This window comes from Misgurnus anguillicaudatus, chromosome 2 (assembly GCF_027580225.2).
Source record: "Misgurnus anguillicaudatus chromosome 2, ASM2758022v2, whole genome shotgun sequence".
NCBI lineage: Eukaryota > Metazoa > Chordata > Actinopteri > Cypriniformes > Cobitidae > Misgurnus > Misgurnus anguillicaudatus.
This window is the reverse complement of record NC_073338.2, coordinates 29,999,589-30,126,779: the sequence shown is the minus strand read 5'-3', so window position 1 is coordinate 30,126,779 and position 127,191 is coordinate 29,999,589. Positions and strand designations below refer to the sequence as shown.

Here is a 127,191-nt window from a genome sequence, read left to right as displayed (position 1 = left end):
CTAAGATTTTTAAGAGTCTCAACATAATGTTTTAGTTCTGTTTCACATCTTAGCTTCACGATAATATGACGGAGAGCATCTTTGACTTGATGTCAAATGACGCGTCTTGTTGAGGTCGGATGACAATCCTATATCACGAAATTACGTACCTATATCACGTATGGACCAACGTGAAAATGTCACGTTTTGACGCATTTGAGTGTGAGCATGTTACGCTTTTCTGTTTGTGTCACTGTCACGTATTGGTTACTCAACTTTTTTGTCCTATTTTCAAACCATTGTTGCTTCGGTTTAGGGTTAGATTTGGTGCTTGCGTTATATCACTTTAAGTATTTGTCACTTTAAGTATTGGTTTAAAAAAAATATATACAAGACATCTTTTATATTTTCTAAACTTTAACCAATTGTCGCCTGACGTTGGAGTTAGAGTTGTTTGGGTAGGGATGTCATTTTATGTAAATCTAACCCTAAACCGAAGCCAAATTAGGACAAAAAAGTTGAGTAACCAATACGTGACAGTGACACAACGTGGCAAAACGTGACATTTTCACGTTGGTCCATACGTGATATAGGTACGTAATTTCGTGATATTTGGATGATCAGCTGCCGCGAATGTGGACATGGATACCAGAGCTTTCCAGACGTTTATTTCCCCCAAAAATGTGGTAAAAATCTGAATTGTGTAATGAACGCAGCATATATGTGCCATGTTTGCACAGTTATGTTAACTGCACGTTCGTTGACGTATGTCGTACTAACAACCGTGAAAACAATTGTTGTTAAACAAGCACCATTTAACCACGAATAATAAACGTCTTGAATATATAACTTACAAGTTGAAGGAGCTGCTGGCTTTACTTGTGGAACTTTTCGATCCAATCCAGAGCAAAAGCATATTCTAAAAAAAGGGTTTGGTTTCTGTGATTTATTTGCATTTTTTTTACATTTTTTTTACTCATCTGTATACGATTAATTGAATAATGTTTTTTTAACAAAATTTTATCCAAACAAACATTTTTTTTCTGGTATTTTTCATCATTTGTGATATTCTTTATTTTATTATTTATACATTCTTTTAAGGAAATGTGTGTCTGTCGCAAATTCCCCCAAAACTTTAAAATCATCTTAAGACAGTAGAAGCCGAGCAGGAGCAGATTTAACCTGAGGCATGTTCAGAAAGAGCCGTGAGGGCCTTAGCACACAGCGCAGTGATTGATGGCCAGTCTCGTTTGGCAGAGGATGGAAGCAGTTCTATTTCTCCACTTCTGAAAGGTGCGAACTGACAGCAGGAGACTTCAGAGAAAGAGAGGAAAAAAGAAAGAAAGAGAGAGAGAGAGAGAGCATCCCTCAATTCGATGACCTGAAAGTGTCACTTCTTGGTGTTGAATAAGAGACAGGAAGGGGTGAAGAGTTATGTGTTATATGGGTGTGACTTACCTCACCACACTGCCTTTACCAATTCAGCAACTGTAGATGAGGAGAGATGGAGAGAAACTCAATAAAGCCCCTCTGCTGTATTTCTGATAGGACTCAGATTGAGCGCCTCAAGGACCTCATCAGCACTATTGAGTAATTAAACACTAGAAGATCAGAGCTGTTAAAGGGAACACATCCTGAGTGAGCCATAGTGAGAAATCCATCAATCTAAGCTTGGAGAGAGTTATTTCGGATGCCCTCATAAACTCACTGACCCTCTGGGGTGTCCACTTTGTAATGCATCTGCTAATAAATGCCCCATGAAATCACTCAACAAGCACATTTTTCTTCTCTTGACTTATTGCAATCAATTATTTCTAGTGAATGCATTTATAAGTGAATCACTTTGGATGAAAGCCAAATGCAGATTTTTATTAACAAACAAACAAAAGATTATGGAAAAGTAAAAGCACAGATCTTCAACCCTTCCCGTGCTCCTCCCAAACTAGTGCACTTCCATCACAAACTGTTAGTCAATCTTGACAGGATGTCCCTCCATCAAGAAAGTGTCATTTCACGCCATCTGGTTTTATTGACTGCTTTTGCACTCTTTTTTACACCCTGATATTTTTTCAGGCTGTCATCTTCTCTCTCCAAATATAGTAAGTTTGATGCACTTTAAGTTATTCTGTATGTGTTTTTTATTTTCCCTGTATGATTCGGCCCTCATTGCGCTTGCTATAAGTCTACCTTGCGGTCTGATACCACTTACTTTTGAAAAGGGGATAAATGTTTTTATTCTAGACACTGGGATCTGGGCCACAATGTATTATTTATAGTCTACGTTGGTGTGATACATAAATAATTTGCCCTCAGAGGGCTGGTGGGGGTGGGATCAGTGGTTGCGATTTGCAATTTAACTCCAGAGATTATGCTTGTGCCATTGAGCTACTATTTAAAATATATAGCTTTGCTATAATATGACATAGCAGGGGATGGCTGCTTTTTTATTTAACAACATTTAAGACTTAAAAAACACTGAAGACTTGAGAATTTGCTGTTCTGGTGCTGCTTTGGATCTATTTAAATAATGTACTGTAAAAATTGTCATTGCCATCAGACTATATTTTATCACTTGAACATGTCATAACATCATTTCTAAAGTTTATTAAGCAGCATTGAACAATCTGATAAAACTCATCAGTTTAGTATAGGAATGGGGCTAGTTGTAACCAGTAAAGGCTCATAACTGCTCTACCGAGGGGCACAAATTTATGTGTTCGGAGTTTCGCGTGTTGCTTGTGTTTTCAAAATATGTGTTTGTTGCGTCATGTGCATCATGTGTTTTGTCAAAATAAGTGCCTACTGCACATGCGTCAAAACTATTTATGATAAAAGAGACGCTCATGTTCACAAAATACACGCAAGACACTCCCTTAACAGTAAACTCTGATTACGCACGAGATTATGGGAGTATCTGGCAAACGCGAGTGTCTCTTTTATCATAAACCCTTTAGACGCATCTAGCAGGCACTTATTTTGACAAGACACGTGATGCACATAGGATCACCCGATGCGCCAAACACATATTTTGAAATTACGAACCACACACATGACGGGCTACATACATGTTGTGATGAACTTCACATCGCACGGCCTCAAAAAAAGAAGTCACTAAGTATTTGAGAGAGAGGGAGAGCGATTTGTAATCAGTTATACATACTTGTACTTGCTAAAGTAAAGCATACAGCAGCAATGCAGCTGCTTCAGATGTGGCTTTTGTGTTACTGTTGTAGTGTAAAGACAAAATAACTTCAAATGCATTCAATCATTAAGCTTTATTTCATTTTTGCATGCATTTTGGGACCTGGTGAGTAACTCCTAAAGATTTAAATCAATGTTTTAAGCAGCATTTTTTTTAGTAAGTATAATTATTTACGAAACCTTGTGTTCATAGTCTTTTGGGAAAATCTTTAAATAACACAGATATTTAATTATAATATAATGTTTTTGTGACACTCATGTCTAAGTGCTGATGTTAACTAGTGAATATTTGATAAATGAGTGACCCAAGTACTGCATTATGCATTAATGGTGACATGTCAGTCAAACTGTCCTTGTGGTGCCTTCTTGATGAATCATCAGTTAATAGACCCAGATGTCTCACCCTAAGTACTCCTCTGAACTGATGGCAGTAGTTATAGATTGCAGGGCTCAGCTGTATGGATCACTGGCATCTTCTTATAAGTAAGGTTTATCAGCTTCCCTTTTTGGTACCATAGGAATGAATGGGTCTAGGCTAAATGCTAACACATTTACGACACGCTGTACAGTGCACGCATTGAAAAAAGATAGATATGTATTAATTCGTCTAAATTGAGGTAATAACATCGTTTAATATGGCAAAAGGGTAGACTATTCCGGATATGGTATTGAAATATGCTCTACAGGTGACCCGTCACAACTGACTGGGCCAGCTTGACCAATCAGAGCATTTCAAAATAGAGGCTATATCGGGAGTGTTTCTGAAACCACCTACTTCCATACTATATAGTAGGAGAAAAGCAGTAGGCGAAAAGTACCCGGATGACCTATTACTTCAAGCAAGATCCTAAGTTGTGTCCAAGATCCTGAATTCACAGTAGTACATCCATATTCATATTATAGTACCTACTGTTTAAACAGTTGATGAGTAGGTACTTCGTCTAAATCAGTACTGTCACAGTATGTGATTTCAGACACAGGGATAGACTTAGAGAAGAGGTGCCGCCATAATACAGTGTATTTAAAAAAATGATGTGCTTTTGAACTAGCCTAGGTTTCCCCATGCTGCCTTGCGTGCAAATTTATTCACGCTGCAAGTCTTGCATGGAAACTATGGACCATGAAATAGGGAACCAATCACAGAATGGGCGAGGCAGCAAGACGAGGACGACGTCAATGCGACACACCGTAGCAGTTTTGTTTATCCAACACGGCGGTAGACGCGAAATTACTTTTTAACTTATAAATGGTAAGTGGTATTTATTAATATCATATTGTCATTATGCCTGTACTATGGTTTGCACAGTGCCACTAAGTTGTGTTGCTTTTTAATATCAATATACAGCAACCGGTTTAGTTGCATAGCTTTCATCTGTGTGCACATGTACCGATAAAAGTTGTTGACGCTTGAATTGATGTTGCTCTAACATACGTCATCTGGTATAAAGGGATCACTTTAAGTGGAAGATGGTATAATGCTTTACTGAATCATGATTGCATGCTATTTAGTTATTATCCTAATTCAGTATTTTAGACTTCCCGAAAACATAATGTACATTTCTTGCTGAATCACTGTGTCCTTCAAGCATTAGGCTGAGCAAGAAAAACAGACACAGTAGCTTCTTTCACAACAACATCTGCATTATTCCAGCAATCTGATTACATTGCCCCATTACAGGGAAGAAGGTGCCAACAGCTGAAATGTACAGTGCAAAAGAGGTGAAAAAAGATCTGAGATACTCACTAATGGCTTCGACTCAGGGTAAAGTGGTTTTAAAACCCTTGAACTGTTTCCTAAATGGAAGATGTATAAGGGTGTCACATCTCCTTTACGTACAACTACAACATTTGGAGTTAATCCTTTTAGATTGATTTACAAAGATGGAAAGTAACCCGATTAAATGTAATCTAATCTAGAAGAAAATGTGTGCATTGTTAAACTGCTATTTAAAGAATCACAACCACAGTGTGACCATTTTCTGAATCAATTTTTGCTGTAATACAAGCAGTTATCATTGCTCACCAGAGCAATGCCTGGTTACTGTATGTTGTCCGCATTTTCGACAAGCACAGCCCCCAGCTTTCTGCTACATAAAGTGTTTTGCTTATGTAGAGGAAGCTGATGCAATTGTAATGCACCAGAATGTCTCTTTCTGAGTGTAAAGGCATGTAAACGGTTTGTGTTAAGAAACAATTATTTTTAACAAAAAATAATGTTTGTCCCAACAAAATATAGTTATCCAAAAACCTTTTGATGCATTTGAATATGTATTAAATTATGCATTAAAATTTATAATGAACACAATTTCTTTGATTTAAAAAAAAATGCTGGGTTAATCTTTCTCATTAGGTCTGGTAGATAGATTTGTAGCAGTTTGTAAATTCTTAAGTACAACATAATTTGAAGAGTTTCGTTGCAAAACGAGATAAATCCATTTTTTAACATTTTTGTCAAAACATGTTTATTATTATGTTATCATGTTATTCTTTTGTTTTATGGTGCTACTTAGCTGTATTTTTTAAGTTATGAAGGTTTAAATCAAAACAAACCAACTGCAGTTGCATTGAAATTAATTGCAATGCACAACCAAAAAAAAAGGTTTCTGAAGAATTAAAAAAACGGTGGTTATCTCGTTTTGCAACGAAACTCTTCATTTACAGTTGCCCGCCCATTCCTACCATTTATTGACAGGTTACCAATGACTAAATTATCTCCTAGGGAAATTAATAACATGTATTGTATGATGCTGACAGGCAGAAACTAAAGAATCCATTGACTGCAGTCTACCCGTTCCCGCAGCAGACCTTGAAAAGATATGAAAGACACACACTGGGTCAGATATCTGAAGCAAAGCTGCCTGTGCTTCTATAACTGAACAGTGATCTCTTAATAAACCAAACACAATCTTCGCCATAGGCTAGGTAATACTTTTCGACCATGTGAGGGTGGGATTTAGTTTTTTTGTTTTGTTTAAAGAGTGGAAAAATAATATAACAGTTGGCAAATAGTAAATATTTTCACTCATTTAAACCAGAACACAGATATAAAGCATGCAACAGGGTACAACCTGTTTGAAAATCTGGAAGTAAGAATAAGCAATCATTAGATGCACTATAAATCCTCACTAAACAAATGTCAGTAAATTGACATTGACCTTGTAAACTCCTATACGTCAGATTTCCTTGCTTTTGTTGAAAACAGCAGAACTTTCTAACATTCTCAAATCATGCAGGGATAACACAGATCATCAGGCTTAGTCGAGGGGCAATGTTACGATCTCTTTGATGAAGCCAATACATAAGTGACTTAAACTGCAATTCATTGACTGGCCGCTTGAGGCTGGCTCCAAAAGGGAGTCAATTCCCATAGACCTCCATGTTAAAATTGCCATCTTTAGAGCAGAAATAAATATGTTTACAGCCTGGTACAAAAAGAGTTTTTGGTATAGCTAATTTTGCCCTTCATGACAACTGTGGGGGGGGTGAATTTTTTGTAACGAATCCGTTTAAATTATATTAAGCCTTAAACTTCTGCATAATTAAGAGCAAGGCCACTTGAGTAAGGGGTGAACAGCCCTTGCTGTCACTAGAATTGAGCTAGGCAGGCGTGGTTTGAGCACGCGTGGTGTCCCGCCTCTTTACCCATTTTCGATTATCCGCGAATGATTCGCGGTGACACGCGGCCAAGATGGCGACGGCAGGCAATGCCTACTTTAGGCTTCAAAAATGATCTTCATAAACCAATGGATGACGTCACGGACACTACTTCCAGATTTTAGATCTAGATCCAGCTCCTCCCACTTTATATACTTTGTGCAATTAGTTGCATTCTGTGGTTGCCAACGTTTGCTCTTATCAGTTTAAGTGTACGTTTGATTAATAATATAGTCGAGAATGATTCATAATTTAGTAAGTAATGATCACAGTTAGTGTAAGGGGAGGTAAGGGAGACGTTTGCGATAGGGTGATATCACTGAAGGATATATTTTTGTGTCCGGCTTGGCTGTACATTATCCCACTTATTACACATATAAACACAAATTTATTTGATTTTATTAGCACTTTTTTTAAAAAACCATAAACCATGTTTAGGAAACCTATTTCCTAATGGCTGTAAGCCAAGACGCGTTAAAAAACAAGTTCAAGATAAACATTCAGTTTATAAATTTCTAAATAACTTGCCATATATATGTTAATAATTATGCATATTTATACTGTATACATTCATGGGTATTAAACTGCATGGGGTAAGATTACTTGTAGTGCCCGAAATGTTTTACTCCAAAACATTATAGCAAAAACACTTACATTTCACCTTAAAGTCACGTTCTGAGATGTGCAATTATTATCTGGGAAATGCATGGCGAACGTAGTTCCAGGCAGCTCTCTTGACCGCATTACAGTTCCATATCACTTTGCATAGTTAACTGTAATAACCATGGTAATAACCATGGTAATAACGGACTAACAAAAACAACATGACAGACGATTTTCCGAGGCAATACCAGCGCTGTTTAGAGACGCACAGAGGTAGCCTCGTCCACCCAATCTCTCTCTCTCTCTCTCTCTCTCTTTCTTTCTTTCTCTCTTTGTGTCTCTGTCGCTCTTTCTCTCTTTCTAATAACTGCATTAGAATGCTATCAACAGCTCAAGCCTCCATTGCCAGCTTTAAAATAATGTTTTGGAACAAGCAAAAGAGCCGCTGGATGAGACGCGAAAGAAATAGTCCTATTCATAACAGCAATTTAAGTACAAAAACCAGACAAATCCCTTTATATATGTTATGTGATCGATGTCTTGAGGTGTGGTAACCATAGTATAAGCGGAATAATTGACTTTGGGCCGTTGAATTATTGAATGCTTCATGTTGTGGCCGCATCACCTCAGGTGTGCACTATTTTTCTAATAATTCAACAGCCCGTTGTCAATTATTCCTTACTTAATCAGAATTAAATTGGAAGTTTATTGGTAATTAATACGTGTTGCCCATACTAAAGTGGTACCAGAAATGTAAATACAAAATGAAATCATGTTACTTGGATATTTGGACATGTTTTTGTGAACTGCATCTGTTGTACTTCAAAAGCAGATTTTTACTTTAGAAAGTGTTAATGAGCCATTGAATACAAAAACGGTCACACCTTGTTCCTCAGAGATAAATGTGACCATTACTTTGAGGTAAACATTATTCTTGAACAGGCCACATCCTGGATTGAAAAAGTGTAAGGCACAGCAGTGTAAATGTATCTCCTGTATTAAAAAAAAACTCCACTGTGCTTCAATATCCATCAATTGGTTGACCATGAGCTATGCACACACTCTTGCTACTATAACCTTTAAAAGTTGGAAAACAGCTCAGGAAGTTGGAGGGAGCGCAGGATGGCGCATAAAGATGTTTTACAGCCAAACTGTAATGCACCTCATGTACTTTTTCATCTCTGGTGTGGAACATCTTGGCCTAGTAACATTGTCACGGACAATCTCGAGTGAGCAGCTCCTTATGCTTCTCTTTGAAAAATGGGACCTTGAGAACGGGCCATTAGTTTTGTAAGCCATTGATAATCCCACAATGAGATCATAGAGGCCGCACTGAAAGAGTTTCACGCAGTGTCAATGGCACAGCAACAAAGATTTAAAATTAGTCTTGTGTTTGGCTGAACCTGTATGCACTCATGTTGATGCCAAAGAGTAGCCTTAGAATTCTTACACACCTTTGAGAGTTATTGTATATGTGTCACAATTTTAGCATGCAGAGCTTTTAAAATCAAGGAGCATTGTGTTAAAATACATGCTAAAATATATAACAGTATTCGTTTTTAAAAGGCAATCTGTACAGCCTCCAATTAGTATTGTAAAATATAAGAAATAAGAAACAGCATGTTCCTTCTTTGACCCTCGATGTCCGTCAGTAAAACGGAGGAGGTAGTTCGCTGGAGGGAGTTTGTATACAGACTCATTACACAATCATTAGCATTCTGACAGCATTTGCATTCAACCCTAATGAGATGCAGTAAAGCTTGTTTCTTGGTTGCACTGATCATACTTATTCATCTGCCCAATCTTAAGTTTCCATCTGTAAGTGCAAAGTGTTTCTAATTATTTCACCACATTTATAATACTGAACAAAATGAGGCGGACAATGAAAAGGCAACCTGAGCCTAATCGCCAATTTTACAGTGAAAGATAAGGCAAATATTCGTCAAAATAAAATGACATCTTCACTTGTCTTTTGGGAGGATAGTTATTAAGATGAAGGACGATGGAGGACTTCATTTGATTGAAATGAAGAGGCTTAATCTCGCTAATGTAATCTATCCAGTCATAGACTCGCTTTCACTCTGTGTCACAGGCTCAGAATGGCTTCATTTTCATTCAAGTGCCCAGCGTGGACTTGAAAATGATTGCTATGTCACGACTACATGTTATTTCTCACAGTGAGTGACATTCTCCAGTCAGTAGTTCGTCAACACACATCTCTTACTCATTCGTTTTATGATTTACATTTGATTTCTCTCTCTGCAGGAAAATTTTATTGGAGTGACGTCTGTTACTTTAGGTGAAACATGTTTTTTAAACCATTTCTGTATTCAGACCATTTTGCGAATAGATATTTGTTTAAATTCTGAGTTATGCTGAAAAATATGCCTTTTAAAATTGATTGTAAATGTTGATTAAAAGTATTAACAAGCGATTGCGTTAATACAGTAATGATAATTAAATTTTTTTACAACTAAGTAAAAATCTACATCAAATCATGTCTTCCAACCAGTCTGGACCCATTGCAGTTCGCATATAGAGCAAATCGATCAACGGAGGATGCTCTATCTACACTGCTTCACCTCAGTTTGACACATCTGGAAAACAGGAACACTTACGCAAGAATTTTATTCATTGATTTTAGCTCCGCTTTTAATACAATTTTGCCACAACAACTTATTGAAAAGTTGTTATCACTTGGAGTGGATCTTGGCATGTGCAGATGGATTTTGGACTTTTTGACGGAGAGACGGCAGACAGTCAGAATAGGTAATAAAATATCCAAGACAACCACAGTGAGCACAGGATCACCACAAGGGTGTGTACTTAGCCCTTTACTGTTTACGTTGTTGACACATGACTGTTCTGCTAGTTTTACCACCAATCACATTTTAAAATTCGCTGACGACACCACAGTTGTTGGCCTCATTACTGACAATGATGAGTCGGCTTATAGAGAGGAGGTGGAGCAGTTGACAGTATGGTGTAAAACACATAACCTCGTCCTGAATACTGAAAAAACGAAGGAGATGGTTGTTGACTTTAGGAAGACTAGTAATCGGCACCATCTCCCATTGAACATCAGTGGTTCTGAGGTGGACATAGTACACAGTGTCAAGTTCCTGGGCTTCCATCTGACTGATGAGTTAACCTCCAGTGAAAATACAACAGCTATAGTCAAGAGGGCACAACAACGTCTTCATTCTCTCCGTAGACTGAAGAAGGTGGAGCTTCCTATTCCAGCCTTGACCATGTTCTATAGAGGCACCATAGAGAGCATTCTCACATATTGCATCTCTTGCTGGTTCGGAAACAGTACGGGAGACAGTACTGGCTGCACCAGAATATTCGAATATTCGTTCCGTGGGTTGACATTCGATTTTCAGTTTTGAGATTCAAATATATATATATAAATATTTTACAGCGTTAATGCAGAGCTTTTGCCAAGCAGGAAGTGCGCTTCACGCTCCCGCTCTATAGGTGGCGCAGAGAGACCAACATCCATAGCCAACAGCAGCACTAGTGGAAGAGATCACCTCAAACGGAAAGCACGCTTCCTGCTTTGGCATTCACGCTAATAGTGTTGTAAATAACGTTCAGTTTCTTGCAAAAACTAATTGATTTGCTTCACAAGACGTCAATATGTCACACGGAGTTATGGGGGATTACTGTTGTATTGGATATATATGCTTTAGCTCTTAAAGTGTGCGGATCTGTTGACTTGCATGACGGAGCACTGGGGTTTCTGCAAAATATCTTCTTTATTGTTTTGCTGATGAAAAAACATATTGGATGGTGTAAGTGTTTTAAATAAACTTGATTTTGAAAGTATGCTACCGTTTTATTACAGTTTGTTGGACTACGTTCATTCATGCTTCAGACTCAAATATAGAGCGGAAGTATATACGCGGTTGTGAGGTATCTGAAAAAATAGTTCCACTATAGCAAATAACACGGATTGAAATCATACATTGCGCCAATATATTTGTTTTTAATCATCAACGAACGCCACGAACCACTCGGTGAGTGGTGGTTTTGAGGGTGAGCGTTGAGTGTTGTTTTGATGACGTGTTTGTGCATGGCCGTTGACTTCCGTTCTGAAGCAGTCAAGAGACGCCTCCAAACGAGCCGAAAAGTCAAGACTCGACCCACCGTCAAAACCCCTGTGTCCATCACTGCAGTTCATCCAAAACAAACCAGAAATGAGACTCAAAGTGTTAAATACCGGAATTATCCTTTAACCAGAGAATGTGATTTGAACTGAAAATAGATTATTTATTTATTTAGCCTTCTTTTAGTGTATTTTAGGATATTTATATTTAAAGTGTGCTCTTTTATTAGTTATTAATGCACTGAATTATTATTGAACGGTGGATGTGTGAAACACAATTTCGTTTTTATGTACAACATGAGAATGACAAATAAAGAATCAATCAATCAATCAATCAATCTATTTATAAATGAAGAGTTTCGTTGCAAAACGAGATAAATCCAGTTTTTAACATTTTTGTCAAAACATGTTTATTATTATGTTATCATTTGTTATTATTTTGTTTTATGGTGCCACTTAGCTGTATTTTTTAAGTTATGAAGGTTTAAATCAAAACAAACCAACTGCAGTTGCATTGAAATTAATTGGAATGCACAACCAAAAAACGAGATTTCTGAACAATTAAAAAAACGGTGGTTATCTCGTTTTGCAACGAAACTCTTCAAATATAGATGTAATTCTATATTAAATCTCTATTATACATACACAGACTTAATTTAAATATGGCATGAATTGGAAAATGATGTATTGCAAGAATTTTGATATTATTTGGTAAAGTTACAATTTGCTTTGGCAGGTAAACGTTGCAAAGGGTTCTGGGTGTATTTTACACATTTTCACAATGCTTATGTCAGTATTGGAAAGCACAAACTGATAATTCAACAAGCTTGTCCCTCAGTAGCCGCTCGTGACTGCTCATCCGAGGGGTGCAAATTCAAAATATGTGTTCGGAGTGTCGTGTGTTGCTCGTGTTTTCAAAATATGTGTTTGTTGCGTCATGTGAACCATGTGCATTACGTGTCTTGTCAAAATAAGTGCCAACTGCACACACGTCAAAACAGTTTGTGATAAAACAGACGCTCACGTTCACAAAATACACGCAAGACACTCTCTTAACAGTAAACTTTGATTACGCATGAGATTATGTGAGTATCTGGCAAATAAGGATCTCTCTTTTATCATAAACCCTTTAGACGCGTCTGCAGCAGGCTCTTATTTTGACAAGACACGTGATGCACACAGGTTCACTCGACACACAGAACACATATTTTTAAAATTACGAACCACGCACATGACGGGCTACATACATGTTGTCACCGGCCCCCACTGCTGTCCCTATAGGGCTTTTTACATTTGGTCACTTCATGCGTTTTCTCTAATCGGATAGCTATCTGATCATAAAAAGATAGGGCTGTAACGGTAAATCGCATGTCCCATTTAAAAGACCTGTCTAAAATCGATTCTGAATCGCAAAGCTGTGATTGTGTTTCATGCACAGCTTGTGCGTGTACTATGGTGTTTTGGTCAGTAAGAAGTCCTTATCAATCTAAAGCCATTATGAGTCTGAGTCGTTTATAACGTGCATTTAAAAGAGCAACATTTTTTTAAATAATTTTATATTTTTTTATCATGAAAATACCTGAAACAATTTGAAGAATGCCAATATAAATATTCTTTTAGAAATATCCTGGAATAGTGTTTGTAATGGTACTTCTTCTGTGGCACATTTGTAGTTTCTGCATGAGAGTGCCCTCTGGCTTTCGGGTGTACTGGGATTTCACCGTAATTCATTCAAATTCATTAATTGAGAAAACGCGCATTTGCACGATTAATCGTTACAGCCCTATAAAAAGAGCAAGTGTAAATGCCCCCCGAAACGTTTTCAAGACGTATTTAAATCCGATGGCTCAAACTTGAGGAGGTGGTCTGGGAAGCATTTCAGTTGAAACTGGACATGTGTAAATACATCTTGTTGATGGAGCCACATATGTCACGCTTTACTCTTCCCAAACGTAAGCATGCTACCCCCACATTAGCCGGGAGAAAGGCAAAACAAACAAAGACGACACGTTCGTTGCTTTATGGAGCGACAACAGTGGGTAAAAAACTTTCTAGAACCAATAAACGAAATAAAACTTTGAGAGAGCATTTTGTGAAGCACTTTTCCCCCCGTCAAGGACCTGTAAATCATCACGCTGTCTCACTCTCCTGCTGCTCTGTACTGCACGATCCAGCTTGTGCCCTTGCCAAACATACAGTAAGTGCTGCCGTTTTTGTGCTACTCTTAGAATGGATGTGTCAAAAACAACACAATCAGTGTTAGTTTAGTGACAACACACTAAACTCGTTGTCCCAGAATACACACATCTCTGTGCTATTATTGGAAGAATATGAAGAGTTTCCTTCCAAAACGCAATACATCCATTTTTACTAAGTGACAAGATGAAAACCACTATTTTCTGTTACAAACTTTCACATAGCATCTTTAGGTTATAATAACATAAAAAATTCAAATCCATAATTTGATTTTCAAATATCTATTATAAAAACTAATGATTTTTTCCGCAAAATGCAATAAATCCATGATTTTTTTCAAAATGCTATTAATATGATGCTATAAATCTATTGAATCAAAATATAAATGTGCATTCATCTTTGCAATGTTATATTAATTTAGTTGACTAGTGGTATATACTGATTAAAAAACATTAATGGCATTAATCAAAACATTAGCCGTTTCTCAATACAAAGTACCCCAAACTCGGACTTGTGTCCTTTGTAGTTCGAACTTGCAAGTTCAGACTCGTAAGAACGAACTCCTGACGCGAAATGCATTCTGGGAAACTTCGCTGTCATAAGTCCATAGAAATTTCCTCTGATGCATCCTCGAAAAAATGGGCGGATTAAGAACACATCCGGGGATTTTATGTAAACTTGGCCTTGATGCGAACTTTGAATTGGAACAGTACTTGGGCCGCGACTGATGAAGTTTCACAAGTCCACAAGAACGCAAGTACAGACAAGAACGCATATTGAGAAACGGCTACCTACTTTGTCATATTAATAACACTGTCATTGCTGCTGCCATTCTTGGGACGTCGTTGCTGAACTTTTTTGACAGCGATCAGCTGTAAAATGTTTTGGCCATGCTCAATTTTTCGTTGACTTTGCGTAAATAATGGAAAGTTGTTCATAAGATCCCCTGGGGTCAATGTGTTAGCATGACAGAAGCTTCACTGCAAAAAATGATGTGTTCATTTTTTACACATTGTGTGTGTCATGCCATTTAAGGCATTTTTTCATGTTAAAATAAATAAAAGGGACAACACAAGTTGTGTTAAAAACAGTGAAGGGAGTATCGGGTTACAAAGTAGTCCCGTTACTGTAATTCCACTACTTTTAGCGGTAATTAACCTGTAACTAAGTATTTTTTTGTTTAAATCAATTAACGCAGTTACAATTATTGAAATTTAAATGAGTTGGTTACTCACGTTACTCTATTTTGTGATAAATTAACACTTGCAGACAAGACATTCGTTACATGTTAATTACCGCTAAAAGTAGTGGAATTACAGTAACGGAATTACTTTGTAACGCGTTACTCCCGTCACTGTTTTTAACACAACATGTCTTATCCCTTTTATTTATTTTAACATGAAAAACGCCTTAAATGGCATGACACACACAATGTGCAAAAAACTAACACATCATTTCTTGCAATGTTGATGCTGTCGGAGAACAAGCAACAGCTGGCATTTTTCCTTTGCCCAAGTGCTTCTCGTGTAAATTATTCGAATTTGATGGCTTATGTTTCTTCCCCACCACAGAAAACTTCCACAGGTTTATTAATGCCATTAAAATTACTATTTTGTTTTTGTTTGTTTGCTTATCATGAAGTGCAAAGTAGATGAGGAAAACTAGGATTCAGTGTGTATTCAATGTGCCACCATTATTGTTTACAATGCGTGGAATGGTGCGCTGTGATTTGTTGAGTGGATTTATTGCATTCTGCAGAGAAGGAGGACTGGCGTTTGTCACGGTTTGAAAAAAGAAGAAAAGATGACATAATAACATGGCAGATATCGGATTTTGCGTAAAATTAAGAATTTAGTTTTTAATATTGACTAATACTGATACAATACTGATTTTGGCGGTAACTAGTAAAAAAAGGCGTTAATCGCATTTTGGAACCAAACTCTTCATATGAATGTATGTTATTTTAACACAAAATGACACATAATGTGTAAAAAAATTAACACATCCATTCTTAGAGTGTATGATTTGTCTTAAGTTTTTTAATCAATGTGAGTAAAGAATAATGCATTTGCATATCGCGCGGGAATAGAAGTTTGGATTGATATCCGTTCCGCCAATACGCAATTATGTGGCCGAATGTAAATGGAATGGTTTTAATAAATCAGATAGCTATCCGATCAGAAAAAACACATCAAAAGTCGAAAGTTGAATATGAAATAGTTGCAGGCCGTGAGAATTTTGACAGTATGTGATGTTTCAAGGTAATGAACTGGCAATAAACCAACCGTCATTTCTTATCTTTAATTCACAAACATAGTTTGCCTCAAGCAACAAAGATTCCTCACCAAAGCCCTTTGGTGAAACCTTCAGTACAGTTCAGTTGGTGAGAACGTAAACGTATGTTTTAAGCAAAAGGATTAGCAAATGAGCAGTGATACTCCATTAGGGCAATAATAAGACACACAAAGATCCATCCCTAATTGTACAGGTTACAGAAATGCATAAAGTCGCATGGCTTTCTTTGTGTGTTTTTTTACATGTCATTGTCCTGAAAATATCCAAATACAAAATTTCAGTACAGTTGTCTGTCTGTCTTTTTAATTTAATGAATTACCAGTGAATCATCAAACAATAAAGTCTGACCGATCAGCTGTTGATAAATGGACCCATACATGTGTGACATACTGTACATCAATCCCACCAATGGTGCATTGCTCAAAACAGACGATGAGGCTTTTGCATGACTTTACAGAATTACAGGAAAGTGCGATAGGGCTGGTTTGAGGCCAGTTTGGTAGGGTGTGTCAAGTCAAGGGAATATATCTTGATTCTTCTTCACATCAATAAATTGTCTCCAAATGTGCCTCAACCCACCATACTTAAAATAATGTTTTATCCAACAAATGGCGTCAGAGTAGCGTAACAGAGTATTGATTAGATTTTTTTTTTCGAACATTTGTAAGACAAAGATTGATAGTCTTTTTTTTTGTTCGTTTCCCTTTTCAATTTTTCTAGTTTTTAGTAGGTTTATCCATCATCCCTGGCAAACTTTAATTATTATTTAATATAGGATTCAGTAGAAAACTTTGTGGTTTTCCAGAAATAAGTACTTTCTTTTCAGCAATGAAGCTTGTGTCCTCTAACAGGAAGATGAGGATCCCTGTGGACAATGTCTCTGGCGCTTGAGTGTTTCTCTCAGAGAGATTGTAGTCCCCGGGTGACCAGCAGGGTAGAGATGAGGGAGACAATGACCAACGGGAGAGACGTTTGGTGGAGGGCCGGTTGACTGGACTGCAGCTCGTCGCAGGAGTCGCCCTGGCATTGGGATTTCTCACACAGTACGCCGGTGAAACCTGCTGGACACTGGCAGCGCTGGTGGTGATGGCACACACCTCCATTCTGGCAGCGCAGGAGGATGTTGTCGCATACTCGAGCTGTGGGAAGCAGAGAAAAATAGGTGAACGTGCATCGCTTTCCTCTTGCGGCAATCTCCGCCCATCAGGAAACACTGTCCAGGGGAAAAAGTGCCTCCATCACATTGATCATCTGGTCACTGTGTGTTTGATTGCTTATGATGGGGGCAAGAGAGACACTTGGGGGTGACTTTTAAAGACACGACAGGGACGATAGTCCCACTGTAATATTGCTGTAGTGAAATGATTTATCAGTGAGTATAAAGTGGAATTTGGGGCAGGAAATTGTCACATTTTCAGCATGAGAAACAAATTGAAAACACAGTGGCTAACTTTGGCCAATCTTTCTCATGCAGCTACACTACCAACAAATTTGCATTGCTTGTAACCTGCTACCTGAAAATCAAGAATATAAAAGGTGTTTTACCATGCAGAACAACAAAATCAACACCTGTTTATGAACGCGTTCAACTTTTCCTGTTGATTATCTTACCTGGTCTGAAGTCAGCTCTATCTTTTAATCATTCGGTAATGAAAAACAAACATGCCACATAATGCTTGAGTTTTTCCTTTTCTGGTTTCTAGTTAAAATTCCAGACGGACAGGGTGTGCAGTGAAAGATATGACATGATGCCAGTCCATCCCCAGTCACTTTAATCTTCATTTCGTTGACCTGTAAACACGCTCTTTAGTGGAAAGGAGATGATTGCTATGGCATTGTACTTCCTTCCATTATTGAGGAAAATATTTGCTTTGGGAGGGACAGGACTATTTGCTCAGAAACTGAGTGTAATTGCATGGTGCTTTCTTCATTGAGATGGATTATATAGAGGTCTTCTGAGAAGCAGGGACAGAATAAAACTGAATTAAACCAGCCAGAGACATTCATATTATTGATCCAAGTAAGTAAAATATCTGCAGTGATTTGGCCAAAAACAAATTTCTTTATTTTCACTGTAACATGCATTAGTGTTTGTTTTGGATGGTGAATTTTTATGTGAACCCTTAATAAATATGGTACCAATTAGCATCTAAAACGCTTACAGTTTTTCTCAGTCGCTTTGGTGCATTTCTCACATCACTATTTACATTTGCACAACAGTTAATGTAGTTCTCAAAACAATTAGTACAAACTGCAAAACCTAGTTGATAATCTGCAAAAGCGTGTCACTTGCTCAAAATGGATAGGTCATTCCTCAAAAGCAAGTATTCATGTCAATGAAAGTGTCAGTGTCATCAAAATGAAAGTCCTGACACCATTGTTTATGAACAAGATAGTCAAATGGCTTTGTCATGTTTTCATTATGACAGTGACAGTTTACTCTATAAATATTTTCCAATGCAAAAAAGTAAAATCTTGGTGAAACTACCTGAAAATACTCAAGACAGCACTATATACTATTTGCACAGCTATTTGAAAAATACAGTAATGTGTAACTTTACTGTATTTTTCAAATAGCTGTGCAAATAGTATTTAGTATTTAGTGAGGTAACTGAGTACAAGACACTGAATATGTATGTTTCACATTTTCACTGCATATGCTCTTTGCAATTCGTATTTGTTCACAGCATTGTGTAAAAGAAAAAATACAACAAACAAAAACTCGAGCTGTGGACAACTGTAAACAATATTGCAGTACATATGAACTGAACATACAACATACATAGTACTGTAATCATTCTTGCACATCCAGACATTCCTCTCTGGCCAATTTCAGAAATTTTTCAATTTAGGAGACATTTTCGAAAAAAAAAGATTTAAAAAAATGATTTTGACAACTAGTTCAACATTTTTGTATGTAATGACTCAAGCAATGAAAAGAGGACTATTAGTTTTATATGGAATGACTATTCAGAATTCACAAGTATAGTAGGCCTGGCAAACTCGACTCCTTTTAAGGATCCGGGTTATTGTGAGTCACTCACTAAAGTGATCCGGGTTGTGTGAGTCACTTGAGTAAGTATTGCTAAATCGCCAAGGAAACTCAGTACAGACCCACTTGTAACCGGCTGATCCGCGCGACTCGAGATTCTCAGAGCCGGAAACACTGCACACCCGCAGACCATGGAACTGAAACACTGCAGAAAACTGCTGTCAAAGAAAAGCCGGTAACATGGCAGACTAAAAAATACCACATCTGAAATATATTTCTTATTTTTATTTATCAGTTAAATTAATTACGTTAAATCAGTTACAGTTTTTCTCAGTCGCTTTGGTACATTTCTCGAATCATACTCACAATTTGCAAAACAGTAAATGCATTTCTCAAAACAATTCGTACAAATAGCAAAATATCATGGATAACCTGCAAAAACCAGTCTCTTGCTCAAAATCCTTAGTTCATCTCTCAAAAGTAAATATCTGTGTCAATGAACATGTCAGTACCATCAGAATTACAAGTCCTTGTGTCATTGTGTACGGATAAGACAGTCAAATTGTTTAGTCATGTTGTCAGTATAACAGTTTACTCTGGAGGGATGTTCTGATGTAAACTATGGCTAAAGTTTTGACGACAAGTGTTGTAAATTGTAAGTTACACCTTAGTGTAAGTTATGTGTAAGTTTGATTGCAAGAGACTGGACAAAATTTACATTTACGCTTTTACTGTTTGTACTGTAATTTGTTGAAAGACCATGTCATTGCCATAAAGAAAGATAAAGACAGCACTGTAAGCACTGCATAGCATAAAGAGAAAAAAAACAAAAGTAGAAATGTGAACATGATAGATGTCTAAAAGATGTCTAACCATAGCCTAAGAAATGATGAAGCACATACTTTTAGAACATGTAAAAGAAATGAAAGCAAACACCTTGAACACACTTTGCTTACATGTTGGAATATCATACATCTTCAAGTTATTTTGGCAAAAATGGCATGTAACCAAATTCAAGGTTATTTAGGGTAGAAGTGGGTTACTCATTGCCGGACTATATTGGGTAGTTAGCAGTCATTTCAACGTCTCGGTTTTTGCTTGCTGGGGACATTCCTGTCTGTTAGAGAAAGTCAAGATTCACCTGGGAGCAATTTACCAATTCAGGACAGATTTAGAAAAAATGTCTAATGGAAATGTATAGAAATATGTTTGACCATACCCTGTATTATGAGAACTTGTTCAATCATTTTGCAAGTAAAGACTTATACTATGAACCAATGCCTAAATATTGTGTGGAGTGAGACTATTCAACAGAGACCCATTATAATACATTTTGATCAACATGACATAAGCAACTGATAATGTAGGAAAAAGCTGATAATTGTACATAATCATTTGCATGGATGTACCAAAGCATTTGAAACTTGTTCAAAGAAATGAGAAACTGCTTTTTTGATGTGCACAAGTGACACAATGATGTGAGAATTGAACAAGCAGTTTTGAGAATTTCAATTCTGATCTGAGAATTGTACCAAAGCGACTAAGAAAAACTGTAAGTATTGCATACATTTTGATGCTGATTTACCCTTTGATCCAGAAATACAATCTATAAAAATGTTTATGTCAAGTTTAAAAACATTGAAAAGGTGAAAGGGTTATATTTCATAAACTTCGATACCACATCTAAAATGGTGACCGTGAGTCTTCCTACTATGTTATGGTTAAAGACAATGGGTCAGAGCCAGAGAGTCTCGAGTCTGCAATGTTTCCGCAGATCTGCGAATCTGCAGTGTTTCCGGCTCTGACTCGAGAGACGGTTCGTGCGGATCAGCCGGTTACGAGTTTAGACTTGAGAGATTCTCGAGTCAGAGCCGGAAACATTGCAGATTCGCATGTCTCTCGAGTCCACAATGTGAGTGAGAATCTCAGGTCAGTTCGCGGCTCACGCGGATCAGCAGGTCTCTCGAGTTTGCAATGTTTCCAGCTCTGACGCCGCATTCAGACAGCCAGCAATGTTATCGCTGTCCCCCCATTCAGACGTAGATGGTACTCATTTGTTTTATGACAAGCAGATTTAGAAACGCCTCATTGAAAGAGACGGGCGACACACAACGATGACATCGCCGGCTGTCTGAATGGGGCGTGTGTGTCACCCGTCTCTCTCAACGAGGCGCCTCCAAATCCGCCCCCCACACACAAATGAGCACCATCCACGCCAGCAACCGACGAGAGAAGGATGACGCGAACTCCACTGCTTCGTTCTCAGTGGTAGTCGCTCCCGAAATTCGCTCGACATTTGCATAAAGTTAAACTTTTCTTAACTTTCTCGCATCGCTTGACACGCCCATACGGTCGCCAACTGTCACTTTCCCTCGTACCGCCGGAAGTCGCCTGGTTTCCATTGAAATTAATGAGATCGCGTCGCTCTGCTACTGCTGGTCGCTGGCTGTCCGAATGGGGGAGAATCTCGGGTCAGTTCTCGCGCATATCGGCCGGTTACGAGTGGATCTGTAGAGCGAGCAAAGTCTCATCAATAATGTTGCAAGAGGTTTGTGTGTGTGAAACCTGGTGAAAGATCCGAGTGAGTCATGACTCAAACAGGTCTAAAGTATAGTTCATTTTGACTGACATAACATAAGCAAATTATAATGTTATAAAACAGCAGAGAATTGTATTAAAGCAATTGATTAATGTCCAAAAGCATTTGCAATTTGTTCGAAGGAATGAGAAACTGCTGCTATGATGTGCACAAATGACTAAACGTTGTGGAGGTTGAACTAACTGTTGTGCAAAAACTATAATACATTTTGATCAATGACATGATGACATGAAATGCAGAGAATTGTACATAATCATTTGCATGGATGTACCAAAGCATTTGCAACTTGTTCAAAGAAATGAGAAACTGCTTTTTTGATGTGCACAAGTGACACAATGATGTGAGAATTGAACAGGTAGTTTTGAGAATTTCAATTCTTATCTGAGAAATGTACCAAAGCGACTGAGAAAAACTGTAAATACTGATCTGATATAATACTGATTTTGGCAGGAACTCTTTTTTTTAATGGCGTTTATTGCATTTGGAACCAAACTCTTCAAATACTATGTTTGGATGCCACATAGACTCGGCCCTGAAACGATGGCAGTACCGCTGCTTCAGCTCTGCTTCTGTGATGCTCTCACATGCATAAGTGCTGTAACCTGTTAACATCAGCGCTTAAAGATTAGTGCTGCAAGTGTGCAGTTCACATATGCATTGTGTGAAACCGAACTTAGCAATTATGTGTCTGAAACTGCCAAATGTAGCATCTATTTACATATATATCTATGGTCCAAGGTGGTGCGATTAAGTAGAGGCGGGGACTAATTTGCATATTCATAGATCCACATATACTAAATGAGGCAAGGGTGTAGAGTTACATTCAAGTGTAGACCATTTAAATATGCATTTTAATCTGGGACAAGATTTAGGCCTTCTTTTTAATGCTAGGTAAAATCAGGAATTTTACGTAAACCTTTTTGTGGATTTGTGCCACTAAATCTTCTGGTACCGTATTTGGAAGATGTGCTTATTACTCACAGTTTTACTATTAAACGAACTAACATGTAGATGTTAAGGGAATAGCAAATGACCTAATGAAAATGAACTCTCCACCAAAATCTGGTATGGTTTGATTGGTGCTCAAAACTCAAATGTCCATTTGAAACGTCAACTCTGGAGATATTGTGGGGGTTTAAACTTTAATCTCCAGACTTTCAGTTTACTTCGTTCACTGGGATTATCCAAATGATGAAAGGCCTCTGCGGACCCCACGGAGCCATTGTCTTTCCACCAGCGTCTGTAACCAAGGTTAGCTTTTTTGCAAAGGGAATGATTCAGGTGCTACTACTGCTGCGTCTTTGAGTACTTTTGTACTTGTTGCACAGCAAAGGCCATTGAATGCACACGCTCACTCTCCCAAGTTTTCAGCATGGCAGGCGTGTGAGGTCATCAGTCACGTGCAGCAAACAGTGGCATGGATTGCATTTTCACTTACGTTTCGTATTACCTTCTGACCTAAGAAAAGACAGAGGTGTGAACCCCGGCCGAGGTCTGTGTCTCCCCGGGAGACATATGTGTTGTATCGCACCTTCGTCAAGCACACTCACTTTTTCACACTCGAACAGAACAGAACAGGCAGCTCTCGACCTGAGCAATAGTTGCAGAAGCATACAACAGATCTATCTGTTCACTGACAGGTCAGGGGAAGATGAGACGCGTCGGCAGCTAGAGACCCAGTGTGGTAAAGCCACACAGCATTCTTACTGTGGTAAATATGTGTGGAGGTATATTTATCCTTATCTTCGATTCAGAATATGAATGTGTTATAGCTACAGATGCTTAAGTAACTTGAGTTTACTCACTTGCTCTTCTTGTTTGTGCCTGAGAACAACGTGACTTTAGATAATGTTGAAATGTAGCAAAGGCATATTTTGCCTGTTCTTTAATCACACATTACTTTCCATAAATCTTTTTATTGATTATTAGCACTTCCTATCTATGGCCTTTTTTGAACTCATAAGCAAATCTCATATGCCCAATGCTCAGGGGTGTTCTTTTTGACTGATTTTCTCCTGTCATTTTGTTTTCCTCTGTGGATGTCTTTCAATTTTTCTTTTTGCTTGAGTGATGGTTTCTCCACTGTGTGGTTTATCTGCTCAAGGGATTATCTCAAGTCTTCGGACTCAGTGTACATAAATGTGCTGCTGTCCTGACTTTTCCTCGCTTGTCCTTTTTGTTCTTCGTAGATAGAAAGATAGAAAGCCAGATAGAAAGCAATAATGCTGGATGGATGGATTGAAAGATAGATAGATAGATTGAAAGATTGAAAGATTGAATGATGGATGGATGGATGGATGGATGGATGGATGGATGGATGGATGGATGGATGGATGGATGGATGGATGGATGGATGGATGGATGGATGGATGGATGGATGGATGGATAGATAGATAGATAGATCGAAGGAAAGAAAGATAGAAAGATAGATAGATAGATAGATAGATAGATAGATAGATAGATAGATAGATAGATAGATAGATAGATAGATAGATAGATAGATAGATAGACAGAAAGACAGAAAGATAGATAGACAGAAAGACAGAAAGATAGATCGATCGAAAGACAGAAAGATAGATCGATCGAAAGACAGAAAGATAGATCGATCGAAAGAAAGAAAGATAGATCGATCAAAAAAGAAAGATAGATAGATCGAAAGAAAGAAAGAAAGATAGATAGATCGAAATAAATAAATATAGAAAGATAGAAATAAATAAATATAGAAAGATAGAAATAAATAAATATAGAAAGATCGAAAGAAAGAAAGAAAGAAATATAGATCGAAAGAAAGAAAGAAAGAAATATAGACAGAAAGAAAGATCGAAAGATCGAAAGATCGAAAGATAGAAAGATAGAAAGAATGAAAGAAAGAAAGAAAGAAAGAAAGAAAGAAAGATAGATCGAAAGAAAGAAAGATAGATAGATAGATCGAAATAAATAAATATAGAAAGATAGAAATAAATAAATATAGAAAGATAGAAATAAATAAATATAGAAAGATCGAAAGAAAGAAAGAAAGAAATATAGATAGAAAGAAAGAAAGAAAGAAAGAAAGAAAGAAAGATAGATAGATAGATAGATAGATAGATAGATAGATAGATAGATAGATAGATAGATAGATAGATAGATAGATAGATAGATAGATAGATAGAAAGATTGAACGAAAGATTGAACAAAAGATTGAACAAAAGATTGAACTAAAGATTGAACAAAATAATAGATAGAAAGCTAAATAGATAGATAGATAGATAGATAGATAGATAGATAGATAGATAGATAGATAGATAGATAGATAGATAGATAGATAGATAGATAGATAGATAGATAGATAGATAGATAGATAGAAAGATTGAACGAAAGATTGAACGAAAGATTGAACAAAAGATTGAACTAAAGATTGAACAAAATAATAGATAGAAAGCTAAATAGATAGATAGATAGATAGATAGATAGATAGATAGATAGATAGATAGATAGATAGATAGATAGATAGATAGATAGATAGATAGATAGATAGATAGATAGATAGATAGATAGATAGATAGATAGATAGATAGATAGATAGATAGATAGATAGATAAATAGAAAGCCAAATAGATAGATAGAAAGAAAGATAGATAGATTAAAAGAATAGATAGATACATTGAAAGAAAGAAAGATAGATAGATAGATAGATAGATAGATAGATAGATAGATAGATAGATAGATAGATAGATAGATAGATAGATAGATAGATAGATAGATAGATAGATAGATAGATAGATAGATAGATAGATAGATAGATAGATAAATAGAAAGCCAAATAGATAAATAGAAAGAAAGATAGATAGATTAAAATAATAGATAGATAAATTGAAAGAAAGAAAGAAAGAAAGAAAGATAGATAGATAGATTGAAAGATTGAAAGATTGAATGATGGATGGATGGATGGATGGATGGATGGATGGATGGATGGATGGATGGATGGATGGATGGATGGATGGATGGATGGATAGATAGATAGATAGATCGAAGGAAAGAAAGATAGAAAGATAGATAGATAGATAGATAGATAGATAGATAGATAGATAGATAGATAGATAGATAGATAGATAGATAGATAGATAGATAGATAGATAGATAGATAGATAGATAGATAGATAGATAGAAAGCCAAATAGATGGATACAAAGAAAGATAGATAGATTGAAAGAATAGATGGATAAATTGAAAGAAAGATAGATCGAAAGAAAGATAGATCGAAAGAAAGATAGATATTTTGTCAGTTCTCTTTATTGCATATTAACTTAGTTTGATTTGTTTGCTGTCATTGATGTTTATTTTAAAGAGTGTTTGAAGTTAAGCACTTTTCCACTTTTTCTTGCGTGACGCTCTTTCTGCAGTCATGTTATCGGCTACGACGGTCAGAGCGGCATACTGTATTGCGTTGCATTAGACTGCACACGGAAGAGGCTATCAAAGTACATGAACCGCTTATCAAATGACCCTGATATCCATGAGGTTATCATTGAACACAGCTGTCCACTGGCTGCTTACAAACAGCAGGCTTGGATCTAAACGCTGTGGGTGTCTCACAATCCTCTGTTTTGTTCTGCTTTTGGCCTTGACAGAAAAACAAGCGCACTTTGTCAGTCAGAATCAGCAGGGGTTTGCCAAATCCTTCAGCATTTCGACCTGCTTTTTAAAAATATGACAACGATAATGTCCGTTAAAGCAGCCGTATCTAAGCTGTTCTGCTTTCAGGCTTTGTTTTTAAACTATACACATCATTGTCATCTTCAATCTAACGGTTGTCTGCAGACAGATTCACATAACATCTCTTGGACAGTTTGTTAGACTGTAATCATAAACAAGATCAAAGAAAAAAACAAAGATGCTTTGTTTGTATAAGGATATATGGATACTTAGTCTGAAAAATGCTGTGATTGGTTGTTTTTACTAGGCTCTTATTTCTGGAGATCTTACCTTGATTTCGGTTTGTTGCTCCAAGGGAAGAAGCATTTGGTCGAACTTCATTCAAGCAAAAGATATAGAGTTAAATTACTTTTTCCGTTTTCATTTTTTGTGGTAATATTAATAAAAATAGGTGTTCTGTATCAAGATTCACATGGTTTGGTTTGTGTGTACAGTAGTTATATGATAAGTTACATGCCCATGCTCATCAGCAAACCTTACATTACTATGTCTAAAAAATGTCTCATAATATTGTTTTGAAGTTCTATATCTCAAAATGAAATGAAAATGTTTTATACACAGGGTGAATAACTCACCTGAGGTGCCAAGATTGCTTGGGATACCTGGAGAAAAGAGTGAACTCAGGTTAGCATCAATGATATTGCAAATGCACAAGAAGCTTAAAGGCTTTCAACCTTTGCATGCTGTTTTTTTGTTAAATATTTGATAGTTTTGCCTTTAGCTATATATTTTCAGTGATAATATGAGTTATGCTGCAAATACAAAATCAAAAAAAAAAAAAAAATGTGTATGATTGTCTGATTATGACAATGGCATATAAACGTATGTCTAAAAGCACACTTGGGTAGGAAATTACTTGACTGAATTATGTTATTTTGTAATTCTTTAATCAGCAGTGCTGTTAGTTGGCGCACATAAATTATTTGACTTTTCTATCCAATAATGTACCTTCTGTTGTGGCAATGAAATATCCCAGCATGCAACAGCTGCAAAATCTATGAATTGCTGTTGTGGTTGATACACTATATGCTATATTGTGTTTGCTGTAACATTTGTCACCAGGCTGTGACCAAGGAGCAGCTATTTAATCACCAAATACTTTAATTTATTTATTTATTTGGCTCCAAAAGAGATTCAGACTCGGGTCTGAATCAGACTCATGGCCCTCATTACAGAGTGACTCTTGGCTAATTTTGCATTCTGCTCACCTGAGCTGTGAATGACAAGTCTGAAAAACAGGCAGACGTGGACAGCTGGTGGATGAGCTCAATGTGCATTGATTAAACCAACACACATCTTATTCGTCACAAAACGTACCAAACACACATAATTCTTTACTCCTCAAGCACCTGTTCTGCCCACGTGGGACACAACATGCAAACAATAGCAGACATTTGAAAATCCTCCTCTGCACACACCATCAAGATCGTGTTTGGTTCAAGGCGGCACACATCTATGAGTATAGTGTGCTCCTGCCTGCGTTAATGTACCATTTATTTTCAAGTTATCAAATATAATAAAATACAAAACTACAGGCCCAAGAAAGTTCAGAAATGTGTCCAAATTTATTTATGCTTTTGCAGATAAAAAAAGTGAAGTAAGAAAATTCCTTATGCACAATTATTTAGTAAAACTAGCTGGTTTCAATGCAATTTTTGGTAAATGTGTCAAGTCATATACCACTAATATTGACATTCAACATTTGAATGTTTTTTAACTTCTTTTACTTTGTTAGGAATATTTTGCTTGAACATTGTGCTGTTTTTCTTTTAAAAATGGATCTTGCTTGCTATTGTGTTATTAAATGCTATTCTTTTCAATCGTATTTAAATACATAGTACAGTAAGGGGTGGTTTCAAGGACAGGGATTAGCTTAAGCCAGGACTATAGGCCTTAGTTTAAAGGGATAGTTCACCCAAAAATGAAATAATGTCATTAATCACTCACCCTCATGTAGGGATGTGCATTTATGTCATTTTTCATTTCGATTAATCCATAGGTCTGAAGAACGAGTACTCGATTAACTGGGGGCGGGACAATCAAAGGGGCAAGAATGAAAGTACATGTCATGGTGAAAATTAAAATATTTTTATTAAAAACACTCAAATAAAACTTAATTTTGAAGACACTATGACAGAACAATGAACACATACTAGGCTATTAATGAATTAAATGTTTTTAACAGAAACACCTTACAGGAATAGCTGCGTGATGGAGTGAAAATAAAGGGTTAATAAACACAAACCGAAGCGCTTTCTATATGACACACTCTGCATAATATTAAGCCTTTAAACAACATAAATGTACAACATGCATCTATCTGCATAAAATGCAAGACTTCAACTAAGTTATTAACTAAGTTATGTACAGAAAGTTTACTCCCTTTGTGGATGTGCATCATAAACAGCGAGCTTTTAAACACGTCCAGTCAAAGCACAAGCTTCACAACATTAAGCAGCTTTAAGTCTTTTGCTATCATTTTAGCGATTAGCTGTGTCGTCCTCTTACCTCAGTCAAGATGTAATGTTAATGCTCGTATGGCTCTCTGGTATCTCTTGACATTTGATGTTTAAATATGAGATGATAACCCATTGAACTTTTGACGGCGCTGTACATTTTGCACCTGACTGACTGTATTTCCGAAAATCACAGCATCCTTTTAAACCATAGTGCGTCAGTGATGTATGGCCGACTTCATGGTATCGGTGCTTTGCTGTGGCGCGGTTGCGTGGAATTATCTGTTTGTTTTTGAATCACGCATGGTAATGTTACTGATGTTTCATACGCCGGTCTGCGTAGCTCGACACGACGTCAAACACGCATCTCCAGACCCAGTCTTTACTACCACATGTGCTTGTAACGCTAACCAGACATCCAAATGCCGCCATATCCACAATAAATAAATAAATAAACCCACATGATCATTGTTTTCGTGATCAATCATCGATGCCACGTTCGAGTGCTCGAGCAATCGAGTACTCGTGCCCATCCCTACACTCATGTCATTCTAAACTCGTAAGACCTCCTTTCATTTTGGGAACACAGTTTAAGATGTTTTATATTTAGTCCGAGAGCTTGTTGACTCTTCATTGAAAATCTATGTACGGTATACTGTCCATGTCCAGAAAGGTAATAAAAACATCATCAAAGTAGTCCATGTGACATCAGTGGGTCAGTTAGAATGTGTTGAAACATTGAGAATACATTTTGGTGCAAAAATAACAAAAATGACGACTTCTCTTCCGTATCTGTTTGTGAAGCATATGCGCGAGACTAAAGTCACGTGACTGCAGTGACGTGGATGACGTGTTATCCTCGGACATGTTTGCGAAGTTTTTTTTTTCAAACTTACAGCGCGCGTCTCCCTCAGACTGTAAACAAAGCCCGGGCGCACAAAAAACAAAACAAAACAAAAAACAGCTGGGGCGCACCAGATAACGTCATCCGTGTCACTGCAGTGAAGGTTCAACAAGCTCTCAAACTAAATATAAAACATCTTAAACTGTGTTTCGAAGATGAACGGAGGTCTTATGAGTTTGGAACGTCATGAGGGTGAGTCATTAAGGACATTAATTTCATTTTTGGGTAAACTATCCCTTTAATTAGGAAATAAAACTAGTTTTAACAAACATGCCTTCCTAAAAACATTACTTGTGTGCATTTTGAGGCAAAACAAAGGGCACTTAAGTATTTTAAGATATGTCAGTGCAAGTTGTTTTCAGTTTGGACAGCTCTTACATTTATTTTAGTCTTGGACTAGTCTAATCCCTGTCCGGGAAACCACCCCTAAGTGTTTAATTACTTTTTGGGGCCATCATATATACAGTAGTCCAAAGAGCAGTGACACAAATTGCATTTTTCCTTATTAACCATTAGTTTTCAACTGAAATGTTTAATGTCCTTCCCAGCAATGTTTTTATACAGAGAGATGGTTTCAAGATTTTAGCTGGCAGTGTAGACCTGGTGTAAAGGCACAGCAGGAAGTTTTCACTTTTGCACAAATATATTCCTCCCTTCCCATCCCACCAGGCAAAGACATGGATTTCATTTCCTGCTGAATTATTAGACGCAGGGTCACATCCAGCCATATATCTACATCCAGCTACACTACCTGCCCATCTCTAACATAGAGATACATTGCCCTTACGATTAAAGCGGAAGACTTGATGACAGATGAAGCTATTACAGCTTAATTAAATTCTGAACAGAAAATTTGTCTTTATGCGAGAGCCATATGTTTCATAACCTCTTGTGTAATACGAGCTGCGGAGACGCACATTTGTGGGGAAGGGGTACAATGCGACAGAGGAAAAGTTGTGATTTCACAAGCCTGCAGGGGCAATAACGCTATTTTGATTTCATATGCAAGCCTGTTACATTGTGAATTTCTTGCCAAAACAGGTGCTAATAATGTCTTTGATATAGCTGCTCCTTGGTTTCCTCTGTTTGGCACAGATGTGTCCCGGTATTAGGTTTTTAATAACTGGCTGTCAGTCTGAGGTTTGGCCCTGCATTATGAGGGCCTTCATAACGGGAAGGGGAAAGGCTACAGCTATATTAAAGCCTTTCGAGAACATGTATACACATACCTAAAATATTCTGTACCATCATACACACACACACAAACGTACAACGACACTTCTGGCGCACCAAATCTAATATTGTCACGAAAGATCACGCATGCATACCCTGTACGTTGTCAAGAATATAAAGGGGAATATTCATAAGCTGAAATATCAAAGATGACGCTCTTCACCAAGTACAGAGCCATAAAATGTCTTTTGGGTGTGTCTGCCTAAGTACGTGGCTTATGCTTAATAGTAGTGTCTTAGTTTCGAGTGACCCTGCGCTTGGGGGGGCCACAAGGTTCTACTTCCACCATCTGGACAGTACTGAGCCTCTCGCTGTCCCTGAGCTACAGTTACTGCCTTCATTAGATTTATTAGGGCAATGAGCCCCCTGCCTCGGGCCGAGAACTTGACAGATGTTTCACTTCTCAACGACAACATGAAGCTATGGAAAGGATAGCATTTACTTCTCAGAGATTGGGAGAAGCACCAAACAAACATGTCAAAATGTGATTTGTAGCCTGTACTTGGTTTGAGGGAAGAGAGGCAGTGATCAAAAATTTGGATGAGGGAGTAAATCAAATAAGAGTAATTAAATGAAGCAAATATTTGGAAATATGACATTAAACAGCGCATAAAACACATTAGCAACGTCTCTGTTGTTGTGACATCCAGGCAGAAAGTCGTGTGAGAGGACGCAGTGTTTCTGCTTCGCTGTCATCGGCTCATTACCCGCTCAATGTGACAATGTGTGTAAGCCCTTCAGTCATGTCCAAATCTAAATGAATATGAAATTAACTGAAATGATGCTTTGTTAGTGAATGGAATTTAATTGGCCGTACATTAAATGTTCCAAAGAATGATTTGAAATAATGTTAAATTGTTCTCTGATTACTACATAGAAGGTTTGTGGCTTTATTAAGTGATGATCAAATGATCTAGAGACACTTTTGCATGTCCCTTTACAACCCTAAGATTTGCCTTTAGAATTAAATTACCTTATTTGGAAGGGTCATGAATATTAATGTTGAGCTCTGTTCTGATTGGCTGTTTCACAGAGCAGCTCTTTCAGTAGCTCCGTGTGTGTGTAAACAGACCTTATGTTTGAGCCTGTATCAGATTTTGAGGAATAATCAATTGTTTGGGGATTGTTAATGGACATTTTTGAGTGGTTAGTTTGTGGGGGTTTTTTTTAGTACGGACCTGCAAAATTAACTGTAAAGTCAATAGTAGAACTTCAGCCTAAATGCTAGCATATAGCATCAACTAGCATATAGCGCTAACTCGCAACTTTGTTTTTAGCATTGTAACAACATTGTACATAATTTAAAGGATCAGTCCATTTTCTTAAAAAAAATCCAGATAATTTACTCACCACCATGTCACCATGTTTACTCACCAAAATGTTGATGTCTTTCTTTGTTCAGTCGAGAAGAAATTATGTTTTTTGAGGAAAACATTCCAGGATTTTTCTCATTTTAATGGACTTTAATGGACACCAACACGTAACAGTTTTAATGCAGTTTAAAATTGCAGTTTCAACTGAGTTTTAAAGGACTCTAAACTATCTTAAACGAGTCATTTTTGACAAGAAAAATAAAACATATGCACTTTTAAACCACAACTTCTTGTATATCTCCGGTCATGGCGCCAGCGGGGCCTCACGTAATACGTCATCAAGTCAAGAGGTCACGGAGGACATATGCGAAACTCCGCCCCAGTGTTTACAAGTGTGTAGAAAGAGGACCGTTCCAACGTTGGTGTATATGAAATAATACAAATTAATGTCTTTGTGTCAGTTTATTGTTTAAAATGGTCCGCAAATGTGCGTTTCATATATGTAACACGTGACTTTTCCGCAGCATTACGCAATTACGCGAGGTCGCGCTAGCGAGTCACAGGATCGGAGGAAGACGAGAAGTTGTGGTTTAAAAGTGCATATGTTTTATTTTTCTTGTCAAAAATGACAATCGTTTTTCTAGATAAGACCCTTATGCCTCGTTTGAGATCGTTTAGAGTCCTTTGAACCTCCATTGAAACTGCAATTTTAAACGACTAAAATTAAAACTGTTAAGTGTTGGGGTCCATTAAAGTCCATTAAAATTCAAAATTCTGGAATGTTTTCTTTAAAAAACATAATTTCTTCTCGACCGAACAAAGAAAGGCATCAACATTTTGGATGACATGGTGGTGAGTAAATTATCTGTTTTTTTTTTAAATGGACTAATCCTTTAATGTGTAATTTAATGTGGGGGCGTACATATTGAATGTAACGTCACAGTTGGTGTTATGTTAGATTGGCCTGTTTTCAGTGGTCTTTTGCATGCAAGAGGTTTACATAAGAAGGGGGAAACAATCATGTTTCAAGCTCACAATATGCCCTTATCATGAACAGAGCTTATATTATTCATCTATACCTAGGAAAATACAGTTTTACATTCTACGGCACTTTTAAAGGTACTATAGTGGTTGTATCTGTATATAAAATGTTTGGTAACACTTTACAATAACAGTACATGAATAATCATGTAGTAATACATAAATTAATAATTACTTTAATATGAAGTAATGATAAGTTAAGCCATGTACTAATCAATAACTAACCATAACTATGTCATGAGTCATATGAATTCATGCATGAATTACAGCCACCTTAACTACACATTAATACATGTTTGTTAGTTTATGCATTAATTAACACTTTGGGCAACCGAAATCAAACATGCTCTAAAACAGTGGTTCCCAACGGTTCGCAGGATCTGATGCTTTGTTTGAGGTCAAATAAAGATGCATAAAATGTTCCACTTATAATTTTAGAAACAAAAGATATTTTTCTAATTCATGTGCTCACAATACCAAGATAGCAGGTAGTTAAAATATTTTAATTGTTCTCTATTTTGTGTGCTTGTCAATGTAGATTGCAAAATCAAAAGGAAGGTGGATGTAAACGTTACGGCCTACAACAGGCTGTTAGCTCGTTGCACTTGTGGTCTGCTGCTTTTGGCGCTGTCAAAATATTTTAGTTAAAATCATTCTGACTATTCATCAGAAATGACAAACATGTTAACCAAAGTCACAATGCCAAATGTATAGTGTTCATATAAAGACCATCAAACCGTCAATCATACCAGTTTATTTGTGAAAGCTATTAAAATGTTATCTTGATGTTATTTTAATTATTGTTTAATTAATTTTTCGCATTGTATCAGGACCAGCGTTCAGCCAGGGGCGGATCTACGAGTGGATTGACAGCTTGCCCATCCAATCAGATTCATGGAAATACATTATGTTTTTTCATTCAAACCGTAATTCTTCAACCATTTGAACTATCAAAAAATTAGAATTGCTCCTAAAGAAAACAAATTGCGCTTTTTGGCAATATATGGTTTATTACGGTAATGTCTTGCTTTCATCTAGAGCGGAAGAGGCGGGTTTGAAGAGAGCGCGGTAGGTTAGATTGCATTGCACTGAGTAGCAGATTCGTGTGAACGTGTGGATCACTGCGGTAAAGAAAAGACATCTAAATAAAAACGGTGTACACCAGCAACACTAAAGTAAACTCGCTCTTGGTGGCTCGGGACTTGACGGCCCGACTGGACTGTTTAAGTTGATTTTAAATAAAGCAGTGTTGAATTTTTTGCTTCTGGGTCCTCTATGTTTCAGAACCAGTGCTTAGGTAAGCCACGGGCGTTTAGCTAAATAAATGCTCAACGCTTAAATAGTTAATCGTAAATCGTTGTAATATGCTTATGACTTGCGAATGTTATGCTTATTTAATTGAAATAAACCAAGCTTAATGACGTATGCAGCCTGCATATCCTACCTCTGGAGGATGCAACCTTCTGTTTGAGAGACGGCCGATTGTAATACAGTTAGATTGAATAACGTAATTCCATCTTAAAATGTACAAAACTGATGGAAAAAATTAACGCAAGTTAAAAAAAGTATGTGAATTCTTCTGGCCCGCAGATGTATAGATGCCCACCCATCAAAAACACTTTCTGCCTCCGCCACTGGGTAACTTATATTTTTATTTGTTAATGTATGATAAGGTCATGACTTTACTAAGGGGGCACCTCATTTCTAACTCATCGTTAACTACTCATAAACTAACATAAATTCATGATTTATTAATGTATGATTAGGTCATGACTTTACTTGAGGGAGCACATCATTACTAACTCATCGTTAATTACTCATAAACTAACAAAAATTCATGATTTGTTAATGTATGATTGGGTCATGACTTTACTTGAAGGGGCACATCATTATTAACTCATCGTTAACTACTCATAAACTAACATAAATTCATGATTTGTTATGGTATGATGTTACGTTCCGTGTGTGTGTTTTTGTTTCGCCCCTTGTCTTTCTGTTTCTGTCACTCTACTACATCATAGGTTCTGTTCATTGGAATGCCTTTCTGTCAATCATCATTACCTACGACCAATCTGATGGCGTCTGCCGCTTTAAAAGGAGGCGGGATTCTGTTGTCATCAGCACGAGAGCACCTGCAGCCAGCCAGTCCGTCCGCATGTGGATATTTGTCCACTCGCACGAAATCGTTTGAGATTTAGCGTGTTCCAGTTTTTTTTTGTGTTTGCTTTGTCCTTTCGATTTGATTATTTGTGTTACTGTCTACTTGTGTGAATCTCTCCCGAGTTCGATCGTAATCATTGTATACCTTACCCATGAGTGTACCTGTTAAAAGGACGAGTAAACATTTGTGTCAAACCATAATTGTTCCAACTACAAACAACTTTTGAATTTATACTGGAAGCTGAGCGATCTCGTACATGGACAGAAAGGATACTTATGTGAACCAAGCTATGTAGTTCGTTGACCATTGCAGATACTTTGGGAAAAGGCGTAGGTAAGCCTTTGTTGTTTTTTTTAGTATCCTCTGTTAGACTTTAGTTAGGGGTGACAGCCGTTTTTGTATTTTTGTTATTAATTAGGGAGGTTTAGTTTGGGCGTCGCATACGCCGAAGAATTCGGTTTCTTTTCTACATTTTCTTTTTGGTAGTGAGTTTAGTTTGGGGGTATTAGTTAGTTGGGGTCTGTTTTGATTATTTCTTTTATTTGGCGTCACTCATCTTTTTCCCTTTTCCCGTTTTCATTTATTCTGGAGCACACGTGTGAGTGCTATAATAAACCTGACTTTTCTTACAATTTACCCATTGTCTCTCTGGTTGTTTAATGTTACACTGTGTGAATATTATCTCCTATTAAATGTTGCGCTAACATCCCATACCAAATACATCTAGCACGTAACATTTATTGGTGGCAGCGGTGGGATATCCTTTTAATTAGGATATCTAATAATTCTGGGATGTATATGGAGATATTATTGCCGGTGTAACAATGAAGCAATTTTGAGCAATGGTTAAATTGGTTGTTCGTTGACTTTGAGCTTTACTTGTGTTGAGGAAAAATTGAGATGGCTGACTTTGATTTAAGTAGCTTTGTTAGTAGGCCGACGATCGAGCAATTGAACAAGTATAGAAAGGATGACCTGGTGCGTGTTGCGGAGCATTTTAAAATTAATGTGGCTAAGCAGCGTCTGAAGAAGGACATAAAGCGCGTTGTGGTGAAGGGTCTAGAGGAGCTTGGTGTACTGGCTTTGGCAGATGGAGCTGGACAACGTTCGCCTGGTGCTGATGCTCATTTAATTTCGTTAGGTGAGGAGGAAGCGAGTGAAACTGCTGAGGCGGAGGGGTCCGAAGCCAAAGCTGTTCTGCCGCCCTTCGAGCCTTTTTCTCCGACTTTTGGGTCTGGAGGTGATGCGCGTCTCAAAGTTCGTTTGGCTAAGTTCCAAATGGAGGAGCGCTTGAGGATATCGGAGCATCAGTCTGAGTTAGAGTTGCGACTTGAAATTCGCCGTATGGAGATTGAGGCGGAAAAGCAAATCAAGTTGCGTGAGCTTGAATTAAAAATGGCCAGAGATACGCCAGTTCCCTCTGTGACATCACTTTCTAATGTGCCTTTGAGTCCTTCTGCACCTTCAGATGCACATGTGCAGCCAGCAGACGTTGATGTTGCGACTGGGTTAGGAGTGTCAGGTCGTACTTTCGATGTAAGTAAGCATATTGCTCTTGTACCACAGTTTCGGGAGGCTGAAGATGATTCGTATTTTTCTGCATTTGAGCGGATTGCTTTAGCTTTAAACTGGTCTAAGGATGTGTGGCCTTTGCTCTTACAATGTAAGTTAACAGGAAAGGCTCAGGAAGTATGTGCTGCTCTGACTTTAGAGGACAGTTTAGATTATGATGTCGTTAAAACTACTATTTTGAGAGCTTATGAGCTTGTTCCCGAAGCTTACAGGCAGCGCTTTAGGAACCGTAAAAAAGGATCAAATCAGACATTCGTTGAATTCGCTCGAGAGAAGTCCATGTTGTTTGACAAATGGTGTACATCAAATAAAGTTGCAGATTTTCAGGAACTTCGTGAGCTAATTTTATTGGAAGAGTTTAAAAGCTGCATTCCTGAACGTATTGTGGTGTACTTGAATGAACAAAAGGTAAGCTCATTGTCAGCGGCGTCTGTGCTTGCTGATGAATTTGTGCTCACGCATAAAAGTGTTTTTACTGCCCGTACTGAAAAAGTTCCGACTGTGTCTTTCGTTTCAAAGGAACAGTCACGTTCTAACTTTACTGCCGCAAAACCTAAGGAAGAGAGAGATTGTTTTTATTGTCACAAAACGGGGCATGTGATTGCTGATTGTCTTGCTTTAAAACGCAAGCAGCAAAACAATCCTCCTAAAAGTGTTGCTTTTGTGAAAACTGTTGACATGATTGACAACGAGCATTCTGATAAAGTGGATGCAAGTTATCAACCTTTTCTGATGGAGGGATTGGTATCTGCTGATGTTCAGTCTACAAACCATGTAAATGTGACAATGTTACGTGATACTGGGGCGATGCAGTCATTTATGTCTGAAGACGCGTTCCCTTTTTCTGAGCAGACTTTTTGTGGTAGTTATGTGTTTGTACGAGGTATTGGAATGGATGTCGTTAAAGTACCTTTGCATCAAGTCTATTTGAAGTCCGACTTGTTCTCAGGAATGGTAAAGGTTGGGGTGCGTGAGAGTTTGCCTGTGTGCGGGGTAAAATTTATCCTTGGTAACGATGTAGCTGGCGGAAAAGTCACGCCACTGTTAGAAGTTTACGAGAAACCTGCTCTGTCTGATCGGTCTGATGAAGTTTTAGAAAAATTTCCAGAAGTTTTCCCTGTCTGTGCCGTCACCCGAGCGCAAGCTCGAAAATTTGCTGATGCAGATGATTTATCGTCAACCTTTATGGCGCCTACTTTTGAGCTGGATGTTTTGATGCCTGACGAATGTGAGCCAGATAAGACATTAATTCCGACTGTAGATGATGTGAAGTTACCAGTTACACGTAATAGTATTGCTGCAGCTCAGAAAGCAGATTTAATTTTGCATAAGTGTTTTTCTTCTGTTGTACCTTTGGAGATGGCGCGTGAGAGAAAAACCGCCTATTATGTAGACAACGGATTGTTAATGCGCAGGTGGTGCAGTAATGTTTCTGATCCTGAGTGGTGTACTGTAAATCAGATCGTTGTTCCTGTATGTTACAGACAAGCTGTGCTTTCGTTGGCTCATGACCATAGCCTGTCTGGACATTTGGGTATTAAAAAGACATACAACCGAATTCTGAAGCACTTTGTTTGGCCCAGGTTAAAATCTGATGTTGCGAAACATTGTCGAACCTGTCAGACTTGTCAATTCTCGGGTAAGCCAAATCAAATAATTCCGCGTGCGCCGCTTGTTCCTATCCCTGTAGTGGGTGAACCCTTTGAGCACATTATTATCGATTGTGTCGGACCCTTACCAAAAACGAGAGCTGGGAACCAGTACTTGTTAACGATAATGTGTGCAGCGACACGTTTTCCAGAAGCGATTCCATTACGGAAGATTACGGCTCCGGTAATTATTCGTGCGCTTGTGAAGTTTTTTTCAACCTTTGGGTTGCCTAGAATTGTACAAAGTGACCAGGGGACCAATTTTTTGTCAAAACTTTTTGCTCAAGTGTTACAGACTTTAAAGATTTCTCACAGAGTAGCGAGTGCTTACCATCCGGAAAGTCAAGGGGCACTCGAACGATTCCATCAGACATTGAAATCTGTGCTTCGTAAGTACTGTATGGATACTGGCAAAGATTGGGACGAGGGTATACCCTTAGTTTTATTTGCTGTGAGGGAAGCAGTACAGGATAGCTTGGGGTTCAGTCCTGCTGATCTAGTGTTTGGACATACCGTGAGGGGTCCGTTAAAAATGCTGAAGGAGGATATGTTATCTCCTGAGACGAGTTCTAAAACCAACGTGCTGGATTATGTATGCAAGTTTCGCGAACGATTACATCATGCTTGCTTAATAGCAAAAGAGTCATTAGCGAAAGCGCAGGTCACTATGAAGGATCATTTTGATCTTAAATCTGTTTCACGTCAATTTAATCCAGGAGATCAAGTGCTTGTTCTCTTACCAGTTATTGGTTCTGCGTTATCTGCACGCTTCTCGGGTCCATATGAGGTAATACAAAAATTGAGTGACACGGACTATGTAATTCGTACACCTGATCGCAGAAAAAAATCTCGTGTATGTCATATAAATATGCTGAAAGCATATTATGTAAGGGAGTCTTCACCAGTTGTCGAAAAAAATGTTGAGTGTAAGGTTGATCAGTCACCTAACGTTGCGCTCACTTGTGATGTTGTTTCTGATGTTCCTGATGATGAAGACGATGGTGTGATAATTCGACACACGTATCAGCAATGTGCTAGACTTAAGAACTCTGAAATGCTTATGGATTTGTCTTCTCTTTTGTCTCACCTATCTGATACTCAGAAATCTGACGTTGAAAATTTAATTAAGGATTTTCCTTCCTTATTCTATGATGTTCCAACTCGTACAACTATTGTGCAACATGACATTGATGTGGGCACTGCCGCTCCGATTAAGCAGCATGCGTATATAGCAAATGTTGAAAAACGATCTGTCATGAAAGCTGAGGTTGACTACTTACTAAAGAATGGCTTGGCGAGACCGAGTTATAGTTCGTGGAGCTCACCGTGCTTGCTGGTTACTAAAAGTGATGGATCTGCCAGATTTTGTACGGATTATCGCAGAGTAAATGCTGTAACAAAACCTGACTGTTTTCCATTGCCTCGCATGGAAGATTGCGTTGACACACTTGGTCCTGCGAAATTTGTCAGTAAACTAGATTTATTGAAGGGTTACTGGCAAGTGCCGTTAACAGCTCGTGCATCTGAAATTTCTGCATTCGTGACACCCGATTGTTTTATGGAATATTGCGTAATGGCTTTCGGGATGCGTAACGCTCCATCTACGTTTCAAAGGCTCATTAATATTGTGCTTTCTGGTGTTCCAAATTGTAATGCATATTTGGATGATCTTGTGATATATTCCACTGACTGGGAAGAGCATGTTTCACTTCTTCGAGTTGTGTTTGAACGTTTGAAAAAAGCCTCACTAACGTTAAACCTTGCTAAGTGCGAGTTCGGACAAGCTACAATCACCTATCTGGGACGAAAAGTTGGACAAGGACAAGTAAAACCTGTGGAGGCAAAAGTAACCGCTGTTGCAGATTTCCCCGTTCCCGTTACGCGCAAAGAGTTGCGCAGATTTCTAGGAATGGCCGGTTACTATCGGAATTTCTGTAAAAACTTTTCTACTGTCGTTAATCCATTGACCTCACTCCTTAGTCCTTCGTGCACATTTAAATGGACTGAAGCATGTCAAAATGCTTTTGAAAGTGTTAAGGCTTTATTGTGCAATGCACCTGTTTTGGCGGCACCTGACTGTGCAAAGCCTTTCAAATTGGAGATTGATGCGAGTTCCGTTGGGGCTGGTGCTGTACTATCTCAAGAAGATGCTCATGGTATAGATCACCCTGTGTGTTACTTCTCACGTAAGTTTAATAAACACCAATTAAACTATTCTACTATTGAGAAGGAAACTTTAGCCCTTCTCATGGCTCTACAATATTTTGATGTTTATGTGAGCTCAACCACTATGCCTGTAACTGTGTTCACCGATCATAATCCTTTAGTGTTTTTAGCCCGCATGTATAACCAAAACCAGCGCTTGATGCGTTGGTCCTTAATTGTACAGGGTTATTATTTGATCATCCAGCACAAGAAAGGAGCGGAGAACGTCATCGCTGATGCCTTATCCCGGATTTAGTGAGTGTGGAAACTTTGTTAAAAACCACTAAATAATTTAAAATTATTAGTAGTTTTTTTTTAAGGGGGGGAGTGTTACGTTCCGTGTGTGTGTTTTTGTTTCGCCCCTTGTCTTTCTGTTTCTGTCACTCTACTACATAGGTTCTGTTCATTGGAATGCTTTTCTGTCAATCATCATTACCTACGACCAATCTGATGGCGTCTGCCGCTTTAAAAGGAGGCGGGATTCTGTTGTCATCAGCACGAGAGCACCTGCAGCCAGCCAGTCCGTCCGCATGTGGATATTTGTCCACTCGCACGAAATCGTTTGAGTTTTAGCGTGTTCCAGTTTTTTTTTGTGTTTGCTTTGTCCTTTCGATTTGATTATTTGTGTTACTGTCTACTTGTGTGAATCTCTCCCGAGTTCGATCGTAATCATTGTATACCTTACCCATGAGTGTACCTGTTAAAAGGACGAGTAAACATTTGTGTCAAACCATAATTGTTCCAACTACAAACAACTTTTGAATTTATACTGGAAGCTGAGCGATCTCGTACATGGACAGAAAGGATACTTATGTGAACCAAGCTATGTAGTTCGTTGACCATTGCAGATACTTTGGGAAAAGGCGTAGGTAAGCCTTTGTTGTTTTTTTTAGTATCCTCTGTTAGACTTTAGTTAGGGGTGACAGCCGTTTTTGTATTTTTGTTATTAATTAGGGAGGTTTAGTTTGGGCGTCGCATACGCCGAAGAATTCGGTTTCTTTTCTACATTTTCTTTTTGGTAGTGAGTTTAGTTTGGGGGTATTAGTTAGTTGGGGTCTGTTTTGATTATTTCTTTTATTTGGCGTCACTCATCTTTTTCCCTTTTCCCGTTTTCATTTATTCTGGAGCACACGTGTGAGTGCTATAATAAACCTGACTTTTCTTACAATTTACCCATTGTCTCTCTGGTTGTTTAATGTTACACTGTGTGAATATTATCTCCTATTAAATGTTGCGCTAACATCCCATACCAAATACATCTAGCACGTAACATATGATTAGGTCATGACTTTACTTGAAAGGGCACATCATTATTAACTCATCGTTAACTACTCATAAACTAACATAAATTCATGATTTGTTAATGTATGATTAGGTCATGACTTTACTTGAGGGGGCACATCATTATTAACTACTAATAAACTAACATAAATTAATGATTTGTTACTGTATTATTGTGTAGGTAATGACATTTCTTGGAGGGGTACATTGTTAAAAAGTTATCAATTACACATTCTATACAATTTCAGCTCATCAAAATTTTTGGTGGTTTTAAAGGAGAGGAGCAAATGTGAAAATTGGTCAGACATTTGGAAGGGGTAATAATGGCTTAAAAGAAGAACAAGACAGATACTGTATGTGCATTTTGATAATAAGACAAGCCAGTTCACACAATAACCATCGTCTGTAGGCTAATACTGATTTAAATTTAGAAAGAATATCGTCTGTCACTCTTAATGACAGCAGTGGAACTAATTTTAATTATTAATCCATAATTGCACATTTAATGATTAAGGTTAACTGTAAATGTTGCAAGAAATCCAGTGCCATTCAATGTTTTTAGCTCAGCTGCAGAAGCAAATGTATAAACAGTTTTGCATTACAAACCTAAACATTTTGCATTAACAAAAGTTATTTTCGTTCTTCTAGAGAGCTTGTTTGATATGGGGTATGCAAAGTGTTAATTAATGCATTAACTAACAAACATGTATTAATGTGTAGTTAAGGTGGGTGTAATTCATGCATTAATTCATATGACTCATAACATAGTTACGGTTAGTTATTGATTAGTAAATAGCTTAACTCATCATTAGTTCGTATTGGACTGATTGTTAATTTATGTATTAGTACATGATTATTCATGTACTGTTATTGTAAAGTGTTACCAAATGTTTTCAATAACACAAAGAGGAATCACACAGGGTTCCTTCCATCTTTCGCAACTGGTTTATACATTTCAGCCCTAGATTGAAACCTACAGTAAAACTTTGCAATATGTGCTGCCTACAGGCTTATTTTTATTTTTCATTTTTATGTGGCTCTGGAAGTAAAATGTCATTCAGAACATGCAACGGAAAAGGTCACATTTCTGTGCTTGATGGAGGACTGTGCTTTCTCACAATCACGTAGAGATGAAATGATGTACTCACATATATTGGCAGTGCCCTTGGGTATGGGCAGGTAAGAGCCCATGCTCCAGGCTCGGCCCTGGTAGTGTCTCTTGCACCGGGCGCAATCCGGCCCCGTGGTGTTGTGTTCGCATTCGCAACCCAACTTCCCTTTGTCAAACACACAGCTGTTGGCATGGAGATTGCACTTGCACCTAGCAGGATGAAAAACAAAACATCAAAACAAATGCTAAATGTCAACGCCGTGTTTGCAGCGAACAAAGAAACAGCCACGTGTGACGTCTTATCCGGATCATAATATAAATTTTCTTGCGATGGGTTTTGTGGCATATCCATTACAAACTCCAACCTTTAGCGTAGACTTCCCATGATGCTACGGAAGAGAGCTTCATTATGCTGTTAAAAACAGAGCTCATTTAAGCGTGCCCCTGCGGAGATGCTGAATAGAAGCGTGGGTCACATCTGTGACACAAAAGCCGAATGAAAGGCTCTCGGTGGTTGGGCTTTAACACTGGAATAAAGTCAAGAATGAAAGACGTGGAAATTGTATCGACACCCCCAGCACCTCTTCAAAGTCTTCTGATGACTGCTGAGAAAGAGTCCCTGTTGTGGCTGTTTAGAAAGCATCAAATATACAAAAAGATTTATTTTGAAGAAACGAGACCTTTGAAGGATTTCTTTTTTTAATTTTTTATTTTGCACTTTAGGAAGATGCAAATGTGTAGTTTTTTCATCATAATTTGCTAGTTAAAAGGGCAACGAAGAGCCCTTCGGAGGCATAGCTGTGTTTGTGGATGATTATCTTCGCTGCCACTTGAGACGAGTGGTCTCACTTTCCATATCTACTCTAAATATAATTTGCAGTCATTGATTTTGCCAGGAGACAAAAGGTTACAACCGTGTTGTGTGCTTCTGACCTCCGTTTCCCAGCGTGATGGGCAGCGGTTAATGAGATCATTGAGCATTCTGGATATGCTACACCTCTCTGGAGAGTTTGTGTTCGGTATGATATCAAGTCAGTATTTGTTTTTCTGCAGTGCGTTCGTGGAAGGACTTTTGCTCGTTGGAGAACCACAGTGGTGAGGACATGTTGCTGTACCACCCACTGTGAACCTGAGACAGACGTATTACAGAAACAGTCAGAAATACATCCTTTCCAATTGACTTTCTACTTTTCGTGACATTGCACATAAATGATTAATAACTGCGGGAAAACGGCACAAAAATATTCTCGTTTCCGTTTTAATGACGGCTGGCCGTCGACAAGCCTTGGTACTTGTTCAGCAAATGAGACGATTTACGGTAACATGAAATAAAGCAAAGGGCTTCCATTTGTTCCTACTTGACTTTGATGAGCCCTTTCAATAAGCAGGGCTACATTTTTGTTCTTTACGACTACTTTTAAAGGGGACATTTTATGAAAATCTGACTTTTTCCATATTTAAGTGCTATAATTGGGTCTCGAGTGCTTCTATCAACCTAGAAAATGTGTAAAAAAACAACCCAGTAACTTAGTTTTGGTAAACCACTCTCTGCAAGCATGTAAAAATAGGGCATTGAAATCCCTTGTGATGTCAGAAGGGGATAATACCGCCCCTTAATCTGCACTGTCCAACCACGGCACACTGCAAATAATGACTTTTTACTTAGGTTTTTTTTTCAGTAGAAAAATATAAAAAAAAATTAAACCAAGATTTTTTTCTCACCCTATTGGCAGATATTTTTGCTTTAATATTTTAATATTTTCTGTTTTAAGCACAAATTAACTTAAATTGTATATTGGTTGTCTAAAAACTATACTTATTTTCTTAGGCCATTTTGCTCATCGAGAAAATACATCTTGATTTAAGAATTTTTAGATATTTCTACTGAAAACATGAAAAAAATACACTGTAAAAAATTCTGTAGAAATTACACACTGTAAAAAAATTCTGTAGAAATTACAGTATTACTGGGTATTGACAACTAGCTGCCAGTAACTTACTGTAGATTTTACATTTATGTTATTTACTGGCAACAGTTTGTTCAAAGTTAAAAGAACATGAAACATTTTCAGTCTTTATCTTCTACAGTAGGTTACTGGCAACCAGCTGCATAATTACAGCTCATTTTTTACAGCGCAGTGTTACTTGCAGCTGGTTGCCGGTAACTTACCGTAGATTTAAATTTATGTTATTTACTTGCAACATTTTTTTCAAAGTTAAATGAACATTAAACATTTACAAGTCTTTGTCTTTACAGAGTAAAACTAAAATAACAGCCTCATGCAAAGCATTCTGGGAACCAGAAATCATCATCAACCTTTTTCTGTTTTTTGCTTCAGATTTTGTTTCCCAGAATGCTTTGCTTGATGCTGTTTTTTAAGTTTTATTCTGTAAAGACAAAGACTTGTAAATGTTTAATGTTCATTTAACTTTGAACAAAATGTTGCCAGTAAATAACATAATTTTAAATCTAGGGTAAGTTACCGGCAACCAGCTGCAAGTAACACTATAATTCCTACGTAATTTTTTTATAGTGAAAAAAGTCATTTTTTGCAGTGCACTGTCACAGTGCAGAGATCAGCTCATTGCATTTAAAAGGACACGCCCAAAAACAACACATTTTTGCTAACACCTACAAAGTGGCGCTTTTAAACTGCTACAATAAATTATCTATATGGCATTTTGAGCTAAAACTTCACATAAAAACCCTGGGGACAACAAAGATTTATTTATACATTGTTAAAAAGTATTATGACATGTCTCCTTTCATATGAGCATTCTGTATTTTTGTATTTGTAACAGGCAAGCTAAATTTTATCATAAGGAAAGTATATATTCATCGCTTCAACTCCTCTAGAGTGTCATAAGAGTAGTCAATTAAATCTCTCCCGTATCTCTAATCTGTGGATGTATCTAAGTGTCCTTCATCCAGATAGTAAAATTCCCTAAAGTGATGTGCTTTGAGATCTGACCCTCGGGTTAATTAAAAACCAGCCGAAACTGGATCATCAAGCTTATGTCACGAAGTTCAGCGTATCAGTGGCGCAGCGGCAAGGGACGTGATGCTTTTGCCGACGGCATTGTCATATTGAAATTGGAAGGACCGTTGCATATAATTTTGCCGGTACCACTGGGAGAAGCCTGGCACTGCAACCGTTTGTGCTGGCAGAAAGATGAAAATCCATTTAATAATTCTTTATTGGCCTTTTTTCTGCTTGCACTCCCACAGTGGGCTTTGGCCATTATCTAAGAATGGCACCACTCAGTGACTCATTTACCTCCACACTCCATCCGCCTGTTATGAATTGCAGATGTAAGCGCTTCGCTTCACGTGCTCACTCTCTAAAGACATGGCTTGGGGCGTTGTGCGGAGCGTCATTGTCTATGAGGTGTAGTTCATAACTTGTATTCATGAATTTTTGCCACAAAGGAATTTTTCACGCTCCGTTCAGAAGAAACCTCTTTGAATAACAAACTAACCTCGTTCTTTGTGGATGTTTTAACATTAGACGTGCACGGTTTAGATTCTGAAATATCATATGATGCAATGCATCCTAAACACAAACCCGATAACCATTCACCTCACATGCGGGCACCTGCGCTCCCATGCAGCTTTACTTAGAAACGTAAACAATGTTTGAAATTGATTGTCTTTCTTCACAGGAAGTAGAAAGCAGACTTTTATGTCAGTTCCTCTTCCCATGCTTCATCCTGACCTTGATTTTTTTTGGAATGTTACCAGTGTTTTTCCAGAATGACAGTTTATTTAATTCCCCACTGTATGGGATTTTTTATGCCAAAAACTATTTTGTGCCAAAATATTTGTAGCTAGCATTAACTTTGGTGTTGCTGTTTTGCTATTAACATTATTATGCTCCATGTCTCCAAAATGTAGTCTAATTAATAAATAATTGCCGTTTTATATCTATTATTTAATTTTGTGCTTGAACACTATTTATTATTGAAACAGTGTTGTGGAGTTATTACTTAAATGGCCATTGCAAATGAGACTAAACATCACAGGGTTATTTTCATGCTGATATTTATCACAGTCTCTTCACAGTCCTGCTGTTTGCTATTTAATGTTGGTCTTATTTAGTAATGCTTGCAAGTGCCCAGATGCTACAGTGGCTGTAATATGAAGGCTTATCAGACTAAGCTAATTGTTAATAAATGAGACCAAATTACCATTAGAGGCAGCAATTTAATAAATGTTGCAAAATATGATACTATTATAAGCAAACCTTGCAGTGTTCCTTATAATCAAGGTTTAAAATAGTTCAAGTTGGAATTTAAATTGAACTGGCAACATCCAAATTAAAATTTAAATGCATGTTAGATAAAGGAAAACATCTCATGTGCAGTGTAGAGGAACGTTAATTTTAAAAGTAACGCATTACAATATTAATGTATATTAACAATATTTATTGCGTTACCTGGTTACCTTTTATGGAAAGTAATTCTTACGTTACTTTTGCGTTACTTTTTCTTACTTGGCTGAGGCTTGCTCTTTCAGGCCTTGAAAGCCCTGTACCGAAACGGTCCGGTACGAATACACGTACCGTTACACCCCTATTATTACGTAATGCATGTTACTTGTAATGCGTTACCCCCAAGACTGCTCATGTGAATGCTAAAGTTAAAGGGGTCTATCATACACCCAGCGCAATGTGGGAAGCAAGTGTCTTTTGCTAGTTTCAACCGGGCACAATTATAATTTTCACGTTTAGCGCCACATTTTTTTAATAGCAAATGCATTTGCGGCCATTTTGTCGCCCATGGGCGTTCTGGTCTAAAAACGAGGTGTGTTCAGGCACATTGTTGGCGCGTTGCTATTTTGAGGCAACTAAAATAGACTACGCCATTGACCAACAAAAACCTAGTCTAAAGTCAATGGCGCAATAGTGTTTTTGTTATTTAATGAGCGCGTTAGAAATATCCGCCTATAAACGGGATGACTATGCGGGTTTGCTTATCACACACATGGATGCGCAGCAGCACAAAAAGCTTTTAAATATGAAAAATTAAATGCAAAAGATATTTATTGAGTCTCTTGGACATAAATGAGGACCGATTATGAGACGTTAGAAGGCGCAAAGAGCAGCTTCACCTGCAGCCTGGTAAATAAATGCTTTGCTTTAAACAAATGCGTCTGTTTTTAAATGTTTTTTAAATGCTGCCCCATTGATTTATTGTATATGATGACCTGTGAATATGGTGAGATGAGAAACATTTTAAGTAATGCTTTCTAAAAATCCCATGGTGCTGTCCAAGTGCTAAAATGCTTTGGCTCTTCACACATTTGTAAATTCTTTATCTCTTGTTTGTATTTTTAGAGTACAAACCTTTCATTGCATATTTGCTAATTATTTTATGAGATTACATTGATTATGTAGAATATCAATACATTTACAGCAATTAAAAGCCTGCTGTTTTACTTCCATGACTGAATGAAAACAGCTTTTAAAGGTTTTAATACAAAAAAATTAAATTGCAATAAAAATAAAAACAACACAATTTATTTTAACAGTATTCTTAAACTGGGGGTCTTCTTTCTCCGCTTAGTTTTTCAGTTTACAAGGTCCTTCATCTAAATAGGGATTACACACACCGCCAGCGCAACTGGCTTTTAAAGGGGATGAGAGATGAGACTCTCATTGGTTTATTGCACGTTACGCCCAAAACACACCCAGGAGAATAGGAACAACCCTTTTCAACCGTGCGCTTGGCGCACAAACAATTTTTCCTGTTGTTAAATTAGAAAAAGTGGCATCGGACACGCCCGTTTAGACCCTGCGCTTTTGACAGTGCGCTTAGATTGTTAAAATAGGGCCCAAAGATTTTACAGAGTTTTCTTAACCTTCCACAAAATAAGAGGTATTTCCTGGGAATGATAGAATGTGACTATGGTTCCTGCAGGAACCTTGTTGCAATCCGCTTGTTAAGTCTGACGTCATGCACTGCAGGGCTTGCAAAATCGTTAGCCCGATGTCCCGGGGCTATTGTGTCTTACAGTTGGGCTACCAAAATGCATCTTCGTCCCTGCTTGTTGGGCTATCTTGACTTATAGGTAGGAAAAATGTATTGAAATGCTCTCTCTCACAGCTTTGGGTGGCTATTTATGGTGTATGTAATTCAGGTATTGGGTACTTAAATCGCTTTGAATGCGCACCCGTGTTTACTTTTACTTTCCATTTGCGATCACGCGAAGCTACAAACTGTACAGCAAGCAAGAAGTACTTATTGTCATTGACGATCTGGATCTGTTGTGCAAAATTTACTCAAGTCATCATGTCAGTCATTATTATCCTCATGTAAAAAAATAAAGTCTCCCACAGTATATGTGACACCGTGCAGAAATTGCTCTTAAAGTGACAGTAGCCCCTATTTTTCCAATCGGAAAATTTATCCAATCTGTAACTGGAAAAACATTGTATGAGACAAACTGTGAGTTTTGTGACCAATTAAACAAATGGTTAGTATTTCCAGTGTGGAGATGAGCAGGAACAGCTGGCTAGCATGTAAATCCATTTTTTTGGTTTGTTCAAAAACAACATAATTAAAAACAACAACAGTAGCAGAGCAAACATTGAGTGCGTTTACAAGCACAGTCTTACGCTGATTATGCTTAATAAACTGATAACATGTAGGGTCATGTAAACGCGTACACGGTTTTCTTTTATTGGGGAAAGCTCATAAATGGCACAAGCAAAAACCGATCGGCACAGGTAGTTTTTTGCTCAGTACCGCGATTTCGCGTGGCATGTAAACACCTTAACTGGCTTTTTCACGGTTTTGTCCATGTACGCATGTCTCAGCGTATGAAAGATAAACATCACACGTGTAAGTAAACGCAAAGTAACGCATAAAAATCTCCGCTTGACTAAAGCAGTTTGCAGAGAAACTGTGAAAATAAAAGCTCATGTTACATTTACAGGTTTTGCAGACACGAGAAGAGATAAAACAATACAGCTTAAGACAGACATGCCGTCAGCTTTTTGAACTACTATTATGTACTATAGACGGTGACGTCACTGTCTGCGAGAAACCTGACAATTCTCTAAGTCCCATGTAAACGCAATTGTCTGCATAGCCGGCTATTTAATTTGTATGTAAACGCATGAAATATTATAATATTATTTTATAATAAGCAGATTTTTGCTAGTTATCCGCTTATTCTGTGCATGTTAATGCACTCAGTGTAGTCAGTGGCCCTATAGGCTTTGTATTGGCAAAATATGGCCCATGGTGAAAACTAATTGAGGAAACCTGTGCTATGCCCTCAACGTTGAGTGGCATTTTCTTATCTGTGACAAATATTTGTATCGATGATTGTAATTTTTGATTATTTTATATGTGTTATTTGTGTTTTGAGAGGTTATTTTTGTCTCAATATTCTATATTAAAAGTAATGTCTTTTTTTATTTGATTGCTACTTGCAATCAATTCGGGCTACCAAAATCTAAAGAGTGCCTGCTCGAAGGGCTACCAGGGATTTTGAAATTTTGCGAACCCTGCACTGCTTCCGGGTCCAACCGATCTCAAATGCCATAGGGAAATAACAAGAAAACTACACTACGTATCATTTGCAAAACCACAAAAACATCCGAATTTTAATCTCCATAACAAAAAATCCGAGATGACCAGACATAGACGTTTTTACGAATTAATAATATATTGGTGTCTGTGATTCCTTGAGCCTGGGGTGTACACTGAGAGATTACAATTTTGTGCGGAAATGTGTAATATGAATAAATAGTGCTCATAAAAGGCTGTTTAAATAATATCCTCTATTGAAATGAGTGCAGGCCTGGACCCAGAAACGGTACTTCTTACTTCACGACTTAACAAGATAGTTAGACAAATCTCAGCATTCACTGCATTATTGTATATTATTAAACTTTATTTTAGAAGAAATGTATATATTGAGTATCCGCATGCATTTTAGACTTGCAAGTAAACTCTACTAGTATGAAGGGAAAGTCATGCAGTACAGTAGTTCTTGACTGCAAAAAAATCTCTCACTTTCAGGCCTTGAGGATTAGAAGATTCTCAGATGTCTTTGTAGTTGGAAGCAGACGAAAGTAAAGCTCAAAAGGTAAACTATTGTGAAGCTGCAGAGATGTCTGACAGCCATCTCATCATAAAGGCGAGAAAACCTCCAACCTGTCCATCTTCCTGAACTTCACAACTGCAGCTCAAGGTTCACTTGCTTTTATATGTCAACCTACAGTAGGTAGTTACTAAGGAATCTGCCCTGCCTCGTCTGCCCAACAGTTTTTTTTTGAGAAACAATGGCAATGTGGCCCACATCAGTGAGTAGACAAGCAAACTGATAAATCAGCTCTTTACTCAAACATACATGTTCAGAATGCTGTTATTTGTGATTTAAATTTAGATAGAAAATTCACTTTTATTCATGTTTATTTAGATTTACAATATAAATTAGGGAGCATTTACATTTTGTCTTCATAAGCAACAATAAGCATGAGATACAAAGCTGCATTTGGAATAGTGTTAAAGCTATTTCTGGGTAAATAGTGCCAAAGTTTATTTTCAAGAGAATCATTCGACACAAAGATTCTTCACAGTGCTATATATTTTTAGCAATGTATTTTTATGGGAGCACAGCATAGGTATGTTGGGATTGCTAGGAAAGGATTTGGAAACGTATACATAAGGAATAAAGCAAATTTAAATGAAACACTGGCCTTGTTTTTTTGATAAATGACCGTGCACATTAGATTGTTTGTGAGGTTAGTGTACTAGATCGGCCTCGCTGTCATCCAGCATAATAGCAGCTCGGGCGAAATACTTCAGGCCTAGTCAATGTTATTTCTTTATTCCTATTTGCATGATATTATAAGCAGCAATGTGTAAGCATCACAATTGCCTTTTGACATGCCCTGCGCCTCGGGTGTATTGAAACTTCAATAATGACCCTCTCAACTCACGGCCACATTATTCACCATTGTGATTCTGTCAAAATAAGCATTCGTATTAGGACCGACCGGCATTGCTCGGTGGCCAATTTCCTCTTTCGTCCGGGTGGAATGTAATACATCTCAGGCAAATTGTTTGCGTCTCACCTTAAAATGTAGTCGACCCTGGAGGGGCTCTCCAGATTTCCAAAGGAATATTAGGAATTTATCAAAACGTAATTCGCCTGCTCCGATTATTCCACTGCAACCAAATCCAATTTGAATTTGTGGCACTCCAGTTGGCTTTGCTGCGAGCTACGCCTGCAATTTGTTTCGACGACAGAGTCTATTATGAAGCGTTTACACTGATCTGCATGAATATTATGCTAATAAGGGACTGTGCCCTATCCGTGCTTTGATCAAACATAACTTCTTCCCTTCTCTTCAAAGCTGTTTAGATAAACAGTAAAGTAGAGACATAGAGTATAAAGAAGTGATCTTTTATTGAAATGTATGGAATAAGTTATTTCAATTAGAAAATAAATGGTACATAGATATAATTAACATTTTCATTAATCAGCTAATGTGTCTGAATTAATGTTCACTTAAAATCTGTTATACTGTGAATAAAACTCTGTGGCATAATGTTGGTTCCAAAGCAGCTAGGGTCAATGAATAATGCAAGCGTTATTTTTCAAAGTGCAATGTTTTGATATTCAAGTTTACTGCAATAACTCAAGGGAGAGTTTATATTGAGTTTCTTCAGTTGTTTATTATTGATGACTGCATCAAAGCTTCTCATTAGGACTAATTAAACATTATAGTTTTGAATCAAGAATAACTGACAGGAAACATGGTCAGATGTGACAAACAGCTGTATTCAAATGTTCAGCTATGACTCACTAAATTAAATCTAATGGGAACAGGACGATATGATATTTGAATCTGCTTGTGTTTAAATACAGATCTATAGATAAGGAGTTGATATGCATTAACTTTCAGACAGTTAGTCTGTTCTCTGTATTGTTTTAGCATTATTTGTTTTTAGGCAAAGTGATGCCAACAGTAAAATGCTGAGCTGTGATAAATAATATCAGCACATAATGCAGTTCACTCCTGTGCAATCAAATCAAAAGAACGGAACTAACTGTTATGACATTACACATTATGATATAAAGGATGTAATGTTTAATTAATTTAATTTGGTATTTAATTTGGTATTTTAATAAAATTAATTTAAATTGGCTGGCATGGTCACATATCTGTATACATGCTCTAATAAAGTTGGCCCTCTTTGACATGTGAAGCATTTATTTATCCAGCGTAAAAGTCAGATCGGACTAACAGCCAAAGTGGTGCAGAGAATTTTCGTTGGGAGTGTTTCATCCGAATAATCTTTCCTCAGATCATGCATATTTAAATTGAGCTGGAAATAAATGCATTGGGCTAAAAATATATTTTATTAAATATGAGATGTGCTGGGGGATTTTGAGGGCTGTTCCTAAATTGTGACTTTGCACTGTCCGTCCTGTTTCCCTTTCTGTTCATAAGGCTGACATGATGACAATTAACATTAGTAAAAAAATACATGTGCTCTATCTAGAAACAAATGTAAACGTAAATACCCTGAAAAAAATTATTCATTCAATTTACTCATTTTTTTAAGGTAAGTGGTCGCAATCAATTTTTTTTAAGCTATATTTAAACAAAAAAAATTAGAAAAACAAAACTTTAAATGTAGCTTAAATAAATTGATTGCAACCACTTACCTTAATAACATTGAGTAAATCAGGCCCTCCAGAAAAACGCATTTTGCAATCGCATGATTTAATGCATAATCAGGCAAAGTCGCATAATTATGCAGGGGACGCATTTTTTCAAATATGCCGCACTTTTGCAGCATAAATTGCAGATTTTCGTGAGCAAAATATGTGGGGCTTGCATGATTCCATAATCCCCGCATTTTCGTAGCAAAAATCACATATATTTTAGCAGAAAGTTGAAAAATTTTGCATTTACCATGGGAACGTTATGAAGTGACATGATTGACGTGAACATCATTGAAAAGCAGCAAAAACTAAAAACAGTTTGTGCAAGTTCCCGCAATTATGCATTTCATTGCATAAATATCCTGCATATTCTATCGCATTTTTTAAGAAAACGTGCCGCAAGATCAAGGATTTTTGCCCGCAACAATCACAAAAAAACTCCGCGTTTTTCTGGAAGGACTGGTAAATTGAATGAATAATTTTTTTCAGTTTAAGAAACATCTTAATTTAAAAATAAAACTAATCATACAGATGCAGATCTGGTTACACAACAGGAATTGTATCTGTTCAAGATACATTTAATTTCCTTTCACAGTTCTTAGCATGTCTGATAAAGGTTCAGTATTATTCCTCCTACTAGTACAAGATGAGTGTTAAAAGAACAGACAATTCATTGTTATGCCTCTTTCATCTTTGTGCAGCCAGGGAGCTTTTGAAACTGAAAAGATAGTCATCGCTTCCCTTAAAACTACTGTACTAACACTATCCAAGTGAATAACCTCGGTCAAAAGAGCTCCTTGGTAATATTCTTCCCTTTATCCGAGATATCTGGGAGTAAATTGAATGGAAAACCCACAGGCAGTGTAAGATATTGGCGGTACTGCCTTGATTTGCCTCAAGAAATAATAAATAGCAAAATAAGGTGACTGTGGAAAGATGCCTGAAATTTTTAAATCCTAAACAAAAGTTTAATGTTGGCTAAAACTTACAAGCACTTTTCCTTACTTATCATTCTGAGTTTTGTGGAAAGGTTTTCTTGTAACAGCTGCAAGGAGGAAACACAGCTAGTCCAAATTTCCCTCGTTTGCCTGTAAATTTTAATTGATGCAATAAATTGATGGTCTTGTTTTTTGGAAACCAGTACTTCTGAGTTATACTCAATTGTAGCTTATAATTAAACCCACTATTTCCTGTGAGGACCGTTTACCAGACTGCACGGATGCAGTACTGTAGGTCATGGGGAGACTGTAGGTGGAGATCTTTGTCAATATCAAGCACTCCACCCTTTACACCTCCCTCTTGTCTCAGTCTCTCAACACATCAAAGCCAATAACAGCAGCCCAAATGCCTTCATTAAAAACACTGAGCAGCCACTTATCTCCTATTTGCTCTAGTTTTTTTACACAAACGTATTTATAATTCATCACCTGCTCAGAGCTGACAATTGATCTAAACCACCTTTTTATGTTTTTTTAGCTTTCCAATGTACTCTGGACAAAAAGTTAATCCCTTTCAGCTGTGCCACATACATACACATCCATTTGTGAATTGTTTTATATAAAAGCTGGAGTTAAATGTTAAATGTGGCATGTCAGATTTACAAAATACCGAAATGCACTCTAGGAATTTTTGTATACTGTACACCATGTGCTGACTACTGTAATACCAACCTGATTTACATTTACATTTATGTATTTGGCAGATGATTTTATCCAAAGTGCGTTACTACAGTAGGTAAGCGTTTTGTCAGCGCATCTTCCCTGGGATCAAACCCATGACCTTATGTGTTGCTAACGCAGTTCTCTACCAACTAAGCTACAAGAACACTGGTGGTGTTAATCATACAAAAAATGTAAAATTATTAGCAAAATAGCAAACACGAAGGTCCAGCCCTTTACACAACGAGGAGAAGTCTGACTGAACAAAAATGTATACTTTAAAAAAACCTGGGCTATTTTCAAAAAGGGACGAGCCAAGCCCATTGGGTTGAAATGCTAACCTATGCTGGGTTGTTTTTAACCCAAAATGCTGGGTTGTTTTAACCCACTGTTGGGTCAAATATAAACATTTTCTGGGTAAATTTAACCCAACGGCTGTGCTCGTCCCTTTTTGACCCAACGCTGGGTTAAAAACAACCCAACATTACTGTATGAATGAGATCATATGAATTCACTAATTAACCATCTCATAAATAGTTCCAAATTACCATGAGATTGTGTTGGTAATACAACATCAAACATTTGCTTATTTTGTTGGTATGCCTAATGGGGCATAAACACCAAATGCAAATTCAACGATTTGCGTGAGTAGATTACATACAAAGTCAATACAAAGATGCAAATTGGCATGTATAGACGCGGGTGAATAGCGCAAATACCACAAAAACACCTGCTATTCACCTCAAATGCGCCTTTGCTCAAGTTAAAAATATTCAACTCAAGCGAAAAAATTAGCATGAGACGTAGTTAAATCTTGCAAGTAATCTTGAACGAGGGCCGCGATGCTTCGGGGCACACACCAAACAAAGTCATTGCAAACACGTGAATAGACGCAAATTTGTTCGGGGGGGATGCGAATGAAGCGAATTGGGTAGTCCAATTGCCAATAACATGCGCTATTCGCCTTAAGCGTGTCTTTCGCACTAGTTGAAAATATAGAACTCAAACAAAAAAATTTGTATGACACAAAGTAAAATCCAGCAAGTAATTCAGAGCGAGGATCACGATGCTTCTCGTTTGATATGTATGCAGCATAATGGGGGCATGCACACCAAACGCAAATTCAACGATTTGCACAAGTAGATTACATATAAAGTCATCGGAAACATGTTAATAGATGCAAATTTGTGCAGGGGGAATGCCAATGACGCAAATTTGGCGGTGCGATTGCCGCAAACATGCAGTGTTCACATCAAACGCGTTTTTCGCACAAGTTGAAAAAATTTACTTCAAGCAGAAAATTTGCATTATCCAAAGTTAAGTCCAGCGAGTAATATTAAGTGAGGAACGTGATGAGAATACATATTTCGCGTTTGGTGTGTACGCCCCATAATGGTCCAGGTGCATCATTTTTCCAAATTCAGATTTATAGGTTTATTGACTTAACACTCAGTGACTAAATTAGCAAACAATCTCTGGCACATGAGGAAGCATGTGAGTATTGTTTAATTTCAAATGAAGTTTTATCAGTCTTTGCGTTTGGTAAAGTCAAGCTATACAAACGAAGAATTTGAACCTCACGTGCAATACCATCTACATGTAATATCCTCAGCATTCATTACAGATGCAAAGTCATAGTAATGTCACCCAACAGTCAGACTTGCATGGTGATGTCTCCCCAGTGGTTATTATTTAATCAGCAGTAAATGGTCTTAATTAGTAGATTAGTCTCTTTCCAATTAGCCCACTCTCTAATAGCCCTAATCTACCACTGCAGTCCTGTGAATCTTAATTTAGAAGCGTGCATTTAGATTCACAGGGGACCTATCAAACGCATCATTATGAACCCAGTTATTCTCCCATAAACCAACTGCTTATGAGCCATTCCGGTCCAATTTGGAGAACAGCTGCTGTGTTTTTGTTTCTGTTGTGCCGTCATTTGACTTGTGAAGATATTCAAACCTTTGCCTTCCTTTATTCTCTTATTTGCAAGCTGAATGAGACCTTTGAGGTCCATTTTATTCTTTATTGCCTTTGCAGTGTGTCCCTCTATCCAACTTGGCGTCTAATTTTAGTATTGACATTAGTGGTCACTATATGCATGTTGTGTGACTGACACAAAAAAGCGCTGGTTGTGAGAGATCAAGTTTGGTGTTATCTTTCACAAGTTTTAGTCATTTTATAGTTGCCCTTTGTACAATGCCTCAGGCGTGTTCTGTTAGTTATGACTCATGAGGGATTTGGTGAAATTGTATTGTGCTGGCCAGTAGCAATGTTTATTTGCGTTTCATCCTCTAGTTCACTAAGTGAATTATGCAAATAAGGTAATGTCGTAAAAATAAACAAATTTTATGTTAAATGGAATTTGCAAAATGCATGTCTTGTTTTTTTTATGATTTTAAAAGTATGGTAAAACTTGATTTGCACCAAAAACAATAACATTGACTGAAATATGGTCATTTTTAAGCTCCCCTAGAATTAAACATTTGATTCTTACCGTTTTGGATTCCGTTCAGCTGATTTCCGGGTCTGGCGCTACCACTTTTAGCATAGCTTAGCACAATCCATTGAATCTGTTTAGACTATTAGCATCGCGCTAAAAATAACCAAAGAGTTTCTATATTTTTCTTATTTTAAACTTGACTCTGTAGTTATATCGTGTTTTAAGACAGACAGAAAATTAAAAGTTGCGATTTTCTAGGCAGATATGGCTAGGAACTATACTCTCAAACTTGCGTAATAATCAAGGACTTTGCTGATGTAACATGGCGGCAGCAGGCGTAGTGATATTACGCAGTGCCCGAAAATAGTCCTCTGCTATTGAAAGTAACCAAGGGGATTATTTGCGGGCAGTGCGAAATATCACTACGCCTGCTGCAGTCATGTTACAGCAGCAAAGTCCTTGATTATTACGCCAGAATAAGAGTATAGTTCCTAGCCATATCTGCCTAGAAAATCGCAACTTTTAATTTTCTGTTGATCCCAGTACACGATGCAACAACAGAAGAGTCAAGTTTTAAATAGGAAAAATATTTAAACTCTTTGGTGGTTTTTAGCGCGATGCTAATGGTCTAATCAGATTCAATGAATTGTGCTAAGCTATGCTAAAAGTGCTAGCGCCAGACCCAGAGATCAGCTGAATGGATTCCAAAACATAAATCAACTCTAGGGTAGTTTAAAAATGAGCATATTTTCCAAAAAGTGGAGTGTCCCTTTAAATTACTTCAATTAATTTTGGTGACTTGTTTGCAAGGAGCCCCTCAGAGTCAAAGAGGCATAACTTACCTGCCCTGCACTTTGATGTCCGAGATGGCGTAGAAGTATCTAGAGAGGTTGTTCTCATCCACCATCGTGGCTCCAGTGGCAGGCCGTAGGAGTCTGATGCGAAGGTCAGAGAGCGTGAAGAAATCCCTTAGGTTCTTGGTGGTGTCCAGCTGCCCGTACAGAGAAGCCATGTTGTGCAGCCTCGGGCCTGCGAGAAGGGCGAAACGATCTTTGATCTCAAAGCGTACAGTCTTGTCGTACTTCCACACGTAGCCTGTTGAATAGGCCTCAGTACAGATGATTTCCAGCATGGAGGACGGGGTCAGTTGGTGCACTGCTTTTGGCTCCATTGTAAAAGCATCCAAACAATCAGATGCATAAAACTGGTAGGGCTGCCACGTGCGGCCATAATCCAGTGACTTCTCCAGGACCATTTGCTCAGGTCGACCAGACTCAAAAGTGAGGACGATGTCATCTGTGAGTTCTATAGTTTTGTTCCAGGACAGAGTGATGTTTACCTGAAGGGGCTTTGGGTATTTCTTCCAGGATGTTGACTGCCAGAATGTTGTGGGGTTTCGTCCCTCGGAGTCAAACATGAGCTCGGGAGGATGGGCGAGCTCCTCTGTCTCAGCATCGCATTCATTATTACACATATATGGGTTTTCCTGGAACACAGAGATTGAAAAAAAAATACTTTCATTTTCACTTCCAGAGGTGTTTTCATACATTAAGTGTTCTCAGAGGTGGTTTTAGTTTTCTTTTTAGCAGAAATGACATACAGCTACAGGTCATTATAAAAGGATCAAACCCATAAATGCCTAGAATATGTAAAAGGTCTTTGCTCCTACATTTTTTATATTTGCCCCAAATCCTGTTCATGCATTAGTGATTTACATTTTAAAGGATTAGTCCATTTTCTTAAAAAAAATCCAGATAATTTACTCACCACCATGTCATCCAAAATGTTGATGTCTTTCTTTGTTCAGTCTGGAGGAAGTTGTGTTTTTTGAGGAAAACATTCCAGGATTTTTCTAGTTTTGATGGACTTTGATGGACACCAACACGTAACATTTGCGGACCATTTCAAACAATAAACTGACACAAAGACATTAATTAGTATTATTTGACATACAACAACGTTGGAACGGTCCTCTTTCTTCTCACTTGTAAACACTGGGGTGTAGTTTCGCATAGGTCATCCGTGACCTCTTGACGTGATGATGTAATGCGTGAGGTCGCGCTGGCGCGTTCTATAACCGGAGATAGACGAAAAGTTATGGTTTAAAAGTGCATATGTGACCCGTCACGGAAACCAGGGACACAAGTCGGCAGCACAAGTTTCGAGAAAATGAGAAACAAAGTTTTTTTTTTCAAAATTTGTGATTTTCGTTTTATTGCAGAATCTGTTAGTTGAGATCACGAAGAAGCCTCTCCATATTTGAGATAGCAGTTTATGTATATTTAAAAGCGTACATTTTGCGGTTAAAATAGGCTTGTTTTCCGGAGATTCTAGCGTGCAGCTGGGGGCGTCATTGTCTTTGTGTATATTTACATACTGTATAAGCTTGTGTTTTCGCCTCCGCCCCCAAAGGGAACAGCGTGACTACTGAATAAGGATAGTTCGCCCAAAACTGAAAATAATGTCATTAATGACTTACCATTATGTCGTCCTAAACTCGGAAGACCTCCGTTCATCTTCGGAACACAGTTTAAGATGTTTTAACATTAGATTTAGTCCGAGAGCTTTCTGTCTCCTCCATTGAAAATCTATGTACGGTTTCCATGTCCAGAAAGGTAATAAAAACATCCTCAAAGTAGTCCATGTGACATCAGTGGGTCAGTAAAATTGTGTTTATGCATCGAAAATACAGTTTGGTCCAAAAATAGCAAGAATTTCGACTTTATTCAGCATTGTCTTCTCTTCCGGCTCGAGCGTGAAGTCACGTGACTGTAGTGACGTGGCTGCTCTGTCCCTTAGACATGTTTGCTTAGTTTTATTTATTTTTTTCAAACTTATAGCGTGCGTCTCCCCAGACTGTAAATGAAGCTCGGGCGCACAAAACAAAAGAAATATAAAAGAAGCTGGGGCGGAACAAATAACAGTCAACCGCATCGTCAGCCACGTCACTGACTTTATGGGGCGCCGCAGTCGGATGACGTCAAAGTACCGCGAGAGCTCTTTAAGAAATCTTACGGAGTAGTTTAATTTCGACTCGCTCTCGCGGTACTTTGACGTCATCCGACTGCGGCGCCCCATAAAGTCAGTGACGCGGCTGACTGTTATTTGTCCAAACACACAGAAGTTACACAGAGATAGTTGTATTCTTTATATATTGGCTACATGTTTTGTCTATCAATATTTTCCATGAAGTCATTGGCTGATGGAGGAACGAGCGAGTGATTGGTAACATCTCTTAAGGACTTCACGTTTTCAACGGTGCTGTTTTTGGATTATCTATTATTTTAAATACAAACTTTGAAGGCGGGTTCATGTGTTTAACGGAACGTAAGTACCGGAGTGTAATCTGATATACCCTTACATGTTACGATGTAAATAGTCCTCAGATTGTATATTATATTGTAGCCTATTACCAGAAGTTCATGCGAAATAGACTATATATCTATATTTCACGGATTATACGCATTTGTGGACAAAAATCATTGGATGATTCACACATCTGAAACAGACTGGATTCGGCTTGTGATCCCCACAAAGGTAACGTTAAAAGTCCTGTTTATTTTTGCATTTTGTCATTCGGACTTCTGTAATAAAATACTACATAATGCTGCTAGAACAGCTGTATCTCAAAACGGCTTTACAGGGGGTATGGCTTAGCTAAATGAGATGTAAATGAGCCCTATTGTCTCTCCAGCCAGGGAAAAGGGAAAGTGTTAACTTTTTTCTTTCTCAAATTTCTCAGCATTCTCTTTCTTGAATGTGTTACATTCAAATGGCCACAACTTCTCCAAATCTTATCTGATTTCCATGTGTTACACATCGTTGGAAAGCTTAGAATCTGCACTTTCAGAATCTATGAATAACTCAAAATGCCCCAGATCCGACTTGTGTCCCTACTTTCCGTGACTGGTCACATATTTTGTAAAAATAAATTGTTTCGCTAGATAAGACCCTTATGCCTCTTTTGGGATCGTTTAGAGTCCTTTGAAACTGCAATTTTAAACTACATTACAACTGTTACGTGTTGGTGTCCATCAAAGTCCATTAAAATGAGAAAAATCCTGGAATGTTTTCCTCAAAAAACATAATTTCTTATTGACTGAACAAAAAAAGACATCAACATTTTGGATGACATGGTGGTGAGTAAATTATCTGGATTTTTTTTAAGAAAATGGAATAATCCTTTAAGTAAAGATATTAAACGCTACAAAAGAATCAGAATAATAATTAGCACATTCTTTGTTAATACACTTTTATCTATCTTCAGTCTCCATTTCCACAATAAGCTGGATACTCTCATCATTCCTGAATTGGTTGCTGAATGTTCATTGTGTGCATGCAGTTTGTCTCATGAGGGTTACCGTGTGAAGCTCAGTGGTTACCCACTCACAACCACCCAAATTGCAAACGTAATTGATATTCCTGCTCGTTGGCCAGTTGGAATGGGATTGGAATTCCGATGAGTGGAGTTATAGGTACACACAGAGCTCCATGCATTTTTCATGGGCATGTGTCTGCCCTGCACCGCTGAGCCTCTGTGTTTCAGAGCAACCCTTTCATTAACATTCAGCACACCTCTGAGCTGTAGCGCAAATGACAATCAGCAATGAACTTTAAGGAGACGGTCATTCATTTTCAGCTTTCTTGTATGAATGTTTGATCGCCTGCAATTGCCATAAATCATGCTTTGTGTTAAGGTAGAAACAGGTCTGGAGTACAATTACAATAGATGCATAACAACATCTATAAACTCTTGGGAGAAAATATTCTGCTTTGTTTATGAAATCATTTCACTGCTGTCAGGGGAGAAGCTGACAGATTGTGATGCTTTCTCCCATCAAATTAATTGTCTACTCTGTGTTGTTGGATCCAAATTTGTTTCTCGCGTTTGTTTAGGCCAGGAATATCCGGAGGGAGATTAGGACGAAGATGATGTGCTTAGCAAAGGCGGTTGCGACTATATAATTCCACATGGGCTTGAACGCTTATGAGACAAAATTATCACATGCATCAAAAACATCTTACCACTTTGTAAGTTATTTAGTAATCTTCATGTTGCTACAAAACCCGAATGCTTGTTTTCCATGCAATAAAATTAGTTTTTTCCATACAAAGATGAACTTTGGCAGCTTAAAAGTATCATAAAAGTTCATACTCTCTGACACATCATGTGATATATCATGCATACGAGAGCTTTGTGTGAGAAAGACTAAATTTGACTGGAAATTAACAAAATGTTTTCTTTTTGGACCCTGCTCTGTTCACTATGACCTGTAATTGAAGAGTTCAGATGCAAAGCACTCTAAAGGGGGTCGCACACAGGACGCGCAGCTCAGCGCCACGCAGCACTGTTCTAAAAAGACTGGAACACATTGCTTTCTATGAGTATACGCACACCGGCGTCGACATTAGCTGCTAATGTATATTTTGCATTTTGAAGTAGATGCTATATGACGAAGCTCGCAATATTTAATGTGCACTTCCGGTTTACGATACCTCCAAGTTGTCCTAGACGCGACTCGACGCAGCGCTGAGCTGCGTGTCCTGTTTGCGACCCCCTTAAGTGTGTCTGACATGTTTTCTTGTTAATGTTTATATTTTATCATATTTAGGTTCAATATTTTCACTAAGTCACTAAATGTCTTATTTTGACAAATGTCACATTTTGTTGTATTTTTAATCAAATTTGACTGTCTTTTGCTGCAAAACCCTCTAAAGCTGCATTCAGATTAGCAGTAGCAAAGCGATGCCATCTTATTGATTTCAATAAAAGCTTGGTGACTTCCGGCAACACGAGCGACAGTGACCATTGGCGACTGGATGGGGCGTGTCCAGTCATGCAACAAAGTTGAGAAATGTTTAACTTTATACAAGTTATGAGTGACTTTCGGGAGCGACTACCAGTGTGAACATAGCAGTGGAGTTCATGTCATCCATCTCTCGTCAATTACTGGAGTGGACGTTACACATTTGTTTACGACAACCAGATTTAAAAATGCCTCTTTTGAAAGGAACGAGTGACACACGGCGACAAAGTCGCTTATAATGTGAATGTACCTTAAGGGGCCAATCGCCCTTAAGGGGCCAATCGCACCACTTTAAAAAAAGAGCAGTGCGGCATGGCTTTTTATATTGCTAAGCAACTATCCACGCAGCAGTCCTGTCAATCAAACATTAAAGTGTGAGCACTCTTGCTGTTAACTGTCTTATTAGCAGAAACTTTAAAAAGAGGACGCTTGCTCCGACCTTGATTGAGGGTGAGAGGTAGAGGTCTTCTCGGGTCCAAAGAAATATACCCGACCCTAAATGACCTGAATCACTTTATACCCGAACAACGTGCATAAATACTTTTTTTAAAGAAAGACCCGACCCGAGAAAAACCAGAGAAAATTAGACCCGAGTCCTTCCAGAAAAACGCTGAGTTTTTTTGTGATTGATGCGGGCAAAAATCCTCGATTTTGCGGCACGTTTTCTTAAAAAATGTGATGGAATATGCGGGATATTTATGCAATTTATGCGATAAAATTGCGGAACATGCAAAAACTGCGGAAACTTGCAAAAGCTGCAATGATGTTCACGTCACATAATCACGTCACTTCATAACAATCCCATGGTAATAGAGGACACGGCTGCGCTTTTGGGAAGTAAATGCAAAATTTTTAAACTTTCTGCTAATATCTAATATATATGTGACTTTTTGCTACGAAAATGCGGAGATTATGAAATCATGCAAGCCCCGCATATTTTGTGCACGGAAATCTGTAATTAATGCGGCGAAAGTGCGTCGTATTTGGGAAAAAAAGCAGCCCCGCATAAATATGTGGACTTTGGCTGATTATGCAATAAATTGTGCGATTGCACAATCGCGTTTTTCTGGAGGGACTGACCAGTGGCATTTTTTTTAACCCGACTGGACCCGAATGTAAACGCACTGACGTGTGTGCAGTTTGCAGCCCCGCATGCAGCAGTCAGTTTGAAGATGACACCCAGGTAACCGCTAAAATGTACATTGACTGACATGTCTGTCTCAATGAAACCTCGGGTTTTTGGATCTAAGTGGACCCGTGAAGACCTGTAGTGATAGGTGCACAAACAGGAGAGAGTTACTTATGGCAGTCCAGTTGTAGCCTGGTCCAACCCGACTCTCGTACATTCATTTCATTTGTACAGAGAGTCTGGCCACGCTCCATTGCAAAGCGTTACTTCCATTAAGGAGGGTCCTCAGTTGAAGTTTAAAACTATTGGATTTGCCCAGAGTCACTCTGAATCTGCCATAACCAATCGCTAACGAATCAAACTTTTCCCGATCCCCGTGGGGAGGAGGGCCATAACGTGTCTGGCGCACGACCTCAACGTCATCGTTCTTAGCCACCCCCCTCTGTTTGCTGATTGGACCTGCAGATTTTTGCAGGAGAAAACGAAACTCTACACAGCAATCCCAGACGTTGTACTGAAGCGAAATGAAAATTAAGCGGAAGCACGTAGGAGGGCGGAGCCAGGTTAGTCCAGTTGTTCCAAACAACTGTAAACTTCCGTCACTACAACGGAAGGCACGCCTCTCCTGTCATTGGACAATGGAAAGATGCAAATGACGTCAGCGTGCTTTTCCGCTCTCATCGCTCCTTCAAAAACGCGTGCTGCGGCAGGTGGCAAAAAAACGCAAGGCGTTCAGCGCATATGAAAAGCGCGGATAATGCTCACTGCCCATAGAAAATGTGCATGCAACTGCCATAAATGCATTTGGTGTTATCGACCCCTTAGTGCGTGCAAACTATTTTCTCAAAAACCTCCACTTAGACATGGTAAACAGTTGCAGAAAAGATGCAAGCAAAACGATTGGCTTTTTCGGCAAAAAATAACAAATATATACTTTGAAACCACAACTTTTCGTCTTGCACTAGCCGTGTGACGCGCCGGTGTGACCTTACGTATTACGCAATCACGTCGAAAAGCGTTACATTATATATGTGAAATGCATACTCACGGACCATTTTTAACAATAAACTGACACAAAGACATTAATTAGTATTATTTGACATACAACAACGTCGGAATGGTCTTCTTTCACCACACTTGTAAACACTGGAGCGGTAGTTTTGCAGAAGTCATGCGCGACTTTTCAACATGATTATGTAATATGTAACGCTGGGGCATCATTAGGCTAGTGCAAGACGAGAAGTTGTGGTCAAAAAGTCATTTTTTTGCAAAATGACGATCATTTTGCTAGATAAGTCCCTTATGCCTCGGTTAAGATTGTTAGAGCCGTTTGAAACGACAATTTTAAACTATGGAGAAAAATACTGAAATGTTTTCCTCAAAAAACGTCATTTCTTTTTCGAATGAACAAAGGCAGACATCTTTGATAACATGGGTGTAAGTAAATGATCAGCATTTTTTTATGAAAGTGGAATATTCCTTTAAGCAGATTTAAAGCAATGTACAAGAGCTTCATAACAAATTTCTTTTGTGTTCCACGTAAGGAATAATTGACGACGGGCCATTGAATTATAAGAAAATAATGCACACCAAGGTGGTAATGCGGCACGACGCGAAGCGGAGTGCCGTTACACCGCAGGTGTGCATTATTTTCAAATAATTCAAAGGACCGGAGTCAATTATTCCGCTTATACCACGGTTACCACAAACATTTTCTTGTGCCTATTTTTAAGACATTTGAAAAATTAGGTGTGCGGTTTACAGAAAAATAATCAACACCCATAGAACATTTCTCAGCCAATCAGAATGCAGCATTCAACAGACCCGTGGTATAATGTAAAATAACCTTATGGGTTTGGAACATACGGATGAAGTAAATAACGGCAGGGTTTTAACATCTGGATGAACTATTCGGTTAAGCCTGTTGGAATGTGATATTGAATTACCTTTTCCCTTTTGTGTGTAGATGTAAATCAGAGCCACCTGCACATGTGACACACCGCACTATTGATTTCTCTTTCCGCCAGATCACAACACACACACAGAGACTGATGCCGCTAAAACTCAGTGGCTTAATGGTGACAAAGAGTGTCAGAGACCTTCCAGTGGATTCTTGTGCAGCTGTACCCTAACCAAAAGCATCGCGATCAATACTCTCTCTCTCTCTTATCTTTACACTTAGGTATAGAATGGCCAGTGTTGAAGGTGGATATTGAACAATCGATGCAAATTGTATTCCATACCATGCACGGCTTCTGTTAGAGGAGGAGAGGCAGGCAGAGACAGTGCGGCGTTGCTCATTAGAATAGTTGACATCTCCATCAGCACCACTAGACCACAGCAGTAATTTCTAAAGCTGCTTTCTATTAATCCCTGTTGATTAGAGTACCACCACAGAAGTGCACATCACAGACACTTCAACAGAAAGGTCACGTCAGACCGGTCGCTAATGAGGTCCTGCCTCGTAAAGCTACAGGGGCAATCCAATATTGTGTCTGACTGAGACAGGAAGAGCGGGCCGCTGGTTTGAACTGAGGGTGTTAGGGCATTCATCATACAAGCCGGTGCTAATTGGAGTATTTGTGAGCTCTGATGAAAGTGTTCAATGTTATTACCCCAACTTACCCTGAGAGCGTCAGAAATTTTTTATCTAGCTGTGTTCAAAAATGAAGTGAGTTATGGGACAGAACTGTAGAGTTGAACCATATAGTACAAATTACATATTGAATAATGTGTTTATCGAAAAAGCCTTCTAGTATATTAGTAAGAGGTTGTGTTAATTTTTAATAATATTGAAAAAATCAACAAGCTTTTATTGTTATTATTACAATTGTTTATTATTATTTAATGATTTTTAATGTATCATACTATAATACCACACTTAAAAAGCTGTGTTGTTTTTGATAAATATTGGACATATAAAGATGCCAATTAACTATTTTAAACAATTACTATTTTAAAAAAATGCGGTCCATGAGCGGGTCGGGTACAATATTATATATGTGTGTGTGTGTGTGTGTGTGTGTGTGTGTGTGCACTTACTTATGTCACTTTTGGGGACATTCACCAGAGTACACACCAGTAAACTGAGGACCACCTTGACAATTTAGGACTTTTTTGATGTCCTCATTTGTTTGACTATATAATGGCATTCAGCATGTCCTAAAATGGTGTCCTAACTTAAAATCTCACTTGTCCCAAAAATGCACTTTTACATGATTTGTGTACTCAAAGTGTGTATGCCCCCCCACTAATTTGTGTATAATGCAGCGCCCTCTAGGAGAACTGCACTTCCTGAAAGATACACACTCGGGAGATTCTGACCAATCACAGGCCAGGAAGATTAGGGCCCCATATCGCCCCAATCGGCCATTAAATGAACTGCACATTTTAAATATAATGATAATCTGACCAATCAGAGGCCAAATACGCGATCAGTAGAGATTGCGGAAGATATTATATGAAAGAATGGACACATTATTTACAGTTGTTTAAAATAAACCCTATCAATTTAAAACAGACTAACCTGTATTAAGAATCAGGATCTCTTATGATGTGTTTCTCAACTTTGCATCGTATACTCGGTTTCTCTGTCGCGTCTGTGTAAAGATGACCCGTGCAGCCTCTCCCTCGACTCACTCATCGAGTGACTGACAGGACCCGCGGTACAGTAATGCAGGCAGCACGTGTGTTTGTGCTGCGCAGATCGATCGGTTTGTGACATCACAGTTTTGCGAAAGCGATTCAAAAGCACACTCAACCGTCTGTGCTCGCGGTAGTTTGATTTCATAGCCGGACCAATATGCGCAGCGCTGTATAAAATCGATAACAGTTGTTTATTAATGGTGCAGGAACAGTTTAATACAGCGGAGACGGACATTAGGCTTTAAAGGAAACATTTCTTTCTAAAAGTAAAGTGGTATGTTTACATTTAATGCAGTAGGTGTCATTACAATGTTTTTTGTTTATTTAATTAAATATATATGACACAACGCTTACGAAAATTAACCATGGTTTTACAGTTAAACAAAAACAAATAGTAAACCATGGTAACCACAAAATAACCATGGTTGTTGATAACCAAAAACTATAATTGGTTAGTGTAGTAAAACCATGCTTTTGCTGATAGTAATCATTACCCCAAAAAACATGATTAATACACTTTTAACACAATAAAACCATGGTTAATTTTCGTAAGGAAAATATGTTAAAACATGAGGAATTGTGTGCTTTTTGTTGCAGTTTGATTGGTTTGAATATTTTTTCCTTCTTTATGTTTAGTTTGAATAAAATCGATCTCTGACCATTCTGTTTAATTCAGATGGCTAAGCAGACTGTAGCCCAATCCCCACTCCACACAGTAAGCACAGCAAACATCACCTCATGGCATCAGATAGTGATTTATAATATAATCATAGAAACAATCATAATCCTCATGCCATATTTCATCATTAATCATTATATTCAGTTTCTAGAATAAGAATAAATGTGTATTTTCAGTTTATTAACTAAAAGCTCTAAAAACAATCACAAATCAAGATTAAGTTTATATGATTTTTATAATTATATAGCTGGAATTCAAAGAAGTAAAGTTAGCAGTTTGTCAGTCAGTGATTTCATGCTTTCCACCACATGTCACATCAGACTTTACAACACATATAGGCCTACAATTCTCATTCAGAAATAAAGTCATATAAGCTGTTTGTTTAGAGAACTGCATCATTTAATTTAAAAGGTGCAATCCTCTGAAGTAAAGTTAGCAGTTTGTCAGTCAGTGATTTCAGGCCTCACATGTCTAAACGCCCTTCCCCAGACATCACAGTAGCACATCAGACTTTACAATACATATACAATTCTCATTCAGAAATAAAGTCATATAAGCAGTTTGTTTAGAGAACTTGATCATTTAATTTAAAAGGTGCAGTCCACTGAAGTAAAGTTAGCCTCACATGTCTAAACGCCCTTCCCCCGACATCACAGTAGCACATCAGACTTTACAACACATATACAATTCTCATTCAGAAATTAAGTCATATGAGCTGTTTGTTTAGAGAACTGTATCATTTAATTTAAAAGGTGCAGTCCACTGAAGTAAAGTTAGCAGTTTGTCAGTCAGTGATTTCAGGCCTCACATGTCTAAGCGCCCTTCCCCCGACATCACAGTAGCACATCAGACTTTACAACACTACAATTCTCATTCAGAAATAAAGTCATATAAGCTGTTTGTTTAGAGAACTTGATCATTTAATTTAAAAGGTGCAGTCCTCTGAAGTAAAGTTAGCAGTTTGTCAGTCAGTGATTTCAGGCCTCACATGTCTAAACGCCCTTCCCCCGACATCACAGTAGCACATCAGACTTTACAACACATATACAATTCTCATTCAGAAATTAAGTCATATAAGCTGTTTGTTTAGAGAACTTGATCATTTAATTTAAAAGGTGCAGTCCTCTGAAGTAAAGTTAGCAGTTTGTCAGTCAGTGATTTCAGGCCTCACATGTCTAAACACCCTTCCCCCGACATCACAGTAGCACATCAGACTTTACAACCCATATACAATTCTCATTCAGAAATAAAGTCATATAAGCTGTTTGTTTAGAGAACATATCATTTAATTTAAAAGGTGCAGTCCACTGAAGTAAAGTTAGCAGTTTGTCAGTCAGTAGGGGTGGGCGGATCGATCTAAATATCGATAGTATCGATGCCAACACTATTGGTATCAGATCGATACAATTGCAATTGAATCGATACTTCATTTTAAATACCTCTCCTCTACGTTCATTATACTTTGCTCGTGTCTTCTACCTCTACAATCCTGAGCAAACGCTTCTTTCACATCCTGGCCCACTTTGCTACTCCTCCCCCTCCTTCTGCTCTGCTGTGATTCGTTGTTGTGTCGTCATGTGACTCACTGACACAACGCGCCGAGGAGCAGCGAACTGAGTGAGAGATCAGGATGGCCGAGAGGAAGAGAAGAGTTGTGTGGAGCTATTTTACGGCTCTAAATAATAATACTATAACTTGAAACGTGTAAAAAGTAATAATTGTGTGCACTTTATTTCATTTGCTTTTAAAACCAGAAATAAGGGAGAGAATTTTGTTATTATTTTTTTTTTTTTTTTTTAAAGGTTGTAACAAATTAATTCTACAGTTCCTAATAACTAATAATTTTGTGGACTTCAATACTTTAATTAAAAAAGCCTAAAGAATTTATCATTCATTCACCTCAGAAATAATGACATAGCCTACTGCTCTCCCCTACACAAAAGTATTTTTTAAGTAAAAAGTATCGGATTGGTATCGGAATCGGCAATACTGACCCTATATGTATTTGGTATCGGATCGATACCAAATTTTGCAGTATCGCCCACCACTATCAGTCAGTGATTTCAGGCCTCACATGTCTAAGCGCCCTTCCCCCGACATCACAGTAGCACATCAGACTTTACAACACATATACAATTCTCATTCAGAAATAAAGTAATATAAGCTGTTTGTTAGAGAACTGTATCATTTAATTTAAAAGGTGCAGTCCTCTGAAGTAAAGTTAGCAGTTTGTCAGTCAGTGATTTCAGGCCTCACATGTCTAAACGCCCTTCCCCCGACATCACAGTAGCACATCAGACTTTACAATACATATACAATTCTCATTCAGAAATAAAGTCACATAAGCTGTTTGTTTAGAGAACTGTATCATTTAATTTAAAAGGTGCAGTCCTCTGAAGTAAAGTTAGCAGTTTGTCAGTCAGTGATTTCAGGCCTCACATGTCTAAGCGCCCTTCCCCCGACATCACAGAAGCACATCAGACTTTACAACACATATACAAATCTCATTCAGCAATAAAGTCATATAAGCTGTTTGTTAGAGAACTGTATCATTTAATTTAAAAGGTGCAGTCCTCTGAAGTAAAGTTAGCAGTTTGTCAGTCAGTGATTTTAGGCCTCACATGTCTAAGCGCCCTTCCCCCGACATCACAGTAGCACATCAGACTTTACAATACATATACAATTCTCATTCAGAAATAAAGTCATATAAGCTGTTTGTTAGAGAACTGTATCATTTAATTTAAAAGGTGCAGTCCTCTGAAGTAAAGTTAGCAGTTTGCCAGTCAGTGATTTTAGGCCTCACATGTCTAAGCGCCCTTCCCCCGACATCACAGTAGCACATCAGACTTTACAACACATATACAATTCTCATTCAGAAATAAAGTCATATAAGCTGTTTGTTAGAGGACTTGATCATTTAATTTTAAAGGTGCAGTCCACTGAAGTAAAGTTAGCAGTTTGTCAGTCAGTGATTTCAGGCCTCACATGTCTAAACGCCCTTCCCCCGACATCACAGTAGCACATCAGACTTTACAACACATATACAATTCTCATTCATTAATAAAGTCATATAATCTTTTTGTTTAGAGAACTGTATCATTTAATTTAATAGGTGCAGTCCTCTGAAGTAAAGTTAGTAGTTTGTCAGTCAGTGATTTTAGGCCTCACATGTCTAAACGCCCTTCCCCCGACATCACAGTAGCACATCAGACTTTACAATACAATTCTCATTCAGAAATAAAGTCATATAAGCTGTTTGTTTAGAGAACTTGATCATTTAATTTAAAAGGTGCAGTCCACTGAAGTAAAGTTAGCAGTTTGTCAGTCAGTGATTTCAGGCCTCACATGTCTAAACGCCCTTCCCCCGACATCACAGTAGCACATCAGACTTTACAACACATATACAATTCTCATTCAGAAATAAAGTCATATAAGCTGTTTGTTTAGAGAACTGTATCATTTAATTTAAAAGGTGCAGTCCTCTGAAGTAAAGTTAGTAGTTTGTCAGTCAGTGATTTTAGGCCTCACATGTCTAAACGGTCCGGGTATCATTCGTTCATTTGTTTTTGCTTTCACATTTAAAAACGAAAAAACGAGAAAACAACTCCTTTTTTCGTTTTTTCGTTTTTTTAGAAAAACGAAAAAACAAAATTATGACTCGATTTTCGGTTTTTCCGTTCCTGCACGGACATCAGAAAAACCACTTGATATTTCGATTGTGTCCAGTGGGTGGTGCTAAATCTGATTGGCAGGATATGCGTTCATTGTTTTTCAAAATAAAAGTTTTTCAAACAATGTATTTTTTAGCCTGTAAAATTATTGTCTATATATGCATGCTATTTGTCACCCAATTATTTGGCTTCACAGATTGAAAAAATATATTAAAATAGCCTAAATGTAAACATGTTCATGCTTAGTTGTTATCATACACATTTTAATGATACATTTATTCTTTGTTTTAGATTTTTTTATTTACTTAAATTCTTATGAATAATATTTTTATAATGTCTCTTTGTTATTTATGGACTGTATGCACATACAGGATTAAGGGGGCAGGACTATGGAGGATGGGGGCTTAAGTTTATGCTTGGGCCATTCCTTCACTACAAACATCATGATGGAGTAGCACAAATTACACAAAAATGTTAGTATTTAAATATGGTTACTAGAACAAGTAATATGCAACATGCCTTTAGTCAAAGTTTGGTGGTAGGCTAATACATCGTCATTATAATGCAATATAATTCAGAATGTGCTCACTCGGTTAAGAGATCATCAAAACTCTAATAAAGTCAAGACAATAACTAGATATATATTTTTAATTGTCATGGCTGTCTGTCCTCTTATGTCAGATTCTTAAATTTGGTCAACAAATTCAATCAGAATGCAAAGACACGGTGTATGGCTGTTGTGACCAAGTGGAAGGAGGTCGGTGTCAATTGGATCGATTTTTGGATTGGCACAGGCTGTTTGGATGTTGCATGCGGATTTACAAAGCAAATTATAATTGCATAAATTATGTTAAGAGATTAATGTTTTTAATGTAAAAATTTAAATGTAGAAATATAAAAAGATTGGGAAAAAGTATACTTTTTAACTATGAAACTAACACCGTCAGTAGGTGGCGGAAAATCTCTTTTATCTAAACACCTACTGAAATTGACTGTAAGTAGACTCTGAGTAGCCGACTGTGGGTAGCCTACTGGAACCATTTACTCTTCTGATTCTGTCAAAAATTCAGATATTTGCTCGGAGACGCAGCGGATCTGCAGTTTATTCTGTTTTCTTGGACGGAGCAAAATCAGAATGTAGCCTTTAAACGTTACTCAGTAACTTTATTGAACTGTTTTATAAAATGTGCACTTTTGCTGGTGTGATAATTTGCATATCATAGGCTCTTGTTATAAATATATAAAACTGGAACTCATTAGGTCTAAATGGTTTTTTTTTTTTCATTTTGATGACATGTATGCCTATTCCTATGTAACGGAGAGTATGGAGATAGTGCTTCGAGAGCACATAATTTAGTGAACAAATTTATAGAAATGATCATTCTCTGTAAAGCAATGAGACATGACAATATGAAAAATTATTAAGCCTTTTCTAAATGTCTGTTTTTTTTACTAAAAGCCTAATTGAAGCGGTTTAAAGTAGCCGATCGCAATTGAGTTAATGGATCAGCGCACGTGCTTTCTTTGAGAAGTAAAGATAAATATCAGGTTGCGCCGTTTTGTCATGGAAGCTCTCAGTCGGAGGATAAGGCCCAGGGGCCTGGGGCCTCGTATATAAAAGTGCGACGTAGGAACTGTCCTACATTTCATCTAAGACCATTTCTGAAATGATCGTAAGTGTGATTCAGAGAAAATGAGCTTACGCACAAAAAACCGTGCATACGCCTCTTTTCCAGATGTGCGGTTTATAAATCACAAATGATCTTAAAATTGTGCGCAGCTGAATGCTCTTAGAACTCCGCCTTCTAAACGCCCCTAATTTAATTCATTAGCATATAAATATTAAATTTTCAAAGGCCAAATTCTCTGACTGCTACAATGGCGAGTGGTAAGAAAACATATTTGTTGTCGTTTGCTTAAGTTTTTAATATTTCTAAATTCTAACATGGAAACCTTTATTGACATCACTCAAGTTAAGGCGATTATTAGTGGATCTTTCAATTCACGGGTTTCATTTAAATATAGTTTTACACGTAGGCTAAACATATATTATCTGTGTCTTTAAAGTTTTGTTTCAGTTTGCCATGCCTCCTGCGCGGCGGTGTTAAAATAAGATATTTTCGACTTTAAAATTCAAAGATCGTATCTTAAACTGTCGGAATATATTCCATATTGGATTCATTTGGATTTACAGATGTTTAACATTAAAATCGATGCATGGGAATAATTTATATTAATTTTTGAAATACCCATCACTCTTAAATGTCGCATGTCCCTTATTTTAGGATACATCGAGGCTTCACAATTTAGTTCCTTTCACGTACGTTTTAATCATTAAATTCGATCGGTTTTACTTTTCATTCAATAAAGCGCATGTTCTGTAACATATTACGTGTGCGTTAAACACCGCGAAACAATTTTGCTATATTTTTAAATATTTTTTTGAAAAGATGACGAACTACAAAATCGTTTCCTGAACATATAGCTTGGACGCCATCTTTTTGCATTAGAATAGGCCTACATTTTAAAATATCAAAATAGGCCAACATATTTTGTTTTAAAATATATTCTAAAACCTGGTTAAATTATTTTGGAGCAGCCTAGTAGGCCTTCTCCACAGTTCATTGTTCATTTTCTGTGTGCATCATTGTTGCATGTTTTTATGTTTCTATTCTGAATAAACAAACAGCGCAGTTTACACGCTTCGTCCTTGTTGCATTAGTTCATTAAGATAATTCTAAACAGATTTCTGTAATTCAAACAACTCTGAATTGTAGTTGAGAACGTCACGGCGCACTATTAAAACATTGTCGGTAATGTGTCGGTCGGGCCGGGCTCGGACACAACGTGCAGAAGCTTCGGTTATGGTTTTTTGTGCCCGGTCTAAGCTCTTATACAGATGATGTTGACGCTGTAAACGTTTCGAATATTTATTTATTTTTTATCAAACATATTCAACACTTTTTTTTACATTAGCCAGGGGATGAAAGAGAAAAAGAATTAAATAAAAACATGGAAATGCTGACATACATTTAGCAGCTTTCTTGTTTATCAGATTATTAATAGATTTTAGGTAGCCTATTGCTTAACTTCTAATAAAAAATATGGAATAATGGTTTATAATCACCATATTTACATTTATTTATAATAAACGTTGCAAACAAAAGTGACACATTAATCAAGTAATGTTTCTTGTGTAGTGGGATATCATGGGAGAAGGAAACTAGTTAAATATTTTCCAAACAAGGTCTTAAGCAAAATATATGAATTCTAAAAAAAGAGGGCAAATCTAACCTTTTTTTTTTTTTTTTTTGAATAAGGACAACTCCAAAACAAATGAAAAAATGTTTCTGTATGTTGACCACAAAAGGTACAAAACAAAAAGTTTCGAATATGCCTACCTGCAATACTGCAATATTGCCACAAAGACACGTGCGTACGTCAAGTCGGAACCTGACGTGGAGGTAAGTACTTTTCCACGTCAAAGACAAGTTTTATAAAACTGAGCGTTTGAGTGGATTTGAGCGTACGCACGGTCTAAGATCAAATCTGTGCGTAAAAACGCTTTATAAATGAGGCCCCAGATGTATAAACGTTGCGTACGCACAAAATGGGCATAGAAATATATACGCACATATCGGGATTTATAAAAAATAAACTTGTCGTAAATAAGTGCGCACTGTACGGATGCTCTCCACTGTGCACGCACTCTTTTTGAGCTAAGTGAAAGAACACAAACTCTGTTCTTGTTTTTATACACATTTTGTTTCAATATTCCTGTTTCATTCATGAAGATCAGCACTCGAATTGCATCTAGGAGTTGCACCTGCTGCCTATGATATTTAACAGATGAAAAGAATTGAAAAGACGAAGCCTCTACAGTGAGTGTCATCTGGCATGAGCGCGTCTGCGTGTTTGAAACGCAAAGCTATAAAGAACTATATGAATAAGTATTTTCTTCACTCAGCAAACACTAAAGGCTAAAGTTTCATGTAGGCTATTTAAGGAATGATAAGAAGTTTATTAGTCTTTATCATCTAATCATAGACAAACTGTAAAAAAAATAATAGTTTTAATTTTATTAGGCCAAATGACAGAAACAAACCCGAGTACCTATAGACTTTATAACCTGTAAGATGACGAAAAATAATGTGATGTACCAGGACATTAAATAACGTAGCCCATTTAAAGTTTAGCCTAATATAAAGAGACGTTCTTACAATGCGGGTTTATATAAGAAAAATGGGTTGGAAAAACACTAACAAGTATTTAAACTCATTGGTTTTTATATTCTGGTTTCATCTGCTTACCTGTAAATATGCTTGTTTAAGCCTTCCGTTTGTACTGAATGTTTTATTATGCGAAACACTTAACGCGAAACTTTTATATGCTGGGCTCGTCTACTTGCCTATAGCAGCATATTCTCTGTAATATTGCAGTCTTAATGCATTCAGTCGCGTTCAATGGTGATGCCCTTGCCGCAAGACGAACATGACCTCCACCATCTGGTCAAAAACATTTAATCTCCCTCTGAGTTTGTTTTCCATTAAAAATGTTATGAATATAATGACACTTGTCTGGCCCTATGTGAAACCAGTATCAACTTTGACAATGCCAGTGTTTAAACAGTGTTTTTATAATTTCATAAAAACCCATGAAGCCAAAAAAATTATTTTTTGTTATATAGTCACTTATTTTTTTTATTCTTTTTTTCGTGATATTATCACGAATTTTTGCGTTTTTTTTTGTGATCGTATAACGAATTCCTGTTTTCGTGTGATTATCACGTATTGGTTACTCAACTGTTTTGTCCTATATTCTTACCATTGTCGCTTCGGTTTATGGTTAGATTTACGAAAAAAGAATAAAAAAAATACGTGACTATCACGAAACTTTGTGAGACTGGGTAGGTCATTAGGCTCAACTGTTTTGTTTAAAGTGATGCATATAGCCTACATTTCATTTTTGTTGGTTTTTCTTCAGAAACACGCACAAATACGCATTGACCTACAAATTGACCATCAACCTATTGATTTTTATTGAAATGAGAGAGATTGTATTATTACTTCAAAGTAAACCTTTTTCAAATCCTTTAATTGCAATTATTTATTTTTAAAACAGTCATGTTTTTCTTTTCCTTATTATTGTTATTATCCTTAATTATATTAATTTTATGTCTTTTATTCAAATGGAGAGGCCCCGGTAAATTGACGTTGCATGAAGGGAGGCTCACAAGCTGCCCTTCCCTTCAAATTGGGCAAATTGAAACTGCGAATACGCACACAGCCAAATCCTAGGTGTTAAATGAACACCAGCTCGGTGTTTATATGGGTACCACCAGCAGGGTGTTGAAAGTAACACCAAAGCAGTGTTAGAGTTAATCAGATAAAATCAAAAAATCAAAATGAAAAAAAAAAACATTTAGACCTAATGAGTTCCAATTTTATATATTTATAACAAGAGTTTATAACAAAAGTGCTATTTTCCCGAACATCTGCACAATCACAAATGTGACATTTTATACAAAAGTTCAATAAAGTTACTGAGTAACGTTTAAAGGCTACATTCTGATTTTGATCCGTCCAAGAAAACAGAATAAACTGCAGATCCGCTGCGTCTCCGAGCAAATATCTGAATTTTTGACAGAATCAGAAGAGTAAATGGTTCCAGTAGGCTACCCACAGTCGGCTACTCAGAGTCTACTTACAGTCAATTTCAGTAGGTGTTTAGATAAGATAGATTTTCCGCCACCTACTGACGGTGTTAGTTTCATAGTTAAAAAGTATACTTTTTCCCAATCTTTTTATATTTCTACATTTAAATTTTTACATTAAAAACATTAATCTCTTAACCAAATTTATGCGATTATAATTTGCTGTGTAAATCCGCATGCCATATCTAACCAGCCTGTGTCAATCCAAAAATTGATTTAATTGATACTGACTTCCTTTTATTTTCAATCACAATAGCCATACACCGTGTCTTTGCATTCTGATTAAATTTGTTGACCAAATTTAAGAATCTGACATAAGAGGACAGATAGCTATGACAATTAAATATATATATATAGTTTTTGTCTTGACTTTATTAAAGTTTTGATCTTCTCTCAACCGATTGAGCACATTCTGAATTATATTGCATTATAATGACGATGTATTAGCCTACCACTAAACTTTGACTAAAATCAGTCCATAAATAACAAAGAGACATTATAAAAACTATATTATTCATAAGAATTTAAGTAAATAAAAAAATCTAAAACAAAGAATTAATGTATAATTTAAATTGGTATGATAACAACTATGCTTACATTTTTACATGTTTACATTTAGGCTATTTTAATATATTTTTTCAATCAGTGAAGCCAAATAATTGGGTGACAAATAGCATGCATATATAGACAATAATTTTACAGGCTAAAAAATACATTGTTTGAAAAACTTTTATTTTGAAAAACAATGAACGCATATCCTGCCAATCAGATTTAGCACCACCCACTGGACACAATCGAAATATCAAGTGGTTTTTCTAATGTCCGTGCCAGAACGGGAAAACCAAAAATCGAGTCATAATTTCGTTTTTCGTTTTTCTAAAAAAACGAAAAAACGAAAAAAGGAGTTGTTTTCTCGTTTTTTTGTTTTTAAATGTGAAAGCAAAAACAAATGAACGAATGATACCCGGACCCTAAACGCCCTTCCCCCGACATCACAGTAGCACATCAGACTTTACAATACAATTCTCATTCAGAAATAAAGTCATATAAGCTGTTTGTTAGAGAACTGTATCATTTAATTTAAAAGGTGCAGTCCACTGAAGTAAAGTTAGCAGTTTGTCAGTCAGTGATTTCAGGCCTCACATGTCTAAACGCCCTTCCCCCGACATCACAGTAGCACATCAGACTTTACAACACATATACAATTCTCATTCAGAAATAAAGTCATATAAGCTGTTTGTTTAGAGAACTTTATCATTTAATTTAAAAGGTGCAGTCCTCTGAAGTAAAGTTAGCAGTTTGTCAGTCAGTGATTTCAGGCCTCACATGTCTAAACGCCCTTCCCCCGACATCACAGTAGCACATCAGACTTTACAATACATATACAATTCTCATTCAGAAATAAAGTCATATAAGCTGTTTGTTTAGAGAACTGTATCATTTAATTTAAAAGGTGCAGTCCACTGAAGTAAAGTTAGCAGTTTGTCAGTCAGTGATTTCAGGCCTCACATGTCTAAACGCCCTTCCCCCGACATCACAGTAGCACATCAGACTTTACAATACATATACAATTCTCATTCAGAAATAAAGTCATATAAGCTGTTTGTTTAGAGAACTGTATCATTTAATTTAAAAGGTGCAGTCCACTGAAGTAAAGTTAGCAGTTTGTCAGTCAGTGATTTCAGGCCTCACATGTCTAAACGCCCTTCCCCCGACATCACAGTAGCACATCAGACTTTACAACACATATACAATTCTCATTCAGAAATAAAGTCATATAAGCTGTTTGTTAGAGAACTGTATCATTTAATTTAAAAGGTGCAGTCCTCTGAAGTAAAGTTAGCAGTTTGTCAGTCAGTGATTTCAGGCCTCACATGTCTAAACGCCCTTCCCCCGACATCACAGTAGCACATCAGACTTTACAATACATATACAATTCTCATTCAGAAATAAAGTCATATAAGCTGTTTGTTTAGAGAACTGTATAATTTAATTTAAAAGGTGCAGTCCACTGAAGTAAAGTTAGCAGTTTGTCAGTCAGTGATTTCAGGCCTCACATGTCTAAACGCCCTTCCCCCGACATCACAGTAGCACATCAGACTTTACAATACATATACAATTCTCATTCAGAAATAAAGTCATATAAGCTGTTTGTTTAGAGAACTGTATCATTTAATTTAAAAGGTGCAGTCCACTGAAGTAAAGTTAGCAGTTTGTCAGTCAGTGATTTCAGGCCTCACATGTCTAAACGCCCTTCCCCCGACATCACAGTAGCACATCAGACTTTACAACACATATACAATTCTCATTCAGAAATAAAGTCATATAAGCTGTTTGTTAGAGAACTGTATCATTTAATTTAAAAGGTGCAGTCCTCTGAAGTAAAGTTAGCAGTTTGTCAGTCAGTGATTTCAGGCCTCACATGTCTAAACGCCCTTCCCCCGACATCACAGTAGCACATCAGACTTTACAATACAATTCTCATTCAGAAATAAAGTCATATAAGCTGTTTGTTAGAGAACTTGATCATTTAATTTAAAAGGTGCAGTCCACTGAAGTAAAGTTAGCAGTTTGTCAGTCAGTGATTTTAGGCCTCACATGTCTAAACGCCCTTCCCCCGACATCACAGTAGCACATCAGACTTTACAACACATATACAATTCTCATTCAGAAATAAAGTCATATAAGCTGTTTGTTTAGAGAACTTTATCATTTAATTTAAAAGGTGCAGTCCACTGAAGTAAAGTTAGCAGGGTCAGCCAGTGATTATGTTTACATGGACAGTAGTAATCTAATTACTGACCTTATTCTAAATAATACAGTATTCAAATTAAGGTGTTTACATAAAATGCTTTTAATGCTTTCATGTTCCCATTTTACATGTTATAGAATTAATCCATTAATCGCAGACATTATTACATCCCCATATTACTCCTGAACAACATAAAGTTCATAGTTGTTGTGATACTATATTATTTTTTTATTTTAAATATTACGAAAGCTTAAAGTGCAGTTAATTATTTGTTATATGTGTTAGATGTAGGGTTGCTAACTTTGTCACCCTCACCAAATACAGGACTAAAGGTGGTCTGCTGCAGCAGTGCAGGCATGGTTTTGTTTGTATACAGTGTATTTTGTCCAAATGATAGCTAATCCCTTAATTAAAATTGTATAATAACTCTTATGCCTTGGCAACATACAATGGGTTTATTAACAGTTTGTTGGTACAGCAGGTACTTTTAACACAGTCCTTAAATTGAACCATTAGCCTACCGTATAACGCTGCTGAAAAAAAAACAGCATCAAACCAGCATGGACCAGCATGGGAATTATGCTGGTCTATGCTGGTTTAGCTGGTGGTCACAGCATACCAGCACCAAAACACAACATATGCTGGTATGACCAGCATGGGATGCTGGTGCTAATGCTGGTTTAGCTGGTGCTAATGCGGGTTGGGTGCTGGTTTAGCTGGTGCTAATGCTGGTGCTGATGCTGGTTTGATGCTGGTTTAGCTGGTGTTCACTAGCAAACCAGCACCAAAACACAACATATGCTGGTCTTGCTGGTATGCTGTTTTTTTCAGCAGGGAAGACAAAACAGTTGTGACTTCTGCACTAAGGGTAATTAAACGTTATCCCCTTCATGTTCATCTTACATGTGACAAACTAAAACTAACATAGATTCAATGATTCTGTGAGCTGTAGTTTTGCAGAGTCAACTTCAAATACTTTAATTAAAACACACAGGATGTGAATTAGAAGTGTGAGAATGTCCAAGCAAAGTTGGAAATGTTTTGTTGGGGCCTTTAAGATCGATTTATTACGCAGGTCTGGATCAGTGATCTCTTTGTAATTGAGACTGAGCATTTTAATTATGAAGATCTTTGCACAAATAATAAAAGGATAACATGATATCATATTATATGACCCCCTTTTGCGTATACTGATTGTGTTTGAGATTATTCTCAAGTGTTCAGCACTGCTTGCTAGTTGTTTGACTTCAGGCAGTGCCGCATGAACAGACAGGCGGATGACATCAAAGTACCGCGAGAGCATTTCGATAGCAGTCCACTTTGTCTGAATTCTCAAATCACTCTTGTTGGATTTTGTCGTCATCTGCTTCTCAGTTGTTGTGGAGCCACTGTTTAGATCAACGTAGCAGTCAAAAACAAGACATGGGAGGTCACATACAGGACTAAAATCAATGAGACCCAAAATACGGACATGCCGACTAATACGGGACAGTTGGAAACCTAGCTAGAGGGCCTTTCCTGCTTGAAGCCATCTGTTTACAGCCAAACGGTTGACCACTGTGTGTGTATATGTGTCCTGTCACAAAACTCCCACACAACGTTAGTATTGTGATTGAAGTGTGTAGGTCATGATGCACTTTGATAATGAAGCTAAAATATGAATATGAATTTGATTTGTGTTTACTTTGATTATGACTTTAGCCAAATAAGAGTAATTAAAAACCACTGTTTACATCTTAGTTTTGCAGTTGTTTTATTTGAATATTGTTGTGCATGTAAACATTGAAACCCACTTGTTTTAGCCACTGATGCTCCACATCAGAGCAGCACATCAAACTGCTAACTACACAACCAGAAGAAATGAACAGGAGATTTAGTGTCATTTGAGGTTATCAACATATAAACATGCTTTTCACACTGGAAAAGTTAACACCAGGTTATTCTAAACCCCGGGTTAACGGAATCCTGGGTTATCTGTTTCACGTGTCACACTGTTCGTGCTTAACCAGGGGTTAAGAGATAACCCTGGGTATTCATAATCTGAAGTTACACTTTGTGTATTCCTAAACCCTAGGTCAGGTGTCTAAAACCCTGCTCATACACCTGTCTGTAATTATCAAACAACCCTGAACACCTTCTGTTTCAGCTGTGTTCAATTTGGGTCAAAAGTTATTATATTATATTTTTTACTTGTTTAAAAAAGCTTTGTTGCATGCTTAATTTTTATTAGGTAATAAAAAAGACAGTCCAATAAGATATTGTAGGTGGAGCAGTAAATGTTCTCAAGAAACAGAGCTTTCATTAAGCTGTTTTGTTGTATGTATTAAATGTTTTTAAAAGTACATTCCATCAATTAATTTCCATGTGGATTTGTCAACATTTAGAGGAATCTCTCTGTAAATAGCAGTTGTTTTGGACAGTAGCACGAGGTGCTGTGCTGATCCCCTTGTCTGTAGCGTAACAGCAAAAACACTAAGCTGTGTTCATACAGCGCTGCGCAGATCGAACAAGATATGACATCACAGTACCGCGAGATCAAACTTTATCAATACGTGCTCGAATCGCTCACGCGATATTTCAACGTGACATCCTTTCGGCCTTCCTATCAACGACACTTTTACTACGCAAGTCAGCAGCAGTGGATTCGTTTCCCTGGAAATGCAGACACGTGATAATGACATCACCGCTGTTAGCACCAATTTCCCGCGAAGCAGACTACACGCGCTCATTATAGGAGGAAAGGTGAGTTCAGTCCTATGTATAATAACATATTTTTGCAAAATATGAAAGATAAGCAGGATTAACATATGATTTGTGAAATATTTTATCTTATTTGACGGTTTGTGGTCAAAAATATTATCTTCCTGAGTAGCCTATAATGATATTGGCATTGGTCAGTAAACAAACATTCGGTTTCAGAGTAACTTAACTTACTTACTGATCTATTAATGTTGTCCATAAACGACTAAGTGCTTAGTAAAATTATGTGAAATAGCAGTAATAGATTGGGTAATTAGTAATTAATTCTTATTGTTTAATCTAAATTTCAATCATGCGAGTTTCTTATCATGCACAGTGGCACGAATAGCCACAGATATCTTTAAAGATTTTAAGTTGTGTATGTATATCTAAGTTAACTACAGTTGTGTATGTATGTATGTGTGTGTGTGTGTATATATCTAAGCTATATGTATATTTACAAAAGTATACATGCATATACATAAGTTAGATACATATGTTATACCATTTGTTGGCTATTTGGGTAAACAATTTTAGCAATCTTAATATTATGGTTGATTAATCGATTGATTAATTTAATTATTTTCAGTCATTGCATGTCACTGCAGTCGCCATGATGCTGGGTATACCAAGGCAGAAAAAACGAAAAAGACCTCAACAGGATGCTGAGCATCACATTACTTGCAAAACAGACAAGCCTGAGCTTTATGAGCAAGTTATCAGCAAATATAAAGGTAAGATAAATTCTGTAGTATAGACGGTTTTCTTTCATGTACGCAAATGTAAGTTGCAAAGCATAGTTTATTTGTATGTGCATACAGACTTTTGATGCATGCGCATTGCGACAAAATGCAACACATCGCCTGGGCTACCTACTTCAAAATCCGTCAGTGAATGCATGATGGAAATTGTGTCACGTGCACTCTACATGGACTCTTGTGATAGATCCTGCTGACTTAAAGGGGCAATGAATCTGTCGATTTTATTGTTTTACTACTGTTGTCTGATATCTACTGTTCAAGTGGTTTTTCCATTCAAAAACATCAAAGGCAATAAGTAATAGGTTAGTTTGTAACATGGATTAGTTGCTCTCTGGATAATGGTTCGTTTGAAGGGGGGGCCGCAGTGAAGACCTGGACGTAAACGCCCACTGCTATGATCCCCGTCATTACATGTGGGGAAATGTTTTAAAAACATTGATGTGTAAAAATAGCAGCCGAACACAAATATGTTTGAGCCACAAAAGATTCTGGGTGCTAAAGATGATACCCATAAATGACAATACGTATAGTAAAGTATAAACAAAACTATAAACTCAACGTGACTAAATTACCATAAACAACACAAGTAAGCACGCATCAGAATCTAAACCACGGCTGATAAGTCCTTATCACTAACTTTGTATATTTCTATTGTGCTTGTGAGGTTGCTCTTACATACACATAACGTTACATACCACAGTTATGATAAAAAAGCTTTGTTGAATGTTGGACCTTACAAATGCGACTTGCCTAAATTACCGTATACAACACAGTAAGCAGGCATCAGAATCTAAATTAGGGCTGGTAAGTTCTTCCTTATCACTAACTTTGTATATTTCTATCGTTATATTACAGTCATATTGTTAAGTGTTGCACCTTTATTAATGGTTTAATTTTTTTAGTAAATTAAAACAGTAAAATATACGTGTTTAGACACTGATGTTACAACAGGACATATCAAGCGATCTTTTACTAAACAGTAGTGACGCGTAGTAACTTAAAGTAAAATGTATTACTCACTGTGTATACTGTTGTGTCATTCCTGCCAGATGCAATATTACTGGTGCTTTTAATCACAGTTTCTCTGCAAATCCAGCACCGACTCATGGCTTCTTTACAAATGAATCCGTGGTACACATAGTAAACAAACACTCCCCACCCGAGCTGGAACTTCTTCAAAAACAAACTTTAACCACGCATTCCTAATGTTATGTTCCAAGCCTCCGTTAAACAACGTCTGTGTTCTTCCCATAGACGGTTCTTCCACAACCGAACACTTTGTTGGGTACTTATAACAGATCACCACGTAAAAATAAAAGGAAACATGTTTTCAAAAGTCATTTTGGTTACATTTGGCAATCTTTAAAGACATGTTTACTAGGGGTTGCACGGTTCACAAAACCCTCGGTTCGGTTCGTATCACGGTTTAATGGCCACAGTTCTCGGTTCTGTACGGTTCTTGTTGTTATTTTTACTTTTAATTTTTAACACTCCAGAAATGTATTATCTTATTAATGTAGTAATTATCCATAATTTAGGATACATTATTAAAAAAGTTATATCATGTAATCATGCACAAACTGAATTTGACTTTAAGCACATTATTGGGACCCTCTCTTTTTTTGGCAAAAAAGGAGAATGTGTATATCCATCTTATGTGCCTTTTTAGCACACAAAGATAACTTGCATTTATCAAACTGCCAACTTCAGTGTAGCTTTAAGATTTATCACTGAGAGGCTGCTTAAATACTGCAGAGAGAATATGTGGACGAGAGAGAAACACAACGTTTACACCTGTAATATTTAAATCCGTCTCTTTTTTCCACCGTCTTCCTTTTCTCTCCCACTTGCCATTTCTACATGTAACATAACCTGCAGCACTCACTCTCCACAACAGTCAACTTTTCTTTCGCGAAAGGGAAACACGCCATCTGAGGCAAGGTCACATACAGGGCACGAGGCTATTGTGCATGCCATGAACCGTGCGACGCACACACGCTCCGAACTGAACGGTTCGGATTTTTTTCATGAACCGTGCCACCCCTAATGTTTACTGATTGTTGAGACACTGCATGGTTTGCTTTACCCCTGACCCACACATGTCACGCAAAGCTGTGGACAGGGCTACAAAAGTGGTCATTGTATATTGGTTTGGGGAGGTGTTTCAATTCTACTCTGACATCATATTTCAGCACATTCCTGAATAGACCATTTTCCTGGCTTGGTGCAAAAAACTGTTATATTTCAATAGCCATACGTTTTCAAATTTGTGATGTTCATTTAAGTATGATGACCTCTTATATAACAAATTATCAAGGTAAAATGTATTGTTTTACTCCTTTTAATCCAGCCGACAACAACAAAATGAAAGATCCAACTAGGGCAATGTCCAAATTTGTTGGATACCACAGATAAAACTTCAGATCTAGTAATTTTTATTATTGTTTTTGGATAAGAGCTCATGAAAATAATAATTAACTTTAAAGGAACATCAGAACTTACTGGTATTTTTTTCTTTTTAGGACGTGGAGTTTTCACCACTGAAGCATTTTTTAGAGGTGATTTTGTCCTTGAATACAGAGGTGAACTTCTGACTTCAGAGGAGAGCCTTGATCGATCTAAGCTCTACAATGACGTTGAGAACACATTCTTGTTTGATTTTCAGTGGCATGGCAAAAATTGGTGGTGAGTATAGAGTTGTCTTGAAGTAATAGGGCGGTTAAGGGTTAGTTCACCAAAACTCCTGTGGCCGGTTGCATAAAACTTTAAGACTAGTCTTTAAAGTTAGTCATGAATTTTTTTCTTCAAGACTGATCATAACTGTTTTAAGTATGTTACATAGAAAGGTAGATTGGTCTAATTTAAATCCAAATAATAAGACTGATTAGCCCTAACTAATTGCTAGTTAGTCAGAATAATTCTTAAGACGCAGTCTTAATGTCACGGCTATGTTTATGCAACCGGCCCCTGGGTCCTGGTGATCCTCGTCTCTGCACATTTGGTATGACGCACTCAGTACCCAGCTGATGATTTTTATTGTGTGTAAAAAAGCAGAAACAAAGGGGCAGTTTACCATACAGGGTTTAGATTAATCCAGGACTAGGGCTTAGTAATATTAGGACATTTTACAAAAAAAATTTGCTGTGCATCTTGTGATAAAAACAGTGGCACTGATATGTTAAAGAGCACCTATTGTTTTTAAATGTCCTCTGGTGTTTAAGTGTGTATTTGTACATGTTAACAATATGCAAAAGTTACAAGCCCAAAAGTAAACCATGACGCGAGTTATCGTCTCCAACGTAAAGCTCTTTTCTTGGATTACAACAAACACACGGATTGTAGGCAAAAGGTTTACTTCCTGGGATTGGTGATGTAGACAAGACCGACATTATCATAATTCATCCTGCTTCGAACTCAACCTGTAAGTTAACTCCTGGAACTCCTGTTAGTAACTGAATCTTTCAATCATGGTAAGAAGTCTCACGTTTCCAGCTGACAGAGCTAATCAGACCAATCACAACATACAGATTAGCTGACCAATTAGGCACACAGCTTTTCAAATCAGTGCGTTTCAGGAAGAGAGTTAAATCTGGAAATACAAAAATAAACCTTATGTGGAAAATAATGTGTTTTTTAACCATAAACCACATGAACACATTATATTATACCAAATACACAAAATAATATTGTTTTTTTAGAAATGAAATAGGCGCTCTCTAAGATATCTCAGTGAAAGCTGTTTTCTGTTCAGACAATTCAAACTTGTATTCAAGTCTGCGAATAGACTTTAGCCCTGTTCAGGAATCTGCCCCAAAATTTGTAGAGCAGACCATATAACCAGACCCACTGATGTAAAATGCCTTAAAGCCCAAAAAACTCATTTTGATTTCATGTAGTTGTTAAGATATGTTTACAGAAGTTACTCTTACGAGGTACAGGCATAAAGGAAACAACTGCTGTACAAGATTACAAATCAGTCTCTTATGCTTGGTGGTATTTTTATGTATTTATAGCATGGATGCATCCAAGGAAGATGGGTCCTTGGGAAGACTTGTAAATGATGAGCACAGAAATCCTACATGCAAAATAAGAACTGTTGAAGTGAACAAAAAACCTCATCTGTGTCTTTTTGCTGTACGAGATATCCAACCAGGAGAAGAAATCACTTACAGTTATGGAGATTCAGATTGGCCTTGGCGAGCTAAGGTACTGTCAAGTATATCCTAAGAATCTTTAACAATATTTCATGATGACATTTTTCTCTTATGCTGATTTGATACCATATGATTGTGTTCTCATATTTCTCAAATCTTTCATTTAGGTATCATCAACAGAATCCAGTGATAAAAGCCCAGTCAGCAGTTTGGATTTGCAGAAATTGGTAAGTACACAAAACATCTATATTCGGGTTCTATACAGTCATGTGGGAAACTAGCAATTTGAGAGGTTTTTGACATATTGGACAAGTATTTAATCCTCTGTGAAACAATGCCACAACTTCTAAATCGTGCATTTTTTCAGTAAACGTATTCTTGTTTGTTTTTTTAAACAGAGGAATACTGACAGATTTAAAAAGTAGGTTCAGCTAAAGTTACTGTAGGACAGATGAACGTGTACCTTATATTACTGCATCTCACTGTCTTTTATACATCACAGTATAAAACAAAACCATACAAAAGCTTAGCAAATACAGTACAAAATTTACCCCCTAACTCTTCTTTTCTGACTTTCAGTTCCATCAGGCTCCTCCTGTTTCCTCATCTGCCCTGTATAAGGTGTACATCAATGAACCACATAAGCAAGTTGAGCCACAACAGTCAGGCAAAGCAAGTACATCAGAGAATAAAATGGTAACCATTCTATACATGCAGAAAGTATCTTAGGCCGTTTACTTCATCAGATAACTAGTTACACTATATGGACAAAAGTATTGGACGGCAACTTCTAGTGAACACATTTAACTACTCATTTCTGTGAGCACAAATCTTAATGCTACAGTATATAATGATATTTTCCAAAATTGTGTGTGTCTAATTTTATAGCAGCAGTTCGGGCAGAGCTCTTTTCTATTCAAACATGACAATGGCCCCACAATCGATTTTGTATTTTAAAGACATTCAAGTCTTTAATAAATCACAACAGTCGTTATGTAACAAAATGATGGTTTGCGCTGGCACAAGCTGTTAGTAAATCTGGCCCATAGACCCTTCTTACTTTATGTGCTATATCTTTTCTAACAGATTTATGGGTTTCCTTATTTAGTTTACTAAACTAAATTTATTTGGCTTGCTCTTAAAGGAATAGTCTACTCATTTTCAATATTAAACTATGTTATTACCTTAACTAAGAATTGTTGATACATCCCTCTATCATCTGTGTGCGTGCACGTAAGCGCTGGAGCGTGCTGCGACATTTCGTTCCATTCATTCAATGGTACCAATCAGAGATAAAGTTAGAAGTGAGCAAACACATCAACGTTTTTCCTGTTTAAAACGAGTAGTTATACGAGCAAGTTTGGTGGTACAAAATAAAACGTAGCGCTTTTCTAAGCGGATTTAAAAGAGGAACTATATTTTATGGCGTAATAGCACTTTTGGGAGTACTTCGACTCGCCTGAAAAGTCCGCTCCCCTTCTCACTCTCATAATGGGAGAGGGAGGGTGTTACTGCGCCGAGTCGAAGTACTCCCAAAAGTGCTATTACGCCATAAAATATAGTTCCTCTTTTAAATCCGCTTAGAAAAGCGCTACGTTTTATTTTGTACCACCAAACTTGCTCGTATAACTACTCGTCTTAAATAGGAAAAACGTTGATGTGTTTGGTCACTTCTAACTTTATCTCTGATTGGTACCATTGAATGAATGGGGCTAAGCTAAATGCTATCAAAGTGTCGCAACGCGCTCCAGCGCTTACGTGCACGCACACAGATGATAGAGGGATGTATCAACAATTCTTAGTTAAGGTAATAACATAGTTTAATATTGAAAATGAGTAGACTATTCCTTTAATCTAAACCAGAGCACTTGAAATTAAGCAATATTTTATATTTACTTTTTGTTTTCTATATTTTTGATTGGTTTTGCCTAATGTCTTTAAGTGTCACAGCTTTTAACATTATGTACATTTTACTTTTATTTTAAGTTTAATACCTTTTCATATATCCTCAGAAACTCAAAGATTGCCATGAGCGCTTTAACAGAGCACAAACTAAAATGAAAAAAAATGCCATAGAGCCATCACAAGAATATTTCATGGTGAGTAATATTTGGATATGATCATCACATTACTTAATTAGCACCTCAGTCAATTAAGACTTTATTATTTAAAGTGTTAATAGTCGTTGAACAGTTTCCATGCTGCTTTTATTTTTAACTTTTTTTCAATTATACTTTTAAAGTTACTGACAGTATTATAGCATACACATTTAATGCACCGTCTTAGGCACCCTGTGCAATGTCTACCTCTGTAAAAGCCTTATTGCCCTCATACCCTTCTCCTTCTCCTGTGCAGCCCTCATCACCTGTGATGACCACATCATCTTTCTCTGCACTTGTGCAGCCCTCATCACCTGTGAAGACCACATCATCGTCCTCTTCTCCTGTGCAGCCCTCATCACCTGTGAAGACCACATCATCGTCCTCTGCACTTGTGCAGCCCTCATCACCTGTGAAGACCACATCATCGTCCTCTGCACTTGTGCAGCCCTCATCACCTGTGAAGACCACATCATCGTCCTCTTCTCCTGTGCAGCCCTCATCACCTGTGAAGACCACATCATCTTCCTCTGCACTTGTGCAGCCCTCATCATCTGTGATGACCACATCATCGTCCTCTACTCCTGTGCAGCCCTCATCACCTGTGATGACCACATCATCGTCCTCTGCACTTGTGCAGCCCTCATCACCTGTGATGACCACATCATCGTCCTCTGCACTTGTGCAGCCCTCATCACCTGTGAAGACCACATCATCGTCCTCTGCACTTGTGCAGCCCTCATCATCTGTGATGACCACATCATCGTCCTCTTCTCCTGTGCATCCCTCTACACCCTTGCCCTGTGCTGCTTCCACCCCTGTGATTTCCTCATCACAGGTGTCTGAGACACTATCTTTAATGGAGGTGGGTAATTGAGATTAGTAAGAACTGTTTAATGTGAATTCACAGACCTAATATTATTATCATCTATGTCATGGTGCAAAAAGATTTTATGATACAGTTGTATTGTACAGAGTTTCTGTTTGTGATTATCAAACCGTGCCAAGTGTGCCATCTACTAAGGCCTTATTTGCTAAGCTACAGTTTGAAATATATCTAGTTGAAATAACTGTTTTTTGCTCTTAAGTGTTTTATTTTTTAAATTATTATTATTTACATTTAATTATTATATACAATTTTATGTACATTAGTTTTGTTTGTTCTTTTTTCAGATGCACTCATTAAGGCAATCAAGAAAAAGACAGGTTTGTAATTAACCATGCACTTTATATGCTTAAATGAGTTCCTCTTGTTGAAAATCAGTTGGATTCTGGCAGTTGTCTATCCCATTAAGCAAGTTTTTAAACATTTAGTTAAAGAAATAATTTTGCATGATTTAAGTAAGTGTAACATTTTTCTCATTTAGTATTCTGGGAGTGCCTACAGTGATTCAGATGTTACGGACTACAGTGATGTTGACTACATACCCCAGTTCAGCTCAGATGAATCAGATGGAAGTGCTTCTGGACAAAGCAAGGCTGAAAGGAGTTCAGATGGATCAAACAATAAGTCTGAATGTAGTGATCCTAGACCCAACAAACGTTTAAGACATACTAAATCACCCCTTTCAAAAAGGAAAGCTGAAGAGGCAGGTAGTTCATCTGCCAAATGTATGACAGCAGTGTCATCAAAAAGGATGAAATGCCAAACTGAAGAGACCGAAACCTCATCTGACAAAAAGACTTTGGTTCAGTCAATGCCATCACCACAAAAAAAGAGCAGGTCATATAACAAAAAACAGTATTGCCTTTATTGCTCTAAGCCATATGCAAAAATGGCAAGACACCTTGAGTTTGTACATCGCAATGAAGTAGAGGTTGCAAAGGCTGTAGCTTTCCCAAAACGTTCCAAAGAACGAAGAGTCCAGTTAAACCTTCTTAGAAAAAAGGGCAACTTTGCTCACAACACAGATGTGGTGAGAAAAGGGGAAGGTGAGATGATTGCCTGCTACCGTCCAAAAAAGTGCAAAAACCCCAAAGAATTTATCCACTGTATTCACTGTCAAGGCCTTTACAACAAGCTCAGCCTATGGAAACACATTAAAAACTGTCCACTTAAACCGAAGGATGATGAAGCTCAGGGCAGAAAAAGAGTAAGATCTCTTTGTGCCCTAAAAACACCTGTTGGCTTAGAGGTGAGTAAAGGTTTCAAGAAAGTACTTTCCCTGATGAACTATGACGAAGTTTCAAGGGTGATTCATAGTGACAGATGCATCATGCAACTGGGAGAGCACATGTTTAACAGGATGGGATCTGATGTGACCAAACATGACTACATCCGACAGAAAATGAGAGAAGTTGGCAGACTTCTTCTTGAAGCAAGAAGGATAACCCCACTGAAAACAATGGAGGACTTCATGATACCAGCAAACTTCAAACATGTCATATCAGCTGTGAAAGTTGTGTCTGGCTTTGACGAAGAGAAGAACTCTTACCGCATTCCCTCTTTAGCCCTCAAACTTGGACATTCTTTAAAAAAGATCTGTAGCATTGTTGAAAGTAATGCGATGATGTATGGAGACCATGAGCGTGCTGAGTGTGCTCGAGACTTCAGAAAAGTACACCAAGCAAGGTGGAATGAATACATTTCTGCTGGTGCTATAACTACATTGAAGGAAGCCAAGTGGAATGCACCACAGATCATTCCTTTCACTCAGGATGTCAAAGTCCTGCACGCACATCTAGAAAAGAAACGGGATAAATTCCTTAATAAACTTAAAAACTGCCCCTCTGCAGACAGCTATGCTGCTTTGGCCAAAGTCACACTCTCCCAAGTTATCCTGTTCAATAGACGAAGAGAAGGTGAGGTGTCACGGATGCTTTTATCAGCTTTTCAAAGCCGGGATTCTTCTGAGCTGCATGAAGACATAGCCATCTGTCTTTCTGAGTTCGAGAGGAAGCTGTGTAAACACTTTACCAGAGTAGAGATCCGTGGTAAGCGAGGGAGAAAGGTCCCTGTCCTCCTCAAACCTTCATTGGTTTCTGCCATGAAGCTGCTTGTTGAAACACGTGAGGCTTGTGGTGTCCCAAATGAGAATCCTTTTATGTTTGCCAGATCTGGTGCAATGTCTGCCTACAGAGGAGGAGAGTGCATAAGTAAAGCTGCTCGTGAATGTGGCATTAAGAATCCTGAAGCTCTTTCCTCAACCAGGCTCAGGAAACACATAGCTACCATGTCAAAGATTCTCAACCTTGATGAAAATGAAGCAGATCAACTGGCTGATTTTCTCGGTCACGATATAAGGATCCACAGACAGTATTACCGGTTACCAGAGGGGACATTGCAGCTGGCAAAAATGAGTAAGGTCTTAATGGCAATGGAGAAAGGAACACTGTCCAGCTTTAAAGGAAAGAGACTTGATGACATTGAAATCGACCCAAATGGTATGTATGAAATTAGATTTTTGTGCGCGTCTGTGCTTTACATATTTGCAAATCTGTATCTTTCATCATCTTTTGCAAAAAATACATTGATACACAGATTCCTTTTATTGTTATAGAGCAACTTGAGGCCGAAGGTGATTCAATGTCAAGTGATGAAGAGGATTGTAGTGACCTGCCTCAGACAACATCACCAGTACCAGCAGAGACTGATCAACCATCTGCTTCCCAGAAAGATCAAGGTAAAAAAAATCTTTAAACTACACAAACAGCAAGAAATGGCAAACCCTGAATTACTAAATACAATACCTATAGGCAACAGTAGCAAGACAGGAGCTTTTCAAAATTTGAGTTTGTTGTACAGTCAGTTTGAAGAAATAGATAAACATATATTATGTGATTTGTCATTTATTCACTAAGGCTGCGTTTACATTTTGCATTAACATGCGATCTCGGTGATCCGTTCACGCAGATCCGATCATTCGTATATCAGGACACGGCGCGTTTACATTTGTCACATAAATGTGGCTTCTGTATCTGGATGTGTGACCTGATCCCGTGCGGGGAGACGCGCGCTGGGTGGATAGCTGTCAATCAAAATGGGTACAGCTGTCCTTAGCCACATGATTTAGGGTTTTCGCGCTAACCGCAATCCCGTATTGTACAGTGCTACTGAGAAGCCAACAGCAGAGAATAACTAGCAACCCCAACAACTGTGATGTTCACATTTTAAGCGTTATATTTTTTAGCTTTAAAAGCCTTCTCTTTAAAAGCCTTTATAGCGTCCGCACCGCGGATGAATATCCTGTTTTTACCTAAACTTGACTTTCACCCGCATGCTTTAAATCAACAACAAAATCCGCGTGAAACATGACCGACTCCACTGTTTTATTCTGCCTTAATAAAGGGCTTTTGGCTCTGCCTGAACTTATATGTACATTTATATTTTAACCATAAACTGTTGTTAGTTATGTTTCCTGGTAATTTTAATATGATTTAATTAAAAGAGCTAACAATTTCCTAAATTTCCTGTTCATAGTGCGTAAGAAGTAATGTAATTACAAACACATATAAGTAACCTTGCATAAAACCAACACTGAATAAATGTATTTGGTTAATGTTATTATGGTTTGTACGTGTTTTAAAGTAACTTAAAATGTGTTAAATGAGACAGAAACAGCCGATTGACCAGAAAGAAGCGCAACATTCACGTTGATATGTCACCATGGAAACTCAAACATTATAACGATCCTGAATTCTGCCATTAAATATTAAATCTCTCTATGAATAGGAGCATATAACATATGCCTGAATAACTTAAATACAGTCAGCAGTGTTAAAATGCTTTTGAATATCGATTTATTAAGATACTTTTAAGCGTAGCTTCCATTGCTCCACAAATATGAATGTATGCGTCTCTCACCTGCGCTCCATGACCTAACGACAGCTGTGAGAGGAGATGATAGTGGGCGGGTTTTTTTGTGACGTTGACCTGTAAATGCAGATACGATGGCTGGATTGCGTTTACATTACACTGAGATCCGATCACAATGCGTCCTCGACTACCTCTGCATCAGGACACACAGATCAGATAACATTCAGATCACAGACGCGTTTACACTTGTCTTTTCAATGTGTATGTGGACAACATCCGGATACAGGTCGCATGTTAATGCCAAGTGTAAACGCAACCGCCTTCTGCCTACACTGTTATGTGAAAAACCTGCAATGAAATTCACATACACAGTATGATTTTTATTTACATTGTTATATTTAAATGCATCAATGCAGAATACTTAATTATAAAAAGGATTTTACTATACAGCTGTAATATGGTAAATTGGGTATATACAGTCTTGTTCAAAATAATAGCAGTACAATGTGACTAACCAGAATAATCAAGGTTTTTAGTATATTTTTTATTGCTACGTGGCAAACAAGTTACCAGTAGGTTCAGTAGATTCTCAGAATACAAACAAGACCCAGCATTCATGATATGCACACTCTTAAGGCTGTGCAATTGGGGTATTAGTTGAAAGGGGTGTGTTCAAAAAAATAGCAGTGTCTACCTTTGACTGTACAAATTCAAAACTATTTTGTACAAACATTTTTTTTTCTGTGATTTAGCAATCCTGTGAATCACTAAACTAATATTTAGTTGTATGACCACAGTTTTTAAAAACTGCTTGACATCTGTGTGGCATGGAGTCAACCAACTTGTGGCACCTCTCAGCTGTTATTCCACTCCATGATTCTTTAACAACATTCCACAATTCATTCACATTTCTTGGTTTTGCTTCAGAAACAGCTTTTTTGATATCACCCCACAAGTTCTCAATTGGATTAAAGTCTGGAGATTGGGCTGGCCACTCCATAACATTAATTTTGTTGGTTTGGAACCAAGACTTTGCCCGTTTACTAGTGTGTTTTGGGTCATTGTCTTGTTGAAACAACTATTTCAAGGGGATGTCCTCTTCAGCATAGGGCAACATGACCTCTTCAAGTATTTTAACATATGCAAACTGATCCATGATCCCTGGTATGCGATAAATAGGCCCAACACCATAGTAGGACAAACATGCCCATATCATGATGCTTGCACCTCCATGCTTCACTGTCTTCACTGTGTACTGTGGCTTGAATTCAGAGTTTGGGGGTCGTCTCACAAACTGCCTGTGGACCTTGGACCCAAAAAGAACAATTTTACTCTCATCAGTCCACAAAATGTTCCTCCATTTCTCTTTAGGCCAGTTGATGTGTTTTTTGGCAAATTGTAACCTCTTCTGCACATGCCTTTTTTTTAACAGAGGGACTTTGCGGGGGATTCTTGAAAATAGCTTAGCTTCACACAGACGTCTTCTAACTGTCACAGTACTTACAGGTAACTCCAGACTGTCTTTCATCATCCTGGAGGTGATCATTGGCTGAGCCTTTGCCATTCTGGTTATTCTTCTATCCATTTTGATGGTTGTCTTCCGTTTTCTTCCACGTCTCTCTGGTTTTGCTCTCCATTTTAAGGCATTGGAGATCATTTTAGCTGAACAACCTATCATTTTTTGCACCTCTTTATAGGTTTTCCCCTCTCCAATCAACTTTTTAATCAAAGTACGCTGTTCTTCTGAACAGTGTCTTGAACGAACCATTTTCTCAGCTTTCAAATGCATGTTCAACAAGTCTTGGCTTCATCCTTAAATAGGGGCCACCTGATTCACACCTGTTTCTTCACAAAATTGATGACCTCAGTGATTGAATGCCGCACTGCTGTTTTTTTGAGCACACCCCTTTCGGCTAATTCAACTACTTGCCCAATTGCACAGCCTTAAGAGCGTGCATATCATGAATGCTGGGTCTCATTTGTTTTCTGAGAATCTACTGAACCTACTGGTAACTTGTTTGCCACGTAGCAATAAAAAAAATATACTAAAAACCTTGATTATTCTGGTTAGTCACATTGTACTGCTATTATTTTGAACAAGACTGTACAAGTCTTAAAAACAGTAATATGTGCCCCGTCACGGAAACCAGTGACACAAGTCGGCAGAACAACTTTTGAGCTAATGATAGAAAAGCATTTTTATATTTTTTGCAGAATCTGTTGAGATCACGAAGTAGCCTCTACATGTTTGATATAGCAGTATTTGTATATTTAAAAGGGTACATTTTGAGGTTGATATCTGCTTTTTTTACGCAGTTTCTAGAATGCAGTAGGTGGTGTCGTCGTCTGTGTGCATTTACATACTGGATAAGCCAGCTTTTGTTTCTTTTGTTTCTTTTGTTATTGCCCCTGCCCTCAGCGTGGCTACTTAACCTCTTCAGAAGGAGCCCCACTGTAGCCCAAACCAACCTATGTTCACTAAAATGGTTGTTTTTACCAAAAATACTCACAGTTAGGAGTCGTCTTCGTTTCATAGCTATTCGAGCTATTCAAGAAATCTTACGGAGTAGTCTAATTTCGACTCGCTCTTGCAGTACTTTGACGTCATCCGCCTGTCAGTTCTTGCAGCGCCACATGAAGTCGAACACACAAAAAAAATCACACAATGATTGTTGAATTCGTTATGTAATTGGCTACGTATTTTGTCTATCAATATTTGCCATGAAGTCATTGGCTGATGGAGGAACGATCGAGCGAGTACAGTGATATAAAGTGTTACGACGTAAATGGTCATCAGATTATATATTATAATCTATTACCAGACTTTCATTCGAAATCTGATGTAAACAATAGACTATATATTTCTATATTTCATGGCATTTGTGGACAAAAATGGTCATTGGATGATTCACACGTCTGAAACAGACTGGATGCGACTTGTGATAAACACAAAAAGTCCTGTTTATTTTTTGTCTGTTTTCATCCAGACTTCTTTCACAAAAAACGACATATGATGATAGAGCATCTGTATCTCAAAACGGCTTTACAGGGTGTATGGCTTAGCTAAATGAGATGTAAATGAGCCCTATTGTCACTCCCAGCAGAACAGAGGTGAAAATGATCCAAACTTTAAAAGGCTATATCTCCGCTTTGAGGTCTTTTGAGTTCCTACATTCAAATGGCAACAACTTCTCCAAATATGATCAGATTCCCATGTGTTACACATCGCTGGAAAGCTTAGATACTACACATTAAGAATCTGCCCCAGACTTGTGTCTCTACTTTCCGTGTTCGGTCACATATCTAAAAATTACAATGTTGGCGTTTTGGTGAAATATCAATTTCTTTTTAGTAGTGCTGCAACGACGCGTCGACGTCATCGATTACGTCGACTACGAAAATACGTCGACATGCGTAAAATGCGTCGACGCGTCACGCTGTTTACATTCATCTCGCGTAAAGTTTATCATGAAAGTTTAGCAGTGTTTTCCCACATACACTGGTTCTCTATGTGCTTGTGCGCGAGCTCTCTCTCTCCTATGCCCGCGCATGTCTTCTGTAGTAACTCTGTGTAATGGCAATTTTTTAAATTTGTGCCGAATTGTCTGCGATGTCGCGTTTATAAATCAAAATTTTAGTAACTTAGTAGTTAAAGTAACAGCTGGTTGAATTAAACACAAGGTTATTGGGTCATGTTTTGTCACTATTTTAATAGTCTTTGGGGTGGTTTCCTGGACAGAGATTAGTTTAAGCCAGGACTAGACCTTCGTTTAATTAGGAAATATAATTAGTTTAAACAAACATGCCTTACTAAAAACATTACTTGTGTGCATTTTGAGGCCAAACTAAAGGCACTGATGTATTTAAAGATATGTCAGTGGAAGATGTTTTCAGTTTGGACAGCTCTTATATTTATTTTAGTCTAGGACTAGTCTAATCCCTGTCTGGAAAAACGGCTCTATATGTCTGACAACAGAACAGATAATATGTGAAAATAGCATTCAGTTGTGTTAAAATACAATAAAACAACCAATGACTGTCAGATCCGACAGAGAGTAGAAAACAGATTATCCAACAGATTAAATAGCTAATCAAAAAAAGAACACTTTATTAATAAAAAAAAATTGTTAGAGTAGTCGACTAATCGGAAAAATAATCGCTAGATTAGTCGACAGAAGAAATAGTCGTTAGTTGCAGCTCTACTTTTTAGTGATCTGGCTCCCAACTGCATGAATATTGCTTTTCAAGCTACTTTGTTTGAACTTGAAATGTCAAAGTTCAATATCTATGTAGATGTTCCTCTGTGTGGCCAGGTTATGTTTCCTCATGTCATATTCTCTAGGGGCTAGGCTTCATTTATATGGGTTTAATATTTAAATTACTATAGTTTTCATTCGCCACATTTATCAACACCCATTCATTTGTGTGATGGAATTGGCCACATGAAAGTTTAATGAATCACACATGAGTGGTGTTGTAAGATTGTGTTTGCGCATGGATCTGCGCTTGTTTCTACATTTGATTGATAAATAAATCCCATTGACTTTAGTTGTAATAAGGATATGATTTTTCACTTTATAGGTTCATCAATACCTCCAAAAAGAAAATGGGAAGAAGTTGAGGTAAAAGCTGTTGAAAAACACCTGATGAAGTTCATCAAGACATGCAAAGTTCCTGGTAAGCAAGACTGCGAGAGATGCATTCAAGCAGAGCCAGAAGCCTTGAAGGAACGTACTTGGACTGGTGTGAAAAATTATGTGAGAAACAGGATCACCACTTTAAAAAAACAGGGTGGATTATAGGGGAGCAAATAAAAAACACATTTCTTTTTACTGTAAAAAAACAGAGCATGGTGAGGAAAAGTTGCCATGTTACAAAAACATAAAATAATGAATGCCTTTTCTAGAATAACTTTTTAACATGTTTAGGGCTGCAAAATGATGAATTATGACTAATCGTTTGCAGAATAAAAGTTTTTTTTTACATCATGTGTGTGTATACTGTGTATAATAATTATCTATATATAAATACACACACATGCATGTTTATATGTAATTTATAATATATAAACACTTAAAATATAAATAGATTTTGTTTCTTCAAATTATACATTCATGTGTGTGTATGAGCTACATGATTGTTATACGCAGTACACACATATATGATGTGAACAAAAGCTTTTCTTCTGCAAACGATTCATCATTTTGTATGTTTGTAATATATAATAGGTTCCTTTCAGACAAACTATATTTATAGTTTACACATCATGCTCTGTTTTTTAAAAAATGAGTGAAAATAGTAAGGAAGAGTAAAGGTGTATGAAGAGGGAGAATTTGTTTGAGTACAGGAGGAAACAGAATATTAATGAGGATGAGGTAAGCAAGACAGGAGAAGAGAGAGGATTGAATGTAATGGTTAGACGATAATTTCTGTAAAAAGCCGAGGAAAGCAAAAAGAACAAGCTGAACTGACAAATTTCTAATTTTCATTCTTTGTTTACATGCATGTTTACATGTTGTTATATGTTTACATGTTGCTATTTTTTTCTGTCAACATATTCTGTTCTATATGCACTTTTAAAATATGTCAGTATTGTTTATTTCCTTTAATTGTAATTACAATTGTTCAATGTAGACAGAAGTTAATTGAGTGAACTGAAAGTAAAGAGATAAAAGGAGAAGCAAAGATAAAAGAGAAGAGGGAGGAGCAAAAGGAAAGTGAAGTGGGAGGAGCAAGGTAGAAGGCAAGAAAGTAAAGGTGAAGAAAAGAGTGAAAGAGTTCATATCAGTTTCAGTGATTATACTGTCCTATATTTTATACTGACACTTTTATTGGCAAACTAAAATGCACTTAACTTTTAAGTAACTGTGTTTATGGTTAAGTGCTGTTACTGATATTGCCTAAAACTTCTGACATTTATAGCATGCATTTGCATGGTAAATAAATGGTTTGGAAGTCATTTTTCCTTGTTTTCTTGTAGTCCTCAAAGTGACTTAAAATCTGAGTTTGTGTATGACCAGAGACCCTGAAGTGACCTAAAATCTGAGTTTGTGTATCAACCAAAGTCCTCAAAGTGACTTAAAATCTGAGTTTGTGTATCAACCAAAGTCCTCAAAGTGACTTAAAATCTGAGTTTGTGTATCAACCAAAGTCCTCAAAGTGACTTAAAATCTGAGTTTGTGTATCAACCAAAGTCCTCAAAGTGACTTAAAATCTGAGTTTGTGTATCAACCAAAGTCCTCAAAGTGACTTAAAATCTGAGTTTGTGTATCAACCAAAGTCCTCAAAGTGACTTAAAATCTGAGTTTGTGTATCAACCAAAGTCCTCAAAGTGACTTAAAATCTGAGTTTGTGTATCAACCAAAGTCCCCAAAGTGACTTAAAATCTGACTTTGTGTATCAACCAAAGTCCTCAAAGTGACTTAAAATCTGAGTTTGTGTATCAACCAAAGTCCCCAAAGTGACTTAAAATCTGACTTTGTGTATCAACCAAAGTCCCCAAAGTGACTTAAAATCTGACTTTGTGTATCAACCAAAGTCCCCAAAGTGACTTAAAATCTGACTTTGTGTATCAACCAAAGACCCCAAAGTGACTTAAAATCTGAGTTTGTGTATCAACCAAAGTCCCCAAAGTAACTTAAAATCTGACTTTGTGTATTAACCAAAGTCCCCAAAGTGACTTAAAATCTGACTTTGTGTATCAACCAAAGTCCTCAAAGTGACTTAAAATCTGAGATTGTGTATCAACCAAAGTCCCAAAATTGACTTAAAATCTGACTTTGTGTTTCAACAAAGTCCCCAAAGTGACTTAAAATCTGAGTTTGTGTGTCAACCAAAGTCCTCAAAGTGACCTAAAATCTGAGTTTGTGTATCAACCAAAGTCCTCAAAGTGACTTAAAATCTGAGTTTGTGTATCAACCAAAGTCCTCAAAGTGACTTAAAATCCAAGTTTGTGTTTCAACCAAAGTGAATTTATATTATGTTGTTGTGTATGAATTGTGTATGACCAGACTGCCCAAAGTGACTTAAAATATGAATTTGTGTATCACCAGAGTCTTGGATTTCAAGAAAGCAATAATTTTGGTCTATTGACATTAACTAGGCCAGTGGTTCTCAACGTTATTCCTGGAGGCCCACTGCTCTGCGCATTTTCTAAGTCTCCCTTATTTAACACACCTGATTCAAATCATTAGTAGAGATCACCATGAACTAAACTAAGTCTGTCAGATGGGAGAGACATACAGGATGTGCAGGGCAGTGGGCCTCCGGGGGTGGAGTTGAGAACCACTGAACTAGGCAATTCCTGTCTTTTATGTATGTTGAAGTAGTATATATTCATAAAATCAGCTTACCAATCAATAATCACTAAATAATAGAAGAACTTAACTGTAACCGCTGTATATCTGCACTAGGCTGTTTTCAAGTCAGTATTTGAACTTTGAATTGTAATGTTGCTTATTAGAGTGAGTCATATACAGCATAATCTTAAAGTCCTCAAAGGTTAACATAATCAGAGTTTGTGTATCACCATTGTCCTCAAAAGTCGACTAGATCAGAGTTTGTGTTTGTCCTCAAATTGGACATAAAAAATACTGTCCCCAAAGTGAAGGCAAAATGTCAGGTCTGGAAAGAAGGCTTTTATTGAAAATATCAACTGATATCTGTAATGAGGGCATTTCCAGTAGTGCAGAGATATCTTTATTTTGTCTCTAGACCCTTCAGAAAGGGGTGTACCCAAAGGTAGGGTGTTCAGTCATACGTCCCCACTTGGTAGATAAGTAGGTATGTGTGTGTGTGTGTGTGTGTGTGTGTGTGTGTGTGTGGTCCGAGTTGCGGCCAGGTTAGTTGAAAACGTCGGTCGGGGGTGGGTTGTTTATACATTGACCCGCGCATCACTGTTGTTTAAGATTTATTTTTTGTTCACAGAAACAGACAATGTGACTCATGAAACTTAGAACAGTGTATGTACGTGTGAAGTGACTAAGCTCGGTGCTGGCATTCACTTCACATAGTTACTGTTTAAATGAAGCAACACACATCCAACCTACATCCTAAGCACAGGCACTAAACTTCTGAACAATGGTAACCAAAATAAAAAATAGATGTTAAACACGAATTAGTCTTTTTCTTCTCTACTGAAAACCACATAAAATATCAATTAATAAAAAAAATGAGCTCGTACTGCAGGCTCATGCAAAGCATGCAGGATTTGGAAATCCTTATCAACAAATAAATTTGCAGTGCCATACTCTTTATTAGCTTAACTGGCAGACTGAATGCCATTAAACTCATTACAACCAATTATTTGCAGTGTTTGTAAAAATGAGGCGGTGTATTGAAATGACCTGTTTGGAAGTTATAAATAAAAATTTGGAGTTAGCTAAATTCTATTTATTTGAGATTTTGGAACCCAAAACGGTGAAATCGTTGAACTCACACTTTTAAGTTGAATAAACTTATTTTTACAGGTTTGAGTACAGTTAGCTCATTTTTAATTAGTACATTGTACTGTATAGGTTTGCAGTGTAGTTCATGCGCATGTTTTCTTATAGGATAAGAAATTTGTCTGATTCACATTTTTGAAATTTTTATCCAGCGCTTTTTTCATGCACATCTCCAAAATGCACATAAAATAGGTGGATGGGAACATAGCAAATGTGAGAAAAAATAAAATCCCAGACAGGGATTAGACTAGTCCTAGACTAAAATAAATTTAAGAGCTGTCCAAACTGAAAACAACTTGCACTGACATTTCTTAAAATACATGAGTGCCCTTTGTTTTGCCTCAAAATGCACACAAGTAATGTTTTTCTAAATTAAAGGCTGGCTTAAGCTAATCTCTGTCCGGGAAACCACCCTGAAGAGCGCAGAGGTCAGGAAAAGTCTCTCTTTATAAAAACAGCACAAAACAATACTTTTTGACCTTCTAACATCCTTCCTAGACATTTGTTGCTGCTGGAGCAAACAATGTTTCACTGTACAAGTGCCTATTAAGTCACATTTACAGTGTTACACAACACTACCAATTACTAAAAAATATTGTAAACCACAGCTGAACTCACTTTAATGAAATATACTAACATATTTTTTCAATAGGAACTAAATTAGTTATATTTTATAGCAGCCAGTAAACAAAACATATTCCAGGCAGTGTGTGATATTACTGTAACTAATTGTATTGAAGATGAATTAAAACACAGAGATGCAGGGCGAATGGAAAATACCGGTTTTACACCAATACACACATCAGCAGACGTGATAGACATTAAGGTTGTAAGACTGACAGCCCGAGTCTCTCTTGATGTGGTCCGGGACAGAGGATGTGGATGACGGACATAAATTTACTGCCCAGTGACAACAGGACCTGATGAATAGGTTCAAGCTGCCCCACAAATCAGCTGAGGTGACAAATGTTTAAGAATCAAACCCCAGATTACACACCAAGTATACTCTGAATTTCCCATTCCTTATCCAGACAGTCAGTACCTGCATAAGACCGACATTACAGTACATCCTTTAATGCCTACGAAAGAAACTCTTTATAGCACATCCAAAAAAAGTTTTCCAATTAAATTGTTCAACAGGGACCCTTTTACCTCTACAGTTTGATTTTCTGTAAGTCTGCTTTAAAACCAATGTTTAATGCATTCTGTTTTAGTGTTTGGTTTTTTCTTATACAAGCGTATTCATAATATATCATGACAGCTAAAGAAAAGCAAATACTGTAGCAAAACTGCAGTTGTACAGATGAAATATGGGAGTGCTGTAATACAGATTCACCATTTATAGTCTTGATCAAGGGGAGAGCCTGAGGAGGTCTGGCTTCACCGTCATGTCTGATTAATCATCCTTATTAATCTTTCTCTTCTGTTGCCTAGACAGATATGTGCTTTTTGTTGAATTTATGAAAGAAGAGTGCCAATATTTTGCAAGCAATTCAGTTACCTAAATGAAATGAATGTGTTGCTTTTTGTTGGTATTGAGAATCGTAATACCATAAAACTTATTTAAAAGATCATTTAAGACCAGAATAATGAAAGTGGTTTCTGCAATGGATAAACTAAGCTGTTCGACCAGTCTGGTAGTTTTGTTATACTGTAGCTGGATGAGGTAAGTTTGCTGGTTAAGTAAAGTAAAAAAACCTGATGAAGACACCAGGTCAGCATCTGCAAGGTAGGACAGTCATTTATGACCATACTTTTGTGACCCAACCCCAGGTCAACACAATGTCTGAAACCTGAAAATGCCCCACCCTCTTGAAAACGCTTTTCCCATCACACATCAGGAAGAATTCAATCTGTCCGTTTCATGCTCTTATGCGGAAACTTTTTTTTTTCAATTACTACAAGGGTTTTCACAAGCTACTATATGAGATTGAGTTCCCAATCTCTCCCAGAAGAACAAAATTGCTAAAGCTTATATTGATGTACGGTTATGGGTTAGATCAGAATCACGGGGATACATCACATCTTGCCTCACACAGACCTAAAGCAAGCTTTAGATGGCCGAAACTATAGCAGACTCTGTCAGGGCATGGGAATCTTAGCTATATCTGTAGTGATGTTGAGCCGTGCTGGCTGCAGGGGCCTGATAATGGAGAGGGCCGAGAGGAGGGACAGTGAGAGATTGTGGGTGCTGGCGATTTGACAGAAACTCAATAGCGCTTTAATGGTCCATAGTCATTGAGGTACTTTACTGCGGTTCAGGACTTACCCCTACTGACCATGGAAGAAATGAGGCAAAACAGTGGTGCGCTCTCAAGCCAGCGAGACCTGCACATGCTGCAGAATAAGATCGCCGGCATAGGCCTGACAGATTGCCAATAGGATATGTGGAAATCACTTCATTGGCCATAACATGAAAAGATTATGATAAGAACCTGAGCCAAATAAATCCCTGCAGGGGCATAGCGTATTATAGATCTGTAGTATTAGGTCACACAGGAAACACGATTCAGATCAAATGTAAAAAAGATAGATTTGCACAGTCAATATAAGACAATATATACTAGATGCAAATAATACAAAGTGTTGCCTGCTCTTTTATCTAATTGATATTAATATCACTGCACTTTCATGCTTTTTTCCCCTTCTTTTGCATTAAAAAGACGCACTACTAAATTATACTACTACACAATTATAATGTGCCCAAACTGAAAACGTCTATGAATAAAGTCCCAAATTGTGATTTAATTGCCAATTCACCTATTGTGTTTATTTTTTATGTAGTGCCTTTTGTTATTTTATTTAACACCAGGTTGTATGGCATTGTAACAGGTTTGCACACAAACCCCATTCACACAGCTTGTTGATCCCAGAAAATTCCCCAAAAAGGTGCCCTCTGTGTGAACGCAAATTGATTCTGGGAATCCTCCCGTAAAAGGGACCTACTGTAGTAACATTGCTCTAACATGTCTGGAATACATCCCGTGTGAACAAAAGGCAGGAACAATGCCTTAAGGGGCGTGTCGTAAGTGAGGACACATGTCATCGCAACAAAACGTTATTATTCAGCTCTTTAAAGGTGCAGTGTGTAATTTTTAGAAGGATCTTTTGACAAAAATGCAAAATAATATACAAAACTATATTATCAGGTGTGTACAAAGACCTTTCATAATGAATTGTTATGTGTTTATTACCTTAGAACGAGACCTTTTTATCTACATACAAAGAGGGTCCCCTTACATGGAAGTCGCCATTTTATGCCGCCATTTTTCTACAGAAGTCCTTAACGGACAATATTTTACTAAGTTGTCTCTGACAATGACATGGTTGTCCAGTGACAGCTACCGTAGCTTCTCTATGTGTTTCAGAAGTAAGGGGTGAGCAGTGGACTACGCCCTTGGTTGCAATTTGGAACCTCACCACTAGATGCCGCTAAAATTTACACACTGCACCTTTAACACGAGGGTTTATCAACGTTCACGACAAAAAATTTCTGCAAACTGGAATGAATATCTGTGGTGAAGCTGATATCTTTTTTTTCTTTTTTTTTAAATAAAAGGTTGTTTTAGGCTTTACATCAAGTTATACAAAATATAACTATGTCCTTCCTTCTTTGTACTCCCTGTGGTCCCTCCATGTTCAGCCATATTCAGCTATTGTTTTACATTTTTAATAAAAAAGAAAAAGTATTGCAATGTATCGCAGCATGCAAAGTACTGTATTGTACCATGATACATGTATCGCAATATGCATCGTATCGTGAGGCCCTTGCCAATACCCAGCCCTATTCAGCCATGGGCACTTTAAGCCTGTGAGAGCAGCAAAAGGAGTACAAGCTTTAAAGTAATATTTATAGAGCAACATGTTGTAAAGCAGAGGTGTCAAAACTCTTTTTTTGGTCAATTTTTTTCTGTTAATCTACTATAAGGATTTGCAATATGATTCAAATTAGTGAATAAATGTCCCCTCCATATCATTATTTAACAGCGTGCTGCCCTTCAACTTCAGCAGGGGAAAATATTATTTATGATCTAAATATAACATTATATCCAACTTGGGTTGGGTATCGAGAACCGGTTCCATTTTAGAACCGGTTCAAAATAAACAACAACTGGGTAATTGATATGATGCGCACATTTCGATTCTGTTTATTGATTTCTGACTTTTTCAGTCATTCTCGCATGGCGAACAGCAGTGAGCGTTTTACAGTTATATCTATCTGCCAGGACCTGCAACAAGAACCTTCTCTCATTAAACACATGCACAGTACATTAAACTGACCGCGGCAAGTGTTTAAAAGTTTTGTTAAACTTTGTGAATAAAGACTGTAGTTTTGCCAAATGTAATACATGTGGCAAGGATATTTCATGTAAGGGAGGCAATATCTCTAATATGATGAAACATCTGCTTCAACACGGCATTAATCTAAAGGAATGTACCGTGTTTAAATCTACCAGCCGCGAATCCTCCTACAGCGCACCAGATACAGCTAATATCAGCAATAGTAGCATCTCACACTCTGGTACAAAACACAGATTCACCTTCGAATTAAAGCCGCATACTTCTGGATAAACTGACATCTCTTTTGTAAGACAGACGATAAAAATTAGGCAGCTACAGGACAACATAGTTCATTTCAAATTGTATCAATTTGAGCAGGGCTCTCAAGTGTTACGCATTTAATGTGAGACACACACATTTTAGCCAGTTTTCACGCTCATAAGACACACCTTGTATTTCTTACGGTTGTCTTGTTTGGGGACAGTTTTCATTTTAATTTGGATACATTTGTATTTTAAATAGGCTATTTACAAATATTTTATGTGGATGAATTTGTCTGTCTTTTATTAGACATACCAATTGTTAAAAATTTCTATTTGTGCTTGTCAGTTATGAACAAAAGGTCAAATTGAATTACTAGTACAAACTTGAAAGAACTGAGTGGGGCCAATGGCCACTGCTGCAAATCCCTTATTTGCCCTGCCCTAATCTCACTCCAAACTTCTGATAAAATTTGAGAGCCCTGTAATTTGTATCATTCATTTTGGCACTTTTTATCATTTCATTTTTAGACAAATTTTCACAGTTAACAGTTATAGCCAACAGGACTAAATGTGCCAAGAATAAAATAAAAATTCTTAAAAGTATTTGCTCTTTTTTCTCTCATTAAAAATATTGGAATTGGAACCAGGAACCGGATTCGAAAAGTGGAATTGGCATCAGAATCGCTCAAATTAAATATGATACCCAACCCTATAGCCAACCATTGATGGCAGGTAAGAGCTCATCACATTGTAAGTACAATATTTATAAAGAGAATGCTTGCAGCTATGTATGCCAAAAATCCTTTAGTTACAGCTTTAGCTTGACTAAATTAGAGAACTGAGAGGTTTTGATTTTGAGGATTTGAGTCATTGATTTAAGCTCTTTGACTTTATAGCATGTGTTGGGAAAGTACATTAATTTTATTGTCACATAAAAGTTTCATGCTCCATTAACAAATATTGTATATACCTAAGCAAATCAAAAATGCAAGATGTAAAATCAAGCTGAACACACAGAGGCGTATATCTTACTTTTCCCTGTTTAAATGAAAAATCTAAATCAAAATGTGTTTGATTTGTAGAATCCTGGATTCTTTTCCCATTGTCGGGTGTAGTGTGGGGTTGTGTTCTGTAGTGTAACCTTGAATTGCATGGTGGAAAGCCTGCCATGTTTGACCTTACAATCTGCAAATGACCTTTAAACCCACCATCACCATTCTTCCATAGGTCAACATGGTCACAATGTTGCTGTTATGTTTGCAACCTTTGAACTTTTACAACAGCACTTCCTGACACATTGTTTTACTTTACCCGTTTTATTATTTTATTGTGTAACATCAATAAGCTCTTGGCTATCTGTTTTCTTTTCTCAGCACAATATGCAAAGATAGTTTCTGTTAAACAAGTGACCCTTACTAATAATTTAAAGATGTCACGCTTATGAAGAGAATTATACAACAGACTTGGGCTGATTAACCATCTGACTATTCATGTATTCCTGATTGCCACTTTACTGTAGGGTTATTCATAGAAATTTCATTGCATGATTAATGAGCTGTTTTTCTAATCAGCTCAGCTGTACTAGTGAAAAATGGAAGATGAGTTCAAGCCTTCTGACTTTTCAATCTTTTTAATATAAGGGCCTAAATTCCTCAGTTACTGAGTGATTTTGAAGTAGCCCAGAGCTCTGCAAATGTGTATTGGGACATCCTGCAATATACACTCACCTAAAGGATTATTAGGAACACCATACTAATACTGTGCTTGACCTCCTTTCGCCTTCAGAACTGCCTTAATTCTACGTGGCATTGATTCAACAAGGTGCTGAAAGCATTCTTTAGAAATGTTGGCCCATATTGATAGGATAGCATCTTGCAGTTGACAGAGATTTGTGGGATGCACATCCAGGGCACGAAGCTCCCGTTCCACCACATCCCAAAGATGCTCTATTGGGTTGAGATCTGGTGACTGTGGGGGCCATTATAGTACAGTGAACTCATTGTCATGTTCAAGAAACCAATTTGAAATGATTCGAACTTTGTGTCATGGTGCATTATCCTGCTGGAAGTAGCCATTAGAGGATGGGTACATGGTAGGGATGCTCCGATCGATCGGCCGCCGATCGTAATCGGCCGATAACGGCATTAAATGACTCGATTGGCACTCACTAAATTTGCCGATCTCATGAGCCGATCTTTCTGTTTACTTTTGTCATCATAGCGTTCCTGATGCGGCTGCAATTAGAGACCATTTTACACACTGCAAGCATTTTGTAACCCGTTGCTCATGTGTGGCGTGCAGATTTGGATCGCTCTCTCTGCCTTTACAGAGATATGCGTATTTTCTATGAGGACGCGCTCCGGTCCTCAACGCGATCTTCACATGCCTATCAAACAGCATATACAACACATATCTATCGCAGACAATTGCAACCTCATGCCGAAAGTTTAACACCTGGATTAATCAGTTTGTCCAATAATGGCAGACAGGAAACAAGGAGCTGGCTGAAGTTCAGAAAGTAGTGCAGCTGGGCATAAAGCCTATTCCATGTTTTCCCTATTTAAACATGGTTACATGAGTAGTTACACGTGTAAGTATGGTGGAACAAAATAAAGTGTGTTGATTTGAAAAATAACAACTATATTGTATGGTGGAAGAGCACTTACATCCTCTGGCGCAGTAACATCATCACTCCTGATTACTCCCCCTTTCGCTCAAACTTCAATATTACTGCGTCCGAGGTTGAAGTGTTTGGTGGCTTCTAAATTTATCCCTGTTTGGGTCCTAAGGAATGAATGGAGCTATAGGCTAAATGCTAACACATTCATGAGGCGCTGTACAACGATTAAAGGAATAGTCTACTTATTTTCAATATTAAAATATGTTATTACCTTAACTAAGAATTGTTGATACATCCCTCTATCATCTGTGTGCGTGCACGTAAGCGCTGGAGCGCGCTCCGACGCTTCAATAGCATTTAGCTTAGCCCCATTCATTCAATGGTACCATTTAGAGATAAAGTTAGAAGTGACCAAACACATCAACGTTTTTCCTATTTAAGACGAGTAGTTATACGAGCAAGTTTGGTGGTACAAAATAAAACGTAGCGCTTTTCTAAGCGGATTTAAAAGAGGAGCTACATTTTATGGCGTAATAGCACTTTTGGGAGTACTTCGAATCGGCGCAGTAACACCCTCCCTCTCCCATTATGAGAGGGAGAAGGGGAGCGGACTTTTCAGACAAGTTGAAGTACTCCCAAAAGTGCTATTACGCCATAAAATATAGTTCCTCTTTTAAATCCGCTTAGAAAAGCGCTACGTTTTATTTTGTACCACCAAACTTGCTCGAAAAGAGAGGTATGTATTAATGTGTATGAGCTGAGGTAAGAACATAGTAAAATATTGAAAAACGGTGGTGTTTTCCTTTAAAATAAGCATACTGTAATTCCTATTGGATCATTTTGCAAATTCATATCAGAATAGTTACGTTCCATGTATTACTTATCCTTTCTAAGTGTCCCCATGTATATACTTGGAAATAACTGGATTGACTTTTTTTTAAATGAATTGGTTGCATGCATGCTGCATAAACAAAAATATTACAAAATAATACCAAGTGCACGTATGTTTGTTTAAACAGAAAGTACTCCTGATTTCATTTCTCACTTTACTTATGATTTCTGACACCATGAAGCTTGAGTTTGTCAGTGTATAGGGCAACTCTCCATTCAGCTTCTACTGCCAAACCTACCCAGGACACTGCCACCTTCTTTCTTCAGTCACTCACAGGTAGGCAGATCTTTCTTGGGCCAGCAATAAAACACCTCAGGCTGACAAGTCCTTTCTAGAGCCCCAGGGGGCCACACAGAATAAACACTCATAGTTTTACAAAGAAAAGGCTCAAGCCATTAAAGCAACAGTGTTTATGGCTATTGCACTTTATAAAGTATATTACCCATAAACTATCTCACTAGTAACTGTCCAAACAAAAGCAATTTAGCAGCTCCTGTATATCTCCAAGTGAAAACCCATTCAGCATCTAAGACTTCTGTGATCAGTTTAGTCTTGCTCTCTCTCTCTCTCTCTCTCTCTCCTTCCCTCGCTCGCTCTCTGGACACTAGTCTGACAAACGCTCATCAGGCCGCTGTCTCAAAGCCTGCCAAGCCGCTCAGATCAGGGAAAGGATGGGAAATTCACAGTGCCAGCCTGCAGGCCAGACTCTGTAAGGAATCCCTTACCGTCTGGTGCGTGCTGCTGGCAGACAGTTTGTGCTGGATTGCCAAAAGACCTTAGTTTCATTAATTTATTCTCTGGATCTTGGCCTCAGATTGGCATTTTAGGAAAATGTGATGAAGGCAGGTTGTTTTGCTATAATATATGCGTGGTTGGTATAACCATTACAGCAAATAAAGTTAAAGGTCCCTTTCTTTCTGTGTTTTTTTAAGCTTTGATTGTGTTTACAGTGCTCAATATAACATGTGTTCATGTTTCACGTGTAAAAAACGCAGTATTTTTCACACAATTTACTTATTTGTATAGCGCTGTTTTCACTGTCCTAAAAATTGGCTGATCTCTTCCTTGTTCTATGAAGTCCCTCCTTTAAAAATACACAACAAATTCTGATTGTGTAGTTTGTTTAGTGGGTTGTGATTCGACAGCAGCTTAGCTTAGCAGAGCCGTTTGAGCCAAAGCTGGCAGCTGACGTATTCCTGTTTATTGAGTTTATTGACGTACTTAATTCGGGAAGTAGAGGGCTGTAGTCCCCATTCGCTGTAAGCTTTGAAACGCGAATTTTGTAAAAAAAAATATTTATCGCCTGGCAGTGAACTTTAAGCTTTATAATTTTGAAAATATTATTTATGCTCTAACAGCATTATTACACACTAACTAAAGTTTGATAAATGGGATCAGGAAGAACGTGACCTTTAAATAAAAAGTGACGGGTGATACATTTTGGGAAATGACATCTGTAATTACGTAAATCTGTATTATCATTTATACTCCTTACACATACTGTATGCACAGATTACTTATAGATTTTATATCATTTTTATCACCATTTTAGGTATGGAAATCAGTTTGCATGGGGATTATTTTACAGAGGAATAGGCTAAGGGTTAAAGCCACATAATTATGTTTTTTCTAATAAAGTTGAAATCCCATCTTAACAGTAGAATTACTTCCAAACTGCATAACAACAACAAAAGTCTCACTGCCATTCTCCATCACTCCATTTCATTGTCAGCACATTCACAATGGGATTACTGGTCTTGAACCTATAACCCCCTGTTTATACTTTCTACATTATTCATATCTTTACTCATGTACATCCACTGAGAAATTAAACTTTGGTATGCTTCAATGTCCCTGCACAATGTTATGTGTCATCCCCATCCAAATACATGAGAGAAAAAAACTGCATCTAAACTATTTCTGAAAGGAAATGTAAATGTTTCCAAGTCCGTCTGGCCCTGAGCATGAAATTGTAAGCCCTAATTAAATATTTGCCTAAGAGTCTTTTTCAAACCAACCACCTTGTCGTGACTTGTTTTGATGATGTTGTTGTCCATAGAGCATTCTGAATGGAATTCATCACCTGACAACTGCACCACCAAACTAGAGGCTTTATAAATAGTTTTTCTTATCAATTCAAAACAAAGATGGATCTGGCATAAAGCCTAGCTATATTCTGATGATCTCAGAGCAGCTTAGAGCGCATGCTCACCTCATCTGATAGCTTAAAGGAAAACACCACCGTTTTTCAATATTTTATTATGTTCTTACCTCAACTTAGACAAATGAATACATACCTGTCTTTTTTCAGAACGTGCACTTCTAATCTTTGTACAGTGCCTTGTGAATGTGTTAGCATTTAGCCTAGCCCCATTCATTCCTTAGGATCCAAAAAGATATGAAGCCACCAAACACTTCCATGTTTTCCCTATTTAAAGACTGTTACATGAGTAGTTACACGAGTAAGTATGGTGACACAAAATAAAATTTTGTTTGGAGCCGTAGGAATGGATGGGGCTAGGCTAAATGCTAACACATTCAAGAACCGCTGTACAAAGATTAAAAGTGCACGCATTGAAAAAAGATAGGTATGTATTAATTCATCTAAGTTGAGGTAACATAGTAAAATATTGAAAAACGGAGGTGTTTTCTTTTAAGCTGTTTTTTAAATTTCTTTCTTTCAGTGTATTTTTTGTTTCTCAGTGCCATGAGAAGCTGCTTTAAAGGCGCTATATAAACAGGGTTTCCCGCAGCATATTTCAGTTTTGCCGGCCCGCCTAAGCTTGGAAACCCTTAACTAGGTCATCCAAAAAAAAAAAAAAAAAAAACGGTGCACAAAAGGCCGCAAGTGCATCTCGGAGAATAACGCATACGAGGGGACGAGCGCCACACGGCCAAAATGAGAAAGACGTGGTCCGGACCGTCACTGTCTTTAGGATAACTAGCAAGTTGATAAAACATCTCAAAGAATAGCGGAGACGAGCTTGCACGTGCACCATACGGCCGAAATGAGATAAGACATGGTCCGTCATGTCTGGAAGATAGCCAGTTGATAAAATGCGTGTCCGTGAGAACTGTAAGTGGACTTATGTTTTGGGTTTATTTAAGCCTGTTATTGTATTCTTCTATAGTTCTTCTAATTTTAAATTAAGTTAGCTGGTGATTTGTTGTTTGAGCAACCTGCTAAGGTTTCACCTGCATGTTGATTAGATATAATTGTTGAGCGCTCTTGCTCACTTTATTTATGTGCATTAATTATTTTCATGCTACAGTTACACTCATTTAAGATAATCTAATTAATAGTGGGAAATAATCAGTTTTTACATTTTTTGCGCTTTCTATAGACGTTCTACAACATCTGCTTTAGTTTGTGTTTATTAACCCTTTAGTTTTCACTTCAACCGTCCTTCGGATGAGACGTTAAACCGAGGTCCTGACTCTCTGTGGTCATTAAAAATCCCAGGATGTCCTTCGAAAAAGAGTAGGGGTGTGCCCTGGCATCCTGGCCAAACTTGCCCATTGGCCTACTAATCATACCTCATAATAATTGGCTATTTCACTCTATCTCCTCTCCACTAATAAGCTGGTGTGTGGTGGGCGTTCTGGCGCAATATGGCTGCCGTCGCATCATCCAGGTGGATGCTGCACATTGGTGGTGGTTGAGGAGATTCCCCCATTCATATGTAAAGCGCTTTGAGTACTAAGAAAAGCGCTATATTAATGTAAGGTATTATTATTATTATCACACAGCTATTCCTGTTAGAGGTAAAAACATTTAATTAATTAATAATCTAGTATGTATCAATTTTTTGTCATAGTTTCTTCAACATTAAGTATTATTTGAGTGTTTTAAAAATAAATATTTTATTTATTTATTTTATTAAAATATTTTAATTTTCATCATGACGCATACGCCCCGCCCCTTTGATTGCCACGCCCTTGGCACCGTAGACCCGCCCATCCTACCACCTTAACTATCACATTTTCTGCGGGAAACCCTGATAAAATATAGTTATTATTATCATTACAAATGCAATAAGATAAGCTGCAAAAATAACCTTTTCAGCGTTAATGTTTCACTGTGTGTCTTTAGTAAATCCTGACCATAGTTTTTAATGGGAAGAGGAGCGTTGGCAGTATGCCCTATGACAGTATTTAAACCACTGGTTTATTTCTGGTCCTATAATTTGCAACAAATGAAACATGGTTGCAACTTTTACTTGGATCTATTGTGCACCAAATAATAAGCCAGCCATATAGATGCTTTTTTAGTCTTGGAATACCAAACACCAAGGGCCAAATTTTTTTTTGCTCTGTTGTGGTTTAGTGTACAATAATACTGTAGGTACAGTAATTGAGTAATTTCTAAAAAAGCCCTACTGTACCATAGGAACATTTCCAGTAAGATGTAAACTATAGAATGTGTAACATTTGCTTTTTAGATTAAAAATGGCTTTACATATCTGCATAACCCTTAAAATTGATAATCACACTTAGATTAGTTCCTAAACAAATGAATTCTATGCGTTTTACAGCATTCATTGAAATTATTTATATTCGGTGGACCTCAGAGATACCCGTGTCACCTACATGCTTTATTTGTCCCGCAGTAGTTATAATTGATCTTTACACATTCCTGCTCAAGAGCAACCTTGTATTAATGGCCCCGCCCCAAAGCGATTCGAATGGATATAGAGTAATTGAACACTTTGTTTTAATTAACGAGATTAATGTGTTATGCTAAACTTGGTTTATTAATGGATCTAGCGTTGCAAGCAAATGATGTTATGAAGTCTAAATATCAAACTATATAACAGTTAGTTCTGCTCGTTTAATCCGATTGCTCATGTAGGATTCTAGCTGTGATGGTATTTAATATAACACCACTGGGACGCTTCACTGTTTCTATCATTTCTCTTGTCTGTGCTGGCAGTTGTGTTTTGCTCAGTTGATCCCACTTTGGTTTTATTTAGAACTATTTTTATTTGCAGAGCAAAAAATAGACGAAGCAACAGCCTTTATTTTGTTGAAAATGCAAGTTATGAACTCTAAGGTTTACAAAAGCAATGACGCACTCACAATTGTAATTTAGTAACGCTTGCTTGAGTCATACTGCTTAATTATCAATTTCGGAGGAAAGAACATTGCATCGCTATGTGTTTCGTGTTTTTGTTTATTTTGCAAACAAGTTGAAGATGTAAGGTTATAGAGAACTAGAGGAGAAAAGACTCATCTACATGTTTTTGGTCACACTCCCTTGTTGCTGGAGCTAAAAATAAGATCAGGGTTAACTCCCTGCTGCAAAAAGCTGTCCCACACACTCCATCTTCTGCTATGTGTGTGTGGAGCCCAGACTCCCACCTCTGTGTAGGTGATAAATGAATGAAAGAGGTGATAGATCGTGAAACAAAACAGATTCATTGCTATTGTGGAACCACAGGTCATGTTGTCCTCACTCTCCGGCTTCATACAGAGTGAGGTAATAGTAAGAGAGCACAAAATAGACCAGTAATCATGTTTTTTTTTCTGTTGTCACTAATAATGTCCAATGTCACATTACTAAGGACACCGGGACTGGCATGCACGATAATCCTCATTTTAAGCAGCATTTTCTGAGGGAAACTCAACTTTTTGGTAGTTTTTATGATGACCTCTATTTTACATTCAGTCAGTAAAAAAGCATCAGTCTCCGGGCACGGCTGGACTGGTCCAAAGCAAGCCATGACAAAGTCCTTTGCATTTATTTTATTAAAAAGACGATGCTACTTATCCACACTGGAATATAACCCCTGGCTGACTTCAGAAGAGGCCTTTTTGTGTTTTTAGCTTAGATTATTTCACGAAATCTCTCTCTCTGGGAATATGTTTCAAGTCTGGCGCTGCTGGATTGTTAAAATTCTTGTCATGAATTCCTACCTGTGGGTAGACTTTTCTGACATCTCATCTTCAGTAAAACAGTAACTTCAATAAGATCAGTTGGAGTCAAATTTCCATACAGACATTTTTAATATTCGAGAAATGGTAAATAATAGAAAAAAAATACAGAGACATTTAAAAAAATTATGGAAAGCAGATTCTAGTTTTGTATTACGTGGGATTTTTTTACCGACCTGCCCCAAGACCATTTTGAGAACCAGAAAGTGTCCATATTTTTATTTATTATTATTATTAAATTATTATACTATACATTACATTACATTACATTACATTACATTACATAACATTATACTATATCTATTTTTCATAATAAACCCAACAAACTGTCTGTTTCTATTGTTTTCTTAATAAATGCAATAAGTGTGAGTGCCGCACCCATTACAAGCTCTGCAATGCACGTTAGTGTTGCAAGTTCAAGTTATGTGAGAATGTTAATGTGAAACGATGATGATGATAGTAATAGCATAATAATAATTTAAAACAATGATGTGCAATAATCATCACAGCCCCATCTGTATGTATAAATGCCACTTTGTACGACTCTTATTTTTATATACAAAATGTCACAACATTTTTGCATTTTTTACATGTTGCTTAAAGTTCGGTATTTTACACTTTTCGCAAAAAAAGCGCATCTTTTGCAGTGATTTTTGTGTGAGCATATCAGTGAACACCCCTGACCACTCGGTGAGTTTCACGTCTTTGTAAATGAAAGTTTAATGCATTTTAGGAAGGATTGTTCCAGTGCACCTATATAGCCATTATAGAGGTGGGAGGTGATACAACAAACACCCGAAAATTCTCGAGCCAGCATCATATGTCCAAATTTCACTCAAAACCGTTCTATTTCATCATAAACAATCTGAAAACAGGGCTTTAAGTGTAAAATACCGAACTTGTCCTTTAATACGCAGAAGTTTTTGTTATGACTTTCAGCAATTTCCCAAAATGGTGTTCAAGACCACTGTTTGTGTATTTGTGTCTGTATAAATCTGTGTTTAGTTTGCTGAATTCATGTTTGGCACAAGGTGAAATGTTGAACATGTTGCGTTGGGGCACACAGCAGTCCTTTATTTACTTGTTTACTTTACACCATGTCATCTGTGCTCTTCCATCTCACATTAGGCGTTACTCATAAAATTTTGATAGCATCTTAAATTAACCATCTGCTGTTGCGTCTCTCTATCATATTCGATCATGCCAGGAAGTTTAAGCTTCTTAGCAAACAAAACTGATTGAATCTTTTAATGGATTGAAGCCATGGTGTGGAGTTAGTAAATTAGTTTAACTGTGTAATTATATCAGAAATATTGCTCTTCCCTCTCACTATAAAATGCCTAATGAGGCACCAAGAGAAAATATTGCTGAGTAACAAGATACTCTGTGTTTTGTATCACCAACCATTGAGCATTGCTATAGTGTGCCCTTGAGCACTGCACTTAACACATAACTCCTGGTTGCTGTTACATGACACCCCTGTTTTCCCAACCTCATTTTCCCCTAAGGCACACTACAGTATAAAATCAGCTTTCATTGTTTTACCGGCTAAATGAGATAAACATAGACCTCTGTATAACGGTGTATGTATCAGACCTTGCATAGGTTGACGTAGAGCTCGGCACATTGGTGTTTTACACATAGTCACTTTGTTATTAGATCCTTTTTTTTCAATCTACAAGAAAAATAATTTGAGTCTTAAACATAAATCCAAGGGCGAGGGGGGTTGGATTTCAAATAGGGTTTTAGTTTTAATCAGTTTTCAATACTTTTCATTATTTAATAAATAATGTAATATTTCCCAGACTATAGGACTATAATTTTTATTAGTTAAAGTCTTTTGTTTATTCAAAATCTGCATGAACTAAATTATCTTTACTATTATGGCATATTTCTAAGTGAAACGAAAATTAATATTATACGAGAAAAATAAAGGGTGTGGTTAGTTTTTTACCACTTAAAAAAACTGTAAAATTCTGCACTATAAAAAACTCAGTAGAAATTACAGTGTTAATTGCAGCTGTTTGGCAGTAACTTACTGTAGATTTAAATTGATGTTATTTACTGGCAAGAGTTTGTTCAAAGTTAAATAAATATTAAATAATAACAAGTCTTTATCTTTACAGAATAAAACTATACAATAACAGCCTCATGCAAAGCATTCTGGGAACCAGAAATCAACATCAATTTCTGATTTTCGCTTCAGATTTTGTTTCCCAGAATGCTTTGCTTGATGCTATTATTTTAGTTTTACTTTGTAAAGATAAAAACTTGTTAATGTTTAATGTTCATTTAACTTTGAACAAAATGTTGCCAGTAAATAACATAAATTGAAATCTACAGTAAGTTACTGGAAACCAGCTGCCAATAACCCTGTAATTTCTATGGAATTTTTTTACAGTGTGGCAGCTGGGGTACCATAAAAATACCATAAAATAACATGCACAATAAATTACAGAAATTTTCTGGAATACAAAAATACAGTTTTTTCACAGTAATTTTACATTAAGTGTTTGTTTCAAAAATTTAGCTGGCAGCAAACTGACTGAGTTGGAAAGGTGGTTAGGCGCAAATCGGCAAACTAGCATTATCAGAGATACGGTAGATCGCCTCATCGCCATTTCAGAGAGAAAGTACATTTTCGGATTTTGATTTAAATTAACTAAGATAAGTTTTTTTTTCACTTACATGAATGAATTGATGAATTGTTCACCACAAAACTAGTAATTTTCACTAACAAAGGGTCAGGTTCGATTTCATTTCAACAATGATTGCTTTAAATGCTCTTTACCAGTATTGCCCAGATACAGTATTAAGTTTTCAAAATAGGAACCTGTTATTAAATAGGCTTATATGTTTGACACCAATATACTAAAGCGCTACTAGGGAAAACAAGAATTTTTGTTTTAGAATTATTATGACTCATATCGTAGGTGTTATACTGTAGGGCTAAGTTATAGCCTTGTGTGACAACTTGCCCCAATCTCCCTGCGCACCTTTACCAAAGTTCCACTTCCCACGCTTGTGTGTTTTAGACCATATATCACAGGTATTTCTTGAATTCATTTCTGAATATAGCCCCTCATGAATAAAATTCACTGCCTTCAAACACCTTAAATAATTTAGCTTTTCACAGATATCAGAGCGATCCATCACTCTGCATGCCAAGAGTCTGTTTCAGTTTCCCTGGGTTGATATGTTGGTCCATAGTGTATTGTAAATGGCATTGAAACTGTAAAAGTGCATGAAATATATATTTTTCATAAATCAATAAATAACTCTGTTATTGTACAGATCATGATCACTAAGGTAGTCCTGTATGTAGCATATGAGACAGCATTGCCAGGTTTTTTATCAGTGTGCCAGATGCAGCCAATGCCATACATCTAATGAAGTCAAATTAATTAAAAATGACAATATAGCTGCGATCAATAATCCAGTAATGCCACGTTTCTTAACTGTATACTATGTAAGCAGATTGTTATCCCTCATCAATAAGTGCATGTAAAAATTGCCCAAACTCACCAGAGCACAGTACATCTCGGGTGGATCTCCGCAGGTAATGTTGGGTGGGTCCAACGACACTCTCAGGTATTTGGTCATGTCGGTTGCTTCCGGTTGGCAGGCCATATAATGCCAAGCCAGGCGGTCCTCTGCATAAACCTGGGATTTACAAACGTCATAGTGCCCCCATGAGGCCGGGTAATGCTGCATGGCATGACACCAACTCACCCACAGGGCCTGTATTACAAACACTAGCAATAAGTACATGGTTCCCCTTTCCTTCTGATGCCTCATTAAATAGAGTCTGATAGATAAAAAGAAGGTGGAGGGTGATGAGGCAGACAGCCTCTGTGCTAGCACTGAACTTTAATGGGGGAAAAAGGCTGAAATCTGTGGCAGCATGCCAGCTTTGACTCAGCGTCTTTAGGCCAATCTAATTTCATTCATTTGTTTGTATTTATGAGTCTGACTGCTTCGCAGGTTGGTTGAACGGGTTTTGACAAAGTTGCTGTAAGTCACAGGTGTGAAGGGATGATATTAATTCCTTCTTGAAGCCATTAGTGGAGGCCATTTTAAGATATCCTCTTGTCCATCGCTATTTCCTGTGTGTCCTCCTAAGTCTGTAGGGGATAAGAACAAAAGGAGAAGAGAACAAGAGCATGTCAGTAAAGGAGGTTCGGGATTGGTGTTGTGGGTATAACGAGGAGTCGGGAGGGAGAGGTGAAGAGGTTCGGGTCAAGTGTTTTCTATAGCCGAGACAGATTTCATAGAGAAATATCCTAAAAATACCTGCTTATTACGGAAGACAAATAGCCAAGCATCCCTGCAGGCACAAACAGACCATCTAAGTCTGCACATCTCTCAACAGTGCAACTCTCAACAATCTCTCAGCCCTTTGATATTTCAAGGATTTTGTCCTACTGTGAGACAGGCGGTGGAAAAAAGAGGCCAATGTTGTATAGGTATTTTTTCTAGATATAGAAACTGGCACATGCACACTTTTTATTTCATTGATTTTAAGAGATTTCTTAGAGCTTTACACACCCTATGTTCTAATTGGGAGATTCGGGTACCACATAGCCAATTATGTCAAATTAAAGTAATTTCTAAATTAACCTGCTTTAGGTTTAACTTGAATTATTTCTTATCCAAGTTAATCAAAACCCAGCAGGCAGATATTTATATTATTATAATTGTCATTATTATTACATTTGTATTACTTTAACAAATTTGTCATTTATATATTCATGTCTTTTTATATGTATATAGCATTTGAGACCCCCAAATATTCCTCTTTAACTGCTCCTTAAGCTAATCGGTGGAGCATTGCTTTAAATAAAGGCGTCTGCCAAATGCATAAAATGTAAATGTATATATTGTTAACTATTGATTAAAAGTTCAAGTTTATAATAAAAAAACACCTGCCAGATGCATAAACGTGGCAACAGATTAAAAAGGTACATACAGTTTTTAAAATGCACTACTTTATGCTAAATTCCATCATATCCATCAAAATGAGGAATCCCTGATAGAGGGTACGGTTGACGTGATTAGATCCATGCCCCTTCAAATTGGGGACGAGCCATGATAGATGAGACAGTGGAGCCACTAAATGTACTATGTCAATCATGCTGACGTCTAACAAGGAGCCAATTACCATGTTCAGCCCCTGGCACGGGGTAGGATGTGATTAATAAGACATTACTGTATAGCCATCAGCATCAAGGGTTTCATAAAAAATGTCAGTAATAGGACTGAAAAAGTGCCTGCTCTACAGCGCAAGAACAGGCAGCGGGTTTTAAGGCGGCAGTCGGGGATAGAAGGATAGATAAGGTCCGATATCACACAACTGTTTTATCACACTCCTGATCCAGATAAAGCGTCAGTCTCCCAGTTCTGTGATTGGGTTACTGTAGAGATGGGAGAGACTTTTTTCCATGCACTTAACACTAGGAATTTGAGAAGTGTGAGCTTATCAGGCTTGCATTAGAGATGAAACTTATACATCTGAGCGAGATAGCCGAAGTACGAGAGCTTCCCGGAATTTTCAAGAGATGGATTGAGACAGTAGAAGAAAAAAAGAGTTTTTTGTTAATCAATCTGGATTTTCCATATCTGTATTGAGCAATGTATGTAAAACAGCCAATATCTGATTTTACTTTCCAAATATCACCTTTCTTTATTTTGTCAGTTCAGTCTGAGATATTCTCCTATTTCTGTAATGCACAGCGAGTAACAATTTTTTTTTACCTTTGAGATTTCAGTAGTAAAATGTGCTATGAAAAAAAATCATAAATGTTTCATGTGTTTCAAGTGTCCCATATGTCCGGAGAGAGTGTGCGGCTGTGTTTTTTCCATTTTATCAAAGCCACCGAAAACACCCCTCATGTGTCCACTTGTATTTTACTCCCTAGGCAGCTGAAGCATACCAAAGTGTTTTCAAGTCAGTAGACACTCATAGCATATGGCATGCATTGGTTGCAGGCACTCGGGTGCCCTGTTAAACCGCTGTGAATACTTCTATGTGTTCAGCGGTCTTTCTGCCAGCAGTGTTGTCCCTCATAGTGTCAATGCTACTGACATGCCTTGATCATTCTTGCTATTTAATCCCCTCAGACCTGCTCTCTTCCTCTCTCTTTCTCTCGGTGCTTGACAAGGGCTGATTGTTGAAAGTGGGAGCTGTCCAGGTGCTGAAACTGAAACAAGTCCTAACACTTTAGCACCTTTCCTGTGCAAGTAAGCTTTTTTAAGACTGTCAAGCGTTGTTTACTGTCAGTCTGCGAATTGACAGATTAGCATCTGCTTTGGTGTTAATGATGTCAGTAAAAAGGAAATTAGTTTTTTTTTTTAGGAAAGTACGCTGTTAAACTTTGTGGTAAAGCATGTTTACAATAGTTAAATGTAAAAATAAATGTGAATATCAGCCTGTCACCTGCTTTCGCGCCTAGTCTTTTCTTGAAAGGTTTGCATGCTCTGATACAGATGAAGCAGCGTCTCGCATACCCACACTGAGACACTCGCGTACTTTGTTAACTCCACTGATGTCTGTTGAGCTCCATTTGAGAAGCAAATGCATGTCAGAAATGTTTCTTTATTTCCTTATTAGTTTTTTCTTTATGAATGGCTGAATATAAACGAGAAGATAAAGTGCAACAGGAGGCACGTGTGCGCGACAAAACGTACGATTTTAAGATCAAACAAATATTATTAAACCACACCGCACCTGAAACGCGTTCGTGCGCATGACGCGTAAAAAGGTAATAAAATAAAACGTGGGAGTGATGGCTATTAAAATATTTACGTGTGCGTTGAAGCATTACTCGGCTACTATAAAATAGGCTAACTGTAAAATTAATATAGTTGTAAAGAAGAATAAACTGATGTAGTTAAAAAACTAAAGTAATAAACTTTGTAATCTATTACTAATGCATAAAATAATAGTGTTTACTTGTCGTATTTGGCTGTGTTACAGACAGTATACCTGCGCATGGATGGTTGATAAGATGTAAGATATAACTCACCTTGACAGTTTTCCAGGATGAATGCATCCACTATGAAACCTTTTTGTAATGATCAGATCATATCCCAGACATTTAACTCCGGAGTCAATGATGGGAAAATACGCAGGATCTTCTACCAGTTTGTCAAGTGTTCATCAACCAACTGAACTCTTACAGAATCATCATTCAGCATACTTGTGTAAACTCCGACTCTTTTCAAAAAGAAGTCATTGCACAGAACCTCTCAGCCCATTAAAAGAACAATTAGGGTCAAACTTCCAGAACATTCAGGTGCTGTCAGTTCTTACCTATCCTGCCCGGGAGAGAACAACTAACATGCTGAAAGCGACGATCTCCAAATGTAAGTTTGAGGGAATAGAGAAGCGTATTCTAGCCCACGTTTGAGCGCTCTGCTGGGTCCTAAAGGAAACCCCTGCCGCAAGAATGTTTAGACTTCTTAAATATTTTTAACCTGTCTGATATCTTTACATATCCCTCGGGAAAATAAACCGCGGATTAACTATAGTAACCTAGATTTTGGTTTTATTTAACACAATTTATTGATGATTTTACTACAGTAATTTAACAAGACATTTGCATGAACTCAAGGCCGGCGTACAGTATAACCACATCTTAAACATCATGTGGCCAAAACATTTAGGGGTGTACACATATTAAAAATGTTATAAAAAAACATATGGGCAATTGTTTTTGACATGTCCCCTCAATGTCTATTTTAACTTTATTGCACTAAATTATACAAATGGCAATGTATACGCAAAAGGACAAAGTACTGCGCTCTTGCAACCCTAGAATAAAACGATGGACAATTTTCCTAAGGGATGTCTGACCTATTGAGACGCACGTGCAGTTTAAGGCGCGTTTAGGACGCAAGCAAACGTTAAAGGTCGTGAAAATTATATTTTAATTTTGCATTGCTTAACATATTTAAAAGAAAAGTCCTACATTAACACTGCAGTAAAACACGCAAATTATGGAATACTAACAGTGGCGTAATATGCTGAGTGCTAACTTTTGAAACTGCATTAAATGCTAGATAAGGCAGAAAGTTTCAATATATGTTAACGATTACTGGTCTCGGTCTCTCTGACTAAATACTGTTGTTTACCTTAGGACTGTTTGTAAGGAAAATACAGCGTCAATTCCCTTTAAATAAATTGGGCCGATTTCAAAAAGCGCGCATGTTGAAAGATCAATGATTTGATTGCACGTGCACGATTTACTCCAATTGATCAGCTCTTCACATTTCAAAGCCACCAACATTTCTAAATTTGTGTGATTTTAAGCTCAGTGCAAAATTCCTATTGTTCAGTTGACATGTCTGTATATTAATAGTAGGGTCTACGTTGCTCTAACTTGACAACCACATAATATTTTAAACAGCAATAATTTATTATAATAGATATTTCTTTCTCTATTTAACCCAACGCCTACCCATGTGAAGTTTGTAGCTACTTTCAGGGTTTGGACAGCTTCCACACACCAAGCTTTTAAAAAAAGTTTATTAAAGACAATGTGAATTCAGTGCTTTTTCTGATATAAATAATTTTATATTTAGTTTAATTGATAAGCTACACAGATACTGTTTGTGTTTGAGAGAGAGCAAGAGCAAGAGAGAGCAAGAGCAAGTTTGAGAGAGAGCAAGAGCAAGAGAGAGCGAGAAAGACTTGTACTTTAAAAGGACAAGATCTATATAGAAAATGATTCTAAGGGATCTTTAGATTCTTGCTTTAAAACTCATGTCTGTGCTGATAGAGATCTCGTGTGTGACCCAACAAACACACAT

The 127,191-nt window shown here is 37.4% G+C and overlaps 3 protein-coding genes across 4 annotated transcripts; 2 read left to right on the top strand and 1 right to left on the bottom strand.

The window, feature by feature from the left end:
* Nucleotides 1-16,320: 16,320 nt before the first annotated feature.
* Nucleotides 16,321-125,729, bottom strand: ntng1b (netrin g1b). Of its 2 annotated transcripts, XM_055202446.2 has the most exons (7): nucleotides 125,406-125,729; nucleotides 121,906-122,504; nucleotides 58,884-59,527; nucleotides 43,288-43,460; nucleotides 26,900-26,926; nucleotides 26,595-26,639; nucleotides 16,321-17,178 (listed from the first exon to the last, which is right to left on the bottom strand). In XM_055202446.2, exons 2-7 carry the CDS (start codon nucleotides 122,176-122,178, stop codon nucleotides 16,940-16,942), a joined length of 1,401 nt encoding a protein of 466 aa, XP_055058421.2. In that variant the 5' UTR covers nucleotides 122,179-122,504; nucleotides 125,406-125,729; the 3' UTR covers nucleotides 16,321-16,939. The 2 variants fall into 2 exon arrangements, with proteins under 2 accessions (XP_055058421.2, XP_055058422.2); XM_055202447.2 differs by lacking the exon at nucleotides 26,595-26,639.
* Nucleotides 83,662-91,232, top strand: LOC141369784 (uncharacterized). Its single transcript, XM_073876488.1, has 7 exons — nucleotides 83,662-84,179; nucleotides 84,766-84,910; nucleotides 87,460-87,622; nucleotides 88,951-89,143; nucleotides 89,259-89,318; nucleotides 89,671-89,787; nucleotides 91,104-91,232. The coding sequence occupies exons 1-7, from the start codon at nucleotides 84,096-84,098 to the stop codon at nucleotides 91,209-91,211; spliced, it is 870 nt and encodes a 289-aa protein (XP_073732589.1). The 5' UTR covers nucleotides 83,662-84,095; the 3' UTR covers nucleotides 91,212-91,232.
* LOC141369776 (uncharacterized) lies at nucleotides 91,390-101,905 on the top strand. Its single transcript, XM_073876487.1, has 5 exons — nucleotides 91,390-92,055; nucleotides 92,364-92,396; nucleotides 92,558-94,574; nucleotides 94,691-94,813; nucleotides 100,528-101,905. Exons 1-5 carry the CDS (start codon nucleotides 91,390-91,392, stop codon nucleotides 100,746-100,748), a joined length of 3,060 nt encoding a protein of 1,019 aa, XP_073732588.1. The 3' UTR covers nucleotides 100,749-101,905.
* Nucleotides 125,730-127,191: the final 1,462 nt, after the last annotated feature.

Coding starts and splice junctions, on each gene's coding strand:
- LOC141369776 (XM_073876487.1), top strand. CDS start 91,390: ATGTCTACCTCTGTAAAAGCCTTATTGCCCTCATACCCTTCTCCTTCT. Junction 92,056..92,363: donor AGACACTATCTTTAATGGAG/GTGGGTAATTGA, acceptor TTCTTTTTTCAG/ATGCACTCATTAAGGCAATC. Junction 92,397..92,557: donor GGCAATCAAGAAAAAGACAG/GTTTGTAATTAA, acceptor TTTCTCATTTAG/TATTCTGGGAGTGCCTACAG.
- LOC141369784 (XM_073876488.1), top strand. CDS start 84,096: ATGCAGACACGTGATAATGACATCACCGCTGTTAGCACCAATTTCCCG. Junction 84,911..87,459: donor AGTTATCAGCAAATATAAAG/GTAAGATAAATT, acceptor TTTTCTTTTTAG/GACGTGGAGTTTTCACCACT. Junction 89,319..89,670: donor GTTTGGATTTGCAGAAATTG/GTAAGTACACAA, acceptor TCTGACTTTCAG/TTCCATCAGGCTCCTCCTGT.
- ntng1b (XM_055202446.2), bottom strand. CDS start 122,178: ATGAGGCATCAGAAGGAAAGGGGAACCATGTACTTATTGCTAGTGTTT. Junction 59,528..121,905: donor CCGAGATGTACTGTGCTCTG/GTGAGTTTGGGC, acceptor TCTGTGTTCCAG/GAAAACCCATATATGTGTAA. Junction 17,179..26,594: donor AGCAACAAACCGAAATCAAG/GTAAGATCTCCA, acceptor TGCTTCCCACAG/CTCGAGTATGCGACAACATC.